The 144,179-nt window shown below is 45.7% G+C and overlaps 1 long non-coding RNA gene across 1 annotated transcript; it reads right to left on the bottom strand.

The window, feature by feature from the left end:
* Positions 1-40,063: 40,063 nt before the first annotated feature.
* On the bottom strand, positions 40,064-106,422 carry LOC144501899 (uncharacterized). The gene is made up of 3 exons (XR_013499217.1): positions 106,292-106,422; positions 44,583-44,689; positions 40,064-40,133 (listed from the first exon to the last, which is right to left on the bottom strand). It is a non-coding gene; the product is annotated as an uncharacterized LOC144501899 (long non-coding RNA).
* Positions 106,423-144,179: the final 37,757 nt, after the last annotated feature.

The following is a 144,179-nucleotide window of genomic DNA, read 5'->3' as shown; positions in this document are numbered from 1 at the left end:
GTGCTAGGTTGAATGATCCCTTCCCTGAGGAGCCGCTGAACCTCAGATCGAATAAAGATCCGATCCTCAGCGCTGTAACGCCTGCTCTTAGTTGCGATGGGCTTGCAGCCTGGCACGAGATTTTCAAATAAAGACGGCGGGGTGATTTTGAGTATTGAGAGACTGCACGTGGAGCGCGCTGGGCAATTTGGAGGCTGCTGTTCTCCCACTGAAAGAGGAGGGAGTGGCCCATCGTACTGCAGGGTCACACTCCTCAGGTGGATCATAAAGTCTAGTCCCAGGAGTACCGGAGCGCAAAGGTGCGGTAACACGAGGAGCCTGAAGTTCTCATAAACTGTGCCCCGCACCGTTAGATTTACCACGCAGCTCCCAAGAACGGTAACAGATCAGGACCTCGGCGCCATAGAAATTGTCTGCCAGACAGTCTGTACTCGGAGACCGCACCGTTTCACGGTGTCTGGATGAATGAAACTCTCTGTGCTCCCGCTGTCAAACAGACAATGTATCAGGCGTCCGTTTACCTCTATGTCCATCATGGACTTGTCGAGTCTGTGAGGCTTGGCCTGGTCCAGGATGTTTGACGCCACCGTTGAATCCCGAGTGCAACTGCAGGCAGCTGAGATGGTCGATGATGAGGACCCCTGCTGGTTGTCTGCGGTCGGTGTCGACCAAAATGGCTACGCCCATGGATCGCACGTGGTCAATGACGTTGAAAGTGGGAGCACTCGCAGGTCGCACGTCTCTTGCGTCGCCGTCCTCAGGAATGGCGGCGCCCGTGAATCGCACGTGGTTGAAGACATCGACGAAGCTGGAGACGAGGAGACGGATCCTGGAGAGTCACACGCAGCACTGCTTGGCTTCGAAGGTGGTTTCGCTCGGCACACTTTAGCATAGTGCCCTTTCTTCCCACAAGCGGAGCAAAATACCGTTCTGGCCGGACATCGCTGACGAGGGTGCTTCGCCAATCCACAGAAATAGCACCGTGGGCCTCCTGGAGCTGCCGCCGCCGTCAGATCCGAGGTTGAAAGCACGATCGCGCAGTTCCTAGGAGCCGCTGGGTAGAGTTGAGTCAGTGGCTGTACTTGCCACGATGTTCCCACGTGGTCGGTGGGGTAAGTTTCAAGACCTCTGGAGGCCGTTTCCATCGCATCAGCCAATTCCACCGTCTTAGCTAGGTCCAAGTTACCTTGCTGTAGCAGCCGCAGGCGAATATAGGATGAGCCGATTCCTGCCACGAACGCATCTCGGATCAGATCGTTAGTGTATTGAGTAGCCGACACCGGCTTGCAATTGCAGACTCTGGCTAGCTGCTGAAGTTCGCGCAGGTTCTGTCCCGTCGTTTCGCTGGGCTGCCGCCGTCGAGTGGCTAGTAGGTGCCGAGCATGAACCTCGTTTGGCGGTTTATGGTACAGCTTCTTAAGTAGTTCAATGGCCTCTTTGTAGTCTTGTGAATCGCGGATTGTTGCATACACAGTGTTGCTTACCCTTGCGTGGAGGACCCGCAATCTATCGGCGTCGCTTTGGACTGCTGTTGAGGCGTCGATATAATCCTGGAAACACTTCAACCAATGGTCGAAAGTGTTCGACGCTCCAGCGGCACGCGGATCTAAGGTAAGCCGATCGGGTTTTAACATTTGCTCCATGGTTTTTTTTCAAACAAAATTGTTGCTAATAAAATTGATGCGCGATTAATTCAGTCGGGAGGCTGGATCGTACCCGGGAAATAAAGGCTTTTATTAGCAACAAGAATAGAGCATACTGCTTAACAATACAATCCCAGACTAAAGGGTCACTAGGAAGTGCAGTGACCTTTATACTCCTATAGGAAGGCGGAGCCAACCGGAGTGTACCACAGAACAATACCAACAGGTGGAACACCCCAACCCTAACCCCAACAGTAACAAGAGTAACATATGTACAAGTACCCATAGTGATAACCATCTATGGTTCAGTACCCATAGTGGTAACCATCTATGGTTCACCACAAACAGTAAAAAATTAAATAAAATAGAATGAAAATAAAGGGGTGGAGGTGGGGTAGAGCGAATCATCTGAAGTTGTTGAATTCGATGTTGAGACCGGAAGGCTGTAAAGTGCCGAGCCGGAAGATAAGCTGCTGTTCCTCCAGTTTGCGTTGAGCTTCACTGGAACATTGCAGCGGACCAAGGACAGACATGTGGGCATGGGAACAAGATCGTGTGTTAAAATGGCAAGCAACCAGAAGGTCAGGATTCTGATTGCACACAGACCGCAATCAGGACCCTGATCAATACCCCCCTGTGTTGGAATTCATGTTTGATTGGCTAATAAATTGGTTAATGAAAGCCACCCCCAAATCAAAGCAAATCAGTGCCATACATGACTTGAGTTCCACTCTGTACAAGTGGGTGGGTTTAAACTGGGGCTCATGTTTTCAGATGTGAAGTAAGATATGGAGGGGAATTTTCCGGCTGTTCATGCAGGTGGGATTTTCTGGTCAGATTAAAATGTTAAATTTCTCAGTGGCTTCAGTCGATTAAATGAGTGAAGTGTTGAACCATACAGGGCAAGAAGGCCATCGGTTCAATCCTGGATGAGCTGATGCTTGGAAAATGGAAGTTGTACTGGAACTGGTCTCAGCATTTCCATCGAAGCCCCCGATCGAAAGGTTGGCTACGTGAACGGGATTGGGTTCAGCCTTGACACCTCCCCATGACTGAATGAACTGACTTGTGAAGAATGGCCCTTTGGGGCGAAAGATGCCTGATAAATTCATTCTGCATTTGTCAATGCTTTCAGTATAGAAGTAAGGTAGTAACAGCAATTAAAAAAAAATAGTGGCTTCATCTGTCTGACTTATCGTTGAGGTTTTTCTCTCTGAGGAACAGTTACTCACTATGGTTTGTGAACTATACTGATGTTGAAAGTTCGAAACGAGAAAAGATAACATTTAACCCTTTCATCCATTTTCCATTGAATCTGAGAAATGGTCTTAATTTATTTTCTTTATAAAATGATGGCCAACATTTTTTCATATTTTCTTTAATGCAGGAAGTAATTCCTTCTCGGCCGGGCTGACAATCTGCCTAAAATTTTTGATTACAAAGATTTTTGTACCTTTGGCAGGGAAATATTTAAACTGCAAATGTTTTGAGGTTTACACTGAAGAAACCACGCTCCTCCCTCAGATAAAGTATCAGTGTTTTATAGTGAAAATACCAAGATAGCAGGATAAGCTACAGCTACTGAGAGCGAGAATATAATTGGACAAATTCACCTCACAATCTCAAATATGAAGTTTGTTTCATTGGTCTTCATATAGAGTACAATTGATGGGAGTCTCATGTATATTGCACTTAAAAATAATAAGCAGCCCAGTCAAGCAACGTAAGATCGATAACATCATGTTATTATCTATTATCTTTTCTTCAGTGTTCACCAAGGAGAGGGGCCATGTTTTTGAGGAAGAGGAGGTGTTACAGGCTAATAGGCTGGAGGAAATAGATGTTCGGAGGGAGGATGTCCTGGCAGTTTTGAATAAACTGAAGGTCGATAAGTCCCCTGGGCCTGATGAAATGTATCCTAGGATTCTTTGGGAGGCAAGGGATGAGATTGCAGAGCCTTTGGCTTTGATCTTTGGGTCCTCGCTGTCCACGGGGATGGTGCCAGATGACTGGAGAATGGCGAATGTTGTTCCTCTGCTTAAGAAAGGGAATAGAAATGACCCTGGTAATTATAGACCGGTTAGTCTTACTTCGGTGGTTGGTAAATTGATGGAAAAGGTCCTTAGAGATGGGATTTACGACCATTTAGAAAGATGCGGATTAATCCGGGGGTAGTCAGCACGGATTCGTGAAGGGCAAGTCGTGCCTCACAAATTTGATAGAATTTTTTGAGGAGGTAACTAAGTGTGTTGATGAAGGTAGGGCAGTTGCTGTCATATACATGGATTTTAGTAAGGCGTTTGATAAGGTCCCCCATGGTCGGCTTATGATGAAAGTGAGGAGGTGTGGGATAGAGGGAAAGTTGGCCGATTGGATAGGTAACTGGCTGTCTGATCGAAGACAGAGGGTGGTGGTCGATGGAAAATTTTCGGATTGGAGGCAGGTTGCTAGCGGAGTGCCGCAGGGATCAGTGCTTGGTCCTCTGCTCTTTGTGATTTTTATTGATGACTTAGAGGAGGGGGCTGAAGGGTGGATCAGTAAATTTGCTGATGACACCAAGATTGGTGGAGTAGTGGATGAGGTGGAGGGCTGTTGTAGGCTGCAAAGAGACATAGATAAGATGCAAAGCTGGGCTGAAAAATGGCAAATGGAGTTTAACCCTGATAAATGTGAGGTGATTCATTTTGGTAGGACTAACTTAAATGTGGATTACAGGGTCAAAGGTAGGGTTCTGAAGACTGTGGAGGAACAGAGAGATCTTGGGGTTCATATCCACAGATCTCTAAAGGTTGCCACTCAAGTGGATAGAGCTGTGAAGAAGGCCTATAGTGTGTTAGCTTTTATTAACAGGGGGTTGGAGTTTAAGAGCCGTGGGGTTATGCTGCAACTGTACAGGACCTTGGTGAGACCACATTTGGAATATTGTGTGCAGTTCTGGTCACCTCACTATAGAAAGGATGTGGAAGCGCTGGAAAGAGTGCAGAGGAGATTTACCAGGATGCTGCCTGGTTTGGAGGGTAGGTCTTATGAGGAAAGGTTGCGGGAGCTAGGGCTGTTCTCTCTGGAGCGGAGGAGGCTGAGGGGAGACTTAATAGAGGTTTATAAAATGATGAAGGGGATAGATAGAGTGAACGTTCAAAGACTATTTCCTCGGGTGGATGGAGCTATTACAAGGGGGCATAACTATAGGGTTCGTGGTGGGAGATACAGGAAGGATATCAGAGGTAGGTTCTTTACGCAGAGAGTGGTTGGGGTGTGGAATGGACTGCCTGCAGTGATAGTGGAGTCAGACACTTTAGGAACATTTAAGCGGTTATTGGATAGGCACATGGAGCACACCAGGATGATAGGGAGTGGGATAGCTTGATCTTGGTTTCAGATAAAGCTCGGCACAACATCGTGGGCCGAAGGGCCTGTTCTGTGCTGTACTGTTCTATGTTCTATTATTATCAGAACTAGATATTAATGAGGATTAATGGACAGTAATCTTCAGCGTGTGATGCCATTCTTAAATAGAGTAAGACTACCTGTATCACCAAGATTAGTTTTAGTTTAGTTTATTTATTTGTGTCACAAGTAGGCTTACATTAACACTGATGTGGAGATGCCGGCGTTGGACTTGGGTGGGCACAGTAAGAAGTCTCACGACACCAGGTTAAAGTCCAACAGGTTTATTTGGAATCACGAGTTTTTAGACCACTGCTCCTTCATCAGGTGAGTCTCGCCTGATGAAGGGGCAGCGCTCTGAAAGCTCGTGATTCCAAATAAACCTGTTGGACTTTAACCTGGTGTCGTGAGACTTCTTACTGTACATTAACACCGCAATGAAGTTAGTGTGAAAATCCCATAGTCGCCACACTCTGGCGCCTGTTCAGGTACACTGAGGGAGAATTTAGCATGGCCAGTGCACCTAACCTGCACTTCTTTTGGACTGTGGCAGGAAAGTGGAGCACCCGGAGGAAATGCACTCAGACACGGGTGTGGCAGGGTGACGCAGTGGTTAGCGCAGCGACCTCACAGTGCCAGTGATATGGGTTTGATTCCCTGCTTGGGTCACTGTCTGTGCAGAGTCTGCACTCGATAAAGTTTCCTCAAAAATTGAAAAGCTACAATATTTTTGAAAATGTGTAATGAAATAAACAATGACTGCTGATTTGGGACAGCAAACTTAGTTTTCCATAGGTGCAAAAAAGGCTTATAATGGGTAACTATGCCTTCGAACATATGAATATATGAATTAGGAGCAGGAATAGGCCATTCACCACTCGAATTCGCCCTTCGAACTTGCTCTGCCTTTTGATAAGATCATAGTTGATCTGATTGTGGCCTCCACTTTCCTGTCTACTCTGTGTACCCTTTGACTCACATATCAGTCAAGAATCTATCTAACTCAGCCATAAATAATCAAGACCCGGCCTCCATCACCCTCTGAGAAGGAGAATTCCACAGACTCAGGACCCTTTGAGAAAACAAAATTCTCCTCATCTCTGTCCTAAGTGGGAAACACCTTATTTTTAAACTGTGCCCCTTAGTTGTGGTCTCTCCCATGAGGGGAAACATCCTCTCGGCATCCATCCTGTCAGGATCTTATATGTTCCAGTAAGATCATCTGTCATTCTTCTAAACTCCAAAGGAAACAGGCCCGACATGTCCAACCCTTCCTCATCAGACAACCCCCTCATCCCAGGAATCAGTCGAGTATTCTAGATGTCCAAAGATGTGTCGGTTAGGTGGATTGGCCATGCTAAATTGCCCCTTAGTGTCAGGGGGATTAGTGGGGTAAATATGGGGGTTACTGGGATCGGGCCTGGGTGGGATTGTTGCCAGTGCAGGCTCAATGGGCTGAATGGCCTCCTTCTGTGCTGTAGGAATTCTACAGTTCTATGTGGTGTCACCGATGCCCTCCACAGCTGTAGCAAAACATCCCGACTTTTATATTCCATCGCCCCTTGCACTAAACGACAACTTTGCCTTCCTAAACGAACGCCTCCTACTATTAAGCCAAAGCTTGGCCTTTATATCTCCCAGCATTTTTATTCGATCTGTGTTCTCCATTCCAGTGGCAGATTATAATGAAAACATCAAAATAGCCCATATTTCTTGCCTGTTTTTACCACAATGTGAATTTTTCAGCTTTTTGTTAGTCCTTAGCAACTGCTAAATGCTGTTTCTAATATTGTGAGTCTATTGTCCTTTTCTTGGCAGTATCTGCATCTGTATCAGTCCAAAGATGTGCAGATTAGGTGGATTGGCCACGGTAAATTGCCCCTTGCTGTCCCAAGATGTGTAGATTAGATGAATTAGGCATGGCAAATGGATGGGGTTATGGGGATAAGGCAGGGGAGAGGGTCAACCAAAAAATGGAACATAGAACATAGAACAGTGCAGCACAGGAACAGGCCCTTCGGATCGCCGAACATGATGCCAAATTAAACTAATCCTTCTTGGCTGTTCTTGGTCCATGTCCCTCTATTCCTTGCATATTCATGTGCTTATCTAAAAGCCCCTTAAATGCCCCTATCGTATCTGCCTGCACCACCACCCCTGGCACAGCACATTCCAGACACCTACCACTCTCTGTGTAAAAAACTTGTCCCTCGCATCTTCTTTGAACTTGCCCCCTCTCACCTTAAGTGCATTTTGAATGGGCCTACCTCGCACTAAGTTCTCTACACCCTAGCTATGACTGTAACACTACATTCTGCACTCTCTCCTTTTCTTCTCTATGAATGGTATGTTTTGTCTGTAAAGTGCGTAAGAAACAATACTTTTCACATGTGACAATAATACATCAAATCAAATCAACAATATTAGACATTTCAACTCTGGGAAAAAGATACTCACAGTAAGAAGTCTCACAACACCAGGTTAAAGTCCAACAGGTTTATTTGGTAGCAAATAGCATAAGCTTTCGGAGAAGGAGCATTGCTCCGAAAGCTTATGCTATTTGCTACCAAATAAACCTGTTGGACTTTAACCTGGTGTTGTGAGACTTCTTACTGTGCTTACCCCAGTCCAACGCCGGCATCTCCACATCAAAGATACTCGGTCAGAGAGTCGGTGCAGAGTTGATGGGCCAACCGGCCTGGTTCTGCACTGTAGGGATTCGATGATTCTATCTTATTATGACACCTAATGTAAAATGAGCCACCAATAGGCTACGGTAATGGGTTTTGAGCCATTATATCTGCCCTGAGTAAAGTCAGAACTTTTGGGACTGTCTGGATGCCTCTTGGTAAACGCAGTAAGAAGTCGCACAACACCAGGTTAAAGTCCAACAGGTTTATTTGGTAGCACAAGCCACTAGCTTTCGGAGTTCTGCTCCTTCATCAGGTAAGTGGGAGTTCTGTTCACAAACAGGGCATATAAAGACACAAACTCAATTTACAAAATAATGGTTGGAATGCGAGTCTTTACAGGTAATCAAGTCTTAAAGGTACAGACAATCTGAGTGGAGAGAGGGTTAAGCACAGGTTAAAGAGATGTGTATTGTCTGCAGCCAGGACAGTTAGTGAGATTTTGCAAGACCAGACAAGTCGTGGGGGTTACAGATAGTGTGACAAAAACCCAAGATCCTGGTTGAGGCCGTCCTCATGTGTGCGGAACTTGGCTATCCGTCTCTACTCAGCGACTCTGCGTTGTCGTGTGTCGTGAACGCCGCCTTGGAGAACGCTTTCCCGAAGATCAGAGGCCGAATGCCCATGACCGCTGAAGTGCTCCCCAACAGGAAGAGAACATTCATGCCTGGTGATTGTCGAGTGGTGTTCATTCATCCGTTGTCATAGCGTCTGCATGGTCTCCCCAATGTACCATGCCTCGGGACATCCTTTCCTGCAGCGTATCAGGTAGACAACATTGACCAAGTTGCAAGTGTATGTACCGTGTACCTGGTGGATGGTGTTCTCACGTGAGATGATGGCATCCATGTCGATGATCCGGCATGTCTTGCAGAGGTTGCTGTGGCAGGGTTGTGTGGTGTCATGGTCACTGCTCTCCTGAAGGCTGGGTAGTTTGCTGCGGACAATGGTCTGTTTGAGGTTGTGCGGTTGTTTGAAGGCAAGAAGTGGGGGTGTGGGGATGGCCTTGGCGAGATGTTCGTCTTCATCAATGACATGTTGAAGGCTCCAGAGAAGATGTCGTAGCTTCTCCGCTCCGGGGAAGTACTGGACGACGAAGGTTACTCTGTCCGCTGTGTCCCGTGTTTGTCTTCTGAGGAAGTGGGTGAACTTGCAGCATGGGTTGGTACCTGGGACTTCGATGTTGTGGCCATTTCGGAGACATGGATAGAGCAGGGACAGGAATGGTTGTTGCAGGTTCCGGGGTTTAGATGTTTCAGTAAGATCAGGGAAGGTGGTAAAAGAGGGGGAGGTGTGGCATTGTTAGTCAAGGACAGTATTACGGTGGCGGAAAGGACGTTTAATGAGGACTCGTCTACTGAGGTAGTAAGGGCTGAGGTTAGAAACAGGAAAGGAGAGGTCACCCTATTGGGAGTTTTCTATAGGCCTCCAAAAAGTTCCAGAGATGTAGAGGAAAGGATTGCAAAGATGATTCTGGATAGGAGCAAAAGTAACAGGGTAGTTGTTATGGGGGACTTTAACTTTACAAATATTGACTGGAAAAGCTATAGTTCGAGTACTTTAGATGGGTCAGTTTTTGTCCAATGTGTGCAGGAGGGTTTCCTGACACAGTATGTAGGTAGACCAACAAGAGGCGAGGCCACATTGGATTTGGTACTGGGTAATGAACCAGGCCAGGTGTTAGGTTTGGATGTAGGTGAACACTTTGGTGATAGTGACCACAATTCGGTTACGTTTACTTTAGCGATGGAAAGGGATAGGTATATACCGCAGGGCAAGAGTTATAGCTGGGGGAAGGAAATTATGATGCGATTAGGCGAGATTTAGGATGCATAGGATGTGGAAGGAAACTGCAGGGGATGGGCACAATTGAAATGTGGAGCTTGTTCAAGGAACAGCTACTGCGTGTCCTTGATAAGTATGTACCTGTCAGGCAGGGAGGAAGTGGTTGAGCGAGGGAACCGTGGTTTATTAAAGAAGTTGAATCTCTTGTGAAGAGGAAGAAGGAGACTTATGTAAAGATGAGACGTGAAGGCTCAGTTAGGGCACTTGAAAGTTACAAGTTAGCCAGGAAGGACCTAAAGAGAGAGCTAAGAAGAGCCAGGATGTGTATTGTCTCCAGTCACCAGACTGTCTTGTCTGGAGACAATACACATCTTTTTAGCCTGTCTTGATGCTCTCTCCACTCACATTGTTTTGTTTCTTAAAGACTTGATTGGCTGTAAGTATTCGCATTCCAACCATTATTCATATAAATTAAGTCTTTGTCTTTATATGCCCTGTTTGTGAACAGAATTCCCACTCACCTGAAGAAGGGGCTTGGAGCTCCGAAAGCTTGTGTGGCTTTTGCTACCAAATAAACCTGTTGGACTTTAACCTGGTGTTCTGAAACTTCTTACTGTGTTTACCCGAGTCCAACGCCGGCATCTCCACATCATACCTGATACACTGCAGGAAAGGATGTCCCGAGGCATCGTACATTGGGGATACCATGCAGACGCTATGACAACGGATGAATGAACACCGCTCGACAATCACCAGGCAAGAATGTTCTCTTCTTGTTGGGGAACACTTCAGCGGTCACGGGCATTCGGCCTCTGATACTCAGGTAAGCGTTCTCCAAGGCGGCCTTCACGACACACGACAACGCAGAGTCACTGAGCAGAGACGGATAGCCAAGTTCTGCACACATGAGGACGGTCTCAACCGGGATCTTGGGTTCATGTCACACTATCTGTAACCCCCACGACTTGCCTGGGCTTGCAAAATCTCACTAACTGTCCTGGCTGCAGACAATACACATCTCTTTAACCTGTGCTTAACCCTCTCTCCACTCAGATTGTCTGTACCTTTGAGACTTGATTACCTGTAAAGACTCGCATTCCAACCATTATTTTGTAAATTGAGTTTGTGTCTTTATATGCCCTGTTTGTGAACTGAAATCCCACTCACCTGACGAAGGAGCAGCGCTCCGAAAGCTAGTGGCTTGTGCTACCAAATAAACCTGTTGGACTTTAACCCAGTGTTGTGAGACTTCTTACTGTGTTTACCCCAGTCCAACGCTGGCATCTCCACATCATGCCTCTTGGTAAGCAGACTCTCAAATAAGAAAGGTACAAGTCAGTGCTGAGTTTGTCAATGTGAACCCAAACAACTTAAAGACAGCAGAACTGGCATCAGTGTGGAAAGGCAAGAGATGGGGAGGAAATAAAACAACCAGCAATCTGCTTCTCATTACTTTCCAACGAGGTGGAACAAAAGGAAAAGACATTGATGTTACGGACAATTGGGTGGGGCTTGGCGTTGATGCCTTATATGCATCAATAGTCAGCAATACTTACCATTAGGGCTCACAATGAAAAATAACCATCAGGTTGGCAGCAATAAAACTATATTGCAACATGCAGCCCTTAGGAAAGCAAATTGTCAGACACTGGGAAAAACTGGGTACATAATCTCCTAAATTGTATAATTGCATGCACTGCCGATGTCAAAGCCAACAAATTATGAACTATTGAACAGCATTGATGTAGAGAGCGATCTTGGAGTTCAAGTGCATAGCTTCCTGAAAGTAGATTGGGTGATAAAGAATATGTATGGCATGCCTGCCTTTATTGGTCGGGGCATTGAGTCCAAGAGTCAGGATGTCATGTTGCAGCTTTATAAAACTTTGGTTAGGCCGCACTTAGAGCATTGCATTCAATTCTGTTCACCACATTACAGGAAGGATGTGAAGGCATTGGAGAGGGTGCAGAAGAGGTTTACTAGGATGCTGCCTGGACTAGAGTGTATGAGCCAAAAGGAGAGCTGGAGCAACGGAGGCTGAGGAGAGACCTGGTAGAAGTCTATAAAATTATGAAAGACATAGATAGGATTGACAGTCAGGATCTTTTTCCCAGAGTTGAAATGTCTAATACTAGGGCGCACGCACTGAATCGGGGGAAAGTGCAAAGGAGATGTGAGAGGCAAGTTTTTTACACAGAGAGTGTTAGGTATCTGGAACACGCTGTCCGGGGTGATGATGCAGGCAGATATGATAGGGGTGTTTTAGGGGCTTTTAGATAAGCACATGAATAGGCAAGAAATAGCGGGGTATGGGCCAAGGGCAGGCAGTAGGGATTAGTTTAATCTGGCGTCATGTTCAGCACAACATCGTGGACCAAAGGGCCTGTCCCTGTGCTGTACTGTTAGAATCATAGAAATCATAGAAACCCTACAGTGCAGGAAGAGGCCATTCGGCCCATCGAGTCTGCACCGACCACAATCCCACCCAGGCCCTACCCCCATATCCCTACATATTTTTACCCGCTAATCCCTCTAACCTACACATCTCAGGACACTAAGGGGCAATTTTAGCATGGCCAATCAACCTAACCTGCACATCTTTGGACTGTGGGAGGAAACCGGAGCACCCGGAGGAAACCCACGCAGACACGAGGAGAATGTGCAAACTCCACACAGACAGTGACCCAAGCCGGGAATCGAACCCAGGTCCCTAGAGCTGTGAAGCAGCAGTGCTAACCACTGTGCTACCGTGCCGCCCTCTATGTTCTATGTTCCATTTCTTGTTTGGGAAGACACAGCCTGTTGATTTTCCAACCCGGAATGCCTGGTATTAATGGAATTCAGCAAATCGAAGGCAGAGAGATTGCTTGGCTCACTCTGTGCCTTGTCCTCACTGAAAATAAGCTCTGTTATAATTTGAGTAACCATCCTTTGGATTTCACTGCTGCATATTCCAAATGGGAGCCTAATTAAACACACACCCAGTACATTAAGGAGGATATATAGTTTTATTTTGGGCACAAGTCCTGCCCAGTGTTTCCAAAAACCAGATGCTAAATAAAACTGCTTTAAAGTCTGAATTCAAAGGAACAGATGAAAATAATATTTTTTGACAAGATTTATTTCGTTCAGCTAATGTTTAATGTTTCGTGCCATTTTCCCCCGCTTATGTTTATGTACTTTATTATTTTGCAAATAATACTTAATGCACAAACGTACTCATTTGTTTGGCATCATTTAAGTACATGCATTATATTTTACCCCTCAATTTCTTAATTTTTTTGTACAGCGCCAGATCATGGTGGGAATGTGTAATGAGAGAAGGAACAAAATCAGTCTTCCTGGTTTTACAAAAAAACCAACACCACAACTCTTTCCAAGAGTTCCGCAGTGCAGGAAATTTCTTAAATAAGAGAGGCTGCTATAATATTTTGCTGACTCCCCAAAGTCCATCATAAGACCATAAGACATAGGAGCAGAATTAGGCCACTCGGCCCATCGAGTCTGCTCCACCATTCAATCATGGCTGATATTTTTCTCATCCCCATTCTCCTGCCTTTTCCCCATAACCCCTGATCCCCTTATTAATCAAGAACCTATCTATCTCTGTCTTAAAGACACTCAATGACCTGACCTCCACAACCTTCTGCAGCAAAGAGTTCCACAGATTCACCACTCTCTGGCTGAAGAAATTCCTCCTCATCTCTGTTTTAAAGGATTGTTCCTTTAGCCTGAGGTTGTGCCCTCTGGTTCTAGTTTTTCCTACGAGTGGAAACATCCTCTCCACATCCATTCTATCCAGGCCTCACAGTATCCTATAAGTTTCAATAAGATCCCCCCTCATCCTTCTAAACTCCAACGAGTACAGACCTAGAGTCCTCAACCGTTCCTCATACGACAAGCTCTTCATTCCAGGGATCATTCTTGTGAAACTCCTCTGGACACTTTCCATCCACCATCTAAAATGCACAAATAAAGAGTATGATGGAAGAGACCCCACTTGCCTGGATGAGTGCAGCTCCAACACTGAAGAGGTTTGACCCAATCTAGGAAAAAGCAACCCCCTTGATTGGCACCCCATCCACTGCCTTAAACATCCAGTCCCTCTATGCACCTCTGTGTACCATGGCAACCTCAAGTGTACCATATCATCCTCAAGACAATCTACAGCAACTTGCTGAGTCTCCTTCAACACCATCTTCTAAATTTGCTACTTCTATCAGTTAGAAGAACCAGAACAGCAAGTGGATGGGAAAACAGTCACCTGTAAGTTCTCCTCACATACGATCCTGTCTTAGACACATATTTATATTCCTTCACGGTCACTGAATCAGATTCTGGAACTCCCTCTCCAATTGCACTGTGGGTATACGACTCCAAATGGACAGCAGTGATTAAAGAAGGTAGCTCACCACCAGCTTCTCAAAGTGATGGACGATAAATGCTGACCTTGCCAGTGACACCCATATCCCATGAACGAATAAGGAGAAATAATGATATTCATATTTTAATGTGGTACAAGATGACCAATGGCCGTCAAACACCAGAGCCACATTAAAGACGCCAGTCATAGAACCATCAAACATATCTCTAGGCCCTGGCACACCTGGATTTGACAATGGGGAACAGGTTCCACAGGCCACAGGCAAGGACACATGCAGCGTAGGGTTGGCACTGTGAGTGTCAGTCAAGGTTATGAGCGCCTTCAACAGTTCTTCTCCTGCCCCCTTGCAGGCTCAGGAAATGTCTTGTCCACACCTACTTGAAGAAAGACATTTATTTGTTTTTCCACCAAAATAGCACCAGGAATGAAGCAAGGCTGCCCAAGTGTCAACGCATTGCTGCATCTCTCAAAGTGATGGGTCTTTTCAAAAAAGAATTCTTCGGATATAGATGCTCTGGAGAGACCAGCTTTTATTACCCAGTGCTGGTTGTCCTTGAGAAGATGGTGTCAAGTCTTCCTATTGAATCTCTGCAGTGTGCCTGGTGATGGTATTTTCACAGCGTTTTATATGCAGAGCTCCATAAGTTTAACCTAACAACGACCAAAGACCAGTGCCCAGGTCAGAATGGTGTGTGACTTGGAAGAGAAGCTAAGCGTGCTGGTGTTCCCATAGACCTGTTGCCTTTGGTCTTCTAGGTGGTGGAGGTCACACGTTTGAGAGATCCTGCTGGACTTGTTACATTGCATCCTATAGAAAGCGCACTACAGCCATGGTATACTGGTGATGGAGTGAATCGACCATAAACAGGCCCAGTTCTGACTTTTACCTCTTCAGTCGGATATTGTGATTTGCCCAGTGCTGTCCCCTTAGTCTCACTCATAGCATCATCCAGATGTGTGTGATTGTGCTGGTGGCAATTGTCAGGGGAGGGATGCAATGCTGCTTAGTGCTGCATTGGCAAACTGCTTTCCCAGGACTGCAATAACAAACAAGTGATCAATGTTCCAGTGCTATCACAAGGTACTTCCCAACAGAACTTGTGTTACAAAGGATAGTTTGTGTGATTTAGTATATGACTGCATGTGTAAGCGAGAAGGCAGACATGATAGCCTTGAGGAGATCTACAACTTTCATCTTCTTTTATTGCCTTACTGCTGTTGTCCTGAGTAACCTTTCCCAAGCAGTTAAGAACTAAGCAGTTAAGAACGGGCGGCACGGTAGCACAGTGGTTAGCACTGCTGCTTCACAGCTCCAGGGTCCCGGGTTCGATTCCCGGCTCGGGTTACTGTCTGTGTGGAGTTTGCACATTCTCCTCGTGTCTGCGTGGGTTTCCTCCGGGTGCTCCGGTTTCCTCCCACAGTCCAAAGATGTGCGGGTTAGGTTGATTGGCCAGGTTAAAAAAAAATTATCCCTTAGAGTCCTGGGATGCGTAGGTTAGAGGGATTGGGGGTAAAATATGTGGGGGTAGGGCCTGGGTGGGATTGTGGTCGGTGCAGACTCGATGGGCCGAATGGCCTCCTTCTGCACTGTAGGGTTTCTATGATTCTATGAACTTATCAGATGCCACCTCCACTGTGGGTCAGTTCTCCTATATTAGATACTATTATGAACAGTGAAGCAGTCCTGTCACGTCTTAAGTTGAAGGAACAAATTCAGAGTGATTGGTGAATGCTGATGTTGCAGACTCTCCTGGGTGACATTACATGAATGATATACCATAGAACAGAAGAGCACAGAAAGAGGCCATTTGGCCCATCGAGCCTGTGCCAGCTTTTATGAAGGAACAATCCAGTTGGTGCTGTCCCCTCCTCATTCTCTACATTCCTGCAATTCTTTTCTCCTTCAAGTATTTATCTAATCCGCTTTTGAAAATTTTTGAAATCTGTATCCGCCACTGTAAGAAGCAGCGGATTCCAAGTCCAAAGCACTCACGCATATGTGTGTTTTGGCTCTGAACCTACCGACAATGCTCCTTTCTTTTTACTTATTTATGGGATGTGGGTATAGCCAGCATAGTCAATGTTTACTGCCCAGTCCTAATTGCTATTCAGAATGTGGGTGGTGAACCACCACTGCAATTGGCGTGACGTGGCGATACCCACAGGGCGGTTAGACATGGAGTTCCAGAATTTTGATCCAGCGACGATGAAGGAATGCCAATTTAATTCTGAGTCAGGATCGTATGTGATTTAGAGGGAACTATCCAGCGGTGCAGTTCCCATGGATCCATTATCCTTGCCTTTCTAAGTCTTAGAAGTCATGGGGTTGGAAGGTGGTGCTGAAGAAACCTTGGCGCATTGCTACAGCTCATCAGTGTTGACTGCGGGTGATGTAGTGAGAAAGACTGTCTTAGGGATGTAAACATTTGCCAAGACTGTCTACCATTGTTAATGAACATGTAAAGTAAAGTTTATTTATTAGTCACAAGCAGGCTTACATTAACACTGCAATGAAGTTACTGTGAAAATCCCCTGGTCGCCACACTCCAGCACCTGTTCGGGTACACTGAGGGAGAATTTTGCATGGCCAATGCACCTCACCAGCACGTCTTTTGGACTGTGGAAGGGAACCGGAGCACCTGGAGGTAACACACACAAACACGGAGTAAACTCCGCGCAGACTGTGCACAGACGGTGACTCAAGCGGGGAATCGAACCCGGGTCCCTGGCGCCGTGAGGCAGTGCTAACCCGCTGTGCCACCGTGTTGCCCATGTATGAGGAGCATCAACAATCCTATTAGATTATCAAACATTGATGGTGCACAACTCAGTTCAAAGCTCTTTCAAATCTGCCACAAGCCAAGTGCGTTGTTCAGTTTTATTTTATAGATTAGACATTGCATTCCACATTTGCATGTGAAACTAGAATTTTCATCCTGACCGCAAGAATATTCTGTCCCCAAAAAATTGCAATTAGGTTGAGTTACATCACTTTTATGGGCAAAACCCTTTGATAGCATGAGCGTGCCAAGATTTTCAATCATAAATTACAGCCCTATAACTGTGTACGGTCAGCACTGAATGAGGGGTTGGCATTAGCTAACAGCATATGTGCAACAGATTGTTGGCCCCAACTTTTGGAGTGAACCAGCAGCTCACGTATCTGGGTGAGATCTCCCAAGGAGTGCACACAGCATTTCTCTTTCCTGTCCCAATGCCCCCAGAGCCTACCCCAGTATGGTCAATGGGACAATTCCTCTCACATCTGTATTAAGCTGCCCACAAGTGATGCCATTCGACCACAAGCGCACAAACTTGATTTATTTTCTCTACATGTATTGTGCAGCTATTGGAATTTGCAGTCCTCCGGTTGCCTTTGGGAACAACTGGACTACATACCGGAAACAAGAGGCACAGTCTTCATGTCTCTCTGCCGCTGCGGCAAAGCCAGAAAATTTGCTACCCAGCCAAAGTATGAAAATATGTGAGTTAGGTTGATTGGCCATGCTAAATTGACCCTTAGTGTCAGGGGGACTAGCAGGGTAAATAGGTGGGGGATAGGGGCTGGGTGGGATTGTGGTCAGTGCAGACTCGATGGGCCGAATAGCCTCCTTCTGCACTGTAGGGATTCTATGATTTCTATGAAATCTCCATTCACCAGAAAATCCCTCCGGCATGGTTGCCTTTAAGGTTCCACCCCAAAATGCTTGCCCAAATTTGTGGCCATTTTGCGGTCTTTACGAGGAGCCTTTAAGAGTTCAAACTTTCAGCTCCAGCCTGAGAGTTCACTTGCATAAATTTCGAAATCTTACAGACATCGACCACAGGAAACCTCACACACATTAGAGTTTCAGCAAAGCAGCAGGTGTTTGGTTTTACCACCAAGAGCAGAAAATCTGCTCTCATAGTCTGTAAAGGAGGAAACATATAGTTTTTTTTTACTTAGTTGCGCACCACATTGTATACATATAATTACAGTAATACAGCTCGACTGCTTTTACGGGCGGCACAGTGGCACAGTGGTTAGAACTGCTGGCACACAACGCCAGGGACACGGGTTCAATTCTGGCCTCAGATCACTGTCTTTGTGGAGTCTGCACATTCTCCCCGTGTCTGCGTGGGTTTCCTCCGGGTGCTCCGGTTTCCTCCCACACTCCAAAAGACGTGCTGGTTAGGTGGATTGGCCATGCTAAATTCTCCCTCAGTGTACCCGAACAGGCGCCGGAGTGTGGCGACTAGAGGATTTTCACAGCAACTTCATTGCAGTGTTAATGTTAAGCCTACTTGTGAAGAATAAATGAACTTTATGTCCTTTCTTTAGAATTAATTTGATAAACCGTGCTTATGCTTAACAAACACAACAATGGGTGGCATGGTGGCACAGTGGTTAGCACTACTGCTTCACAGCTCCAGGGACCTGGGTTCGATTCCCAGCTTGGGTCACTGTCTGTGTGGAGTTTGCACATTCTCCCCGTGTCTGCATGGATTTCCTCCGGGTGCTCCGGTTTCCTCCCACAGTCCAAAGATGTGCGGGTTAGGTGCATTGGCCACGCTAAATTGCCCCTTAGTGCCCCGGGATGTGTAGGTTAGAGGGAGTGGGGTAAATGTGTGGGGTTGTGGGGATAGGGCCTGGGGTGGGATTGTGGTCAGTGCAGACTCGATGGGCTGAATGGCCTCCTTCTGTACTGTAGAGTTTCTATGATTCTATGATTCTATGAATAATGACGTACTTGTAATCAAGGATTAATGCCATAATCTCCCTAATGCTGAATACCAGTAACTAAAAGCAATAGTTGAAATGAGAATGTAGAAATTGATTCAAATAATTTTGATAGGAAAGTACTTACTATGCGCTCAGTATGAGAATAAATAAGCATAGAAGGGCACGTCCTAAAAGGGGAATCATTATTAATAAGTTGCCAGACTGAACACTGTTGTCCATGACAATAACAGTTGGTGGAAGCTCCAGATCACAGGGATTGAATACAATCAGTTTTTCCATTCATTGAAGAGAAGCCTGGATCAGACTGACATCTCCTTCTCGAGTGATCAACAAATTATCACCATTCTGAAAGGCCGAGAATGCACCATCCATCTTTTGTCTTGGTTGTTTGGGGGGGGGAAAAATCACTTTCTTCATTGAAACCTTATAAAACTTTTACAGATGCACCATGGAAAGCATCCTTTCCAAATATATCACAGCTTGGTATGGCTCCTGCTCTGCCCAAGACCGCAACAAACTACAAGGAAGCCCAGTCCACCACTCAAAGCAGCCTCCCATTCATTGACTCTACACTTCCCACTGCCCCAGAAAAGCAGCCAGCATAATTAAGGACCCCATGCACCCCGGACATTCTCTCTTCCACCTCCTTCTGTCGGGAAAAAGATACAAATGCCTGAGGTCACGTACCAACCGACTCAAGAACAGCTTCTTCCCTGCTGCCATCAGACTTTTGAATGGGCCTACGTTATATTAAGTTGATCTTTCTCTACACCCTAGCTATGACTGTAACACTACATTCTGCACCTTCTCCTTTTCTTCTCTATGTATGGTATGCTTTCTCTGTATAGCGCGCAAGAAACAAGACTTTTCACTGTATATAATACATGTGACAATAATAAATCAAATCAAATTAAAAAAGCTGTTTGAACACAAAAAAGAAAGTGAAATTGGCGATCTACTTTGGAAGGAAGGTTTTGATCTTAAAGTGTTACTATCCCGTTCAAAGCTTGCGGAAGTCGATGTTGGCGGGAAAGGATAAACCATGGCAGGTTTATATTCCCTGTATACGCAGTGTTCCATTCACTTTGAGAACAATGGTCGCCATGTTTCCTGGTGTTGCTGCTGCTAAACAAACAAATAAATATCTTTCCAGGAACGTAAGTTGAGTCAGGTTGTGTGGTTCCATCCTGTTTCTAGTGGGACGTCAGTTTTTTATACTCTCCACGGACAAAACAGAGGGCAGTGTGTTGAACCTTATGCTTCAGCCAGCTTCACCCTCTACCACCATACCAACTAGCACTTAAGGAACTGTGGGGCCATACTCACCCAAAAAATGGTTCTTATAATTGAAAGCGTGTAACACAGAGTAACCTCAATCTATTCAAGCAATTTCCTTTCTTTGCCATTCCTCCAACAGAGATCGAAGAATTTCATTGTGTGCAGGTTTTACTTATGATAAACAGAATGTGGACTATTTGGCCCCTTTGATCTTGCACTGCCATTCAGTAAAATCATGGGTGATTTTATACTTCAACTTCACTTTCGCGTACCATCCCCACATCCCTCGATTCCCTTTGTACCCAAATATTTATTACCTTTGAGAATCCACAGCTCTCTGGGGTAGTGAATTCCAAAGAATCGTAAACCACTGAGTTGAGAAATTTTACCTCATCTTAGCTCTAATTAGATTGCTTCTTATTCTGAGACTGGTGACCAGATATTCGTGAGCAATGCTGGTGGGTAGTTTGAATCAAGACATTTCCTGGCATGGCAGAACCACCTTGATCTAAAGGTCTCTGTCACATGTAATTCACTCTGGGAAGGCAGGGGCATTATTTCAAATCCCCTCAAATTGTTAATGGTTGAAACAACAAACCAATTTTTATACTATAACCATATCAAATACCTCTGATCCTTTAATAGCTTCTGTTGGAGTTAAAAAAAAACAAGCTGCGAGAGAGCATTGATTAACAGGCTGAGCCCATTATGAATGCTTAGCTTAATTTTAAAAGATCTAAAAACACTTATCTCAGCAGGAGGGATGAGTTTTTTATTCATTTGTGGGATGTTGGCATCACTGACTAAGTCACCATTTATTGCCCATCCCTAATTGCCCTTGAGAAGGTGGTGAGGTGTGCCTTCTTGCAGTCCATATGGTGTAGGTGCACCCACAGTGCTGTTAGGAAGGGAATTCCAGATTTTGACCCAGCCACAGTGGAGGAACAGCGTATATTTTCAAAGCAGAATGGCGAATGGTTTGGAGGGAAACCTTCAGCTGCTGGTGTTCCCATGTGCATGCTGCCCTTGTCCTTCTAGATGGCAGCGATCGTGGGTTTGGAAGGTGTTGTCTAAGGAGATTTGGTGCCTTCTGAACTTTGCAATAGATATAAAATTTGATGTAAATTAATATCTCAAACTACTTTGCATTATAAACTTTAATAAAGAAATGTCATTTGTTGTAACACATTGTTGTGGGGAGGGGGATGGAGGGGGAATTTTCAGCTGGTGTTCTGCTGCAGGTGAAACTAATGATGCCAGCGGAAATTCCCGTGCCGCTGCGGGAATGAGAATCTCACCAGCAGGATGTTGTTCCAGGATTTTTCCCGTCCCCTCACCAGTGACCATTCTGGGCAGGAACCTCTTTTAAATAGATTTAAACTCATTTTAATGTATATAAATGGCTTCCCTGCCACATGTTGCCCCGAGAGAAGGAGATTCCCCAGTGTGACATCACAAGATTTGGAACAGTTTCTGCAAAACTTGAAACTGTCCACGGGAAGTGGCCAGCCAGGGACGCAAAGGTAAGTATGGACCCCGGGGAGAGAGACCTGTCCAGGCAATGCCCTGGCACTGCCCTCTAGTATCCTGGCAATGCCATCTGGCAGTGCAAAGCTGCCAGTGCTATTGTGGCCGTGCCAGGGTGGCAGTGCCAGGGTGGCAGTGCCAGGGGCCATCTCTCTGGGTAGCCCCATTGGGAGGGGTTCCCCTTATATGTGTGGTGGGGGGCGGGAGTGCCTCGATGCTTGTTGGGGGGAGGGGAGGGGGTTCGCGCAGTGATGAGAGGAGGGTGCCCTGATACTTGTTGAGGGTGGTTGAAGGGGAGTGCTCTGGTGCTTGTTGGGGGGGGAGGGGGGTAGTAGTGGGAGGGGAGTGCTCTTGTGCTTGTTGGGGGGGGGGGGGGTTGGAGGGGGAGTGCTCTGCTGCTTGCTGAGGTGGGGTGGGGTGGAGAGCACTGATTCCTTCCAGGTCGATGGGGGTGCGATCTGATGCCTTTGGAGGATCCTCCATGTCTGTGGGGGTTGGGGGAGGGAAATGTTTATTTTTAGCGCAGATCGGGATGTCCCTTTAAAGATGGCACCCCGATCTCTGTGGAACTGGCCTTGCTGGCTCCACCATGCCCTGGTCCTCCACAGTGATGGCGGAAACCACACTGAATGCCAGGGATTCTGGAGAGAAAACTTGGCTGTGTGGCTGGAGAGATACACGAGGGTTGTCTCACTGAAACTGACGCTCTGGCAAGAGGAAGGTTCCGCCCATTGTGGTACAACAGGTCAAGATGAAAATATTATTGTTGATTTTAAGCAAGTCTGCAAAGAAAAATTATGAAATTGATATCTCAAGAAGGAGTTCTTGGCAGATAATTAATACAATAAAACTAGATGTTTCACCTCTCCAGTTGCAGCTAAGTAGAGACTATTATAACCCAGGCACCAAGGCTAAGAAAGCATATCTTCTAGGTCAGAAGTACAATAAAGACCTGATTGTTTGACTTCTTTTATTCTTGATGTAGTTTCTTGACATTGGATATCTAATCCATCATAACTAATGCTTTAATTGCCGAAAATATCGGTTTACTATCATGGAAACCACTGCAAAGTTACCCATTGTGGTGAGCGTTTTATACTGAAAGTTATGAGATGCATAATACCATAGTCCCCTCTTAAAAACAAATCTTATCGTTTGCTCTCCCGGATTAAAAAGCAAACAAAAAACCCTTTGGTTAAAAGTCGTGATATGCTGCGCCCACAAAGGCAGCTGGGCTCACTTCAAGAAACCAGCTCTCAGATGGTTTGCAACACACACACAGCGACGGGAAATGCGAGCTGGGCAATGGAGTCAGCTGATTACAAACAAGAAAGAAAAAGGTACTTTGGATGCAGCAGCATTGACACCTGACAGAACACTACATTCTGGTGAGGTTCAAGTAGAGTTACAATGTCGGCCAGCGCTTCCTTTACTGCTGAAGTGGTTTGCTAAGCATTATCTGGCAATATTAGATAATCGCCCTCAGACTCCATGTGGTAAACACGAGTTGTGAAAATTCTGTGACCAGAAGCAGAGATCAGGTCACTTGCTCGAGATTTCCAACAAAGATCTGTGACTATTCTGCAAGCTGAACCTATGCTCAGATAAGAAATATTGTACATACCCAATCTCAAAATGACCAATCACAACATTTCCCCATTAATGGGGCGGCATAGTGGCACAGTGGTTAGTGCTGCTGCCTCACAGCACCAGGGACCCCCGCGTTCAATTCCCACATTAGGTCACTGTCTATATGGAGTCTGCACATTCTCCCCATGTCTGCATGGGTTTCCTCCGGGTGCTCCGGTTTCCTCCCACAGTCTGAAAGACGTGCTGGTTAGGTAAAGAATCCTACAGTGCAGAGGGAGGCCATTCAGTCCATCGAGTCTACACTGACTACAATCCTACCCAGGCCCTACCCCCACAACTACATGCATTTACCCCAGCTCATCCCCCTGACACTAAGGGGCAATTTAGTTATCTGTGTATGTGGCAGAAATCCGTCACCATACTTATGGGTTCTCCCAACTATCATACTGGAGAATTCACATGGGTAGATTATTTCTATTTGCCTGTTACGGAATATGCATCATTTCCCTGTGCTGAAATCCCAGTAACTCAGCTGCAAATAGACTAGAGTCAAAGCACGGGGAACATTCAGTTCTGTGCAAGAATCCTGTAGGAATCTAACTGGCTAAAACTGCACAGCAATAGAGCATTAATATGCTTCTCCCAGCTTATCCGGTGAGGGTAACGCTATTAATTGGAGCATCGGCTCACAAATTGTTATTTGAAGATAAGCAACCTGCAGTCTGTTGCTCTGATATCACATTACTGACTGTGCCACAGAGGGTTGGGCTATATTTATGAAGATCACTCCAAGTTCAACACTGATTCAAATACTTCTCCCCATCTGACAGTGCAGAAGGAGGCCATTCAGCCCATTGAACCTGCACCGACAACAATCCCACTCTATCCCCGTAACCCCACATATTTGCTAATCTCCCTGACACCAAGGGGCAATCAATCTAATCGGCATGTCTTTCGGACTGTGGGAGGAAACTGGAGCACCCGGAGGAAACCCACGCAGACACGGGAAGAACGTGAAAACTCCACACAGTCACCCAAGACCGGAATTGAACCTGGGTCCCTGGCGCTGTGAGGCAGCAGTACTAACCACTGTGTCACCAGGCCTCCCTCTACCTGATAGATCAACCAGATAGATTTTAAAACAAACAAGGAAGCTGTTCTTCCAATAAGGATAGATAAAGTTTCTAGTCTTTTTTTTTAACTACTTATGTGGGCTTTTTCCCCACTTCCATGATTGCGCTTCTTTGGATTCTACCTATGCATCTTAATGTTCTCATCGCCATGGAAACTGCAGATATGCATTTTCAATGTTTTGGTAGCATGTTTCTCATGACTCCCATTCCCGATTCTGCCTCATTGAACCATATTGCTTCCATTTTACAATAATTGGTATTAGTAAATGTCGTCCTTGTGGTTCAATGTTAAGTACGCTCAATGGGTACATTTCCCAGTTATTAACTCTATGTGAACTGTCGAACTAAGAGCTCTTTAGAATATTCACGCTTTTATGCGCAACACACAATCTACAGTATTCTAGTCGTATCTTTACCTTTGTGAGGGATGCGGGTTGAATACCTGATAAGGGTATTTTGACTGACGATGACAGGGTGTTCCCAATTATCAATTAAAGTTACGCCATGTGACAGTAAATTTTGATTAATGATGTGAAACAAAATCAAATAGTGTACAATCTAAATGAAATACTCTGAATGAGCAGCAACTGAAAAGAAAGACTTGGCAGAATTTCCCCAGGCTCCTGCCGGTGGGTTCAATGGCTGACGTGATGAGCTTGGGGAGTTGGGGGAGCGATACGTTAGGTGGACCAGAAATCTACTTCGCACTGGCGTGAATTTAGGGGAGGCGATGGCCTAGTGGTATTACCGCTAGAGTATTAATCCAGAAACTCAGCTAATATTCTGGGGACCCAGGTTTGAATCCCGCCACGGCAGATGGTGGAATTTGAATTCAATCAAAATTTCTGGAATTAAGAATCTACTGATGACCATGAAACCATTGTCGATTGTCAGGAAAAACCCATCTGGTTCTCGAATGTCCTTAAGGGAAGGAAATCTGCCATCCTTACCTGGTCTGGCCTACATGTGACTCCAGATCCAAAGCAAAATGGTTGACTCTCAACTGCCCTCCAAGGGCAACTAGGGATGGGTGAAAAATGCTGGCCAGCTAGTGACATCCATGTCTCATGAATGAATAATAAAAAAAAATTCCTGTTGGGCCTTCTGCTGGTGGCTGCTGAGGCGGATTAGAAAAACTGCTGGAGGCCAGCCTGAAACTAACTTGTAAATGGGATGCAGTTGAAGTCCCGACCAGAATCTTCCATTCATGCCCGATTCTCTGCGAGGCCAGTGGGAAAACACGCCAGTGCGAAACACATTCGGAACAACGTAGCAGATAGATGTCAGGACCCACCTGAACAATACTTCCAGAGTTCAAGATGGAAGCCACCACTTGATTTGATTTGATTTATTATTGTCACATGTACTAACATATAGTGAAAAGTATTGTTTCTTGTGCGCTAAAAAGACAATGCATACTGTTCATAGAGAAGGAACAAGAGGATGCAGAATGTAGTGTTACAGTCATAGCTAAGGTGTAGAGAAAGATCAACTTAATGCAAGGTAAGTCCATTCAAAAGTCTGATGGAGCAGGGAAGAAGCAGTTCTTGAGTTGGTTGGTATGTGACCTCAGACTTCTGTATCTTTTTCCCGATGGAAAAAGGTGGAAGAGAGAATGTCCAGGGTGCATGGGGTCCTTAATTATGCTGGCTGCTTTGCTGAGGCAGCGGGAAGTGTAGACAGAGTCAATGGATGGGAGGCTGGTTTGCGTGATGGATTGGGCTACATTCACGACCTTTTGTAGTTTCTTGCGGTCTTGGGCAGAGCAGGAGCCCATACCAAGCTGTGATACAACCAGAAAGAATGCTTTCTATGGTGCATCTGTAAAAGTTGGAGAGTCGTAGCTGACAGTGAGACACACATTTGAAGTTTGAGTCAGATCAAGAGAAGATAACTGTTTGAATTTTACCCGTCAACCTGATGGTATGATTCATTCTTGTAATATTAGGGTCATTACACATAAATATTACTGTGTCTGTCAGCCAAGATTTCCCTTACAAGTAGGTCAATACTTTTTCCACTTGTTTCATTCAAGATCACAAATCTGAGTTGAGGTGTATGTGTGCAGATTGTCATTAGGAAAGATTTCACTTCAGTAGGTAACAATCATCATGCTTTATTAAAACAAGATTCACCACAACTTATTATAATTACAAAACTGCAACTCCTTGTAGCAGAACATGATTTGGGCTTCATCCTGGGTAGTCAGGCAGATGTTTGGATTTTTTAAATTTTGTAACAGCAATGGTCAACAAGGTGATATTCTTCACAGAGGAAGTGACTGAAGGATAGAACATAGAATTCCTACAGTGCAGAAGGAGGCCATTCAGCCCATCCAGTCTGCACAATCCCACCCCAGCCCTATTCCCATAACACCACATATTTACCCTGCTAATCCCCCCTGACACTAGGGTCACTTTAGTATGGCCAATCAACCTAACCCGCACATCTTTGGACTGTGGAAGGAAACCGGAGCACCCGGAGGAAATCCATGCAGACATGGGGAGAATGTGCAAACTCCACACAGACAGTCACCTGCTGAGGCTGGAATTGAACCCGGGTTCCTGGCGTGATGAGGCAGCAGTGCTAACCACCGTGCCACCGTGCCACCCATTAAGCCCAACACGAGGGACACTTTTTAGAATTATGAACTAAATCCTGATTTTCGAGTTTAAAGTATTGGGGGAGACTAAGATGATGGCAATGAAAACATTATATAGTGCTTTAAACGTAGTAATGACCCAAGTTGCTTCATAGAGGAGTGAGGAAAATGGCCACTGAGCCAAAGACAGGAGATTAGGTAGGGTGATCACAAACTCACTTCAGACATATGTTTAATGAAGGTTTTAAAGGAAGTAGTACACAAGAAATAGAAGCAGGATTAGGCCACCAGGCCCTTCAAGCCTGTCCCACCATTCAAAACTATCATGGCTGATCTATGCCGGCCTCAACTCCGTTTCTGTGCCATTTCTCCATAGCTCTCTCTTCCTCGATCTATCAAACATTTATCCACCTCCACTTTAAACGTTTCTAATGATCCAGCCTCCACTACCCTTTGGGGCAGAGAATTCCAGAGATTCACCACCCCTCTTGCGAGAAGAAATTCCTACGCACCTCAGTTTTAAATGACTGGCTCTTTATCTTGTCGCTATGTCCCCTTGTTCCAGACTCTCCCACTCGTGAAAACATCTCACCATCTACCCTATCAAACCTGCCTCAGGATCTTATAAGTTTCAATAAGTTTACCCCTCACTCTTCTAAACTCCAGGTAATACAGACCCAGGCTATTTCGTCTCTCTTGATAGGACAACCCTCTCATCCCTGGAATTAGCCTTGTGAATCTCCTTTGGACTGCTTCCATTGCTACTATATCCTTTTTTAGGTAAGGGGACCAAAACTGTACACAGTATTGCAGGTGAGGCCTCACCAACATCCTGTACAATTGCAACAGATTTTTAAAGTCCAACCCCTTTGCAATAAAGGCCAAAATGCCATTTGCCTTCTTAACTACTTGTTGGACCTGCCTGCTAGCTTTTTGTGATTAATGCACTAGCACACCAGAAGAGAGAGTTGGAGGAGCTTTTCTGGGAGAATTCCAAAAAGTAGGGCCAAAGTGACTGAAAGAACAGCTACTAAATGTGGGCGCAAAAGCAAGGAGGATGTACAAAAGGACAGAGTTAGATGAATGGAGCATTTTGGCGTGCAGTTCTCAGGCAAAGAGAGGGACATGCCACAGAGGGATTTATAAGAGGATAAACAAATTAAATTTAGGAAGTTGGGAATAGGGGCCATTATAGATCAGATTGAGGACAGGGTTGTCAGGCAGGGACAGCGGCAGCTGAAGCTAATGGAAGGGAACAACTGTTTGACTAAAATTTTGTGCTCCCAAATTTACAAAGTTGCACCGTGGGAAGGGCACAGTGGCACAGTGGTTAGCACCGCTGCCTCACAATGCCAGGGACCTGGGTTCGATTCCCGACTTGGGTCACTGTCTGTATGGAGTTTGCACATTCTCCCCGTGTCTGCGTGGGTTTCTCCCAAGTTATAGAAATCATAGAAATCATAGAAACCCTACAGTGCAGAAGGAGGCCATTCGGCCCATCGAGTCTGCACCGACCACAATCCCACCCAGGCCCTACCCCCACATATTTACCCGCTAATCCCTCTACCCTACACATCTCAGGACTCTAAGGGGCAATTTTTAACCTGGCCAATCAACCTAACCCGCACATCTTTGGACTATGGGAGGAAACCGGAGCACCCGGAGGAAACCCACGCAGACACGAGGAGAATGTGCAAACTCCACACAGACAGTGACCCGAGCCGGGAATCGAACCCAGGTCCCTGGAGCTGTGAAGCAGCAGTGCTAACCACTGTGCTACCGTGCCGCCCAAGTTCTCTGGTTTCCTCCCACAGTCCAAAAGATGTGCTGGTTAGGTGCATTGGCCATGCTAAATTCTCCCGGAATGTGCCCCAACAGGTGCCGGAGTGTGGCGACTAGGGGATTTTCACAGTAACTTCATTGCAGTGTTAACGTAAGCCGACTTGTGACACTGATAAATAAACTTTATTTGTTGAGCACAAATAGAAACACATCCAATTCGAAAGTAATCCAGGGGGCATCGTACAATGATTATTGCGACCTTCACTTGCTCTTCAGACAGTTTTTATGCTCTCTGCTTACCAGTAATAATCGTAAGTAGCTGGAATGTAGTTGGCCCAATATTCCTACATCCTGTCCTTGCAGTCATTCTCAGAAGGTAAAAACATTCACATGGTTCACGGGCAGGTTTACCAGAAATGATGGTCATTTGTCACCTGCCCTGAACGAAACTCGAGCCCAAATTTTAAAAAAAGTTTATAGATTACACACATTCACATTTCAATTGATACAACAATATAGATAATAATTACAACATCAATTCAAAGGATAATTTAATTATTCAAATCTTCTGTATAGGATAATATGTAATATACAGAACCTAGAGATCAGCAAGAGGTGTCACTGAAGGTGCAAAAAAACTTCCAGGAACTGTTTGGGGGCAGGATGGTGGTTGTTGGGGTTTAGGTTACAGATGATAAATTACAAGGATATCAGTGATGTATTTACTGCGGATATATTAATCTGTCGCTCTACTCTGTCCTTCACAGACTCTGCTATGGTTCCACTAGACTAGGCATTTCCTTCAGCTCATAGTTAGGAAGGTGACTTGCTCTGAAATTTCCACCTTGTCCTTTTCTCGAGTGGAGATTGGAATCTTGCAACTGTGTCTTAACGAGGACTTTCTATTCCCAATAGGAAAAAAAGACAGTTTGGACCAGTATTCTTATTTCCTAGTTTTTACTGGTGTTCTAGTTTAAAGTGTACAAGACCAGTTCGGACCAGTATTCTTGTTTCCCCATTTTACTGGTGTTCCATTTTAAGGTATACAAGACCAGTTCAGACCAGTGTTCTTATTTCACCATTTTGCTGGTGTTCCATTTTAAGGTACACAAGACCAGTTCAGACCAGTATTTCTATAGCACAGTTTTTACTGGTGTTCCATTTTAAAGTATACAAGACCAGTTCAGACTAGTATTCCTATATCACAGTTTTTACTGGTGTTCCATTTTAAGGTATACAAGATCAGTTTGGATCAGTATTCTTATTTCCCTGTTTTTACTATTTTTTTCCTGCTGAGTTGCCCCCATCCATCCCTCTCCCAGCTTTTTCACAGCAATGTAAAAGCTACACCATAAAGTCCTGCTTTCTACCCCAATTAGTTTGTCCCAATGTAGTGCACCTCTTGCCAAAATCTATTTTGTTTTGTGTCAACAGGTCCACAGGAATCTTCTGTTTTTATTAACATTTATCCTGCATAAATGTACAATGTACTCTGCCACAAAACATTACAAAAATTGTATTCTGTGAATACTTAATAAAGAAAAAGCACCATTTTTAAAATTAAACAGAAAACAACAAAATCAAACTACTTCTAATGAGCTTATAAAGACACATACATAATAAAGTACAATGTTCTTGTGCAAGTGCCATGTCTTCAGATAGAAAAGAATTCAATGGCACATGGTGTAAATTCTGTAACAGAAAATAAAAGTTTAAGATATGAAAGTAGAAATGACTGTAAAAATAATTCATAGGGTTTAATTTCATTTTTCTTTTGCACTTCAACAAATATTACAACTAATACAGACATGCTAACCACAAACTGCCAAGACATACCGGGCGCGATCTTACTGGCCATTCACGCCATGGTCCTGCCGCAGCGAAGTTGGAGAATTTGGCAGCTAGTCAAATCTCCGTTCACTGCGATGGGATGGGAAAATCCCACCGGCGTGGTAAGATTCCCACCACAATGTTATTGTACTTATAATTCATTCCACATAATAACGTATATGAGGGTTTGCACTCAACGGGCACAATCTCACCGGCCATTCATGCCCCAGTGTCTCTGCAAGCAAAGATGAAGAATCTGGCGCTCAGCCAAATCTTCATTTATTGCAGCGGGACCGGAAAATCCCGCCAGCGTGAACGACCGGAAAATTCCGCCTGATTTTTCCGCGCTGCAAAATTCGAGGAATTACAAGTCCGAGGGTAAAACACCCTGTTTTATTCTCTCTCTCCTGGACTGCATAGGAACAGGTCTCAAGGCATTAGGCCAGGCCACTTCTGGGTAAAAATAGAGAAAATTTTAGGGAGCGTACTGTTTTGTTCAATTTTGGTTCGTTCTGTAGATGCTCTAAGATCTGTCTCTTATCCTCCTATTTTAAGCAATGGTGTGTGTTAGGATGCTGGGGAGCTTTAGGAGGAAGCAGACCTTTCCGTCAGTTCAAACCTTTTCAAAAGTTGAATATATCTACATGTACAAAATTACGGGATCTTAAAGCTAAAAAGGTATGTTCACTGCACAGTAAAATCATTTAATAGAATCATAGAATCCCTACAGTGCAGAAGGAGGCCATTTGGCCCATCGAGTCTGCACCGACCACAATCCCACCCAACCCCTATCCCCGTAGCCCCATTTATTTACCCTAATAGTCCTCCTGACACTAAGGGGCAATTTACCATGACCAATCAACCTAACCTAAAGACCCATTTTACATTGTGGAGGCGTCTGACATTGGCACATCCAAAGCAGTAAAAGTAAGTAGCTGACTACATAATGTCATAGTTTATATACACACACCACAGATATTCCTCTTAACTAGTCAGCAGATGCAATATAATCCTGTTTGGTTGAATTGCTGTGACTCAGTTACAAAGTAAAGTTTATTTATTAGTGTCACAAGTATATCAACACTGCAATGAATTTACTGTGAAAATCCCCTAGTCACCACACTCCGGTACCTTTATGGGTGCACTGAGGGAAAATTTACCGTGGCCAATCCATGTAACCTGCACATCTTTGGACTGTGGGAGGAAACCGGAGCACCTGGAGGAAACCCACACAGACATGGGGAGAATGTGCAAACTCCACACAGACAGTGACCCAAGCTGAGAATCGAACCTGGGTCCCTGGGGCTGTGAGGCAGCAGTGCTAATCACTGTGCCGCAGCAGTGCTAATCACTGTGCCACCGTGCCGCCCCGCACAAAAATGCCTCCACGATTTAAAGTGGATCTTTGTGAATCACATTACTGTGCGGTGAAGATATGTTAGAGCTTTATGAGCCCATATATTTGTATATGTAACTGTATTAATCATTGAAAAGATTTGAACTTCTTTACACTTCAAGGCTTGCTTTGTTGGCGGATGGCTCTGCTTCCTCCTGGCGATCCCCAACCCTTAATGCACAGCACTGCTGAACAGAGAGGAACATAAGATGCTCAGATCCTCAAGCATCTACAATACAGGGAGAAATCGAACAAAAGCAGCAGCGTTATAAAGATCATAATGCCTGGTAATGGCTTCAACAAGGCCTATTGAGGTTGGCCCCTTGGAATATGAACTCACTGACTGAGCTTATTAATGTCTGCCCAATCAGGGTGTCTCTTCTGTGCCTATAACTGGGAGTGTCAGGTCTCCTGACACTCCGGATACTGACACTGAACCTGTAGCACTCCATGAGCTATAATAGAGCTTGTAAATAAAAGGGAATCCGGTGAAGGGACACCGGCCTCTGCTGACTTATTTCATAATAAAACAGACAATTTTAGCAGCTGGAATCAAGATGTTAATTGAAGGAGTCAAACCCCTATCCCTATCCCGCCTGGTGTCTGTCAAAGGAAGTAAATGTACAAGTTTGACGTTTCTATTTCAGAATCATTCCAAAATGCAATCATTGAGTCTTTTTGCACAACTCATGCTAGCTTTTTTTAATCAGGTAAATTTGTCACAGTTAAGTAATTAGGTAAGGATTTGTGCTGGAATTCCTGGTGGAAAATTTCCCAATCTTGAAGCCAGGTGCTAGCAGGTGATGAATGAATGAGAGGGTGAGTCTCTCCAGATTGCTTTCACACACCCTCACTGGATAATTACATGTCAGCATTGCGCAAGGCTTGGATGCAACCATCAAGATGTTGCAAAGGAAGATGTCTTAACAAGTACATCCTGATGATTCACAATGAAAGGCAATCTATATGATGATATCTTGCCATATTTGCAAAAGTGGTCCCCTGAATTAATGTCTCTTCAGCAGTTACTATAAAATCTTGGATAAAAGAATGACTGCTTTAAAGGACAGGTGAAAATGTTATTTGTCGGCAACACGTTTATCTCAGAGTAAAGGTTATGGGTTCAAGAAGCCCGTAAGAAATCTCACAACACCAGGTTAAAGTCCAACAGGTTTATTTGGTAGCAAAAGCCACTAGCTTTCGGAGCGCTGCCCCTTTGTCAGGTGAGTCTCACCTGACAAAGGGGCAGCGCTCCGAAAGCTAGTGGCTTTTGCTACCAAATAAACCTGTTGGACTTTAACCTGGTGTTGTAAGACTTCTTACTGTGTTTATCCCAGTCCAACGCCGGCATCTCCACTTCAAGGACCCCTCCAGGAACTATTTTCTATTTGTTCATGGGATGCAGGCATCGCTGGTTAGGCCAGCATTTGTTGCCCAACCCTAATTGCCCTTGAGAATGGTGCTGATCTGCCTTCTTGAACTGCCGCAGTCCATCTGTTGTAGGTACACCCACAGTACCGTTTCGAAGGGAGTTCCAGGAATTTGACCCAGCGACAGGGCAGCTAAGGATCTTTTTTAAAATTCATTTGTGGGATATGGGTGTCGCTGGCTGGGCCAGCGTTTATTGCCCGTCCCTAGTTGTCCTTGAACTGAGTGGCTTGCTAGGCCATTTCAGAGGGCAGTTGAGAGTCAACCACATTGCTGCGGCTCTGGAGTCACATGTAGGCCAGACCGGGTAAGGACAGCAGATTTCCTTCCCTAAACAACATTACTGAACCAGATGGATTTTTCCGACAATTGACAATGGTTTCATGGTCATCAGAAGATTCTTAATTCCAGATATATTTTTATTGAATTCAAATTCCGCCATCTGCTGTGGTGGGATTCGAATCTGGGTCCCCAGAACTTTAGCTGAGTGTGGTGAACCATTGTTGGTTCCCACTAGGTAGTGCTGAGCCATGGTCTGGCCAGTACTATGAGTCTGTATATATGTTACTGTTGGGCTGTTCTACCTGTTAATATGGTTGTTATGGTACACCCCAGTCGGCTCCGCTTCCTGGGAGAGGTATAAAGGTCACTGCTCTGCCTGGTGACCCTTTAGTCTGGGATCGTGTACTGTATATGGTAGCTCTGTTATTGTTGGCAATAAAAGCCTTTATTTCCCGAGTACATCACGCCTCTCGTGTGTTATATCGCGCATCACTGAGTTTCTGGATTAATAGTCCAGCGATAATACCAATGGGACATAGCCTCCCCTGCAAGGATGGGCAACAAATGCTGGCCAGCTAGCGATGCCCAAATCCCACGAATGAATAAAAAAAAGATTGATATTAAAGCTTTGGGATGGGTGAGGTGGAGGGTTACAAGACTAGCTCCCAGTTTAAAACACCTCAATTGTCCGGATAGGCATAAAGAGCTGGATCTGTTTACCTTGTCAAAGTGTATACTCAGAGGAGGATTGCTTGAGATTTATAAAATAATGGATGGGGTCAGCGAGAACCAGTGATCGTGCTTACTAGTTATGTAAAGTTAGGACAAGATTTGATGTGTTTTTCTATTCCTGGAGGATAGTGAACTTGTAGAACAGGCTGCAGTCTTTGATTTGATTTGATTTATTATTGTCACATGTATTAGTGTATCGTGAAAAGTATTGTTTCTTGTGCGCTAAACAGACAAAGCATACCGTTCATAGAGAAGGAAATGAGAGCGTGCAGAAGGTAGTATTACAGTCATAGCTAGTTCATGCAGTGAATGCTGATTTGATTAACATTCCTTCATGCCAGAGCTGTATCTGTTTCTCATTAGAAACGATCACCTTGTACAAGAGTTAGATATCATGTAATATTAATCAGGGACGATGCAATCTCCCGGTCTAGCTTTGATCACCGAAAGCAGTCAAAGTGGAATGTTCAAAATTGCCCCCACTGATCTGGATTTTTATTGAGTTTTCACCTCTTCCAAGAGATTACAGCGTGCCAGAGGGAATTGAAAGTGTTTGGATAATGATGCCTAAGATATCAAAGCCATATGGGACAGTCTGGATGGAGCAGCCAGTCTTTTCCTGTCTATTCTTATCACGTGTTCATGTGTAACAGTGTTGTGGTTGTCTCACATTGTACAGAGATGATTGTAATTAGCTTTTGGTGCATCATCAGTCAAAATCAAATCAAGCACCAAAGCCCACCTAGTTTTACCCTTTCTTGACATGTTGACATGAACCCTGTGGTCCTCCCTCACCCATCCAGTTGAAATAATTGATCCACAAAACCAACCTTGTCGCTTCACTTTTTTAATCAATCTTGATTATTGGTATATTTGTCTTATAATTGGCAGTGCTGAATGCACTGTTGGATCAGATTTATTATTTTAATTTGTGACTAAAACGGCATGGATACATCATGGTAAAACAAGCCATGATGTGCCCAATCCATGTGATATACAATTTTTATTCTGTTCCATTTCCAGTGAATTTTATTGTTGTGGCTTTTCTGCTGCTATTGTTTTTACACATAAATCTCTAACCTCTACCCAACCACATTTTAGAGTGGCGAGGCTGCTTCTCGGTATTCATGAACAAATAAGTCATGTTGAAGCAGGATTTACAGAAATTGCCTTAACCGATTGGTAAAGGATTATTATTGACTTTAAGCTTTATCTTTTCAAATACTTACACTATGTGGTGTGCCCACCACCCCCACCAGGAGTAGAAGAAAACAAATCAGCCCAACAAGGTCAATAAAGTTTCACGAACCCACTTTCCCACCTTATTCCTCAGCCCTTTCTCTCTTAAGAGGAAATCCACAAACATCCACGCCCTCCACGACGCTCAGTAGCAGCAGTGTGTACCATCTACAAAATGCACTGCAGAAATTCACCAAAGATCCTTAGACAGCACCTTTCAAACCCTTGACCACTTCCATCTCGAAGGACAAGGGCAGCAGATACATGGGAACACCACCACCTGCAAGTTCCCCTCCAAGCCACTCACCATCCTGACTTGGAAACATATCGCCATTCCATCACAGGGTCCTTCTTCAGCTTTTAAAATTCTGAATTTTGTTTTGATAATTAGCATTTTACCTGGAGATTGTGGATGGGAATATTCCAGCCGGGCTCGCCCCAAAACTGGAAAATCCTGCCCGAGGTCAACAGACCTTTGTATAGTCCACCCCATGCCCGCCACAATTCCCGTGGCAGGCGGAACAGGAAAATTCCCCTTATATATATTGATTTGGGTACAGTTTATGTGTTTAATTAGGTTAGAAATGGCAGAATATTAAGATCTTTGGATTAGAATATTTAAACCTAGAGGTTAGAGGTTAGACTTTGACTTTGTTTCAGTCCATTCTACATTTCCCTTGATTATTCATCCAACTGAAGCTAGTGAAAATAAAAATCAGGTGATCTGAAATAATTTGCCGATTTGTTATTGTCCATTTTACACTGATGTGGGGATACCAGTGTTGGATTGGGGTAGGCACAGTAAGAAGTCTCACAACACCAGGTTAAAGTCCAACAAGTTTATTTGGTCGCACGAGCTTTCGGAGCACCACTCCTTCATCAGGTGAGTGCAGGATTTGTTTCACAAACAGGGCACATATAGACACAAACTCAATTACAAGATAATGGTTGGAATGCGAGTCTTTACAGGTAATCAAGTCTTTACAGGTGCAGACAATGTGAGTGGAGAGAGGGTTAAGCACAGGTTAAAGAGATGTGTATTGTCTCCAGCCAGGACAGTTGGTGAGATTTTGCAAGCCCAGGCAAGTCGTGGAGGTTACAGATAGTGTGACATGAACCCAAGATCCTGGTTGAGGACATCCTCATGTGTGCGGAACTTGGCTACCAGTTTCTGCTCGCTGATTCTGCGTTGTCGTGTTTCTTGAAGGCCGCCTTGGAGAACGCTTACCCGAAGATCAGAGGCTGAATGCCCTTGACTGCTGAAGTGTTCCCCGACAGGAAGGGAACACTCCTGCCTGGTGATTGTCGAGCGGTGTCCATTTATCCATTGTCGTAGCATCTGTATGGTCTCGCCAATGTACCATGCCTCGGGACATCCTTTCCTGCAGCATATCAGGTAGACAATGTTGGCCGAGTTGCAAGAGTATGTACTGTGTACCTGGTGGATGGTGTTCTCACGTGAGATGATGGCATCCGTGTCGATGATCCGGCACGTCTTGTAGAGGTTGCTGTGGCAGGGTTGTGTGGTGTCATGGTCACTATTCTCCTGAAGGTTAGGTTGTTTGCTGCGTACAGGTCTGTTTGAGGTTGCGCGGTTGTTTGAAGGCAAGTAGTGGGGGTGTGGGGATGGCCTTGGCGAGATGTTCAACTTCATCGATGACATGTTGAAGGCTCAGGAGAAGATGTCGTAGCTTCTCCTTCTGGGGAAGTACTGGATGAAGAAGGGTACTCTGTCCGCCGTGTCCCGTGTTTGTCTTTTGAGGAGGTCTGTGCGGTTTTTCACTGTGGCGTGTCGGAACTGTCGATCGATGAGTTGAGTGCCATAGCCTGTTCTTACAAGGACGTCTTTCAGCGTCTGTAGGTGTCTGTTGCAATCCTCCTCATCTGAGCATATCCTGTGTATATGGAGGGCTTGTCGGTAGCGGATGGCTTCTTTAACGTGTTTAGGGTGGAAGCTGGAGAAGTGGAGCATCGTGAGGTTATCCGTAGGCTTGCGATACAGTGAAGTGCTGAGGTGACCGTCCTTGATGGAGATGCATACGTCCAAGAATGCAACCGATTCTGGAGAGTAGTCCATGGTAAGTATGATGGTGGGATGGAACTTGTTGATGTCATCATGTCATTGTTTCAGTGATTGTTCACCATGAGTCCAAAGGAAGAAAATGCCATTGATGTATCTGTGTGGTGAAGAAGTCTTGTTCGAACTTGTGCATGAAGATGTTGGCATATTAAGGTGTGAATTTGGTCCCCATGGCTGTTCCATGTGTCTGGATGAAGAACTGGTCATTGAAGGTGAAGACGTTGTGGTCCAGGATGAAGCGGATGAGTTGTAAAATTGCATCTGGAGATTGGCAGTTGTCGGCATTGAGTACTGAGGCAGTTGCAGCAATGCCTTCGTTGTGGGGGATGCTGGTGTAGAGTGCCGAGACATGCATTGTGACGAGGAGTGTTCCTGGTTCAACTGCTCCATGTGTGCTGAGTTTCTGTAAGAAGTCTATAGTGTGGCGACAGAAACTGGGGGTTCTTTGTACGATGGGTTTCAGGACGCCACTGACGTAGCTGGAGAGGTTTGCACCCAGGGTTCCATTGCCTAATACGATGTGACGGCCGGGTGTGTTGGCCTTGTGTATCTTCGGGAGGCAGTAGAGATCTCCAACGTGAGGAGTACGTGGGATGAGAGCACAGAGGGTGCTCTGAAGGTCCGGGATCAAAGGTCTTGATCAGCCTGTTGAGTTGACGTGTGTGTTCTTTGGTCGGATCTGCAGGTAACAGTCTGTGGTGTTCCTCGTTGTTCAGTTGTCGGTACACTTCTTTGCAGTAATCCGTTCTGTTCAGTATGACATTTTACACTATCACACAATGTCAGGACCCACCCCACAGCGTTATATTAATTTCTAAATGCTTAGCACATAGGTCAGAAGTTATTTTGCTACTTGAATGGGATATTCACCACGTTGAAATAAAGAGGTTAATACCTTAGTTTAATTAGATATTGTTAATCTAAAACAGCATGCTGTAATTTCCATTTCAATACAGATGGGAGAGGTGTTGTGGCTCAGAGGGTAGCGTCTCTGCCTCCGAGCCAGAAGCTCTGGGTTCAAGTCCCACACCAAGGAAGGTACATTCATAATGCAGCCAAACTGGCTGAGTGTCAACTTGTAAATCTCTCAATGTATGCCAATGGCAGGCGGTAAGAGGAATTAGCCATATGATGGAAAGTAATTGGAGCCTCTACTATCCATAGCTCCAGGCTGCAACATGTTTGTAATGCATGGGTTTCCTCCAGGTGCTCCAGTTTCATAGAATCATAGAATCCTTACTGTGCAGAAGGAGGCATTTGTCCATCAAGCCTGCACTGACAACAACCCCACCCAGGCCCTGTCCCCGTAACCCCATGTATTTATCCTGCTAATTCCCTCTGACACTAAGGGGCAATTTAGCATGGCCAATTAACCTAACCCGCACATTTTTGCGCAGTGGGAGAAAACCGGAGCACCAGGAGGAAACTCACACAGACACAGGGAGACCCCCGTGCAAACTCCACACAGACAGTCAGCCAAGGCTGGAATTGAACCCAGGTCCCTGGTGCGCTGAGGCAGCAGTGATAACCACTGTGCCACCCATTTCCTCCCACACTCCAAAAATATGCAGATTAGGTGGATTGGCTGTGCTAAATTGCCCCTTAATGTCAGGGGGATTAGCAAGGTAAACACGTGGGATTACGGGGATAGGGCCTGGGTGGGATTGTCGTCGGTGCAGGCTCGATGGGCTGAATGGCCTCCTTCTGCACTGTAGGGATTCTATGATTCTATATTTCCATAGCAACTTACGAGGAGGTGTGGGCATTGTGGGCTCAGTTTTCTGGACAGCTGGTGTGGATCAGGTTGATGCCAACAGCAATTGTGATTTTTGTTACTGATAATCTAAGGGCCCAGATGAATGACACTTTTACTGCTTTATATTGAAATTACTTTTTTGTTTGAACGTAGTAGAAAGCTACAAATGAATTACTTTTTTTGTTGAAAGGGCAGAGCTTGGCATAGGGGGCAAAAGGGGCAATAGGGGCTGGGTGGAAAGTCTGAGGTTGGCATGGGGGGCATGAGGAGCACCTTTTAAACTTTACCTTTTAAAAGGTCCCCTCATGCCGATTAGGGTGCTCAACTCCTCTGACTGTCAACCACAACTCTTTAAAAACCTAGCTTAACTTGGTGAAAATTGCAGAGGAGGAGATGCCCATCTCCACAATGGACCCAGCCAGGTTGGGTGTGTTGGGAGCTTTTGACAGGAAGCAGTCCGCAAACATTCCTGAAAATTAGATAGTTCAGGAATGGGGTCGGGAATCCCAGAAACGGGACCTGTTCACCATTTTTAAAGGGGTCCCAAGACATCCCGGTGCAGTGAAAACATTGTTTCTCTCTCTATACAGATGCTGTCATAACCACCTGAGTCCTTTACAGCACACTTGTTAAAAGAGAGATGGTTTTGTTATTGTGGTGCTTATGCTGACAAGTGTTCACTCCTGGTTCACTCTGTGGTTCTTTCATTGCTATTAATAATTTAATGGATTGTTTTTTAGTCTTGAAAATAGTCACAAAACAGTGAAAGGAAAAGTGTGAAAAACTGGTGACTAACCTGTTACATGCATACTCTTTAAGAGGCAGAATTCTCTTCCTCGGTGTCCGGAATTCCAACTGTCGGTGCTCTGGAATTGAAATGCAATGTTCATCTTGTGCTGATCATTATTAACAAGTCGTCAAACCTAATTTCTATTCTCAAATGGCTGCATCAACCTCGTACAATGATTGTGAAATGGGTGGAAAATCTATCCCGGGTTTGTAAAATAAAACAAGGATTGCTGGTGTGGTGACAGCAATGTTCCAATCACACTTGTCAGAAATACGTAAATGTTTTGATGGATTTGTCAGAACTGGCATAGAAATGTCAGTAATCGACACTAAGGATGAATCTTCTTGTTGAACAATTTGTCGCTCTGAAAATAATGTTGGCTTCGTTGTCTCGGGGATTGCTTCTGTCTGAAGAATCTTCCAGAACACAAGATTCTATGATTGAAGACTAAAGCAGCACAGATGGAGGCCATTCGACTGATCATGCCTGTTAGTTAGTCCCTGCTCTTTCCCTGTAACACTGCATATTTTTCTCCCTTTTTAAGTATTCATCCAATTCCGTTTCGACAGTTATTATTGAATCTGCTTCCACCCCTATCACATCTTCCCCACGTGGGTTTCCCCCGGGTGCTCTGGCTTCCTCCCACAATCCAAAGATGTGCAGGTTAGGTAGATTGGTCATGTTAAATTATCCCTTAGTGTCCCAAGATGCGTAGGTTAGGGGGGGGGGGGGGTTAGCAGGGTAAATACCTGGGGTTACAGGGATAGAGCTGGGTTAGATCCTCTGTCAGAAGGTCAGTGCAAACTCGATGGGCCGAATGGCCTCCCTCTGCACTGTCAGGTTTCTATGATCTCCTCATTTTTTTTTCTATTGAAGTTAACAGAATGAAAATTGGGAGAGTGGTAACAAGGGCAACTGATCTGATCATTCCTTGTCACAGCCGATCCCCAAAAGTTACAGTTATGCCCCAGTGTTCCTTAACTGAATTCTTTATTCACTGGTGGAAGTGAGAAATATGTTACTGACACAAATACCCATTCTCTACAGGAGACGAACAGTGAAACCATTGTTCAGTTTCATTTTAACAGAGAGGTTTATCACCTTTCCAAACATCAAATACAGAGAATTCAGATTAACTTTGCTGTCTGTTGAAGCTGTTGTTATTATTCTAACAGCAAGCTGGAATTGGTGGAGTTCCTCACCTAACCACATAAAGGAAATTAATAATAGAGGAAAAAGCCATGAACTCAGATGCTCCCGAGTTGCTGCAGTGATCTTTCATTGTTGAGCTTCACCACGGCTTTAGGATAGGTGAAGTCATCAGCATTTGACTTTTAAACTAAGATCTATATTTTTTAAGGTACGGATGTCTCTCCTTGATGGTTCAGTTAGTAATCAAAGGATCATCGAATTCTTACAGTGCAGAAGTTTAAGTTTATTTATTAGTGTCACAAGTAGGCTTACATTAACACTGCAGTGAAGTTATTGTGAAAATCCCCTAGACACCACACTCCGGCACCTGTTCGGGTACAAAGAACAAAGAACAATACAGCACAGGAACAGGCCCTTCGGCCCTCCGAGCCTGCGCTGCTCATGTGCCCACTGGACCATTCTTTTGTATCCCTCTAAAGAACAAAGAACAATACAGCACAGGAACAGGCAATACAGCACAGGAACAGGATACATTGAGGGAGAATTTTGCATGGCCAATGCACCTAACCAACATGTCCTTCGGACTGTGAGAGGAAACCGGAGCACCCGAAGGAAACCCACACAACCATGGGGAAGACGTGCAAACTCCACACAGACAGCAACCCAAGCCAGGAATTGAACCCAAGTCCCTGTGAGGCAGCAGTGCTAACCACTGTGCCACCGTGCAAGGAGGCTATTTGGGCCATCGGGTCTGCCCCACCTCTCTGACAAAGTATCTTACCCAGGCCCTCTCCCCGCCCTATCCCTGTAACCTCAAACATACCGCAACGTATGCTGCTATTTAATAACAAACATGATTTGGAGAGACATGTGGACTAGCTTTCTCATATTGGCAGCATGGATGGGATGGGCCAAATAGCCTCCTTCTTTGCTGTAATTCTATGCGTGTGTTTGCAGTTATGTAGATCATTTAATGGAGTGAACACTCCAATGAGACACAAGAGAACAAGAGAAAGAGGAGCAGAGGGCGGCACGGTAGCACAGTGGTTAGCACTGCTGCTTCACAGCTCCAGGGACCTGGGTTCGATTCCCGGCTTGGGTCACTGTCTGTGTGGAGTTTGCACATTCTCCTCGTGTCTGCGTGGGTTTCCTCCGGGTGCTCCGGTTTCCTCCCACAGTCCAAAGATGTGAGGGTTAGGTTGATTGGCCATGCTAAAATTGCCCCTTAGTGTCCTGGGATGCGTAGGTTTGGGGGATTAGCGGGTAAAATATGTATGGATATGGGGGTAGGGTATGGGTGGAATTGTGGTCAGTGCAGACTCGATGGGCCGAATGGCCTCTTTCTGTACTGTAGGGTTTCTATGATTCTATGAGGTGTCCAGCAATGGATGGAGTAGTGCTTTTTTTCTTTATTCTTTTTTGGGACTTGGGTTTCGCTGGCAAGGCCAGCATTTGTTGCCCATCTGTAACTGCCCTGGAACTGTGTGCCTTGCTAGGCCATTCCAGAAGACAGTTAAGAGTCAACCACATTGCTGTGAGTCTGGAGTCACATGTAGGTCAGACCACATAAGGACGACAGATTTCCTTCCTTAAAAGGACATGAGTGAACCAGATTTACCACAATCGAAGATAGCTTCACAGACCCATTACTGAGACTAGCTTTATACTCCAGCTGCCGTGGTGGGATTTGAACACACGTCCCCAGAATAGTTGCCTGGGCCTCTGGATTACTAGCCCAGTAACATTACCACTGTCTCACTATCTCACCTTAAAGGGATGTGATCAAAGGCGTAGTTGGATATAAAGCTTTTGAAATGGGAAGAGATCCGGGTGAATTCCAGGGAATAGAGCAGAGAAGTCTCAATGTCCAATGTTGGAAAATTGGGAAAGGGGGAAGAGCAGGAGGCCGGACACTGAAGATTCAGGAGACCAGGATGGGACATAGGGCTGGAGGAAATGGTGAATTTAGACTTGCGCAAGGCAATGGAGCAGCACGAGGCACAATGGTTAACACTGCTGCCTCACAGCGCCAGGGACCCAGCATCAATTCCGCCCTTGGGTGACTGTGTGGAGTTTGCACATTCTCCCTGTGTCTGCGTGAGTTTCCTCCGGGTGCTCCGGTTTCCTACTACACTCCAAAGATGTGCAGGCTGGGTGGATTAGTCATCCTAAATTGTCCCTTATTGTCCCAAGATAGGTTAGGGGAATTAGCGGGGTAAATATTCGGGGTTGCGGGGATAGGGTTTGGTTAAGATGTTCTGTCGGACAGACTGGATGGGCTGAATGGCCTCCTTCTTTGCTGTAAGGATTTTATGATTTTATGAACAGAGGTAATGATTAATGAAGATCAGGATTTTGAATCCAATGAATTGGAAGACAGTGAGCTTGGTTATATTTGTGAGAACAGAGTTTCTGGATGGATAGGTGCCAGTGTGCTACTGGTGTGGGATTGGTGATGTTTCTGACTTATTAGAGTTTATGTAGGTTGGAGCATTGGAGACAAGTATTGCTGAAGTTAAGCTTGTATGTTACAAAAGTATGAATAAAATCCCCAGCTGTGTGAGTGAGTGAGGTTTTGAGGTATTGGTTACGATAGAAGTGGAAATAACCATACTTTATGTGGGATACGATACAGGGTTTAAATCTCAAACCAGGGAGATACCTGGTTTGATCTTCAGTCCGTGTTGAGTTATCTGCTGATAGGTGTTAGGACAGTAAAGATTTCAGTTAGGAAAGGGGGAGAGGAGAGAGAAATCTAACAGGATTCTTGTTCTTTATCATCATGGTGCATCTGCTAGAAAGGGCATGTACTGGATACCGGGTGGAGACAGGTTTGGATTCAATGCAGAAGGAATCTACACACACACATATACACAACACGCAGCGCACGAGCGCACGCACATGCACATGCACACAGGTCTAAGATCATCCAGGAAGAATGGTAATTTGCATGAGATATGGGACCCTATTTTACCATTTTGATTCTAAGTGCTGGACGGATTTGAAACTGGGAGTGTTTCAGATCCGACTTTTAGACCCATTCTGAGGATCCCCCATACGCACTCTGCCTGAAAAAATATCAGCGATTCCGAATCGCGCTGCACAAGCCTTGGGTGGAGCTTAACCCACCCGAAACCCTGCAGCTCCGATTGGAGCCTCCAACTGCGCATGCGCAGAAAAGAAATGATAGAATGCTGCTCCCCTGCCACATCGCTGACTGTGAGCACAATTACGGAGCTTCAGGAGAAATAGGGGCAATTGCAAGGAGTGAGACGAGGAATTCCGAGCGTAGTGAACTTGTTTCTATTCATTTAACAAAACTACACTGTGCGCCTGAAGACAACATGACAACACACAAAGCAGCTATACTTACTCTGAATGTGTACTTTCAGGGTACATTTCTGCTAATGGGACAGAAAAGGTTCCAAAAGCAACAACAGCATTTGTACCATAGGGATCGTCCACAGGCTGCACAGGTTTCTGTTAGAGAAACAAAGAAAGATATCATTTTAACAAGGCACATCTCAGGCCATGGATCAAGATGGCACAGGCTAAAGATCTCCCTGACATTTTTCTATTCAATAGCACGTGCTTCTATGTTTAATTCCAACATCTTCTTTTTGTTTATTCATTTGTGGGACATGGGCGTCGCTGGCTGGCCAGCATTTATTGCCTGTCCCTAGTTGCCCGAGGGCAGGTGAGAGTCAACCATATTGCTGTGGCTCTGGAATCACATGTAGACCAGACCATGTAAGGACGGAAGATTTCCTTCCCTCAAGGATATTACTGAACCAGATGGGTTTTTCCGACAATGGTTTCATGGGCATCAGTAGATTCTTAATTCCAGATATTTTTTATTGAATTCAAATTCCGCTGTGGCAGGGCTTGAACCCAGGTCCCCAGAACATTAGCCGAGTTTCTGGATTAATAGTCTAGCGATAATACCACTTGGTCACCGCCTACCCCAATGCCAAACACATTACATAGAGTCATAGAGGTTTACAGCATGGAAACAGACCCTTCGGCCCAACTTGTCCATGCCACCCATTTTAAAAAAAACCCTAAACTAATCCCAATTGCCCACATTTGGCCCATATCCCTCTATACCCATCTTACCCATGTAACTATCTAAATGCTTTTTAAAAGATAAAATTGTACCCGCCTCTACTACTGTCTCTGGCAGCTTGTTCTAGACACTCACCACTCTCTGTGTGAAAAACTTGCCCCTCTGGACACTTTTGTATCTCTCCCCTCTCACCTTAAACCTATGCCCTCTACTTTTAGACTCCCCTACCTTTGGGAAAAGATATTGACTATCTACCTTGTCTATGCCCCTCATTATTTTATAGACCTCTATAAGGTCACCCCTCAGCCTCCTACACTCCAGAGAAAAAAGTCCCAGTCTATTCAGCCTCTCCTTATAACTCAATCCATCAAGTCCCGGTAACATCCTAGTAAATTTTTTCTGCACTCTTTCTAGTTTAATAATATCCTTTCTATAATAGGGTGACCAGAATTGCACACAGTATTCCAAGTGTGGCCTTACCAATGTCTTGTACAACTTTAACAAGATGTCCCAACTCCTGTATTCAATGTTCTGACCGATAAAACCAAGCATGCCAAATGCCTTCTTCACCACTCCGTCCACCTGTGACTCCACTTTCAAGGAGCTATGAACATGTACCCCTAGATCTCTTTGTTCTGTAACTCTCCCCAACACCCTACCATTAACTGAGTAAATCCTGCCCTGGTTCAATCTACCAAAATGCATTACCTCGCATTTGTCTAAATTAAAGTCCATCTGCCATTCGTCAGCCCACTGGCCCAATTGATCAAGATCCCGCTGCAATTGGAGATAACCTTCCTCACTGTCCACCATGCCATCAATCTTGGTGTCATCTGCAAACTTACTAACCATGCCCCCTATATTCTCATCCAAATCATTAATATAAATGACAAATAACAGTGGGCCCAGCACTGATCCCTGAGGCACACCGCTGGTCACAGGCCTCCAGTTTGAAAAACAACTTTCTACAACCACCCTCTGGCTTCTGTCAAGAAGCCAATTTTGTATCCATTTAGATACCTCACCCTGGATCCCGTGAGATGGAGAGAGAGTTGGGAGAGAGTTCCAAACTTCTGCTACACCTGGCATGTAGAAGTGTTTCATAATTTGTAATTTTTAGATTATGCCCCTAAGTCCCAGACTCTAACCAACAGTAGATTCTCTCTATATGCTCCATCTATTCCCCTTAATATTTTGAAAATTTCAATCAAATCAATGTTAATGTTCTAAATATCACATACGTAACAATTGTCTTCACTCATAAGGAATTCATATGAAAAGTGAGTTCAGAATATAGTGCTGATGAATAGGTTTGAACCTCACAAGTGAGAAAGACCACATGTAACTCATTGAAGATAAAACCGAGAGTGTTGTCTTTAAGTATTTGGCATTGGTGGGAATAAAGCTGCCATTCAAGAGCGATACATTGAAGATCCAATTTATGTTAGTCACTTTATCTTTCTTATTGTTAAAAAACACTTTTTGGCCCAATTTTATTTGGTGTGGGCACAAATGTGAAGGGCACTTTAACACTTGCAGATGTAAAAGAAGTAGTTTTCAGATCTCTTCAGATACTTTGTCCTTCATGTTGGGAATCCCCTAAGTAGGTTCAATAAAATAACTTCCTTTCTTCAGACCACTGAAACATCAATTTTGTTTGATTTGATTTATTATTTTCACAGTATTAGTATACAGTGAAAAGTATTGTTTCTTGCGCGCTAAACAGACAAAGCATACCGTACATAAGGAAGGCAAGGAGAGAGTGCAGAATGTAGTGTCACAGTCATAGCTAGGGTGTGGAGAAAGATCAACTTAATGCGAGGTAGGTCCATTCAAAAGTCTGACTGCAGCAGGGAAGAAGCTGTTTTTGAGTTGGTTGGTACGTCATCTCAGACTTGTGTATTTTTTTCCCAACGGAAGAAGGTGGAAGAGAGAATGTCCAGGGTGTGTGGAGTCCTTAATTATGCTGGCTGCTTTGCTGAGGCAGCGGGAAGCATAGACAGAGTCAATGGATGGGAGGCTGGTTTGCGTGATAGATTGGGCTATATTTACGACCTTTTGTAGTTTCTTGCGATCTTGGGCAGAGCAAGAAACATACCAAGCTGTGATACAACCAGAAAGAATGCTTGCTATGGTGCATCTGTAAAAGTTGGTGAGAGTCATAGCTGACATGCCAAATTTCCTTAGTCTTCTGAGAAAGTAGAGACGTTAGTGAGCTTTCTCAACTATAGTGTCGGCATGGGGGGACCAAGACAGATTGTTGGTGATTGGGACACCTAAAAACCATTCACCTTTGTGAATGACAGCAATACTTTTCAGTTACATCATTTAGTGCTTGCACCTGATATTACAGTGCAGAATAATAGCTAAAAATAATAATACTGATAAAGGTTTTCATGACTTCCATGACACACATTTGTAGTGTTTTCAAAGTTACTGACAGCCTAAAATAGAAATTTGGAGACAGGAAGTTGCATAATATCATCACTGAAAATAATTTTACTTCAACCATTGCCCCTTGACATCCAGTGGGGTAACAATCGCTGAATTCCCCACTACCAACATCCTGTGGGTTACTATTAACCAGAAATTGATCTGTACCGGCCATATAAATACTGTGGTTACAAGAGCGGGTCAGAGACTGGAAATCCTGCAGTGAGTAACTCACCTCCTGACTCCCAAAGCCTACCCACCATCTACAAGACACAAGCTAGGAGTGTCATGGAATTTTTTTAAAGTTAAAGTTAAAGTTTATTTATTAGTCACAAGTAAGGCTTACATTAGCACTGCAATAAAGTTACTGTGAAATTCCCCTAGTCGCCACACTCCAGCACCTGTATGGGTCAATGCACCTAACCAGCACGTCTTTCAATCTGTGGGAGGAAACCGGAGCATCCGGAGGAAACCCACGCAGACACAGGGAGAACGTGCAAACTCCACACAGACAGTGAACCGAGGCTGGAATTGAACCCGGGTTCCTGGCACTGGAATTTTCATAGAATCCTTACAGTGCAGGAGGCCATTTGGCCCATCAAGTCTGCACTGACAACAATCCCACCCAGGCCCTATCCCCATAACGCCAAGTATTCACCCTGCTAGTCCCCCTGATACCTAGCCCACACATCTTTAGACCGTGGGAGGAAACCGGAGCACCCAGTGGAAACCCACGCAGACATGGAGAGAACGTGCAAACTCCATACAGACAGTGAACCGAAGCCGGAATTGAAACTGGGTTCTTGGCACCATGAGGCAGCAGTGCTAACCACTGTGCCACTGTGCTGCATTCTCCACTCACCCGGATGAATGAAGCTCAAACATTCAATAAGCTTGACACCATCCAGGACAAAGCATCCCGCCTGATTGGCACCACGTCCACAAACATCCACTCCCTCCACCACTGATGAACAGTTGCAGCTCTGTGTACCATCTACAAGATGCACTACATGAACTCACCATGGTTCCTTAGGCAGCATCGTCCTGAAACACTACAGCTACAATCTAAAAAGACAAGGGCAGCAGATGCATGGGAACACCACACCTGGAAGTTCCCTTTCAAGTCACTCATCATCCTGACTTGGAACTATATCGCTGTTCCTTCACAATGGCTATATCAAATTCTTGGAATTCCCTCCCTAATGGCACTGTGGGTGTATTTACACCACAGGGAAAGTAGCTGTTCAAGACGGCAGCTTGCCACCATCGTCTCAAGTGAAGTAATGATAAGCAATAAATACTGGCCTATCCCACATCCCATAATTGAATAGAGAAAAAAACAACAGGAACTAACAGTACATTGCAGTCAAATTTTGAGAACTTATTGTTCCACTGAGGAGCTGAATTTGATGGGATCTATTATGTTTCATGGTGAAATTGAGCATCTTCTGACAACCCAATCCATACTTATGTCACCAGAGGGCAAAGATGCCCCCTTTGTGCTTTGTGTAATAAAATTCGAAGCACAATCCTTAATAAATGGTTTTATGATGTAATTACATATAAATGGAGAAAGTGTAGCCCTACTGTGTACAGATCTGTGATGAATTTGGCTCACTCTCCTGATTCTGCCTGGGATTGACATCGCTACGGAAAATGCACAAGGGTATTTTGCTTATCTAGAATACATGCACTTATCACCACTACTACAGAGGTTATGAAATTTACTGGACCTAAGACAGCACATTGGGAATGTGTAATAAAGATATCCTGGTGGGTACTTGCTTCCTTTTGCTAATCTTCTTCAAAGACACATTAAAAATAAATTCATAGCAGCAAAATGTCCCAAATAATAATTGATCAACAATATTAATAAGCTCACTTCAGGCACATGAGATTACAACAGAGCCAATTACCTGACTGTCTATTGTCCAGTACCTAAATCACGATTGTGAATAACACCGACATTTAACACATTCATAGAAGGTTCCTCCGTCTATTATGTTAGCTAAGTTAATAATAAGGGTGAATATGTAGGGTTGTGGATGTGGGGCTTGGGTGGGATTGTGGTCGGTGCAGACCCAATGGGCTGAATGGCCTCCTTCAGCACTGCAGGGATCCTATGATTTCTATGAAAACACTTGCAAGTTTTCTCCCTCACTCTAAAAGTAGATGAATAAAAAGTGGCGAAATATTTCTTCAATCCCTAATTATTGATCCTAAATTAACTGCCATATTACATAAGGATAATATCATTGCTGGAATCTTTGTCTTCCACACTTGTCCTACTGTCTTTGAGTGCAGAGAAGGTTCACCAGGTTGATACCAGAGATGAGGGGTGTTGATTATGAGGAGAGAATGAGCAGATTGGGTTTGTACTCGTTGGAATTTAGAAGGTTGAGGAGGGATCTTATAGAGACCTATAAGATAATGAAGGGGCTGGATAGGGTAGAGGTGGAGAGATTCTTTCCACTTAGAAAGGAAGCTAGAACTAGAGGGCACAGCCTCAAAATAAAGGGGAGTCAGTTTAGGACAGAGTTGAGGAGGAACTTCTTCTCTGAGGGTGGTGAATCTCTGGAATTCTCTGCCACTGAAGTGGTGGAGGCTACCTCGTTGAATATGTTTAAATCATGGATAGATGGATTCCTGATCGGTAAGGGAATTAGGGGTTATAAGGATCAGGCGGGTAAGTGGAACTGATCCACTTCAGATCAGCCATGATCTTATTGAATGGCGGGGCAGGCTCGAGGGGCTAGATGGCCTACTCCTGCTCCTATTTCTTATGTTCTTTTTGATGGTTACCTCATTAGCTTTATTTCATGCCAAAGCAGTTACACCAAGGTGATGATTAAATTAACAACACATAAATATTATATTCCGGTTAAATTCCCATGCTCAATCATACACACATTGATATATATCAGATTCTCCTTTGATAGTGGAAGGTAAAGTTGCCATAGTCCCAGATGACAATTAGTCGAGACTAGTGGTGAATTTTAACCTGAGGATTACCACACCCTCAGGCGAGGGGCAAGATTGAGAAGGCAGTGAGTAACCTCAGTCGGCATGGGAATTGAACCCATCCTGTTGGCATCACTCAGCATCACTAACCAACTCTCCAGCCAACTGTGCTAAACTGACCTCCCTATACTTTGACAGTACTTTTGCTTATTACTGCACTGTATTAAAAAGAAGCACTCTCAACTGAGTCGGAAACCCACATTTCACCAAATCCGAAGTAACACGATCTGATGGATATGAAGTCCTGATAAAAGATCATTGACCTCAAACATTCTGCTCAGTATTTCCAACATTCTCCGTTTTTATTTCAGATTTCCAGCATGTGCAGTATTTTGCTTATGTCTGCTAAGCAGGAAATGCTGGAATTGTCCATCCTGACTTGACAACACGATACATACATTTACTGGAGGCTATAGCGCAAATGTACTGCTCCAGGACAAGGAGCCTTCCAGATAACTCAAACACTTAGTAATTTAGAATGCTGCAAGTCTCTGAAAAGCACCATTTAAGTTTATTCATTAGTGTCACAAGTAGACTTACATTAACACTGCAATAAAGTTACTGCGAAAATCCCCTAGTTGCCACACTCCAGCGCCAGTTTGGGTACACTGAGGGAGAATTTAGCATGGCCAATGCACCTAACCAGCACGGCTTTCGGACTGTGGGATGAAGCCGGAGCACCTGGAGGAAACCCACACAGACATGGGGAGAATGTGCAGACTCTGCACAGACAGTGACCCAAGCCGAGAATTGAATCCGGCCCCTGGCGCTATGAGGCAGCAGTGCTAACCACTGTGCTGCCCACATGTTAGCATGATTTGAATTATTTTCCTTATGTTCACACACACACACACACTTCACTGAATAACAATGAGAAGTGAGACTGGTTTCTCCTTTCCTAACCTAAAAGCTATGATGTGAATTGTTGCAACTCTATCTCCCAGTTGAGATCAGCTAATGTCGACTAGGGTTTGATATCTGGACCTTCCCAGCTGTTATGTATCAGTTGCTCCCTGGATAAACTTGTTGAAACATTGGAAAAGTAAATGTTACTACACCTCCTCCATTTGATCAAAGTAATAACCTGTCCCTCATAATCCAGGCTGGTCAGATTGTTTCAGATGATCATTCTACTGGCAGTATATGATATACATAGAAATATATATGTTGTTCCTTAAAGTGATATTTCCTTATTTTACGTTCGTGGCAAATGCACAAAAAGACTGGAGAAACCTTTCTGCTCTGAACAAGAACCTGCTGAACTTTATTCTCTGAAGGTGCTGGCAAACAAACCCCTCGCTCCTAAAATGTCTGACAGCTACAATCAAAATGCTTGCCTCAGTTTAAGTTTGGGTTTCCAAAATATAAGCACAACAGCAGTTTACGGCGGGCCACTTTGAAATATAAAGAACACACCATTCACGAAAAGTAGATTGCAGCTGAAACCTCGGTAATCGCGAACGTTTAGTGGAATGCAACAGAGATTTCTCGCAAAGCAAACTGCAGCGTTAGGCTGAGAAATAGACACCGACAGAAAGGCTTGTTAAATTCATGGCTAGGTCTGCTGAAGATGACCACTGTGTGCGAACAGCCGCTTTGTGTAGATCCTTCAGCTGATAAGATATAAAACCCGTGTAGGCAACCCTCGCTAGTGAAGCCAATTTTAAAAATTGATCTTTATCACAAGACGCACACTCATCTTTGTATTTACTTATGTAACACTGGAACTTGTGATGTCTGATGACATTAACTAGGCAGAACAAAATCTGTTGAAGACACCGCAACACATTTGTTCTTTACACTTTAAAATTAGGTGGAGAGAGCATTACAAATTGCTAAAACACTTAATCATTGCAAACAATGGCATAAATAGAATCATTCATTTTCAGGTAATTCAGTGATAGGTCACTTGTATCTAAAGCAATGTACATATCCTGATTCTGTGGTGCTCAATCCTCTCTGATACAAACCCAACCTGCACAAGACAGCATCAAGTCCACAGAGCAAACTTAACAATCGCTGAAAAGTTCAGAAAGTATTTTCAATTACAAACCTCAGAGATAACTTCAAAGTACGGTATCGCCATTTTGAACCCACGTAAACACCACCTACCACGCACTCTATCGATCTCGTGACATGACAAGACATTTGACACATGACTTGTACGTCAGGCGATGCAGATTTTACAGAATCTACCTCGATAGTAAGTTGGGCGTCTATGATTTGAGGTTTGGGTTTCTGAGTGGATCAGAGTTGCCCTTGTTTTACGGCACACATTACATTCACTGCCACTAACCGGTTGATACAATGCGCAGTACTGGTTTTGAAAACATTTTTTTAACATGATTAGAAAGAGACTATCATGTAATCGTGGATAACATACTATTCCATTTCACCCTTTCGAAGCACTGAAATTTAAATAGTAGAATGTACATTATATCTTATTAGCTGAGTACTCCAATAATGGGCTACGGAGTGAACAAAGAACAGCGCAGGCCCTCCAAGCCTGTGCCAATCATATTTACCTATCAAAACCAACCACTTATATCCTTCTATTCCCCATTTGTTCATATGCCCATCAAGATAAGTCTTAAATGTGCTAACGTATCTGCCTCAACCACCTCACTTGGCAATGTGTTCCAGGCCCCCACCACCCTCTATGTAATTAACTTCCCCTGCACATCTTCACTGAACCTTTGCCCCCTTATCTTGAACTTGTGCCCCCTTGTAATTGCCATTTCTGCCCTGGGAAAAAGCTTCCAACTGTTCACCCTATCTATACCCCTCATAATTTTATAAACTTCTGTCAAGTTGCCCCTCAGCCTTCGTCTTTCCAGGGAGAACAATCCCAGTTTATTCAATCCCTCCTCATAGCTAATACCCTCCACCCAGGCAACATCCTGGTAAAGCTTTTCTGCACTCTCTCCAAAGCCTCCACGTCCCTCTGGTAGTGCAGTGACCAGAATTGGACGCAGTATTCCAAATGTGTCCGAACCAACGTTTTATACAACTGTAACATAATTTGCCAACTTTTATACTTGATATCCCGCCCGAGGAAGACAAGCATTCTATATGCTTTCTTCACCACCTTTTCCACCTGTGCTGCCGCTTTTAAGGATCTGTGGACCTGTACTCCCAGATCTCTGTGTGTGTCAATGCTCTTGATTGTTCTGCCATTTATTTTATAGCTTCCAACTGAATTGGATCTACCAAAATGCATCACCTTGCATTTGTCCGGATTAAATTCCATCTGCCATTTCTCCGCCCAATTTTCCAGTCGATCTATATCCTGCTGTATTCTCTGACAATCTTCATCACTATCCGCAACTCGCCAATATTAGTATCATCCGCAAACTTGCTAATCAGACCAGCTACATTTCCTTCCAAGTCATTCATATATATTACAAACAGCAGAGGTCCCAGCACTGATCCCTGCGGAACACCACTAGTTACAGACCTCCATTCAGGAAAAACACCCTTCCGCCGCTACCCTCTGTCTTCTATGACCAAGTTAGTTCTGAATCCATCTAGTTCGTTCATCGCTGATCCCATGAGATTTAATCTTTTGCACCAGCCTGCCATGATGGACCTTGTCAAATGCTTTACTAAAGTCCATGTAGACAACATCCACAGCCCTTCCCTTGTCAATCATTTTTGTCACTTCTTCATGATGGGATGCTATGGAATAATTCAGTTCATGATGATAGAAAACCTGTAACTTGCTTTCTGAATTAAATTAATGGTTTTCTTAATGTCACTTGGGGAATTATTTTCTATTCTCCTCATTCCCCAGCCAATGGTTCTATTACACTCGTAAATTACTTGTTTTTGTGAGGGTGACAGAGCAAGTGGGCTACGCTACCCAATACAGTTTGAAATAAGTAGATTAATAGCAGACAGTGTGATTTCCTGCAAATCTACATTTTATTCCAGAGAGAAATCTCATCTCAATGATCTCATTGGTCAATGACCAAAATCAGATCCCATAACCAAACAGGTGTGTTATTTATAACTTGAGAGGGCTGCCTGGGATGGAACATTTATGTTATTAAGAGAGATTGGATAGGTTTGGGTTGTTTTCATTGGAACAGAGAAGACTGAGGGGTGACCTCAGTCACCCTTGATTTGGCCGGGTGGTTAACAGTGAGGTTGAGTGTCTTGTGTTACAGAGACATATAGACAAGATAGAGTCATAGAGGTTTACAGCATGGAAACAGGCCCTTCGGCCCAACTTGTCCAAGCTGCCCTTCTTTTGTTTTAAACCCCTAAGTTAGTCCCAATTTCCCGCATTTGGCCCACATCCCTCTATACCCATCTTAGCCATGTAACTTTCTAAATGCTTTTTAAAAGACAAAATTGTACCCGCCTCTACTACTACCTCTGGCGGCTTATTCCAGACACTCACCACCCTCTGTGTGAAAAAGTTGCCCCTCTGGACACTTTTGTATCTCTCCCCTCCCCTTGCAACTGTACAGGACCTTGGTGAGACCACATTTGGAATATCGTGTGCAGTTCTGGTCACCTCACTATAAGGAGGATGTGGAAGCACTGGAAAGTGTGCAGAAGAGATTTACCAGGATGCTGCCTGGTTTGGAGGGTAGGTCTTATGAGGAAAGGTTGAGGGAGCTAGGGCTGTTCTCTCTGGAGCGCAGGAGGCTGAGGGGAGACTTAATAGAGGTTTATAAAATGATGAAGGGGGTAGATAGAGTGAACGTTCAAAGACTATTTCCTCGGGTGGATGGAGCTATTACAAGGGGGCATAACTATCGGGTTTGTGGTGGGAGATACAGGAAGGATATCAGAGGTAGGTTCTTTACGCAGAGAGTGGTTGGAGTGTGGAATGGACTGCCTGCAGTGATAGTGGAGTCAGCCACTTTAGGAACATTTAAGCGGTCATTGGATAGGCACATGGAGCGCACCAGGATGATAGGGAGTGGGATAGCTTGATCTTGGTTTCAGATAAAGCTCGGCACAACATCGTCGGCCGAAGGGCCTGTTCTGTGCTGTACTGTTCTATGTTCTATGTTCTCACCTTAAACCTATGCCCTCTAGTTTTAGACTCCCCTACCTTTGGGAAAAGATATTGACTATCTAGCTGATCTGTGCCCCTCATTATTTTATAGACCTCTACAAGATCACCTCTCAGCCTTCTATGCTCCAGTGAAAAAACTCCCAGTTCTATCCAGCCTCTCCTTATTACTCAAACCATCAATGGTCAAATGGGTGGATAAGTGGCAGATAGAATTTAACCCTGAAAAGTGTGAGGTGATGCACTTTGGAACGAGTCATTTGACATAGAAATATACTATGACAGGTCTGACACTGGGAGGTTCTGAAGAACAAAGGGACCTTGGCGTGTTTGTTCATAGATCTCTGAAGGCAGAAAGGCAGGTTAATAAGGTGGTGAAAAAGGTATATATGACACTCGCCTTTATCAATCGGGGTATAGATTACAGAAGCAGAGAGGTCATGTTGGAGTTGTATAGAACTTTGGTGAGGCCACAGCAGGAGTACTGTATGCAGTTCTGGTTGCTACATTATGGAAAGGACGTGAACGCACTGGAGGAGGTGCAGAGGAGATTCGCCAGGATGTTGTCTGGGATGGAACATATAAGTTGTGAATAGAGGTTGGATAGGCTTGGGTTGCTTTCGTTGGAGCTGTTCCCCTTAGTTGAAGGGTCAGTCACAAGGGGACACAGGTGAGGGGCAGGAGGTTTAGGGGGGATGTGAGGAAAAACTTTTTTATCCAGAGGATGGTCTGGAATGCGCTGCCTGGGAGGGTGGTAGAGGTGGGTTGCCTCACATCCTTTAAAAAGTACCCGGATGGGCACGGGCACAAAACATTCAGGGCTATGGGCCATGCACTGGCAGATGGGATTAGGTGGGAGTTCAGGTGTTTCTCAGTGCAGACTCGATGGGCTGAAGAGCTTCTTCTGCACTGTATGATTTTAAACTGGTATAATAGTCAACCTGTACATCATCAAAAAGCATTCATATTCTCTGGACTTCTGTAAAGACTTCAGGTTCACTATTTGACCAAATAAGAAACAACCAATGTGGTTATTAAGCAAATGATCTAAGGTTTTACAGATATCTTCCTGCCCCCAACAACGTGGATTGGAAAATCATGGGGCTTTGGTTCCATCTTACACACAGGTGTAGGAAGAATCATGCCCACTATTTTCTTAGATGCCACTTCTGTGGACCCAACAACACTGCCAGGGACTCAGAAAATTTACCCCAGTCGGTTATCTTGATGAACATTTATTCCTGGGATGGGGTGACCCCCAACACACCAATGCTTGTTGCCTATTCAAAGTTGTGTCAAGTGCATTAAACGATGGTGCTTGAGACTGGGGTCACTGATTGACCCTGTGTGAATCAGCTAAACCTTTACTACACTCCAACAATTTTCTTTCCTTGAGTCATATTCATAGGGCTGAATCTTCCTGGCCCCATGATGTCTGGCTTGGAGGTGTGGTCCAGGAAATTAGGGAGGATCTAAGGGCTTCACCTCGAATAGTTTTAATTTTAAAACACACATTAAGGTGCGTCCACGATCCCTGACCCACCAGAGAAACACACACCCGATCCCGGTGGTATTGACAAGGCCATAGAGCAGCTAACACTCTGATTGAGTCATCAGCCTGCCCGCCATCTTGAATAGGATGAAGACCATGGAAATGGCCAAGTAGGAGGCTGCTTCTGGGAAGATTATGCTGTTGGGTGCACACCTAGTAAGGGGGGGGGGGGGGGTGTCTCGGGACATTATTTATTCCCAACATTGGGGTCTTGAAGCTCACAGGAAAATCCAAACTATAGAATCATAAGTCATAGGCTGGGATTTTCCCAGAGAATCATCCAGCACATCATATCTTTGTCAGCTCTACAAAGGGGTGATCCAATTTCCCTCGTTCTTTCTACGCAACTCTGCAGTGTTTTTCCCTTGAAATATTTATTCCATTCCCTTTTGAAAGTTAGTGTTGAACCTGTTTCCACCATCATTTCAAACAGTTCATTGCAGATTCGAACAACTCATTGCTTTAATTGAATTCCTCCTCATCTGCTCTCTGGCTCATTTAGTCACTCTCTTACGTTTAGGGTGTGAGAATGTGGAAGTTGGCGAGAAAACATTTCAGATCCTTTGGCCCCGACCCCATTAATTATGCACTGTTTCACGCCATACTCCACTGCGGGACAGGCCGCTGTCATGTCCGGGCGCCATATTGAAAAGGCACCCAATGTCACTGACCCACCGTTGAAGTAAGAAGGTGGAACTGCTGCTGAAAATGAAGATGAATCCCTTAAAACATTCAAGCTTTGCAAGATAGATCTCTCCAGAATACTGAGGGGAGGGATTTTCCCACTCCTATTTTGAGGGGGGGGGAGGTGGAAGACCTCGCAGGAGTCCCAAAACAGCTTTTACACCAATGGGATTTCCCTGATCAATCATTACAAACATCTGGAAACCAAAAGACAAACAGAACACGTATCAGGAGCCCTCCCTCCGCACAGCATTCATCTGCCAACCTGGGCAATTTATTCAAATCTTCGTGCCATAACCTTCCAACTCAGAGGGAAGGATATTGCCAACTGAGCCACATCGATGCTTAATAACACTACAACATTCACATCAGTGATCAATTCACTGAGAATTTTAAAAATCATAATGTAATGTAGGGCGGCACGGTGGCACAGTGGTTAGCACTGCTGCCTCACAGTGCCGGGGACCTGGGTTCGATTCCCGGCTTGGGTCACTGTCTGTGTGGAGTTTGCACATTCTCCCCGTGTCTGCGTGGGTTTCCTCCGGGTGCTCCAGTTTCCTCCCACAATCCAACGATGTGCGGGTTAGGTTGATTGGCCATGCTGAATTGCCCCTTGGTGTCAGGGGGATTAGCAGGATAAGTATGTGGGGTTACAGGGATAGAACGCATAGAATAGGATACATAGAATCCCTACAGACTTAGGCCATTCGGCCCATCGGGTCTGCACCAACCACAATCCCACAGGCCCTATTCCCGTAACCCCACATATTTATCCTGCTAGTCCCCCTGACACTAGGGTCAATTTAGCATGGCCAATCAACCTAACCCGCACATCTTTGGACTGTGGGAGGAAACGGGAGCACCCGGAGGAAACTCACGCAGACACGAGGAGAACGTACAGACTCCACACAGACAGGAATCAAGCCCAGGTCCCCGGCACTGTGAAGCAGCAGTGCTAACCACTGTGCCACCGTGCTGCCCTGATAGGGCCTGGATGGGATTATTGTCAGTGCAGGCTCGATGGGCCGAATGGCCTCCTTCTGCGCTGTAGAGATTCTATGATTCTATGATTCGAATAGCCCTATTTAAAACTAATGAGAACTCACTTACAATGGACTATAATCGAAGTAAGAGCCTTGAATCCAAAAGGTTTTCCTGTTTAACTATGAGTGGAGTTGCCCTATGAGGTGGCATTGAGTAGAATTGGCCTAGAATTCACTATCGTTTAAGAATGGAACGTTATCTTATTGAACTGCATTGCATTCTTCGATGCTTGGCACACTAAATACTGAGAGGCTATTTTCCCTGGTTGGAGAGTCCATAACTAGGAACCATAGTGTGGGACTTTACAGCCCCTCCCAGCTTGTGGAATCATCTGGTTCCGCTGAAGTTGATCCCTCGTGATGGGTTCTCTGGTGGAGCCACGGGTGAACCACACATAAGACCGTTGACTTTGGCGGGACTGGATGATCCCACAGGCTGCCAATGGCTTACTGCATCCCCGCGGGAAAACTCACCGCAGTGAGGTGGCCACAGTCTCAAAGTAACAGGTTGGCCATTTAAGACTGAAATCAGGAGATTGTTTTCACTCAGAGAGTTGGAAATCTTTGGAATTCTCTAACCCAGAAGGCCATGGATACCTAGTCATTGAGTATGTTCAAGACTGAGATCTTTGAACTCTAAAGAGATCAAGGGATATGGGGATCAGGAAGAATGGAGTTGGGGTTGAGGATACGGCCTTATTGAACGCTGGAGTAGGTTCGCAGGGCCAAATGGTGAGATCCTTCTCTTAGTTGTTATGCTCTTAAGAAATTAGGCTTCAGTGGATCATGGGCGGCACGGTGGCACAGTGGATAGCACTGCTGCCTCACAGCGCCAGGGACCCGGGTTCAATTCCCGGCTTGGTCACTGTCTGTGTGGAGTCTGCACATTCTCCCTGCGTCTGCGGTGGTTTCAGAATCTAATATGTTTCAATGAGATTGCTCCTCGTTTCTTGTGGGTGGTACAATGGTTAGCACTGCTGCCTCACAGCGCCCAGGACCCGAGTTCGATTCCCGGCTTGGGTCACTGTCTGTGTGGAGTCTGCATATTCTCCCCGTGTCTGCGTGGGTTTCCTCCGGGTGCTCCGGTTTCCTCCCACAGTCCGAAAGACGTGCTGGTTAGTTGCATTAGCCATGCTAAATTCTCCCTCAGTGTACCCAAGCAGGCGCTGGAGTGTGGCGACTAGGGGATTTTCACAGTAACTGCATTGCAGCCTACTTGTGACACTAATCAATAAACTTTCAACTTTAAATTGTGAGTTACATCCACTAAACCATTTAACTGTCCACTAAATGTGAGAGAAAGCTGGAGTGAAAATTATGGAAATCATTGTTAAAACTTTAGGCAAGATCTATTTTTGTTTACTGAATGAGTTTGTTCCTGCCAAATGTTAAGTCCGGTGAATATTGTTTTCATTTCCCTGTGGGAGTGGGCTAGCTGGGTATAGTGGGATGACAGAACCAACCATTCGGTGTGCATTAGGAATGGAAAAGATAAGGCGGGAATGGCTGCAGGATGTATTGATTCCAGGAGGATAGGATTGCCAGTGCCATCTCTCTCTCTCTCCCTGTCTGAGACTAGACTAAAACTGTTTGCAACCTTTGCTCTCATATCTGACCCCAAGATAAGGTTCCGACCACATATCTGCCCCCTAAGGCCCCCTACACCTTCATATAGTCACTCTGCTCAGTACATCCGCTACCAAAACCCTCGTGTATGACTTTGTTATCTTTAGACATGATCATGCCAATGCATTCCTGGCTGACTTCCCACATCCTACGCTCTGTAAACTTGAGCTTATCCAAATCTCTGATGCCTGTGTCTTAACTTGCACCAAGTCCCATTCACAGTACTTGCTGACTTACACTGGCTTCTAGTCAAGCAACATCCTGATTTTAAAGCCTCTTCCCTCTTTTTAAATCCTTCCTCGGCTCTCCCTATCCCCGTAATCTCCTCCAGCACTACAAGCCTCCGGGCCATCTTTACTCATCCAATTCAGGCTTTGAACATGCTCAATTTTAATGACTCCACCTTCAGTTGCCTAGGCCCTAAACTGTTGAACTCCCTCCCTAACCCATTCCGACTCTCTAGCTTCTTTTTAGAGAGCTCCTTATATACTGCCTCTTTGAATAAGTTTTCGATCATCTGCCCTGATATTGCCTTTTGTGGTTTAGAGTCAAGTTTTGTTTTTAATGCTTCTGTGAGACCGCTTGGGATGTATTATTACATCAGGGGTGGCATGGTGGCACAGTGGTTAACACTGCTGCCTCACAGCGCCGGGGACCCGAGTTCGATTCCCAGCTTGGGTCACTGTCTGTGCGGAATCTGCACGTTCTCCCCGTGTCTGAGTGGGTTTCCTCCGGGTGCTCCGGTTTCCTCCTACAGTCTGAAAGATGTGCTGGTTAGGGTGCATTGGCCATGCTACATTCTCCCTCAGTGAAACCCGAACAGGTGCCGGAGTGTGGCAACTAGGGGGATTTTCACAGGAACTTCATTGCAGTGTTAATGTAAGCCTATTTGTGATCCTAATAAATAAGTTAAAAAATTAAAACTTGAGCTTATTAAAGGTGTGATGTAAGTAAGTTGTTGTTGAAGGAAGTTAAGATAAAGAAAATACCGGAACAAGTCAGCAGGTTGGGCAGTGTCTGCGGAGAGGGCAAACTGAGCTGGTGTTTCAGATCAATCATCTTCTTAAAGATTATTGGCCTGAAGAACTGTATTTTTCTTGTCACCACGGCACTGCCTGACTTGATGACTGCTTCCCACAGTCTCTGTTTTTTTATTTTGGAATTCCAGTGCCTGCAGTATTTTGCTTTTAGAGGAAAGGAGATTGGCGGAGTATCTGTCAAATTTCTATCTTAAATAGAATACAAGCGTTCCTGCAGATACTGAGGAAACTGCCTACAGAAGAAAGAAATGAAAACAAACTACAGAAGACTGAAAGATTGTTGTGGATAAACGTCATGGGCAGAGTGTGAAGCCTGTACCAGCACAATGTGTTAAGTTTAAAATTCCATGTGGGTCACAGCAGGGAGTACAAATAGTACAGGATGTATAATGTAAATGTTGAAGAAACAACAAACTGGAACCTATTTTATTCTTTTCGTGGAATGTGGGCATTGCTGGTGTCATGACATTGCAGATAACATTAAGATGGGTGACAGAGCAAAGTGTGCAGAGGACGCTGAAAGTCCACAAAGGGATATAGATAATCTAAGTGAGTGGGCGAGGGTCTGGCAGATGGAGTACAATGTTGGTAAATGTGAGATCATCCATTTTGGTAGAAATAACAGCAAAATGGACTATTATTTAGAACATAGAACATAGAAAAGCTACAGCACAAACAGGCCCTTCGGCCCACAAGTTGCGCCGAACATGTCCCTACCTACTAGGCTTACCTATAACCCTCTATCTTACTAACTTCCATGAAGTTATCCAAAAGTCTCTTAAAAGACCCTATCGAATCTGCCTCCACCACCACTACCGGCAGCCAATTCCACGCACCCACCACCCTCTGAGTGAAAAACTTACCCCTAACATCTCCTTAGTACCTACTCCCCAGCACCCTAAATCTGTGACCTTTTGTGGCAACCATTTCAGCCCTGGGTAAAAGCCTCTGAGAATCCATTCTATCGATACCTCTCAACATCTTATACACCTCTATCGGGTCACCTCTCATCCTTCGCTTCTCCAAGGAGAAAAAACCGAGCTCTCTCAACCTATCCTCATAAGGCATGCCACCTAATCCAGGCAACATCCTTGTAAATCTCCTCTGCACCCTTTCTATGGCTTCCATATCCTTTCTGTAATGAGGCGACCAGAACTGGGCACAGTATTCCAGGTGGGGTCTGACCAGGGTCCTATACAGCTGCAACATTATCTCCCGATTTCTAAACTCAATTCCTCTATTGATGAAGGCCAGTATCTTTTAAATGGTAAAAAATTGCAGCATGCAGCTGTGCAGAGGGACCTGGGTGTCCTTGTGCAGGAATCTCAAGGAGTTGATTTGCAGGTGCAGCAGGTAATTAAGAAGGCAAATGGAATTTTGTCCTTCATTGTTAGAGGGATGGAGTTTAAAAACAGCGAGGTTATGTTGCAGCTGTATAAGGTGCTGGTGAGGCCACACCTGGAGTACTGTGTACAGTTTTGGTCTCCTTACTTGAGAAAGGATATACTGGCACTGGAGGGGATGCAGAGGAGATTTACTAGGTTGATTCTGGAGTTCAGAGGGTTGGCTTATGAGGAGAGACTGAGTAGACTGGGGCTATACTCATTGGAATTCAGAAGGACGAGGGGAGATCTTATAGAAACATATACGATTCCCGGCTCGGGTCACTGTCTGTGTAGAGTTTGCACATTCTTCCTGTGTCTGCGTGGGTTTCCTCCGGGTGCTCCGGTTTCCTCCCACAGTCCAAAGATGTGCGGGTTAGGTTAATTGGCCATGCTAAATTGCCCCTTAGTGTCCCGGGATGCGTAAATTAGCGGGTAAATATGTGGGGATATGGGGATAGGGCCTGGGTGGGATTGTGTTCGGTGCAGACTCGATGGGCCGAATGGCCTCTTTCTGCACTGTAGGGTTTCTATGATTTCTATGATTATGAAGGGAATAGATAAGATAGAAGCAGGGAAGTTGTTTTCACTGACGGGTGAAACTAGAACTAGGGGGCATAGCCTCAAAATAAGGGGAAGCAGATTTAGGACTGAGTTGAGGAGGAACTTCTTCACACAAAGGGTTGTGAATCTGTGGAATTCCCTGCCCAGTGAAGCAGTTGGGGCTACCTCATTGAATGTTTTTAAGGCAAGGATAGATAAATTTTTGAACAGTAAAGGAACTAAGGACTATGGTGAGCGGGCGGGTAAGTGGAGCTGAGTCCACAAAAAGATCAGCCATGATCTTATTGAATGTTGGAGCAGGCTTGAGGGGCCAGATGGCCTACTCCTGATCCTAGGTCTTATGTTCTTATGTTATAGAATCATACAGTGCAGAAGAGGCCCTTTGGCCCATCGAGTGTGCAGCAGCATGCGAGAAACACCTGAACTCCCACCTAATCTCATTTACCAGCACTTGGCCCATAGCCTTGAATGTTATGATGTGCCAAGTGCTCATCCAGGTACTTTTTAAAGGATGTGAGGCAACCTCCCTCCACCACCCTCACAGGCAGCGCATTCCAGACCGTCCCCACTCTCTGGGTAAAAAAGTTTCTCATCACATCCCTCCTAAACCTCCTGCCCCTCACTTTGAGTCCATCCCCTTGCGACTGATTCTTCAACTAAGGGGAACAGCTGCTCCCTATCCACTCTGTCCATGCCCTTCATTGAAAGAAGTTGAAAGAATAGGAAAAGCAAAACAGCAGCATCAATGGGTTCAGATTTCAGAATCACATTATTATTAATAAGTATTGTGAATCAACTGGTTTGGCCTTAGCCATGTCAGCACTGGTTCACTGAGTGTCATTCTGGCCTATAGAAACATAGAAACTAGAAGCAGGAGTTGGCCATTTGGCCCTCCGAGCCTGCTCCGCCATTCATTATGATCATGGCTGATCATCGAATTCAATATCCTGATTCCCCCCTTCCCCCCATATCCCTTGATCCCTTTAGCCCCTAGAGCTATATCAGATTTCTTGTTGAAATCAAGGTTTTGGCCCTTACTTTCTGTGGTGGTGAATTCCACAGATTCATTACCCTCTGGGTGAAGAAATTTCTCTTCACCTCAGTCCAAAAAGGTTTACACCTTATCCTCAAACTATGACCCCTAGTTCTGGACTCCCCCACCATCGGGAACATTCTTTCTGAATCTACCCTGTCTAACCCTGCTCGAATTTTATAAGTTTCTATGAGATCCCCTCTCACTCTTCTAAACTCCAGTGAATATAATCCTAACTGACTTAGTTGCTCCTCATATGACGCAGTAAGAATTCTCACAACACCAGGTTAAAGTCCAACAGGTTTATTTGGAATCACGAGCATTTGGAGCGCTGCTCCTTCATCAGGTGAGTGGAGAGATAGGTTCATAAACACGGCATATATAGGCAAAGTGTTTTGATGAATTTGAACTGGGTACACTGTCCAAAGACTGCAGTGATGAACTTCTCTGACTTCGATTTGTAACTGTTCCAGAGGAGGAATTCCCGACTGGTATGGGCACAGGAACAAATGAAGTGGTCATCCTTCTACCGGTACACTAGCTGGAACTAGTTTCTTCCCATCAGGCATATGAGGCAAAGTGTTTTTGTCTATGTATGCCGTGTTTGTGAACTAACCTCCACTCATTTGATGAAGGGGCAGCGCTCCAAAGGTTCGTGATTCCAAATAAACCTGTTGGACTTTAACCTGGTGTGGTGAGACTTCTTACTGTGCCCACCCCGGTCCAACGCCAGCATCTCCACATCATATGACAGATCTGCTATCCCAGGAATCAGCCTGGTAAACCTTTGCTTTACTCCCTCTACAGCAGGAACATCCTTCCACAGATAAGGAGACCAAAACTGCACGGTCACAGGGTGGTGGGTTCAGGTCCTTCTCCATGATTTGAGCACAAAAGCCGCAGCTGACACTCTGGTGCAGCACTGAGGGAGCACTGCACTGTCAACGGTGCAGTCTTTTGGATGAGACGTAAAACTGAGGCCAAGTCTGTTCTCTCAAGGAGACAGAGCAGATCCCCATGGCACCAACGCGAGGAAGATTAGGGGAGTTGTCTCCTGATTCGGAGCCAATATTTATCCTCAGTCAACATCAGTTTATCTGGTGATTAACACCTTGCTGTTTGTGAGAGCTTGCTGTGTGTAAATGGGCTGCTGCGTTTCTTACATTGCGTGTGGAGATGCCGGCGTTGGACTGGGGTAAACACAGTAAGAAGTCTCACAACACCAGGTTAAAGTCCAACAGGTTTATTTGAGCAGCACACCGAAAGCTAGTGGCTTTTGCGACCAAATAAACCTGTTGGACTTTAACCTGGTGTTGTGAGACTTCTTACTTTCTTACATTGCACCAGTGGCTCGAGTTCATTGCTAGTCAAGAGCTTAGGATGTCCTGTGGTTGTGAAAGGTGCCTTATATTAGTGGTGCTAAACCAGATACAACCCTGGCACTGGCTAATCTTAGCCATGAATGGGAATGGACACATAACTCTAGAGCCAGGGTGATAATAAATCATCAGCTTTGGTTTTATTAACCAGTTCGTTACTGAAGAACGCGAGTGAATAATTGGAGATTATTGAAAGGTGTCGATCGCTGACAATATTAGCAAACACAGCAAAGAGTTGATGCAGAATCCAGGCATTAATATTTTGGTTAAAATGGTTTTTGCTACAGGCACTCTGGAATCTGGATTGATTTTTTGCACTAAAAGTGGCCATTCTATTTATATTGAAAACACTCGGGCTTAGCAAATAATACGCGCAGTGCCTTATCAACTCACAACAAGTGCTTCAAATAGAGCAAGCTACTTCTGATGTGGAGCCCCTCAATACACATAATCCACGTCTCATTAACCACACGAGGGCAATTAATTGATTTGTGGCGGTATTGGTCGAGGGAAGACTTTTGGCCAGAATAGTTACTTTTGTTAAGAAGGTCTTTAAGATACAGATCAAGTATGGTCTAATTGGGATGGCGGAACAGGCTTGAGGAGGTTGGGATAGAAAGTGAGGCGACAGGGGAGGCCCAAGATCAGGAGGGGTGGAAGCTGAAACCAGCTCAACGCAGGCAGAGATTGACAAAGTGCGATAGGTTATTGACGAGGACTTGGGAGTACTGGGCACAGTTTCAAAACTTGCAGGCTTTTTTAAATTCTTCATTCCTGGAACATGGGCGTCATTGGCTGGCCAGCATTTATAGCCCATTCCTAGTTGCCCTTGAGCTAAGTGGCTTGCTAGACCATTTCAGAGGGCAGTTGAAAGTCAACCATTGCTGTGGCTCTGGAGTCCCGTGTAGGACAGACCAGGTAAGGACGGCAGATTTCCTTTCCTAAAGGACATTAGTGAACCAGATGTGTTTTTCTGACAATCGTTTCATGGTCAGCAGTAGATTCTTAATTCCAGTTTTTTTTAAATTGAATTCAAATTCCACCATTTGCCATGGGGGGATTCGAACCCGGAACATTAGCTGATTTTCTGGATTAATAGTCTAGTGATAATAATAAGTAAGTGGCGACACAGTGGTTAGCACTGCACCTCACAGCTCCAGGGATCGAGGCTTGACTCTGGCCTTGGGTGACTGTGTAGAGTTTGCACGTTCTCCCCATGTCTGCGTGGGTTTCCTCCAGGTGCTCCAGTTTCTTCCCAGTGTCCAAAAATATGCAAGTTAGTTGGATTGGCCATGCTAATTTGCCCCTTAGTGTCCCAAGATGTGTAGGTTAGGGGGATTAGCTATGATGAATGTGTGAGGTTACAGGGATAGCGAAGGGAAGAGGGACTGGGTAAAAAAAATACTGGATCAGAAAGTCAGTGCAGACTCAATGGGCCGAATGGCCACTTCTGCACTGTAGGGATTCTATGATTCTTGCCGCCCCGCCCCTTTTCTCTGCTGATTTACTTATCAAACCTGTTAAATTGCTAAACTTTTCATGGTTCTGGTGAAATTTCACAGATCCAGAATTTCAATGTTGCTTCTTCCTCCACTGGTGCTACCATAAACTGCTGAATATTTCCAGCATTTTATGTTTTTATTTTCATATTTCCAACAGAGAGTATTTTGCTAACCCTAACTATATTATGGCATAGTTGATGGTACATGCCTATAACTTGGTCCTGTAATTGAAAAGGTAGTTAACTATATACTGCTGAAAAAAAAGGAGACATGCTGTTGAAGTTTTCCATCTTGGCCTCATCAGGGCAGATTCACAAGAATACTGAATCTAAAGGAAACAACAATTTATACTGTATGAGAAGAGAATTTAGGTAGATTGGCAAGTGGAAATTGTAGGTTTGGCAACAGGCAAAGTACTAACCGTGACCAAGCAGCCCATGCTTGTGGATTCAAATCATAGTGTCCAACATGCCGACTGGACAGCACTTGTTATACAATCCTGATTGTGCTAAGGATTACACTGACAACCAATTTAAGATTATCAATTGGTGTTGCAGTGTGGCTCACTTACATATGTTCACACACAGGTTCCTGTTCATTGCAAGAAACAAGAACATGTCCATACACACTGTGCTTTCTTCAACCAAATGAAAGCTTGGGGGGGGGCAGCCATTCCCTGGTGCATTCCCCAGGGCAATGCCTTGGTCAATGAGAGTCAACCTGCCTGGTTTGAACTTAAACAAAAGTGTTAAAGTTCAGGCCAGAAACCTCAAAGTGTTTTATGAAGCCGTTTGGATCATAGGTTTTGCAATTTGTTTTTGGCTAGGATGAATATGAGATGCTTCACTTCAGGTATGATTCAACTGACCCACTAGGGAGCTTTTATCAAACAAAAATTATTTAAGAATACAGTTAACATGTATAGAAAGAAAATTAACAATAACGTTTACCAATTGCAAACAAGAAAAAAAACCAACCAAGATAAGGTTGTACAAACCTTAACAAATATATGAAATGTTCAAATCAAATAAACTTCCTTAAACAAAACCCTTGCCACAGGTTTAGCACAGAAAATATGAATGCTCATGTGATGCTGGAACTTAGTCCTTTGGTTGAATGCTGCAGTTCTCTAGAGACACACATACACACAAGCTTCAAGTCAGAACAGCTTCCCAAAACACCAGAGAGAGAGACAGAGAGAGAGAGAGGAACTCTAAGTACTAGTTAGCAAAACCACCAACAGCAGAATTTTCACTCCAGGAATGCAAGAAGCCTTGCTTCCAGCTAGCCAGCAGAATTTCCAATACCAGGAAGAGAGAGAAACACTGCTTTTTAGTCTGATGTCCACGCCCCTTCTAAACTAAAAATTGCAGCCAGCAGCCAAACTGAAAGTGAAACCTTGAATTCAATATGAAGAAAAAAGCTGTCCAACACGCATGACCTACCAACCAGTCTTCCCCCTAACCAATCCCAGAAAGTACCTGAGGCCCAGAGGAAAAATAAACAAAACTCCATTTAAACCATTGAAGCAGTAATAAAAGGATTTCTAGCAGATGGCCTGGCAACAATGAAACCAAAAGACCTGCTTACAACTGCAGAGAACATGATTTAAGAAAAATACATTTCTTAAAGGTACACTAGCATCACAAAAGCTTGACAGTTAACTGTTCCATGGTGCATCCTCCATAACAATCAATCAGCACTCTCCTCTCATGCAGTATAAATTGTTGTACCCTTTAGAATTGGTATATTTACAAATCTGTTCTGATGAGCACAAGATGAAAGATTTTGACAGCAAAGTTTTATACGACCAAATTGCTATTTGCAGCTAACTGTTTTAATGTCAATTGATTGTAGCGGCACTGGCCATATTCTGCTCAAAGTTCCTGCTCTCTGATAGCTAGGGGAGTAATCATTTCCTCCGCCATTTGATGAAAAATGATCAAGTTCTTGCATCCCATTTGAACATCCCATATTTTTGATAACCTGAGACTCAGTTGCCAGCCCTGAGGAGATGAAGTTTAATCTCCCTCATTCCAGGGCTTCTTCCCAGAAACAGAGACGGAAAATACAGGAATCACACGGCATGTGTGGAGAGATGATAAATGAATCATAGAATCATAGAATCCCTATAGTACAGAAAGAGGCCATTCGGCCCATCGAGTCTGGACTGACCACAATCCCACAAACTCTATTCCCATAACCCTATTCCCATTTACCCTGCTAGTTCCCCTGACACTGGGGTCAATTTAGCATGGCCAATCAACCTAACCCACATATGTTTGAATTGTGGAAGGAAACCGGAGCACCCGGAGGAAACCCATGCAGACCCGGGGAGAACGTGCAGACTCCACACAGACAGTGACCCGAAGCCAGAATTGAACCTGGGTCCCTGGTGCTGTGAGACAGCAGTGCTAACCACTGTGCCACCCTACATGCCACACATGTTTCATGTGTGGACACACTGCCAGTTTTTTCCATAGATGCAGATGGATGGTCTGATTGTTTCCAGAATTTTCGATGTTTCGGTTCAAATTTCCTAGAAACTTAGGTTGAATCTTGCTTGAATTCCAAGATGAGAGGCAACCGTGTGATAGTGAAGTGTAATAAGTGGGCACCGAGAGTTTGGAGAATCTGTTTACATTGGGAGTGAGTGCAGGAGAAACATATTTGCTCTTTGGCCAGTTCAAGGTGAAGAGTGAAGAGTTGAAATCAGTGGTGCTGCTTGTTGGTTGGTGTTTAGTGCATTTATCCGTTGGTTTCTAACCTGCACTGCAGAGTGTGTAGTCACAAAGACAATGAAAGATATTCCAAATAAGCTGTGCTCATGGCTTCACCTATGAGTCTGCTACCTCTGTGTAGGTATGGTGTGGGACAAGGGAGAAGGGAAAGCAAATAGAAGAAAGTAATTGTTATAATGTAGAAAAACACAGCAGCCAGCTTTATTTTTAATTATTTCTTCGTGTCACAAGTAGACTTACATCAAGCTTCTCTGCCGTTTGGCCATTCACACCTTCTATTCTCTCTATGAGCACCCATTAGCAGCCTTGGTTTTCCCTCACCCTGCAGTTCTACGCCTTTTAGCTTTGACAAAGGGTCATCTGGACTCGAAACGTCAGCTCTTTTCTCTCCTTACAGATGCTGCCAGACCTGCTGAGATTTTCCAGCATTTTCTCTTTAGGCTTACATTAACAATGTAAAATCCCCCAGTCGCCACACTCTGACGCCTGTTCGGGCACACTGAGGGAGAATTTAGCATGGCCAATGCACCTAACCAGCACGTCTTTCAGACTGTGGAAGGAAACCAGAGCACCCGAATGAAACCCATGCAGATATGGGGAGAACGTGCAGACAGTGACCCAAGCCGGGAATTGAACCCAGGTCCCTGGTGCTGTGAGGCCGTGCCACCTTACAGAAAGGTCCCGCAAACAGCAATGTTAAGGCACAGGCCAGAAACCCCAAGGTGTTTTGTGAAGTTTGCGTAGATCTCAAGTTTTACATTTGATTTTGGCATTGGAGAGAATAAGCACTCCAGGTATGATTCAAGTGACCCACCAGGAAGCTCCTATCAAACAATGTTTATTGATGGACAGTTAGAATATAACAAAAAGAATTAGCATAACTTTTATCAATTACAAGACTTAAACACAGTATAATTCTTAACAGCTAGCTAGTTCCAATTTAAAAGCAATGCCCCATCGGCATACACCCTTCTTCAGAATTAGTTAGCACTAAAATAAATATGCTCACACAATACTAGATTTCTAACTTTTAACACCTGTGGACAGAGATCCAAAGAGCAGTTTTCCGCGAAGGATATATCCTCAAGACAGCAACACAGACAAGTAAACCTAATCTCTAGCAGCTTTCAGACTTCAGAGACAGGAAAGGATACCTCTCTCTCTCTCTGCAGCTTTCAAAACAGCAACACCCAGACAACAGAATCTCCAACTCCAAAGGGAGGAAAACAAGAGACACTGCTCTCTCTCTCGCTCTCGCTCTCTCGCTACCCCTCTCTCTCTCTCTCTCTCGCTCTCTCTCCCTCCCTCCCTCTCTCTCTCTCCCTCCCTCTCTCTCCCTCCCCCTCTCTCTCCCCCCCTCCCTCCCTCTCTCTCTCTCTCTCTCCCTCCCTCTCCCTCCCTCCCTCCCTCTCTCTCTCTCCCTCCCTCCCTCCCTCCCTCCCTCCCTCTCTCTCTCTCCCTCTCTCTCTCTCTCTCTCCCTCTCTCTCTCTCCCTCTCTCTCTCTCTCTCTCTCTCTCTGTCTCTCTCTCTCTCTCTCTCTCTCTCTCTCACCCCCAGACAGCTAACTTGGAATCCTCTGTGAAAGCAAAACTGTCCTCAGTCATATGACCTGAGCTGTCAATTATCCCAATCAAGCTCTACTCTGCAATCTCAGGGGATCACTAAAACAATGGGACACTGCAATAGTTCAGATTAAAACAAACATGATGTCAATTATACTGCTTCAGTAACAATAGAGGATACTGGTTGTAGACAAAATGGCTCCGACAAAATGCTAGGGACTGCTCGAAACATTTTCCAGAGAAACATGATTAAAGGCACAGTATCGTCACAGCAATGAAATAAATGACCAGTTTAGTTGATCTTGCTTGAGGGATAAATATTTGCCAGGGTACCAGGAGAACTTCTTACTCTTTTTTGAGTAATGTCATGGCATTTTTTTAAAAAAACATTCAACTTGAGAGGGCAGACTGGGCTGTTTACCATTTCATCCTAAAGAAAATACATCTGAATGCAGCATTCCTTCAGTATTACATTGTGGTGTCAGTCTGGAAACATCATCAAGGCCTCAGGAGTGGAATCACAGACATCTACCTCAGGAGCGAGTGATCACATAGCGAAGACAGGCACCTTAACATCACTATAGGAATGGCCAATGATGTTGACCCAAGGAAATTATCTTCTATAAAAGCCCCAAACTAGAACTTGCATTTATATAGCACCTCGAACATGATAAAACTTCCCACAGCACAGAAGCATTTTAAGCAAATTTTGACACTGAGACTTACGGAGCTGTTAGGACAAGTAACCAAAAACTTGATCAAAGGGAGTTTGTATGGGGTGTCTTAAAAGGAGAGGGATTTGGGGAACGGTTTGGAGCCTTTGGGTCAGGCAGATACAGAACAATGGAAATGGAAATGTAAGAACCCAGAGTTGGAGGAATGGTGATTTCAGGGGGGTTGTAAGGCTGGAGAAGGTTTAAGTTATAGGGAGGGGCAAAGCTTTCTAATTCATTGCCATGAATGGAGCGATGCCAACACTTAACTGCAAAATTTACCACCCAATGATATGGTGATCCTAAATTAATCACCAAGCCATGTGTAATCCACAAATTAGATCAAAGTGAGACTTCCATTAGAATCATAGAATCCCTACAGTGCAGAAGGAGGCTATTCGGCCCATCGAGTCTGCACCGACCACAATCCCACCCAGGCCCTACCCCCACATATTTACCCGCTAATCCCTCTAACCTATGCATCCCAGGACTCTAAGGGGCAATTTTTTTTTTTTTTAACCTGGCCAATCAACCTAACCTGCACACCTTTGGATTGTGGGAGGAAACCGGAGCACCCAGAGTAAACCCACGCAGACACGAGGAGAATGTGCAAACTCCACACAGACAGTGACCCGAGCCGGGAATCGAACCCGGGACCCTGGAGCTGTGAAGCAGCAGTGCTAACCACTGTGCTACCGTGCCAGTACAAGCTACCTTGCCCAAGTTAGAGACACATTGGGAGACAGATCTTCATTTTAAACAATTGTGGTTTTAAACATGTGTTCCAAGTGGAATGGAATGTCCCAGAAGGCGATGAAAGCAGAAATAAGGAAAAAATTAGTTACACTGATGGCCACATATAGTTGTGTGGATCAAAAAAAGAAACAGTTTTTAATAAATGTGAATGAAATAATTGCTCTGATGAAGGATCATCCAGACTCTCTCCCCACAGATGCTGTCAGAACTGCTGGGATTTTCCAGCATTTTCTGTTTTTGTTTCAGATTCCAGCATCCACATTATTTTGCTTTTATATTAAACAAATAATCGCATCAGACTGAGATTCTCAAATAAGGTATCGGAGTAGAAATAGGCCATTCAGCCCGTCGAGTCTGCTTCAATGAGTCCATTCAATGAGATCGTGACAGATCTGATGCGATGATTCTCAACTCCACTTTCCTGCCTTATCCCCATAACCCTTGATTCCCTTACTGATTACAAATCTGTCTAACTCAGCCGTGAACATACTCAGCAACCCAGCCTCTACAGCCCTCTGCGGTAAAGAATTCCACAGATTCACTACCCCCGAGAGAAGAAATTCCTCCTCATCTCTGTCTTAAATGGGGGAACACAGTAAGAGTTTTAACAATACCAGGTTAAAGTCCAACAGGTTTATTTGGTAGCAAATACCATTAGCTTTTGGAGCGCTGCTCCTTCGTCAGATGGAGTGGAAATGTGCTCTCAAACAGGGCACAGAGACACAAAAATCAAGTTACAGAATACTGATTAGAATGCGAATCCCTACAACCAGCCAGATCTTAAAGATACAGACAATGTGGCTTGCCTCCTGGACTTGCAGGCTGTCCTGTCTGGAGACAATACACATCTCTTTAACCTGGGCTTAATGCTCCCTCCACCCACACTGTCGGTATCTTTAAGATCTGGCTGGCTGTAGAGTTTCGCATTCTAATCAGTATTCTGTAACTTGATTTTGTGTCTCTGTGCCCTGTTTGAGAGCAGATTTCCACTCCATCTGACGAAGGAGCAGCGCTCCGAAAGCTAATGGTGTTTGCTACCAAATAACCCTGTTGGACTTTAACCTGGTATTGTTAAAACTCTTACTGTGTTCCCCCCAGTCCAACGCCGGCATCTCCACATCTTGAATGGGGGAACCCCTCACTCTGAGATTATGCCCTCTGGCCCTAGACTCTCCCACAAGGGGAAACAACCTCTCAGTATCTACGCTGTCAAACCCCCTGAGAATCCGATATGTCTCAATAAGTTTGCCTCTTCTAAATTCCAGACCCAACATACTGCACTTCACAGATTCTCCGTGAGAGAGTGAGGTGGGTTGGGAAGCATTTTCCGATCGGGGCCATTGTGATCTCCTGGACTCGTTTCGATCGCCTCAGGGGGTCGGAGAGGAATTTCCCAGATTTTTTTTTTTCCCCATATTGGCCCTGGGGTTTTTCACTCTGGGTTTTCGCCTCTCCCTGGAGATCACATGGTCTGGAATGGGGGGGTAGGGGTGAGTTAACAGGTTGTGATGAACAAAGCATCGTAGCTGTGAGGGACAGCTCGGTGGATAGGATATTGGTATGTAGATAGGCTGGAAAATTGGGCGGGGATCCTGGATTCAGGATTCAATCCTGGACCGGGGAGCGGCGCGGGCTTGGAGGGCCGAAGGGCCTGTTCCTGTGCTGTATTGTTCTTTGTTCTTTGCCTTTGTTCTTTGTGGGGAAAAGCTCATGATGGAGTGAAGCCTGTTTAAGCAGTTGAACAGGTTAAAAGCCCATCATTAGCACAATTAGTGGGATTAACAGACTGAATACTGAATTCAGGGAGTAAAGTAACTGCTTAACTACACCCATCAAGCTAGCCCCAGCTAACGTGAAGTCATTATGAGGTGTTAGAACTCAGTGAAGCAGACAGTGAAGGATAGAACACCAGATTTTAATCTTTACACATTTAGCAACTTTTACTTACAGAGACAGGGGTTACCAATTTTAAATCTCTGACTAACAACATCTACTTAAAGCTGCTTCTCTCTGATTTTGGACGCATCACCTGAATACAATTAAACACCCAAAAAAACAATTTACAATCAACATTAAGCACGCTCGATCTAACCTGGCCGGATATCTTAGTTAAAGTGATTTTTAGTTATTTTATTCGGAGGATCTACCCCTCTTTTTGGCCAACCAAAAAACTAAATCAAATTAATGAGGGAACAAATTAAAAAGGGGCAACTCCCAGAAGGAGGGGAACCGCCCGAAACAAAAAACAAAGCGGAGAGGAAACTTAAAACATCAAATTAAAATGTGATTAAAGGGGTCAGTAATACACCCCAGTCCCTGCGGTGCCCAGCGGGCACGCAAGGCATTAACGGTGCCCTCGGACACCGCATGCTCCCTCTCCAGGGACACCCGGTTACGAATAGAGCTGCGGTAGAGGGGCAGACAGTCGGGTTGGACGATCCCCTCGGTCGCCCGCTGCCTGGACTTGTTTATGGCAAGTTTGGCCAGGCCCAGGCGTCGGTTCACGAGGAGGTTCAGAGGATCCACCTCAATTAGAAAGGAACTCAGACCCGGATGTTTGTTAATTAGACCTTCAGCCTGCAGTCAGTGAATCGTACTGCACAAGAGGCCATTCGGCCCATTCTGCCCATACCAGCTGTGTGAAAGAGCTACTAAATATTTCCACTCCCTTGCTCTTTTCCCCTGGCCCTGCAAAGTTCATCTTCTAACTTAACCCTTTGGAAGATGGTTCATTTTGGATTGACAGGGGGTGTAATGGGAATCCTAAGTACATTCCAGTCAATAATTTCAGATATAAGGAACTTGCGTTTATGTGGTGCTTTTCCTGACCCCGAGTGCAGCCTAAAATACTTCCACAGAAAAGTATGTTTGTTGAAATGTTCAGTGATTGATAATCTCCCCGGAGTATTGATGGTCACAGATCTCCTCCTCTGTCTGTCTGGTGCTGCCCTCACACATTCCTGAAAGTTGGCTGCATCACTCCATTATATCCATCATCATTATCTGCTTTATCTCCCTCTCCTGTGTTTCCCTTCCAATAATTGTCTCTGTTTGCCATCTGCTCCAATGTTATCACTGAAGTTTTGTCTCTCTGATGTGTTGCACCAATCTCATTTTTCTTTCCAGCCATCTCCTGCACTGCCTCTTTAGGCTTCCTGTGGGATATGCAGAACATCCTCAGGGGTGGTCTCCGTTGGAAAGGCAGTACCCAGGTTGCACGCCGTGAGGCCCCACAGAGAGCAATGACCATCCTTGGTCGAAGGTTGAACATGGGGCGGCATGGTGGCACACTGCTGCCTCACAGTATCAGAGACCCGGGTTCAATTCCGGCCTTGGGTGACTGTCTGTGTACAGTTTGCACATTCTCCCCGTATCTGCGTGGGTTTCCTCCAGGTGCTCCAGTTTCCTATCACAGTCCAAAGATGTGCGGGTTAGATTGATTGGCCATGCTAAATTGCCCCTTAGTGTCAGGGGACTGTAAATATGTGGGGTTATGGGGATGGGACCTGGGTGGGATTGTTGTCGATGCAGGCTCAATGGGCCAAATGGCCTCCTTCTGCACTGTAGATTCTATGATTCCATGATCAGCCAGCGTACCAGGAGAACGCCAGTAGGGGGGTCCAGAACTAGGAGTCATCGTTTGAGGATAAGGCACCTTTTAGGACTGAGGTGAGGAGAAACTTCTTCAACCAAAGGGTGAATGTGTGGAATTCACTACCACAGAAAGTAGTTGAGGCCAAAGCATTGTGTGATTTCAAGAAGGAATTAGATATAGCTCTTGGGGCTAAAGGGATCAAGGGATATGGGGAGAAGGGGGGATCAGGATATTGAATTTGATAATCAGCCATGATCAAAATGAATGGTGGGGCAGGCTTGAAGGGGCTGAATGGCCTACTCCTGCTTCTATTTTCTATGTAACATGCCAACTCTTTGAAAAGTATGCTACAATGGGATCTTTCACATCCGTCTGAGAGGGCGGGTGAGGGCTCGATTGAATATTGCACCCAAACGTTAGCACCTCCAACAATGCAGCGCTTCCACAGGAAGCATCGGCCTAAATATTGGCTCAAATCCTCAGAGAATTTTGAACCCACAACCGTCCAATGGAATGTGAATGTTCTCACTTTGCTAATGACTTTGCAGAGTTCCAAATCATTTACTGTTACGTTTTATATTTTGACTTGGAAAATATATTTCAAGGAACATCTGTTTTTCTTTTAACTTGGTCTGTTATTGTCGGTGGGTGAGAGATTAGGTGCTTATTTTGGCCCCCTTCCTTCAGGATAATGGTGGCAGTACCTCGTTGTGATAACCTCGTTTTGCCATGGTGGAGAGCTCCACCTGGTGGAGACAGGCATAGTTGCATCATTCGATTTTCAAACTTGTCTACTCCCTCTGCCAAACATAATTCGCTGGCTTATATTTCAGGGCTGCCAGTCATTCCTCAACACTGCCTCCATGTGTTCATGCTTGAATGGTGAGCAGGCTATTCAGCTGTGGCAGGCTTCAGAGCTGAGCCCCCTGCTGTCCTCATTCACTATTCGCACTCACGTATTTCCGATGGGGTTAACGGCAGCGAGCTTACTGGTCTCACCTTCTCCAGTTCAGGGCCACTGTACCCAATTCGAGGGTCCCTACACACTGTGGCGCCCTGTGGGGTGGCACAGAGGCACAGTGGTTAATGCTGCTGCCTCTCAGTGCCAGGGACCCGGGTTCAATTCCTCGGGTCACTGTCTGTGTGGAGTTTGCACATTCTCCCAGTGTTTGTGTGGGTTTCCTCCGGGTGTTCCGATTTCCTCCCACAGTCCAAAGATGTGCAGGTTAGATGGACTGGCCATGCTAAATTGACCCTTAGTGTCAGGGGGGTTAACAGGGTAAATGTGTGGGGTTACGGGAATAGGTCCTGGGTGGGGTTGTTGTCGGTACAGACTCGATGGGCCGAATGGCCTCCTTCTGTGCTGTAGGGATTCTATAACCTGTGTGTCAAACACAACCTGGGCAGAGTAGAACAGAAAATCTGGCTGGGACTATCTGGCAGTAATACAAATTGGTCAGCTTTCCTTCCATTTAAATTAAGGAGGTTGCATAAGGATCGTGCAGTCCCGGTCCAGGATTTCCTACTTGTCCCTCGAACCTAAAAAGGAATATCCCATTGACTCTGTCTACACTTCCCGCTGCCTCGGGGAAAAACAGCTGGCATAATCAAGGACCCCACCCATCCCGGACATTCTCTCCTCCACCTTCTTCCGTCGGGAAAAAGATACAAAAGTCTGAGGTCACGTACCGACCGACTCAAGAACAGCTCCTTCCCTGCTGCCGTCAGACTTGTGAATGGACCTACCTTGCATTAAGTTGATCTTTCTCTGCACCCTATCTGTCACTGTAACACTATATTCTGCACCCCCTCCTTTCCTTCTCCCCTACGTACTCTATGAACGGTATGCTTTGTCTGTATAGCGCGCAAGAAATAACACTTTTCACTGTGTACCAACACGTGTGACAATAATAAATCAAATCAAATCAAATATCCCTCTCAGACTTTGAAAACACAGGACAAAAAGTTCTGAAGTTTCCAAGAAAGTTATCACTGACAAGAATCATAGAATCCCTACAGTGCAGAAGGAGGCCATTCGGCCCATCGAGTCTGCACCGACCACAATCCCACCCAGACCCTGCTAATCAACCTAACCTGCACATCTTTGGACTGTGGGAGGGAACCGGAGCACCCGGAAGAAATACATGCAGACACGGGGAGAATGTGCAAACTCCGCACAGATAGTGACCTGAGGCCAGAATTGAACCCAAGTCCTTGGCACTGTGAAGCAGCAGTGCTAACCACTGTGCCACTGTGCCGCCCATGTGACAAATTGAATAATAGTGTAGTAGCGAGTCGCTTTAAGGGGTGAGATTTTAGAGATCGTGTGACCCATTCGGCCAATCGGACAGAGGTGTGTAAACCCTGGGGTGGAGCACAGGCTCTCCCAGAGAGACTGAAGTGGAAGCGATCGGTAACATCTTTCTCACTCTGTGTGTACAAGTTACTCCTGTTAATAAATCGTTCTTTAGTTACTCCACCTGGTGGCCACCACTCTTTCTAAGTTATTACAACAAGGTTCACTGATCTTTGCGTACGTTGTCTCCCCCCAGAGCTGTACTCATCTCTCTTCGAATATCATGTTTGAATCCCTGCAATTAGGTTTCCACCTGGGCGGCATGGTGGCACAGTGGTCAGCACTGCTGCCTCACAGCGCCAGGGACCCGGGTTCGATTCCTGGCTTGGGTCACCGTCTGTACAGAGTCTGCACATTCCCTCTGTGTCTGCATGAGTTTCCTCCAGTTTCTTCCCATAGTTCGAAAGACGTGCTGGTTAGGTGCATTGGCCATGCTAAATTCTCCCTCAGTGTACTCGAACAGGCGCCGGAGTGTGGCGACTAGGGGATTTTCACAGTAACTTCATTGCAGTGTTAATGTAAGCCTACTTGTGACACTAATAAATAAACTTTAAACTATAGCACCAAAAACACTCTTGTCAAAGTAACGAATGAAGGGTGGGCCTTTGCATATCCTTGGTAAACATCTCTACCTCACTTTCCTGCTTAAAGGGGAGTCTAAAACCAGAGGGCATATATTAAAGGTGAGAGAGGAGAGATACAAAAGGGTCCAGAGTGGCAATTTCTTCACACAGAGGGTGGTGAGTGTCTCGAACGAGCTGCCAGGGGTAATAGTAGAGGCGGGTACAATTTTGTCTTTTTAGAAGAATTTAGACAGTTACATGGGTAAGATGGGTATGGAGGGATATGGGCCAAATGCGGGCAATTGGGACTAGCTTAGGGCTTTTAAAAAAAGGGCGGCATGGACAAGTTGGGTCAAAGGGCCTGTTTCCATGCTGTAAACCTCTATGATTCTATAACTCTATGACTTTAAGACACTCCATAAAACCTCCCTCTTTTGGTCATCTAACCTAATCTCTCCTTATGTGGATCGTGGTGTCATCCTTCATTTTATAATGCTCCTGTAGGCTGCATTTATATAGTGCCTTGGGATGTTTGATTACTTTAGAGGTGCTATATAAATGCAAGTTGATGTTGTCCTCTCTCTGTCTCTTCAAGACTGGACCCTGAATGGGAAATAAAGGACAACGGGTATATCAGCAGAGAGGGGGGCAGGGGGGGTGGAGGGGTGGGGAATCTCTCATCCTTATTCAGTCTCAGCAACATGATTAACTCCTAACTGTCCTCAGTGGCAGTGAACTTCTACCAGTGGTTCAAGGAAGTGGCCAATTGTCATCTTCTCAGATATCTCCAGCAGGTTTCCCCATCTCAACTGTTAAACTTAAACCTGATGAGGATCAGAAAGCAATGGGTAAGTGGGCAGTTCCAGAGTTATACTGTGACATGTGCAAAATGATGCTGAAGTGACAGTCTAATTCAGGGCTGAAGTCCTATTCTAAAAAGAGAGGTAGAGAGAAAACAGGGAACTATAGACCAGTGAGCCGAACGTCAATATTGGGGAAGTTGCTAAAGTCCATTGTCAAGGATTTCATAACTCAGCATTTGGAAGGCAGTGGTGTAATCAGATAAAGTCAGCATGGATTTACAAAATGCAAATCATGCTTGAAAAATTGACCGGAATTCTTTGAGGATGTAACTAGTGGAGCTGACCAAGGAGAACAGGTGGATGTGTAATATTTAGACTTTCAGAAGGTTTTTGATGAGGTCTGACATAGCAAATTACTTTGTAAATTTAAAGTGCATGGTAATGTCTTGAGATGGATAGAAAGCTGGTTAGCAGACAGGAAGCAAAGAGTTGGTATAAATGGGTCCTTTGCTGATTGGCAGTCAGTGACTGGTGGGGTTCCTCAGGGATCTGTGTTCGGCCCCCAACTGTTCACATTATAAATGATTTGGAAGAGGGAACTGAATGTATTATCTCCAAATGTGTTGATGATACAAAGTTGGGTGGGAGGGTGAGTTGTGAGGAGGATGCAGAGATGCTTCAGCATGATTTGAACAGGCTGAGTGAGTGGGAAAATGCATGGCAGATGCAGTATAATGTGGATAAATGTGAGATTATCCACCTTGGTAGCAATAATAGGAAGGCAGATTATTATTTGAATAGGTGTAAATTGAGAGAGGTGGCTGCTCAGTGAGACCTCAGTGAGAGGTATTCAAGATGATAAAAGGTATGGATAAAGTAGATATGGAGCGGATGCTTCCACTGGTGGGGCATTCTGGGACAAGAGGTCATAGTCTTAGGAAAAGGGGTAGCAAATTTAAAACAGAGTTGAGGAGAAACTACTTCTCCCAAAGGGTTGTGAATCTGTGGAATTCGCTGCCCCAAAGTGCGGTGGATTCAGGGACAATGAGTAAATTTAAGGAGGAGTTAGACAGATTTTTAATTGGTAATGGGGCTGAAGGGTTATGGGGAGAAGGCAGGAAAACAGGGATGAGGAGCATATCAGCCATGATCGAATGGCGGAGTGGACTTGATGGGCCGAATGACCATAAGACCATAAGACGTAGGAGCAGAATTAGGCCACTCGGCCCATCGAGTCTGCTCCACCATTCAATCATGGCTGATATTTTTCTCATCCCCATTCTCCTGCCTTTTCCCCATAACCCCTGATCCCCTTATTAATCAAGAACCTATCTATCCCTGTCGTAAAGAAACTCAATGACCCGGCCTCCACAGCCTTCTGCGACCAAAGAGTTCCACAGATTCACCACTCTCTGGCTGAAGAAATTCCTCCTCATCTCTGTTTTAAAGGATCGTCCCTTTAGCCTGAGGTTGTGCCCTCTGGTTCTTGATTTTCCTATGAGTGGAAACATCCTCTCCATGTCCACTCTATCCAGGCCTCGCTGTATCCTGTAAGTTTCAATAAGATCCCCCCTTGTCCTTCTAAACTCCAATGAGTACAGACCCAGAGTCTTCAACCGTTCCTCATACGACAAGCTCTTCATTCCAGGGATCATTCTTGTGAACCTCCTCTGGACTCTTTCCAAGGCCAGCACACCCTTCCTTAGAGATGGGGCCCAAAACTGCTCACAATACTCCAAATGGAGTCTGACCAGAGCCTTATACAGCCTTAGAAGTACATCCCTGCCCTTGTATTCTAGCCCTCTCGACATGAATGCTAACATTGCATTTGCCTTCCTAACTGCCAACTGAACCTGCACATTAACCTTAAGAGAATCTTGAACAATGACTCCTAAGTCCCTTTCTGTTTCTGATTTCCTAAGCATTTCCCCATTTAGAAAATAGTCTATGCCTCCATTCGTCCTTCCAAAGTGCATAACCTCACACTTTTCCACATTGTATTCCATCTGCCACTTCTTTGCCCACTCTCCTAACCTGTCCAAGTCCTTCTGCAGCCCCCCTGCTTCCTCAATACTACCTCTACATATCTTTGTATTTATCAGTTTCAGACCAGTATCTTATGGATTGAGTTACAAACTGTGCCAGGCTTGGGGCAGCACGGTGGCACAGTGTTTAACACTGCTGCTTCACAGCGCCAGGGACTCAGGTTCGATTCCCGGCTTGGGTCACTGTCTGTGTAGAGTTTGCATGTTCTCCCCATGTCTGCATGGGTTTCCTCTGGGTGCTCCGGTTCCCTCCCACAGTCCGAAAGACGTGCTGGTTAGGTGCATTGGCCATGCACTATAGGGATTATGTGATAGTTGTTAAAAACTCACCCCATCAGTCAAAGCAAGACACCCATAAGCAGAAGAATTAAACCATGTTCCATCAATTCTGTGAATGGACGGAATCCAGACATAGGGAGATGACAAATACAATTATTTTCATCAACAGCAATTTGCATTTATATGGTGTTTTCATCCAGAGAGTGATGAATCTGTGGAATTCACTACCAGCGAAAGTAATTGAGGACAAAACGTTGTCTGATTTCAAGAAGAAATTAGATATAGCTCTTGGGGCTAAAGGGATCAAAGAATATGGGGGGAAGGGGGATCAGGATATTGAATTTGATGATCAGCCATAACCATAATGAATGGCGGAGCAGGCTCGAAGGGCTGAATGGCCTCCTCCTGCTTCATAGAATCATAGAATCCCTACAGTGCAGAAGGAGGCCGTTCGGCCCATCGAGTCTGCACCGATCACAATCCCACCCAGGCCCTACCCCCACATATTTACCCGCTAATCCCTCTAACCTATGCATCTCAGGGGCAATTTTAACCTGGCCAATCAACCTAACCCGCACATCTTTGGACTGTGGGAGGAAACCGGAGCACCCGGAGGAAACCCATGCAAACACGAGGAGAATGTGCAAACTCCACACAGACAGTGACCCAAGCCGGGAATCGAACTCGGGACCCTGGAGCTGTGAAGCAGCAGTGCTAACCACTGTGCTACCGTGCCGCCCCCTAGTTCATATGTTTCTAAATCCTACTCTGTAAAACCCCAGGGGAACACTAAAAGCAACAGAACAGCATTAGTCCAGAATAAGACAAACATTCTAGCAATTAGGAGCAATTATGCTGTTGCAGTAACAATTGAGGCTGTCAGTTACAGACCCAATGGCACCGATAATTTAGAAAAAATTGATAAAACAAATCCTGCACAAGAAACATGACTAAAATACATTTCTTAAAGGCACAGTATCATCACATCATAGAGATTCAGCACCAGAAATATTTCTAAAAGTTTTTAAAGTTTATTTATTACTGTCACAAGTAGGCTGACATTAACACTGCAATGAAGTTACTGTGAAAATCACCTCGTTGCCACATCTTGGCGCCTGTTCGGGTTCACTGAGGAAAACTTTAGCATGGCCAATGCACCCAACCAGTACATCTTCCGGAGTGTGGGAGGAAACCGGAGCACCCGGAGGAAATCCACGCAGACACGGGGAGAACATGCAGACTCCACACAGACAGTGATCCTAGCAGGGAATCGAACCCGGGTCCCTGATGCTATGAGGCCGCAGTGCTAACCACTGTGCCACCGTGCTGCCAACTGCTTGAAATTAGACAACACCAGATCATTATCCTTCATAAAATGAAATTTCTGACTAAGGTCAAGCAATGTTCTCCGGAGAAACCGAATCAGGCTTAAAACTCAGCAATATCCACTGTACAAACTACATTTTACAGCTGTCATTATGGTTTTTGAAAAAAAACCTTTAAAAGTTTACAGAATACGGTTACGGCATAAAAGAGACTGAAGGTGCAATCTACCAGATTTTTCAGCGCATTCTAAACTTGTAAACTTATCGAACTGTAAAGGAGGGGCGGTGAAAATAATGCTGCTGGGGTCTTGTTGAGGTGAGAACTGGATTGGGAATAAACCTTGTAGACTTTCTATAGGACAAACTGCAAATGGAGTTGGGTTTTGTGAGAAGCAGCACTGTATATTGGGTGTCAAGTCATGTTGCAGCTTTATAAAACTTTGGTTAGGTCACACTTAGAGCATTGTGTTCAATGAGACAGAGAATCAGGTGAACTGGTGCGGTGACAATAATCTCTCCCTCAATGTCAACAAAACGAAAGAGATTGTCATCGACTTCAGGAAGCGTAAAGGAGAACATGCCCCTGTCTACCTCAATTGAAAGGGTCAAGAGCTTCAAGTTTTTAGGTGTCCAGATCACCAACAACTTGTCCTGGTCCCCCCCATGCCGACACTATAGTTAAGAAAGCCCACCAATGCCTCTACTTTCTCAGAAGACTAAGGAAATCTGGCATGTCTGCGATGACTCTCACCAACTTTTACAGATGCACCGTAGAAAGCATTCTTTCTGGTTGTATCACAGCTTGGTATGGCTCCTGCTCTGCCCAAGACCGCAAGGAACTATAAAATGTCGTGAATGTAGCCCAATCCATCACGCAAACCAGCCTCCCATCCATTGACTCTGTCTACACTTCCCGCTGCCTCGGCAAAGCAGCCAGCATAATCAAGGACCCCATGCACCCCGGACATTCTCTCTTCCGTCTTCTTCCGTCGGGAAAAAGATACAAAAGTCTGAGGTCACGTACCAACCGACTCAAGAATAGCTTCTTCCCTGCTGCCATCAGACTTTTGAATGGACTTACCTTACATTAAGTTGGTCTTTCCCTACACCCTAGCTATGACTGTAACAGTACATTCTGCACTCTCTCCTTTCCTTCTCTATGAATGGTATGCTTTGTCTGTATAGCGCGCAAGAAACAATACTTTTCACAGTATGTTAATACATGTGACAATAATAAATCAAATCAAATCAAAATTTTGGTTGCCACATTACAGGAAGGATGTGGAGGCTTTAGAGAGGGTGCAGGAGAGGTTTACCACGATGCTGCCTGGATTAGAGGGTATGAGCTATAAGGAGAGGCTGGACAAACTAGGGTTGTTTTCTCTGCAGCGGCGGAGGCTGAGGGGAGACATGATAGAAGTCTATCAAATTATGAGAGGCACAGATATGGTTGACAATCAGAATCTTTTTCCCAGAGTTGAAATATCTAACACTAGGGGAAACACACTGAGGGGCTGATTTTACCAAATCGGCACTAAGTGCCGGGTGCGGCCGTAAATCAGACCCGCGTCCGGCAGCCGCGCTCCAGCGCCCCCAATCGCCTTTTTTCGGTGTGGGTCCAGTGGGCGGGGCCTAGCGTATTTGCATCTGTCGGAGCACCGAACGGCACATGTACAGTTCGGAGCCAGCGCGCCTGAGCGCGGAAGTCAAAGGCAGCGCTGACAGCACTGTGTTAAATGTGTAGCCAGCAGTGTCTCCGAGGGGTGTGTGAAGGGTTGTCTGCTTCACAGTATGTGGGCGGCACGGTAGCACAGTGGTTAGCACTGCTGCTTCTCAGCTCCAGGGACCTGAGTTCGATTCCCGGCTTGGGTCACAGTCTGTGTGGAGTTTGCACATTCTCCTCGTGTCTGCGTGGGTTTCCTCCGGGTGCTCCGGTTTCCTCCCAAAGTCCAAAGATGTGCGGGTTAGGTTGATTGGCCATGCTAAAATTGCCCCTTAGTGTCCTGGGATGCGTAGATTAGAGGGATTAGCGGGTAAAATATGTAGGGATATGGGGGTCGGGCCTGCGTGGGATTGTGGTCGGTGCAGACTCGATGGGCCAAATGGCCTCTTTCTGTACTGTAGGGTTTCTATGTTGCTTCACTTACATGCTGTGATATGGTGTCCCAGGTACCTTTCTCCAAAGTCTCAGAGGTTTGATCTAACGCAGGTTGTGAGACAGTCAGAGATATATTTAAACCGTGCTGACCAGGAACTTCCTGAGTTTGAGCTCACCAAACTTCTCCAAATCAAGTAAGTACCAGGTGACTGTGACTTGGCTTCCCCACTAGTGGGCAGTATTTACACACCTGAATTGGAATAGTGAGAGCAGCTCTGTAACTCTCGGCAGCGCCACCCACTGGATGGTGAAAGGGTCGAGAGTTTAACCGACCTGAGCTGGAGGGATGCTGTGGGATAATAATCCGCAAGCCTGTACGAAATGTTATAAGGCACTGGCCAGGATTTTGCTGGGTTAATAATGATGAGGTTATTATTCATTTCCACAGAGTGAATCTGACAGGGACTGGGCGGCACAGTGTTTAGCACTGCCGCTTCACAGCGGCAGAGACCCGGGGGTTCGATTCCCGGCTTGGGTCACTGTCTGCACGTCCTCCCCGTGTCTGCGTGGGTTTCCTCTCGCTCTGAAAGACGTGCTGGTTAGGGTGCATTGACCTGAACAGGTGCCGGAGTGTGGCGACTAGGGGAATTTCATAGTGACTTCATTGCAGTGTTAATGTCAGCCTTACTTGTGACTAATAAATAAATAAACTTTACTTTGGCATCCACAATCTGGAATGTGTTAAATGTGGACATTCAGAGTCTGCTTCCAGAGGTACCCTGCTCCTTGCTGGTAGACTTGACACCCAAGCCTGTCAAAACTCTGGAGGCTGCTGTCAGCGTAGTGATTAGCAAATTCCTTCCTTACTGACCCCTGAATCCAGGCTCTCAGAGTGAAGGGACGCGCCTTTAAAACTGAGATGAGCAGGAATTTCTTCAGCCAGAGGGTGGTGAATCTGTGGAACTCATTGCCACAGAAGGCTGTGGAGGCCGAATCATTGAGTGTCTTTAAGACAGAGATAGATAGGTTCTTGATCAATAAGGGGATCAAGGGTGATGGGGAGAAGGCAGGAGAATGGGGATGAGAATCATATCAGCCATGATTGAATGGCGAAGCAGATTCGATGGGCCGAATGGCCTAATTCTGCTCCTATATCTTATGGTCTTATTTCATTGAATCATAGAATCCTAGTGGTGCAGAAGAGGCCATTCAGCCCATCGAGTCTGCACCGACTCTCTGACCCAGTACTTTTTTTTACCCAGTCCCTCGCCCCACCCGATCCCTGTAAACCCACACATTCACCACGGCTAATCCATCTAACATACAAATCTTGGGATACTATGGAGCAATTTACCATAGCCAATCCACCTTAACCTGCACATCTTTGGAGTGTGGGAGGAAACCAGAGCACCCGGAGGAAACCCACGCAGACACGGGGAGAACGTGCAAACTTCACACAGCCCGAGGCTGGAATTGAACCTGAGTCCCTGGCGCTGTAAGGCAGCAGTGCTAACCACTGTGCCATCGTGAATCATGAACCATCCATGAATCCTTTTAGAGTATGCATTTTTATGAAGGGAGAGAGAGAAGGAACGACGCTGGAAGTAATTATGTTTCACTTGGAGTTGACAACTTATGGAAAAATAAACATATTATTTCATGGGATTTGGGCATTCACTGATGAGCCCAGCATTTGTTGCCCATCCCTAATTGTTCTTGTACTGAGTGGCTTCCTAGGCCTTAGTTCAGAGACAAGCGGATTGCTGGAGTCACGGGTTAGGTGAATTGGCCATGCTAAATTGGCCCTAAGTATATGTTATGGGGATAGGGTGGATGGGAGGGCTCGGGTGGGATGCTCTTTTGAGTGTAGGTGCAGGTGTGTTGGGCCGGATGGTATCTTTCTGCACTGTAGGGATTCTATGGAAAAAAGCCAAAATGGAGAGAATGGAAGAAGGCAGAGCAATGCGGAGCCAGAGGGATTGCTACTGGAATCTGAGTAAAGTCAGGCCTAAAGGACAGGATCAGCTCGAGTACTGCACGGAATTTACTCTGCAGCAAACTCTCTGCCCCAGAGGAAGCAGAGGTTCCAGGCTGACCCATATCCTCCAATCCCTTGCAGTGAGTCACTTGATCATCCCAATATCATGATGTGGAAATGCCAGTGTTGGAGTGGGGTGGGCACAGTAAACGGTTTCACAACACCAGGTTAAAGTTCAACAGGTTTATTCGGAATCACGAGCTTTCGGAGCGCTGCCCCTTCATCAGGTGAGCGACGAAGGAGCAGCGCTCCGAAAGCTCATGATGCCAAATAAACCTATTGGACTTTAACCTGGTGTTGTGAGACTTCGTACCATTCTGATATCAGACAGAGGGCAACGCCTGAAAGAAAATAAGGATGAGACAGCACATCATTAAAAAAGTAGCTTAACTGTTGCAGACGCTGAGAAGCCAAATGATCACAACATGTCAGGCAGAAAGGTTGGTAAAGATCAGAGAGATGAGAAACAGATGAACCGAATAACAAGCCTGTTTGTGTCAGATGAGGTGGGTGGGACCAGTAATGGTCCATTTACTCGAGAAATTGATATCCTTTTAAAACCACACCGTGCCAAATATGTTCTTGTCAATGGCAGTAGACAAGGTTTAGTCAACTGTCACACAAGATTGAGAAGGGATCAGGAAAAGTCTATGATAGGCCTGATTTGTACATGCGTTGTGGAGGAAATGGGCTCCTTCCTGTTGTTCATGTTGAAGAGGGGCGTTTCGTAATTTCAAATTCGCATTTCTCGACTCAACTCAATTCTCAAATGAATCGATAGATGTTTGGAGCTCTCATCCACAAGTGGCAGTTGATGCTGACTCAATTGTTAATATTAGATTGAAGGGGCGGCACGGTGGCACAGTGGTTAGCACTGCTGCCTCACAGCGCCAGGGGCCTGGGTTCAATTCCCAGCCTTGCTTCACTGTCTGTGTGAAGTTTGCACATTCTCTCCGTGTCTGCGTGGGTTTCCTCCGGGTGCTCCGATTTCCTCCCACAGTTCAAAGATGTGCGCTTAGGTAGATTGACCATGCTAAATTGCCACTTAATGTCAAGGGGGCTAACAGGGTAAATATTTGGGGTCATGGGGATAGAGTATGGGTGGGATTATGGTCAGTGCAGACTCGATGGGCCGAATGGCCTTCTTCTGCGCTGTAGGGCTTCTATGATTCTAAGACTGATAGATTTGTATTCATCAAGGTTAGTAAGGCATATAGGGTAACGGTGGGCATATAGAGTTAGGCCACAGGTCAACCATGATCTCAATGAATGGTGAATCAGATTCAAGGTCTCCTTGATCCTGTTCCTGTGTTCCCCACATCCCTAACTCTGCTCCATGACGTGCCTTTGGTGTATTTCCACTGTAGGGGGTATGGAGGGGTAAAAGGGTTGTACCACGACTGGGTGCATTCTGAAAGTTCATACTGTACAGAAGGAGGCCATTCAGCTCTTTGAGTCTGCACTGACTCTCTGACACAGTATTTTACCCCCAGGCCACCTTGCTCTGCCCTATCCCCATAACCCCACACATTTACCATGGCCAATCCATCTAATTTACACATCTTGGGACACTACTGGGCAACTTAGAATGGCCAATCCACCTAATCTGGACATAGAATCATAGAATCCCTACAGTGCAGAAGGAGGCCATTCAACCCATCGAGTCTACACCAACCGCAATCCCACCCAGGCACTATTCCCGTAACCCCACATATTTACCCTGCTAATCCCCCTGACACTAAGGGGTAATTTATCATGGCCAATCAATCTAACCGGCACATCTTTGGACTGTGGGAGGAAACTGAAGCACCCGGAGGAAACCCATGGAGACACAAGGGGGAACGTGCAAACTCCACACAGACAGACAGCCACCCGGAGCCGGAATTGAACCTGGGTCCCCGATGCTGTGAGGTGGCAGTGCTAATCACTGTGCCACCGTGCCATTGGAGTGGGCCACGTTCTGTTCTGTACATTGTTAAGACTGCCTCCCTGTGTTTGTCAGTGTGCTATCACAACCCTGGAAGGAAGACTGAATCAGCTTTCAGAATGCCGAATGCACCAACTTTCTTTCATGTGACACATTAATTTTTTGACTTAAAGCAAATCTTTTACAGTTTGTAATCAATAGCTGGATGTAGAATTAACGGGTTCTTTAACCTGTTTATTCTGGCGACATTGTGATGATAGAAAAGTGCGTACAGTAAGTGCCCTTGATGGAGATATTCTCTTCGAGGACTGGAGTAGACTATCAGCCAATCTAAGCTATTCACAGAATCCCTACAGCATAGAAAGAGACCATTCGGCCCATTGAGCCTGCACTGACAACAATCCCATCCTATCCCTCTCCAACGTCCCTCTGGTCCTCTGTACTTCCCAGCATCTTACTGTTCATTGTATATTCTCTTGCCTTGTTAGTCCTCCCAAAATGCATCCCCTCACACCTGTTGGTGACCTTACAAAATGAAACCAGATTAGTCAAATGTGACCAACTAGTTGAGCATTCTCTTTGCTCAACTAACTCCCTTCCGAGTACTCAATCACTTTACATTGGGTGATAGGCGTGAGTAACTCCTCCAGAAATGATGCTAAACTGACAGGTCTGTAGTTATCTGCTTTCTCTAACTCTCTCTTCCTAAATGATGGAGCCATGATGTGGAGATGCCGGCGTTGGACTGGGGTAAGCACAGTAAGAAGTCTCACAACACCAGGTTAAAGTCCAACTCGTTTATTTGGAATCAAGAGCTTTGGGCACGCTGCCTCTTCATCAGGTGACTGATTTAAAATGGTCTCTTTCGGAGCGGCGCTCCAAAAGCTTGTGATTCCAAATTAACTTTTTGGACTTTAACCTGATGTGAGATTTCTAAATGATGGAGTGATATTTCCAGTTCTTCAATCTAATGGCACAGTTGTTAGCACTGACAGTGCCAGGGATCCAGGTTCGATTCCGGCCTCGGCTGACTGTGTGGAGTTTGCATGTTCTCCCCGTGTCTGTGTGGGTTTCCTCCGGGTGCTCTGGTTTCCTCCCACAATCCAAAGATGCGCGGGTTAGGTTGATTGGCCGTGCTAAATTGCCCCTTAGTGTCAGGGAAATTAGCAGGGTAAATATGTGGGGTTATGGGGATAGGGCCTGGGTGGGATTCGGTGTAGGCTCGATGGGCCAAATGGCCTTCTTTTGCAGTGTAGGGATTCTCTGATTCTATGAATTCACAAACTGCAGAATTCTGGAAAGTGATGACTAATGCATCTACAATTTCCTCAGCAATTTAATACATTGCGGTAGAAACCATTACATCCTCCAGATATTTCTATCTTAAATCGCATCGTGTTCTTCCTTATTAACCTTTAAAAAATTATATTAAACCCACTCAATTATTTCCCTTAATTATTTTGGGCTATTTTCAGCTCTTCCCCACACTGTGAAAACAAATGCAAATTAACAAACCTGTTATTCCCATGTTATCCGTAATCTCACCGACATCCTCCCTTGGTGGCCTCCTATTTCTCCTTCACTTATTACCTTAACCAAACCTTTTGCTGTTCCGGTTAATGTCCCTTGAACTTGTCTTCTCATGTTTCTTTTGGTTCCTCTTATTACTTTCCGATTTCCCCTTTTTCCTTGCTTTTATGTGAATCTCTTCTTTTAGCTTGATACATCTGTTTTTGATTTGATTTATTATTGTCACATGTATTGGTATGAGTGAAAAGTATTGTTTCTTGCACGTTATACAGACAAAGCATACCGTTCATAGAGAAGGAAAGGAGAGAGTGCAGAATGTAGTGTTACGGTAATAGCTAGGGTGTAGAGAAAGATCAACTTAATGCAAGGTAAGGCCACTCAAAAGTCTGACGGCAGCAGAGAAGAAGCTGCTCTTGAGTCGGTTGGTGATTTCAGACTTTTGTATCTTTTTCCCGACGGAAGAAGGTGGAAGAGAGTATGTCCGGGGTGCGTGGGGTCCTTAATTATGCTGACTGCTTTTCCGAGGCAGCGGGAAGTGTAGACACAGTCAATGGTTGGGAGGCTGGTTTGCGTGATGAACTGGGCTACATTCACAAACCTTTGTGGTTTCTTGCAGTCTTGGTCAGAGCAGGAGCCGTACCAAGCTGTGATACATCTGGAAAGGATGCTTTCTATGGTGCATCTGCATTTGTTGATGATGCTTGCTGCGATACACAAGCAAAATTCTTCACATTTTTGGGGTATATATTTGTTTTGCATTATGCCAGATACCTTTAGAATACTTCCTTCCCTTTGCCTCCAGATTTATCTCCTAACATTTCAAGTCAATTAATTTCCCATCCCTATGAAATTTACATTACTGAAACTTAAAACCTGTAATCCTCCCTTCTCCCTCTTAAAGCTGTTGGCCCAGAAATTGCAGTACGCAGAAAAGTTCACTTCAAAGAGGGCTGTCCACAAAGATCGAGCGATATCTGTGGGGCGGAATTCCCCTTTCCTAATGTCAGTACAATTATGGCTCCAATTTGAGGGGATCTCCAGACAAAAGTGATGTCATCAGGCAAGGAAAGCAGCCAATCACATGAAGGGAATCTCACAAACAGCAAACCAGGAAGTAAAATGCTTGAATTGTCCTTTAGTTGTCATTAAATCTTGCAAAGAGCAAAATTGCGACAAATTCAAGAGATTAAAAAGTTTAAAAATTGACAAGTCATGTTGCAGCTTCATAGAACCTCAGTTAGGCCAATATAGTGTTCAATTCTGGTTGCCACATTACCAGAAGGATGTGGAGGCTTTGGAGAGGGTACAGAAAAGATTTACCAGGATGTTGCCTGGTATGGAGGGCATTAGCCATGAGGAGAGGTTGGAGAAACTTGGTTTGTTCTCACTGGAATGACGGAGGTTGAGGGGCGACCTGATAGAAATCTACAAGATTATGAGGGGCATGGACAGAGTGGATAGTCAGAAGGTTTTTCCCAGGGTGGAAGAATCAATTACTAGGGGGCACAGGTTTAAAGTGCCAGGGACAAGGTTTAAAGGAGATGTCCGAGGCAAATCTTTTACACAGAGGGTGGTGGGTGCCTGGAACTTGCTGCTGGGGGAGGTAGTGGAAGCAGATATGATAGTGACCTTTAAGGGGCGTCGTGACAAATACATGAATAGGATAGTGTGGTGGACTTCAGTTGTGCCTTTGTCCTGCCTGGACCACCATTGTGTGTTTGTCATGCCTGGACACATCCCCTGCCGGCTCCTCCCCTTGTCACCTGGTATAAAGGTGACTATTTCCTCCCCCTTGTTCAGTTCGGGTCGGTTATCTGTTGGAATGTGCTCCTGGTTCTGTAATGAATAAAAGCCTACAGTTGTATTGGCACACAAGTAGTCTTTTGCCTAATTGATAGCGCATCAGATGGGAATAGAGATTTACGGCCCCCGGAAAGCTAGGGGGTTTTAGTTCAGTCGGGCAGCATGGTCGGTGCAGGCTTGGAGGGCCGAAAGGCCTGTTCCTGTGCTGTAATTTTCTTTGTTCTTTGTTCTTTCTCTTTATTACAGAGCTGAAATATCATTAGAAATGTTTATAGCAATTTCTATTTTAACAATCCTTTTTGGTGGTTGGAGATCAATCATCTCAGCTCCAGGACATCTCTGCAGGAGTTCCTCAAGGTAGTGTCCTAGACCCAACCATCTTCAGCTGCTTCATCAAAGGTCAGAAGTGGAGGTGTTTGCTGATGATTACTCAATTCCGAGCACCATTCGTGACTCCTCAGATACTGAAGCAGTTCATGATCAAATGCAACAAGATCTGGACAATATCCAGGTGTGGACAGATGAGTGGCAAGCAACATTCACATCACACAAGTGCCAGCCAATGACCATCTCCAACAAGAGAGAATAAAACCATCTCCCCATGACATTTAATGGCATTACCATCACTGAATTAACACTATCAACATCTTTTGGGTTACCATTGAGCAGAAACTGAATTGGACTAACCATGTAAATTCTGTGCTTAAAAGGTCAGGTCAGAGGCTGGGAATTCTGCATTGAGTAACTCACCTCCTGACTCTGTAAAGCGTGTTCTCCATCTACAAGGCACAAGTCAGGTGTGTGATGGAATGCTCTCCATTTGCCTGGAATGAGTGCAGCTTCCGACAACACTCAAGAGGCTGAACACCATCCAGGACAAAGAAGCCCACTTGATTGGCAACCCAACTACCATCTTTGACATTTACTCCCTCCATCACTGGTTCGCACTGGCAGCATTGTGCACTCTCTACACGACTAACTCACCAAGGCTTCTTGAACAGCACTTTCCAAACCTGTGACCACATCCACATAGAAGGACAAGAGCAGGAGATGCAGAGAAACATTATTTTTTAACTTCCCCTCAAAGCCACTCTACATCCTTGGAACCATTTCCTCTCTGTCGCCAGATCAAAACACAGGAACTTCCTTCCTAACAGCATTATATGTAGATTATGTAGACGGCTTCAGACCAACTTCTCAAGGACAATTCAATATGGACAATAAATACTGGCCTAACCACGATGCTTACATCCTGTGAAAGCCTCCGACTATTCTCAGACGTGAACTAATTCTGGTCCGTTACTCACGACCAGGGGGCAGAATTTTGTTTGCCCCATAACTGGAAAACCCTGCCTGAGGCCAACAGACCTTTTCATGGACAGCCCCCCGCTCGCTACGATTCCTGTGGCTGGCGGTTTGGGAAAGCTCCCCCCAGCATGGTCCGTTCATTTATCATTTCAACAATGAAATTGTTCGAGAAAACTGTCCCAAACACGTTTCATAGAATCCTACAGTGCAGAAGGAAGCCATTCGGCCCATCGAGTCTGCACTGACCACAATCCCAGCCAGGCCCTATCCCCATTACCCCATAACCTCATGCATTTACCCAAGCTAGTCCCCCTGACACTAACACGGCCAATCGACCTGACCCGCACATCTTTGGAGTGTGTGAGGAAACTGGAGCTCCCGGAGGAAACCCACGTAGACACGGGGAGAACGTGCAAACTTCACACAGTCAGTGACCCAAGCCGGGAATCGAACCCGGGTCCTTTGCGCTATGAAGCAGCAGTGCTAACCACTGTGCCACCGTGCTGCCCCCCTGCCATCGTGCCGCCCTGTGAGAAACGTATTTCCTTTATTTCTTGAAATGTCGTGCTTCTTTTGAGTTGATGCGAGATTTAAAATCTTCTATTATTGTCACGTTGTTTTTACTGCTTATTTCCTCTTTTTATTCTATTTGTTCCTGGAACATGGATGTTACTGGCTGAATGCATGTCAGAGGGCATTTTAAGAGTCCACCAAATTACTGTGGATCTGGAGTAAGACATTCGTGAACCAGATGGGTTTTTATAACAATCGACAATGGTTTCATTGGCATCATTTGACTTCTAATTCCAGATTTTACTGAATTCAAATCTTCCGTGGTGGGATTTGAGCCCAGAACTTTACCCTGGGTCTCTGGATTATAGATCCAGCCAAATACACTACGCCAACGCCACTGCCCTGTCCATGATATCTGTACTTAACCTTCCCCCTTCATTACATCACAATTATCAGGATATTCTCAGTATAACCTGCATTGATAATGGCCTCTCAATAACCCTGAGAAGTGTGAGGTGATACGCTTTGAAAGGAATAATTTGACAAGGAAGTATTCAAAGAATGGCATAAAACTAGGAACTTCTTAGGAAAAAAAGGACCCTGGCGTGTTTGTCTGTAGATCCTTGAAGGTGGAAGGATATGTTAGTAGTGGGGTGAAAAAGGCATATGGGACACTTTCCTTTATCAATCGAGGCATAGATTAAAAACAGTAAGAAGTTTAACAACACCAGGTTAAAGTCCAACAGGTTTATTTGGTAGCAAAAGCCACACAAGCTTTCAGAGCTCCAATTGACTCCAATGACTTGGAGCTCCGAAAGCTTGTGCGGCTTTTGCTACCAAATAAACCTGTTGGACTTTAACCTGGTGTTGTTAAACTTCTTACTGTGTTTACCCCAGTCCAACGCTGGCATCTCCACATCATAGATTAAAAAAGCAGGGAAGTCATATTGCAATTGGATAGAACTTTGGTGAGGCCACAACTAGAGTACTGTGTGCAGTTTTGGTCGCCATATTATAGGAAGGATGTGATTGCACTGGAGAGGGTGCAGAGGAGATTCACCAGGATGCTGCCTGGGGTGGAACATTTAAGTTATGAAGAGAGGTTGGGTAGGCTTGGGTTGTTTTCATTGGAGCAGAGAAGACTGAGGGGCGACCTGATCGAGGTGTACAAGATTATGGGCCTGATTTTACCATTTTGAGTCTAAGTGCCGAATTTGGGCGTCAAATAGATCCGCGTCTGGAATCCTCTTTCCAGCGCGCCCATGCGCGTTTTGCCAGCTCCGGCCCGATCCGCGCTGTGGGCGGGGTTTAGCGCTGGTGGACCGATCGGAGCTCTGAACTGCGCATGCGCAGTTCAAAAAAAATCTGACAAAGCGCGCCCAGGCACGAAAGAAAAAAAAAGCAGAAAGCGGAGAGAGCGTCTCTCTGACGATCATCCTCTGGTCAGGGTGGGGAGGGGAGGTGGGTGGTGGGAGGAGGAGGGGTGGTGGGGAGGAGGAGGGGGGGCGCGGGACCCAGATGATCCTCTGGTTGGGGGGGTGGGGGGGGGGGGGTGGGACCCAGATCATCCTCTGGTCGGGGATGAGCACTTGCCATGTCATAACATTCAAGGCTATGGACCAAGTGCTGGTAAATGAGATTAGGTGGGAGGTCAGGTGTTTCACGCCTGTCGGTGCAGGTTCCATAGGCCAAAGGTAATCTCATAGAAACTTATAAAATTCTAACAGAGTTAGACAGGGTAGATTCAGAAAGAATGTTCCCAATGGTGGGGGGGGGGGGGGTGTCCAGAACTAGGGGTCCTAGTTTGAGGATAAGGGGTAAATCTTATAGAACTGAAGTGAGAAGAAATTTCTTCACCCAGAGGATAGTGAATGTGTGGAATTCACTACCACAGAAAGTAGTTGAGGCCAAAACGTTGTCTGATTTCAAGAAGAAATTAGATATAACTCTTGGGGCTAAAGGGATCAAGGTATATGTAGGGGGGGAGGGGATCAGGATATTGAATTTGATGATCAAAATGAATGGCGGAGCAGGCTCAAAGGGCTGAATGGCCTACTCCTGCTTCTAGTTTCTATGTTTCTACATGGGCCTCTTCTGTACTGTATGATTCTATAATAGAGAAGCAATGCCCCCATAGAAATGCAGCAGAGCCGTTGAGTAAGTTATACCAAACACAACTGAAAGCATTGCAACACCTGCAGTTTCTTGCTCCTTGCCTGTCTGCCGAGCTTCTGAGTGCTGTTTGTTATAGTCTTCTCGGCAGAAGTGTGCCCTGGTATTTTTAAAACAGAGAATCTAAGAATTGAGAAATGTGGTTAACGTACTTGTATGAACTTTTATGGGTACGACTGGAACATGTACCGGGGTGGGGGGGAAGTACACTTGATGAAAATAATTCAGAGCAGCACTTTATTGCCAGTGGTTTGTGACTTGTGGTCTTTGCGGTCGGGTCATGCGTAAAATATTTTCCATAGACTCTTAATGCAAATCTCAATTGCACAATGCTTGCAACGGCATATTTTCAGTAAGTTCTCCAGGTTGTATAGAGTCTGGATCAGGTACCCTTTAGAGAAGGAAGTCTGCTGTCTTTACCTGGTCTGGCCTACATCTGATGCCAGACCCACATCAATGTGGTTGGCTCTCAAATTGCCCTCTGAAATGGCCTAGCGAGCCACTCAGTTCAAGGGCGACTAGGGATGGGCAATAAATGCTGGCCAGCCAACGACGCCCATGTCCCACGAATGAATAAATAGATATCGGTGCCCCTCCAATTCTGGCTGCTTGAGCATCCCTGATTTTAAATACTCAACCATTGGTGGCTGTGCCTTCAACAGTTAAAGCCCCAAGCTCTGGAATTCCCTCCTGGCACGGTGGCACAGTGGTTAGCACTGCTGCCTCACAGCGCCAGAGACCTGGGTTCAATTCTGGTCTTGGGTCCCTGTCTGCGTGGAGTTTCTACATTCTCCCGGCATGGGCTTCCTCCAGGTGCTCTGGTTTCCTCCCACAGTCCAAAGATGTGCGGGTTAGGTGGATTGGCCATGCTAAATTGCCCCTTAGTGTCAGGGGGATTAGTAGGGTAAATACGTGGGGTTACGGGGATAGGGCCTGGGCGGGATTGCAGGCTCGATGGGGTAAATGGCTTCCTTCTGCACTATAAGAATTCTATGGTTAAACCTCTCAGCTTCTAGGCCTGTTTTTTTTCCTTTAAGACAGTCCTCAAAACTCTACCTCTTTGACGCAAGGTCATCGGGCCTAATACCTCCTTCTGTGCCTCAATGTCAAATTATAGTGAATTAGGTGGATTGGCCATGCTAAATTGCCCCTTACTATTAGGGGGACTAGCTAAAGTAAATACATGGGGTCATGGGGATAGGGCCTGGATGGAATTGTGGTCGGTGTAAACTTGATGGGCCGAATGGCCTCCTTTTGCACTGTAGGATTATTATTCTGGAGGTAAGGAACCTCAAGTTATTGTAGGAGACTCCTGTTAAGCACCTCGGAATGGTCCATTACATTAAAGCAGCTATATAAATACAAGTTGTTATTAAAATTAGGTGGCGTGGTTAGCTTGCAACATTTCAACAAGACCCGCCCTCCCTACTGCCAATACGAGTTGGACTATTCTGCACGAGGGTACAGCCTTGAAATATCCAGAATTGCAATTTTGGAGCTTGGAGTATAACATTTTGTCCAGCTAATGTGACAAATGTATGTGAGGGAGGAGAGTGTTCAACTATAGGCCGCACAGATCAGAGGTACAGTACAGTACAAGCTTCTTGCATTGATGATCCTTCGCAATATTCAAATGTCATTCACATCTTTTCATCAACATTATCAAATCGCCGTTCAGATAGCAGAAATATTCTTCAAGATAAAACATCAAATTGACACTGCCTCCCTGCATGATCTGCTGGAAGTATCTACAATTGTGTACAATATTTTTCTGCATTAGTTCTCCATTCGACGTCATGAGCTGCCCCTGACACTTTCTGCTAAATGGGTTCTCTGAGTTGTTAGCTGCTATGAAACCATTGAGTGTAGAGTTCCAGGAATTGCCTAGAACACGACTTCACTCTGGTCTCTTACACATCCCTGATTGTCATTGCTCCGCTATTGGCGGCCGTGCCTTCAGCTGCCTAGCCCCTGAACTTGGAAATTCTCTTCCTTAGGGCGGCACGGTGGTTAACAATGCTGCCCAAAGTGCCAGTTTCAATTCTGGCCTCGGGTCACTGTCTGTGTGAGTTTACATGTTCTCCCTGTGTCTGCGTGGGATCCTCCGGGTGCCCCGGTTTCCTCCCACAGTCCAAAAATGTGCGGGTTAGGTTGATTGGCCATGCTAAATTGCCCCTTCATCAGGGGGATTAGCAGGGTAAATGTGTGGGGTTACAGGAATAGGGCCTGGGTGGGATTGTGATTGGTACAGACTTGATGGGCCAAATGGCCTCCTTCTGTACTGTCGGGAGTCTATAAACCTCTGCCTCTCTACTGCTCTCTCCCCCTTTAAGATATTCCTTAAAAACTATTTCCTTGACCAAGCTTTTTGTCACCTATCCTACTCCGTGGGATTTTACAGTCTCACTCGTCCTGAAACCGTAAAATCACGTTCGCGGTCAACGGACCTTTCCATGTTCCGCCCCTCGCCTGCTCCGATTCCCATGTGCGGGAGGGTACAATTCTGGCCAGTATCTCCTTCTCTGGTTTGGTGTCCAATTCTGTTTGAGAACTCTTCTGTGAAGCACCTTGGGACTTTCTGCTACACTAATGATGCTGTATATGCAAGTTTTTGTTGCTTGCTCTACTGCCTACAGTAACCAATATTACGTACATAAATATTGGTCTGAAGGGACAAGAATTAGATGACTGGTTTGATGCCACGAATAAACTGTGTATATTGGGGAACACGCACACGGTGGCATGGAGAGATGACGTTGTAGAATGGCAGATGCAAAATCCCTTTACACTCTCGGAGCCAAGAAACTGCAAACAACAATTAATAAAATTTAACAATAGAACGGTGGAGTTAGGTTTCCTATTCTCAATGAAAACTGGAGCACCTAAAATGTTGGGGGGAGTTTTTCCGTCCATCATGGGAATTGTAGTGGGCGTGGGGTACGGACCAGGCAAAGGTCTGTTGACCTTGGGTGGGATTTTCCAGTTTTGGGGCAAGCAGGGCTGGAAAATCCCACCCCGTTATCTTTCCCTGACATTTTCTGCTATGAAATGTCCACCGGAGCCTGCATTGAAAAACCAATAAAATTGAGCTTTCAGTGTCACTTTATATTGTTATTTTCAGGGTCCCCAATAATTCAGCACCAAATCTCAAAGAAAAGCCAACTCTATTTGTTATGGTTTGAAATAATTTCACCTTCAGCTGGTCATTACTATCTTATAATAAGACCATAAGGCTATAAGATATAGGAGCAGAATTAGGTCATTCGGCCCATCGAGTTTGCTCTGCCATTCAATCATGGTTGATATGATTCTCATCCCCATTCTTCTGCTTTCTCCCCGCAATCATTGATCCCCTTATTGACCCGAACCTATCTATCTTTGTCTTAAAGACACTCAATGACCTGGCCTCCACAGTCCTCTGTGGCAATGAGTTCCACAGATTCACCACCCTCTGGCTGAAGAAATTCCTCCTCATCTCAGTTTTAAAGGAGCGTCCCTTCACTCTGAGGTTGTGCCCTCGAGTTCTAGTCTCTCCCACTAGTGGGAAACGTCCTCTCCATGTCCACTCTATCCAGGCCTCTCAGTATTCTGTAAGTTTCAAGAAGATCCCCCCCTCATCCTTCTAAACTCCATCAAGTATAGACCCAGATTCCTCATCCGCTCCTCATATGACAAACTCTTCATTCCTGGGATTGTTCTTGTGATCCTCCTCTGGACTCTCTCCAAGGCCAGCACATCCTTCCTTAGATATGGGGCTCAAAACTGCTCACAGTATTCCAAATGGGGTTTGACCAGAGCCTTATGTATGTCTGACTGAGTGATCCATCAGCCTATATCGACTTGTAAGGCTCATAGAATCATTGAATACCTGCAGTGCGGAAGGAGGCCATTCAGCCCATCAAGCCTGCACCGACAACAATTCCATTCAGGCCCTATCCCCACAACCCCACGTATTTACCTTGCTAATCCCTCTGACATTAAAGGGCAATTTAGCATTGCCAATCCACCTAACCCGCAAATCTTCTTCATACAGCAGTTACTGATATTCAGGTGAGGTCTCCCAGCTCCGAAAGATGTGCTGGTTAAGTGCATTGGCCATGCTAAATTCTCCCTCAGTGTACCCGAACAGGCGCCCGAGTGTGGCGACTAGGGGATTTTCACAGTAACTTCATTGCAGTGTTAATGTAAATCTACTTGTGGCAAATAAATACACTCCTACAACTACTACTCTCAAATTCAAAGGTTCAATTATTACATTTCCGTCTGTGCAGCGTTTTGATGCTAAAATAATTCCTGTAACTTAACATTTGTATCCAGTGAGGTAGCGTGCAGTAAAAGCAGTAAATGCTGGATAAACTCAGCAGACCTGGCAGAATGGGCAATGGGAAAAGATAGTTAACGTTTCGAGTCCGTTGACCCTCCTACAGGGTGACGTAGAAGGGCCATATGGATTCGAAACGTCAACTCTGTTTCTCTCTCCACAGATGTTGCCAGACCGGCTGAGTTTATCCAGCATTGACTGTTTTTATTTCGGATTTCCAGCATCTGCAGTATTTTGCTTTGATTTGAGGTAATGTGCAGTTCTGCTTGGAAACAGACCAAGAGGACTGGCAAGTAGCTAATATAACACCGCTGTTTCAGAAGGGAGGGAGGCAGCAGACGGGAAATTATAGGCCGGTTGGCCTGACTTCGGTCATTGGCAAGATTTTAGAGTCCATTATTAAAGATGAGATCGCAGAGTACTTGGAAGTGCATGATAAAGTGGGACTGAGTCAGCACGGCTTTGTCAAGGGGAGGTCATGTCTGACAAATCTGTTAGAGTTCTTTGAGGAGTTAACAAGGAAGTTAGATAAAGGAGAGCCAGTGAACGTGGTTTATTTAGGTTTCCAGAAGGCCTTTGAGAAGGTGCCACATAGGAGACTGTTAAATAAGTTAAGTGCCCATGGTGTTAAGGGTATGATCCTGGCATGGATAGAGGATTGGTTGACTGGCAGAAGGCAGAGAGTAGGGATAAAGGAGTCTTTCTCAGGATGGCAGCTGGTGACTAGTGGTGTGCCCCAGGGGTCAGTACTGGGACCACAACTTTTCACAATATACATTAACGATTTGGAGGAAGGAACTGAAGGCACTGTTGCTAAGTTTGTAGATGATACAAAGATATGTAGAGGGACAGGTGGTATTGAGGAAGCAGCGGGACTGCAGAAGAACTTGGACAGGTTAGGAGAGTGGGCAAAGAAGTGGCAGATGGAATACAATATGGAAAAGTGTGAGGTTATGCATTTTGGAAGGAGGAATGGGGGCATAGACTATTTTCTAAATGGGAAAATGCTTAGGAAATCAGAAACACAAAGGGACTTGTGAGTCATTGTTCAAGATTCTCTTAAGGTTAACGTGCAGGTTCAGTCGGCACTTAGGAAGACAAATGCAATGTTAGCATTCATGTTGAGAGGGCTAGAATACAAGAGCAGGGATGTACTTCTGAGGCTGGATAAGGCTCTGGTCAGACCCCATTTGGAGTATTGTGGGCCCCATATCTAAGGAAGGATGTGCTGCCTTGGAAAGGATCCAGAGGAGGTTCACAAGAATGATCCCTGGAATGAAGAGCTTGTCGTATGAGGAACGGTTGACGACTAGAACCAGAGGAGCAGAATTAGGCCATTCGGCCCATCGAGTCTGCTCCACCATTCCTTCAGAGCTGATATTTTTCTCATCCCCATTCTCTTGCCTTTTCACTATAACCCCTGATCCTCTTATTAATCAAGAACCTATCTATCTCTGTCTTAAAGACACTCAATGACCCGGCCTCCACAGCCTTCTGCGGCAAAGAGTTCCACACATTCTCCACTCTCTGGCTGAAGACATTCCTCCTCATCTCTGTTTTAAAGGATCGTCCCTTTAGCCTGAGGTTGTGCCCTCTGGTTCTAGTTTTTCCTACTGGTGGAAACAGCCTCTCCATGTCCACTCTATCCAGGTCTTGCAGTATTCTGTAAGTTTCAAAAGATCCCCCCTCATCCTTCTGAACTCCAATGAGTACAGACCCAGAGTCTTCAACCGTTCCTCATACGGCAAGTTCTTAATTCCAGGGATCATTCTTGTGAACCTCTTCTGGACCCTTTCCAAGGCCAACACATCCTTCCTTAGATAGGGGGCCCAAAACTGCTCACAATACTTCAAATGGGGTCTGACCAGAGTCTTATACAGCCTCAGAAGTAGTGTCACAAGTGTCACAAATAGGCTTACATTAACACTGCAATGAAGTTACTGTGAAAATCCCCCAGTCGCCACACTCCGGCGCCTGTTCGGGTACACTGAGGGAGAATTTAGCATGGCCAATGCACCTAACCAGTATGTCTTTTAGACTGTGGGAGGAAACTGGAGCATCCGGAGGAAACCCATGCGGACACGGGGAGAACGTGCAAACTCCGCAAAGAGAGTGACCCCAGTCAGGAATCAAAGCCGGGTCCCTGGTGCTGTGAGACAGCAGTGCTAACTATTGCGCCACCATGCACTAGACATTAGGAAACTTCTTGAAGGAAAATTAGGCAGCCACTAAGGTACATGCTGCTCTCAATCCCAACATTTGGCATCATTGACAACATTTATACTTCCTTCCCACATCATGCCTGTCATTGTGCAGTGTTTTCCTGGCTTCATGAGTGTTGCTCTCAGTGGGGCAGGTCACTCACCCTGGGAACCAGCACGAGATCCACCTCCAGAGCAAAAGTAAAATATTTCAGAGGCTGGAAGTCTGAAATAAGAACAGAAACCGCGGGAAATACTCAGCGGGTTGGGAGCTTCTGCGGAAAGAGAAACAGAACTCACCTTTCAGGTGGGTGACCTTTCATCAGAACTGTTCTGACACAAGGCCACCACTTTGAAACGTTGGGCAGAATTTTCCTATGATAATGACTGAGGGTGGAATATTCCCTGGGCATCGTAGCGGGCGGGACAGAAAATTCAGGAGAGCATTTAAAGGTCAGTTGACCTGGGGGGCGGGAATTTCCAATCCTGGGGGGCGCCTGGTAGGAAAATCTCGCTGTCTCAGTTTCATTTTGGGTGAGAAAATGCCAGAGTGCATCAGATTGTAACTTTCCCACACTTAGTCATTTTCTGATTGTGTGGTGAGTTTTGGATCTCGTGGTGGGTGGGGGGTAGGAGGGGGGTAGGTGTGTGCCTAGACATACTGGCAAGCCCGGCCTCACAGAGATCATGTGCCATTTTTAAAGGCTGCCCAATCTCAAACTGAAATTGAGGCCTCCTCCCCCACCAAGGACATCTGGAACCAGCCATCCTCCCCTCACTAAAAGGATATCTCCCCACCCGCCTCCCCAACAAAGATCACCAGCGTCAGGGCATTGCGGCCCTTCCAATGAGTCCCCCTTCATGATCCCGCTTCATCATGACCCCCTCAGGCCCCACACTCTTCAGGCCCCACACCTTCATGCTCCACCCCTTCAGGCCCCAACCCTTCAGGCTCCACCCCCACAGCCCCACCCCCCTCTCTGGCCCCACCCCTTCAGGCTCCACCCCCACAGCCCCCCCCTCTGGCCCCACCCCATCAGGCCCCACCCCCTCAGGCCACACCCTTCATGCCCCACCCCCTCAGACCCCACCCTCCTCCGACCCCACCCTCTCAGGCCCCACCCACTTCTGGCCCCACCCCATTGGCACTGCCACTGACATCCTGACAGTGCCCACCTGTCTGTGTCAGGTTGGCACTGCCAAGTGGGCACCACCCAACCATGTCCCAGGCCACCCAGGAGCTTCAATGGCCTCTGAGTCCCCCCCACCCCACCCCCCCGAGCCCCCCCTCTGCCTGCGTGGCCATTGCACCTGGTCTCCGTCTTTCTCGCCGGGTTCCCGCTGCGCCTGAGGGTCGGTAAATTCTGGAACCAGGGAGAACTGGCCTCATACGGACTCTGCATATTTAAGTAGTTACAGTGGCTGGGAAGATCGCAATGGGGTATGCTGCCGGCACGCTGAATGGACTATACCCCTTACCCGCGATTCTGCGGCCCCCCCCCTCCACCCTAACGCGATCTGCGCAGGTGCGACGGGGCTGGAAAATCACGGCTGTTGTCTCTGTCTCTCTTCACAGACGCCACCAGATCTGTTGAGTATTCCCAGCAATTTCTGTGGTCTCACACCCCTTTCCTTCCCTCTCTGGATGGAGCTGCCTGCCGTTTTGTAACATCACCCATACTACAATGTTTGAATTGGCTTGGAAAGCATAATGGGTGGGGGGGAAAGGATAGATTTCTGACATTACAACAGTGACAACCCTTCAAGAAATACATCAGTGGCTGTGAAGCGCTTTGGGACATCTTAAGGTTTGGGAAAGGTGCTACATAAATGCTTCTTCAATCTCTACGTCAATGTTTGTTGGCGTTTCAACATAATTCCCAAAATAAACCAATCAGAAAACTCATGTCCCTTAAAAACAAAATGCCAAATCCTAACACACAAATGAACGAGTTGTCCCAGTTCCAGGAACTTGCTTTTCCTGTATCATAATGATCGAGAATAGGTGCCCAATATTGGAGATAATGCATTCCAGGCATCCACACAAGTAACTTATCATCCACAAACCGAAATCTTACCTTTCAGTTGCACGCTGTGTCAAGAATCTGTCCATCACGTAGCACCCCTCGATACATCCCACATTTCAATCTGTTAAAAGCTCTTAATTCCTTCATCTCTCTCTCTCTCTATTAGTTATCCAGGTTGTCACTTGTTGCAAGGTTGAAAAACCAAGCAGTTTTGAGGTTTGGTGGATGCTCTAGATAATAGCATTTAGCGTAAACAGCCAAAACCATCTTTTGACGTAAATATTTCCATAGGTTGCAAGATAAAGTGTTGAGGTGCAAATCCACCCACGCACTGCTCAATGATTCGCCTTTGCAGATTATATTTTTATTTGAAAGGGAAACTACAGGGTGAGTTCTAACCAGACTAAGTGTTTGACTGGTCCTTATTGTTCATTACATTTCTGACTATCATTTCTATAATGTCAATGGCATTCATTAACCATTTAGTTTAGTTCGGTTTTAGGGCCTTTTTTGTCAATTCTACGCACAACTAAACATTTTTTTGCTCTAACCCTAAATAAAATTAATGATGAATCATAAAGTCTGGAAGCTCACTAACCTGCAATGCAATTAGGGCTGGGACTTTGGGATACTTTCCATCACGGAATGATAAGTCTCATGTTCGTAGATCAGCTTCCTCGGGGTAAGACCCTGATCTTAGCAACTTTGGAATGAGTACATCGGAACATAGGAATTAGGAGCAGAAGGAGGCAAATTCAGCCCTTCAAACCTGCTCCGTCATTCAATCAGATCATGGCTGATCTCTCCCTGGTCTCAAATCCACAGTAAGAAGTTTAACAACACCAGGTTAAAGTCCAACATGTTTATTTGGTAGCAAAAGCCACGAAAGCTTGTGTGGCTTTTGCTACCAAATAAACCTGTTGGACTTGAACCTGGTGTTGTTAAGCTTCTTACTGTGTTTACCCCAGTCCAACGCCGGCATCTCCACATCAAATCCACCTCCCAGCCTGTTCCCCATATCCCTTTAACCCATTTTTAAAACTAGAAATATATCTATCTCCTTCTTGAAACCACTTAATGATTGAGATTCCACTGCTCTATGGGGCAGGGAGTTTCACAAATGCACCACCCTCTGCGAGAAGTAGTTCCTCCTCACCTCAGTTTTAAATCTACCGCCTCTCAAACTATACCTGTGACCTCTTGTTCTAGATTGCCCCCCCCCAAGGGGAAACATTTGGTCTATATTTACTTTATCAATCCCTTTTAGAATTTCATATACCTCGATCAGATCCCCTCTCATCCTTCTTAAAACTCCAGCGGGTATAAGCCCAAACTGTTTAATCTCTCCTCATGTGTCAACCCTTCATCCCCGCCGGAATCAATCTGGTGAACAGTAGCGACTTTTCCAAGGAGAAGTGAGAAGTTCTCCCTCATGTCTTGGATTATTTATCCCTCAATCAACATCACAAAATAAAACAGATGATCTGGTCATTAATACGTTGCTGTTTGTGGGACTTTACGATCTGCAAATTGGCTACTGTGTTCCAGTGTTACAACCATGAGTATGGGCGGAATATCATAGTAAGAGACCAATTGCAGTAGAGGCTGGGGAGTTGGTAGCGAGTTGAAAACCCGTCTGTTGGAGAAATGGACTTAGCCCCCGCTCTTTAACTCCGTTACAGCGTTAACATCCCACTTCCCGATTTCCCGACCAAACACAAAGTCTGAGCATGGTGATTTCTAAAAATGTATTCATTCGTGGGACGTAGGTCTCGCTTGCTAGGTCAACATTTATTGCCCATCCCAAGTTGTTCTTGAGAAGGTGGCGGTGAGCTGCCATCTTGAACCCCTACAGACCATGTGGTGTAGATACACCCGCCCACAGTGCTGTTAGGGAGGGAGTTCCAGGATTTTGATCCAACGACAGTGAAGGAACGGTGATATATTTCCAAGTCAGGAATGTGAGTGGCATCGAGGGGAACTTCCATGCGGTGGTGTTCCCATGCATCATCTGCCTTTGCCCTTCTAGTTGGTTGAAGCCCCGGGTTCGGGAATTGCTGTCGGAGGAATCTTGATGAATTGCTTCAGTGCATCTTGTCGATGGTACACTCTGCTCTCACAGTCATTGGTGGTGGAGGGAGTGAACTTTCAAAGTGTGGATGGGATGCTAATCAAGTGGGTTGATTTGACTTGGGTGGTGTCAAACTTGAGTGTTGTTGAAGCTGCACTTAATCAGGCAGTGAAGAGTGAAGCCTGGGACACAAGGGCAGCAGTGGAGAGTACCTGTGCACTCTGAGGTCTGTCCAGCTGAGTGTAAAAGCAGAGCCTCAGAGATCAGCCAGGAAAAGGCAAGAATGGGAAATGTCTGTGCTTCTCTCAGCATTTCCAGTGGCAGATTGCAGCCTTGCAGAGAGACTGGTTCTGTCCAGTACAAGTGCACTCTATCTCAGGCAGTGGTGCTGATGTCCACCTCCTTGGAAGGAGTGATCACCCATATGGGAAATCAAGCCATTGGTGAAGATGAAATGTCTGTCCACACTGACTGCCATTGATGGAGACGTTCCCACCTCAAAGTCCAATGGTGTGCAGGTTAGGCACATTGGCCATGCTGAAGTTGTCCCTTAGTGTCCAAGGATGTGTAGCCTCGGGGGCTAGGTGGGGTAAATACGTGGGGTTTTGGATATAGGGCCTGGATAAGATGCTTTGGCAGCGGGTTGGTGCAGAGTCGATGGGCCGAATGGCCTCCTTCTGCACTGTAGGGATTCTATGATTCAAAGCCTCACTGAAACGCAGCCAAGCGCTCTCCAGCTCCTGGCTAACAGGGGGGCGCAGTTGGGCTTTGGATCTGGAGATGGAGAAAGGGCAAACTGAAATGGCTACTATGCTCAGCCCTTGTTGCCCCTTCCCCTTCAGACAGATCCCTCTCATGCTGCTTCCTCCCACAATAACTCAGCAAGCAGATGGGACAATCTTCAGTGGAGGTCCTCCCCAGCTCCAAAACCCAGAAAATAATCTCACGGGATCTGACCTATCGGAGGAAGAGAGTGAACAGCCATCCCCTAACTCTGCTAAAGTACACAGGGGTTGCAGCAATAGAAAGCACAAAGAAATAGTTATCAGTTCCAAAGTGGGGGTCTTGTGGTGCAAGCAATAGCATCCCTGTCTCTGAACCAGAAACCCTAGCTTCGAGTTCCCTTCAAGACCAGATGGCCAAGGAAGCTGCGTTCATCAGTGGCTAAAGAGGTTGATTATCAACCAGTAAATTCTTCCAAAATGCCAAAACCTAGTCTCCTAAAGGAATCATAGAATCCCTACAATACAGAAGGAGGCCATTCGGCCCACTGAGTCTGCACCAACTTTCCAACAGAGCATCTTACCCAGGCCCTATCCCTGTAACCCCACATATTTACCCAGCTAATCCCCCTAACTTACACATCTTGGGACACTAAGGGCAATTTAGAATGTCTCCTGGTCAGCCAAAGAAGGCAATGGCAAACCACGGCTATACCTTGCCCAACTATGAGCAGTGCATGGAAGTTTATGGTCTCCAATGCCCTCTTAGGGTATGGCACCAGAAGAGTTATTAGTTCCTCAAGGAGATTCACTTGAGTGTGTATAGCAATGCCCATAACCTTACATGTGTAAGCTTATTTAAATGAATCAAGCACTTTATTCAAACTCTTTATTTTTCTGGTGTCCAACTTGTTGCATCCTGAATCTTGGGGTGACACGGTGGCACAGTGGTTAGCACTGCTGCCTCACAGCGCCAGGGACCCAGGTTCAGTTCTAGCCTCGGGTCACTATCTATGTGGAGTTTGCACGTTCCCCCCGTGTCTGCATGGGTTTCCCCCGGGTGTTCCGGTTTCCTCCCACACTCCAAAAATGTGCGGATTAGGTTGATTGGCCATGCTACATTGCCCCTTAGTGTCCTAAGATGTATAGGTTGGGGGACTAGCTGGGGATATACATGGGGTTGCAGGGATAGGGCCTGGGTAAAATGTTCTGTCGGAGAGTTGGTGCAGCCTCAATGGGCCAAATAGCCTCCTTCTGCACTGTAGGGATTGTTTCAGGAGACCAGGTTAAGGATAGGGTATGAATGTGATGGTTGGATTGTTGACAGTGTGATTGATCTGTGTCGGTGGAGTGGAGGTGGGCAGATGGTTTTATGATTGCATTACTATGCGGCCTCACACACCCTGATTGGATGAAGTGTGCCTGCATGTGAGAAGAACCGGCCTCTTGAGCAATCAAGTGTGATGCTGCAGATATCTTGGCCACATCTGGCTCCTCCTCCTCTTCCTATCTTCTTCCCTCCCTTCTCCTCCTTTGTCTGCGCCTTCCTCTTCCCACAACTCTGGTCCTCTATACAGTGCAATGCTGTGTGGGCACAGAGGATCACAACCATTCCGAAGACCCTCGATAGTGCATACACCATCCTCAAATCCCTCAAAGCACCATCATTAGCAATGGCTCGATCACCCTTGTGATCTTGTGGCTTCTGTTACACCTCTCCTCGGCATCAGTGCGAGGGCTCCTCACAGCAATCATCAGCCAGCTCTGCGGAAAGTAGTCTTTGGTCTCTATGGAAACACCCACTCATGCTGTGCGAAGGTTCAAAAACCTGTGGGGAATGTGACTGTCACAAAATGGAGGAATCATGGCAGTTCCCAGATCTCTTGCTCAGACATGGATTACATGGTCCTTCTGTTTTTTAAAAAATTTATTCATGGGACATGGGTCTCGCTGGCTGGCCAGCATTTATTGTCCATCCCTAGTTGCCCTCGAGAAGGTGGTGGTGAGCTGCCTTCTTGAATCGCTGCAGTCTACATGCTGTGGGTTGACCCAGAATGCCGTTAGGGAGGGAATTCCAGGATTATGACCCAGTGACTGTGAAGGAACAGCGATATACTTCCAAGTCAGGATGGTGAGTGTCTTGGAGGGGAACTTGCAGGTTCCCATGTATCTGCTGCCCTTGTCCTTCTAGATGGAACTGTTCGTGGGTTTGGAAGGTGCTGTCTAAGGATCTTTAGTGAATCGCTGCAGTGCATCTTGTAGGTAGTACACGCTGCTGCTACTGAGCGTTGGTGGTGGAGGGATTGAATGTTTGTAGATGTGGTGCCAATCAAACAGGCTGCTTTGTCCTGGATGGTGTCAAGCTTCTCGAGTGTTGTTGGAGTTTCTGGTGGTCACAGATGAGCTGAACACTGAGCAAAAATGAAATCTTTCCAATTTGAAAAATGTAGGGGAAATCGGAGTGGGCGAGGGGCGGACCATGGAAAGGTCCATTGACCTCGGGTGGGATTTTCCGGTTTCGGGGTGGGTGCGGCTGGAAAATCCTGCCGTGTTCTTTTGTTGGATGTGGGCATCGCCAGCATTTATTGCCCAGCCATAATTGTGTACAAGGTAAGTGATCTGCTCGGCCATTTCAAAGGGCAGCTAAGAGTGAACCACATCACTGTGGCTCTGGAGTCACATGTAGGCCAGACCAGGTAGGGAGGGCAGATTTCCTTCCCTAAAGGACATTAATGAACCAGATGAGTTTTTACCAATAATTGACAATAGTTTCATGGTCACCATTACTGAGACGAGCTTTTCAATTCTAGATTTTATTATTTGAATTTAAATTCTACCAGCTGCGGTAATGGGATTTGAACCCTGTGTCTCCAGACTGTTAGCCTGGGCTTCTGATTCAGTAACATCACCACTATGCCACCATCTCTCCATCTGGCTGATCTGGGGGTGCTACAGCTGACCCTGCGCACACGTGGCAATAACTGTAGGAACCCCAGCCCTCTGTGAATGACTGGCCTCATTGATGCGCGATATAACACACGAGAGGCTGGATGTACTCGGGAAATAAAGGCTTTTATTGCCAACAATAACAGAGCTACCATATACAGTATACGATCCCAGACTAAAGGGTCACCAGGCAGAGCAGTGACCTTTATACCTCTCCCAGGAGGCGGAGCCGACTGGGGTGTACCATAAGGACTATATTAACAGGTAGAACAGCCCAACCCTAACCCCAACAGTAACATATATACAGACTCATAGTACTGGCCAGACCATGGCTCAGCACTACCTGGTGGGAACCAACAATGGTTCACCACACTCATCAATGCCAAAGTGGACCTACATGGCCTTGGCAAACATGGCATCAGCCATCTTGGGGATTGGCAGGTGCACAGCAGGTGGTGGAATCCTGCAGGTGTCCGTCACCAGAAGAACCCTATTAAAACTGAAGATGAAGAAATTCAGATTCAAGGAAAGGGGAAGGAGATTTAGAGGGGGTGTGGGGAAAAGCCTTTTCACCCAGCGGGTGGTGGGAATCTGGGACTCCCTGCCTGAAAGGATAGTAGAGGCGGGAACCGTCACAACATATAAGAAACATGTAGATGAGCACTTGAAACACCATAGCATAGAAGGTAATGGACCGCTGCTTGATGGCTGGCATGAAAACAATGGACTGAAGGGCCTTTTTTCTATGCTGTAATTTCCATGACTCTATGAGGGCTCTGGTGACCTTGACGACCATTGGCAATGTTGCCCTCATGGAAGGCAAACTTCTTCCAGGAGAGATCAGCAGTGAACTTCTGTGAAAGCTGAGCCTTTTGGGCCAGTATTGCTCCCTCATACCAAGGAAGTTGATCCTCTCTTAGAATCATAAAATCCCTACAGTGCAGAAGGAGACCATTCAGCTCATCGAGTCTGCACCGGCCACAATCCCACCCAGGCCCTATCCCCATAACCCCACATATTTACTCTGCTAATCCCCTGACACTAGGGTCAATTTAGCATGGCCAATCCGGAAACCGGAGCACCCGGAGGAAACCCACGCAGACATGGGGAGAACGTGCAAACTCCACACAGACAGTGACCTGAGGCCGGAATTGAACCTGGGTCCCTGGTGCTGTGAGGCAGCAGTGCTAACCACTGTGTCACCATGCTGCTCCTTGGAGATCCTGCACTGGAATATTGTTTCCTTTCACCTGGAGCTCTCTGTCCATCTCTGTCCTGTTGAGTGGCAGTATAGCTGAGCTGAATCTGCTGGGGCTGGTGCAGTTGTTGTGGTCCATGCTGCTACTTTTGCTGTTGCCTGGGCTCCTGATATTGGTGTGTCGCTCCTGTTGTTCCACATCAGAGGTCCACGCTGCAGTTGTGTAAACTGCTCCAATGTTGTAGTGACAGCTGGAAAGTCCAGGTCAAAGTGAGCAGAATCCAAGGTCAGTGATAAAAGCAAATTGATGCGGATGCTGGAACCTGAAACAGAAACAAAAAAATGCTGGAAAATCTCAGCAGGTCTGACAGCATCTATGAAGAGAGAATAGAGACAGCATTTCGAGTCTGGATGACCCTTCACCAAGATCGGTGAAATGGCTTCCAGAAACTTGCAAGATACTTATGAACAGTGAAATGCCGATTTCAGAGCAAGTGCCTTTCACATCGGCTGCTCAGCAGCTGTGTAGTTTCACTAGTTAAAGGCTTACCAGCCTGTCAGTTTCATTGCTCAGTGACTCAGTACGGTCACAGCGCCAGGGACCCAGGTTCGATTCCCGGGTTAGGGTCACTGTCTGTGTAGAGTCTGCACGTTCTCCCTGTGTCTGCGTGGGTTTCCTCCGGGTGCTCCGGTTTCCTCCCACACTCCAAAGACGTGCTGGTTAGGTGCATTGGCCATGCTAAATTCTCCCTCAGTGTTACCCGAACAGGCACCGGAGTGTGGCGACTAGGGGATTTTCACAGTAACTTCATTAATGTAAGCCCACTTGTGACACTAATAATTAAACTCCCCTGTGTACTGTCACCTTTCTGACTCTGGTGAATTCCACACAGCTTGGAAACTGGCTGCTAAAGGCAAAAATCAGGGTTAAACACTGAATTAATTGATGATTTCAATATTAATATCAGAAGGGTTTCCCACTCCCTCCACACACAATCTAGTAAAACCCAGAAGTGGGTGGGATCACACTGAATTTCTAACCCACCTGCCCACCTTCAGACTCACCAACCCACCCTCAAAACCACCAACCCAGACACAGACCCACCAACCCACCCTCAAAACCACCAACCCACACACAGACTCACCCACCCACACACAGACCCACCAACCCACCCTCAAAATCACCAACCCACACACAGACTCACCCACCCACACACAGACTCACCAACCCACCCTCAAAATCACCAACCCACACACAGACTCACCCACCCACACACAGACTCACCAACCCACCCTCACAACTACTAACCCACACTCAGACCCACCAACCCACACACGAACACCCACCAACCCACACACAGACCAGCCCACACACAGACCCACCCACACACAGACCCACCAACCCACCCTCACAACTACTAACCCACACTCAGACCCACCAACCCACACACGAACACCCACCAACCAACACACAGACCAGCCCACACACAGACCCACCCACACACAGACCCACCAACCCACACACGAACACCCACCGACCCACACATAGACCAGCCCACACACAGACCCACCCACACACAGACCCACCAACCCACACACGAACACCCACCGACCCACACATAGACCAGCCCACACACAGACCCACCCACACACAGACCCACTGACCCATGCATACATCCACCAAACACCGACCCACCAGCCCAGTCTCAGACCCACCTCCTTGGCAGTTAAAATTCTGCTCTATATTTCAAAACAACTTGAGATTTACCAAATGCGAAGGTTTACCAGGCTGTTTCCGGGGATGGCGGGACTGATGTATGAGGAGAGGTTGACTAGGTTAGGATTGTTTTTGCTGGAGTTCAGACGAATGAGGGGGGATCTCATAGAGACTTATAAAAATTCTAATGGGACTAGACAGAGTAGGAAGGATATTCCCGATGGTGGGGGGAGTCCAGAACCAGGGGTCACAGTCTGAGGATTCGGGGTAGACCATTTAGGACGGAGATGAGGAGACATTTCTTCACCCAAAGAGTGGGGAGCCTGTGGAATTCATTATCACAGGAAGTAGTTGATGCCAAAACATTGAATGTATTCAAGAGGCGGCTGGATATAGCACTTGGGGCGAATGGGATCAAAGATTATGGGGAGAAAGCAGGATTAGGCTAGTGAATTTGGTGATCAGCCATGATCGTAATGAATGGCGGAGCAGGCTCGAAGGGCCGAATGGCCTCCTCCTGCTCCTATCTTCTATGTTTCTATGAGCTTGTGAAAGGCAACTTATCAATCCAACTCATTCATTATTCTTTTTTTTAAAATTCTGTAAAGTATGATTGGGAGATTTAGATTCGGGGTGTCTGAACCAAACTGTGGCTCAAACAATTAATGTCAGCTTGGATATGAAGGCAATTTGTCACAACTGCTGTTCCTGCTTTAGTTGTCAGCATCGCCCGCTAACATCCATATTCCGCCAACGTTTATATGAGTGCTGCTAGCTAAACCAGGCATGAGCTGCCGAGATGGAAGCCCTGATAATGAAAATAGATTTAAATGGAAATAATCTAAAGATGGGTCTTGAAGTTTTCAAGTGATGGGGCTGTTCATTTGGCAGCCTGTTGCATTGTGGGATTGTTATTGCATTGTGGGATTGTTATTGGGAAGTAGTGCTGTCTTGAAAGTGAATGGTCTTTGCAATTTGGAGCCATGATTGACAGTGTAGACCATAACTGTGTCAAACTCCTTTTGACTATAGGATATCTGTTAGATCCAAAGTTAACCAAAATTTCCTGTAATAAACTGCACCTTTTTGGATTAAGTTGCGCACCGTTTTGACACTTCAATGCACATCTAACCACAGCACGTGAAAAAGCAATGATGCACTTTTCAATTTGAATGCTTCAAGGAAACCACAGCCTCATAGAAAATGTGCTGCTCTAACAGTTCGATTTTCTTACCTTGTTGCCTGTTGTCTTGCTTTTCTTAAACTGTTGTTCAGGCAAAAATGTAATGAACTCCAAGAGGCAGCAAGCTTGGCCAGGACTTTCACACTCGAAGGAAATCGAGGGATCTGGGGATTGGGAAGGGGGCTGAGTGTTGAGCTCAAAGGTCAGCCATGATTTTATTGAATGTTGGAGCAGGTTCAAGAGGCTGTATGGCTTCATCTTACTCCCGTTTCTTATGTCGGTCTTTCTTATTACTTGTGTGGTGCGCTAGGTTGGGCGTGGGGTAAGTACAGCCAGCACAGCGAGTGGGCTGGATTCTGAGGGTCCCACGTGGAACTGAGGGGGCAGAAGGCAGACACACGGGAGAGTGCAAAGAATTTGATGCAGCATTCATTGTGGGTAGTCCTCTGGATTGGGCGGCGGGGGGAGGGGGGTGGTAGCTGGGGGTCTCTGGATTAGAGCAGAGGAATAGCTGGGGGTCTCTGGATTAGAGCAGGGGGTTAGTTGGGGGGGTCTCTGGATTGGGTAGGGGGTTAGTGGGGGTCTCTGGATTAGAGCAGGGGGTTAGTTGGGGGGGTCTCTGGATTGGGTAGGGGGTTAGTGGGGGTATCTGGATTAGAGCAGTGGAATAGCTGGGTGTCTCTGGATTAGTGTACAGGAATAGCTGGAGGTCTCTGGATTGGGTAGGGAGTTAGCTGGGGGTCTCTGGATTGAGCAGGGGGACTAAATGATTGGAAAGGGCACTTGGTTACACAGGGCACACTGACACCTGCGTAGGTTATTCTTCCCATTTTACTTATTTTGTCAGTGAACACAAGTTGTTCTCAAGTGTGAACTTTGCTGTTTCCCACACCTCAATCACATCTCCCGCACATCTCCACAAACCTTTCCTTTCTCTGGTATTCCCAAAGCAGCACTCTGTTATCTTGTTTTCCAATGAATTTAGAATATTATATCTAAATATAATGGCATGTTCAAAACAGATTGCACATTTCAGCCCAGTCCGAATCCACCATCATGTTATCTTGGCGTTCTGTTTTCCTGCACTGTCAAAGGAACCAAGGCAGGTTTGAACTCCGAGAGTTGAGATTGGAATGCCATGAACACTTAACTACAATATACACTGATGACCTGGACACGGGGAGTGAATGTATTATTCACAAGTTTGCGGATGACACAAAAATAGATGGGAAGGCAAGTGGTGAGGATGAAACAAGGGGCGGGATTTTCCGGACACACTCACCCAAAACTGGAAAATCCCGCCCAAGGTCAATGGACCTTTGCATTGTCCGACCCCCCAGCCTGCCTGCTACGATATCCGTGATGGGCGGGATGGGATAACTCCACCCCCCCGTGCCCACCCTCCCAAAAAAAGTCTACAGGGTGATATAGACAGGTTCGGTGAGTGGACAAAAACTTGGCAGATGAAATATAATGTAGGGAAACGTGAAGTTATGAAGTTTGATAGGAAGAATAAAGGGGCTGAATATTATTTAAATGGAGAAAGACTGCAGAAAGCTGCAGCACAGAGGGATTTGGGGGACCTCGTGTAGAAATCACAAACAGCTAGCATGCAAGTTCAGCAGGTCATGGGGAACTGAAATGTTGGCCTTTATTTCAAAGGGAATGGAGTGTAAAAATAGGGAAACCTTGCTAAAACTATACTAGTTAGGTCACACCTGGAATATTGGGACTAGTTTTGGTCTCCTATCTAAGGAAAGATATACTGGCAGTCCAGAGAAAGTTCACTATGTTGATCCCTAGTGTGGAGGGATTTTCATATGAGCAGAGGTTGAGTGGGTTGGGCCTGTACTCAATGGAGTTTCGAAGAAAGAGAGGCGACTTTACTGAAACATGTGGGATTCTCATGGGGGCCTGGCAGGGTAGATGCTGAGAGGTTGTTTCCCCTTGTGGGAGAGTCTAGGACCAGAGGGCATAATCTCAGAGTCGCCCATTTAAGACAGAGATGAGGAGGAATTTCTTCTCTCAGAGGGTAGTGAATCTGTGGAATTCTTTACCGCAGAGCATTCTGGAGGCTGGGTCGTTAAGCATGTTCAAGGTTGAGATAGAGAGATTTTTAATCAGTCAGGGAATCAAGGTTTATGGGGATAAGGCGGGAAACTGGAGTTGAGGATTATATCAGATCTCATCGAATGGCGGAACAGGCTTGATGAGCTGATTAGCTTAATTCTGCTGCTACATCTTACGGTCTTATGGAACTGGGTGAGTCTTGTATAACTGTACATAGTATCCAGAGGTGGCCTATTGAACTGTACAACTGCGTCATTCTAAGCAGGACGCAGTTATATTGTTCCTGCTGCATTAATTCGATGATGTGGAGATGCCGGCGTTGGACTGGGGTGAACACGGTAAGAAGTCTCACAACACCAGGTTAAAGTCCAACAGGTTCATTTGGTAGCAAATACCATGATTTTGGTTTGCTACCAAATAAACCTGTTGGACTTTAACCTGGTGTTGTGAGACTTCTTACCGCATTAATTCGAAGCAGCTTTGGTGACTCAGTTTACTGTAAATCTCTTCTCACCGGTGAACATGACTATATCTCCAGAATGATTCAGAAGGTAAAAAATTATTAGTGTTGTACCTTTTAAAATGGGCCAAGAATGGGCGGGATTTTCCGGCTGCGCTGGCCCGAGACTGGAAAATCCTGCCCGAGGTCAATGGACCTTTCCATGGTCCGCCCCCTTGCCCGCTATGATTCCCGTGGAGGGCGGAACGGGAAAATTTGCCCCAATGTCTGTGCAATTAAAAATATCAGATAGGAACAGAAATCTACGCCAGATATTACACAGAACAATGAGTCATTGATAGACATGTAGCTTTTCTGGTTTAGTCATTCACTGCCAGATCTGACTGGACCATGTAAAGAACTATCGGGAATAAATGCAAAATACTGCAGATGCTGGAGATCTGAAATAAAAACAGAAAGTGCTGGAAAACCTCTTCGACTCTCCTCCTGAGCTTGAGTCATGTTTGACTCGAAATGTTAGCTCTGTTTCTGTCCCCGCAGATGTTGCCAGACCTACTGAGTTTTTTTTCAGCATTTCCTGTTTTCATTAAAGATTATCGAGTCTTGCTTGTGTCTTCTCACTGTTTTGGGATCACCTTGGAAGACTAAATGTTACCCCTCAGGTTCTTTTCTCTCCTGCAAATGGTCATCCTAAACCCCTCTCCCCTATCCCCTCCACCCTCACCTCCAATAATAAGTGAGAAGCTCATGAACCTTGGGACTGCCTCACAGCCTCACAGCACCAGGGACTCTGGTTCGATTCCAGCCTTGGGTGACTGTCTGCGTGGAGTTTGCACATTCTCCCTGTGTCTGCGTGGGTTTCCTCAGGGTGCTCCGGTTTCCTCCCACACTGGAAATAAGTGCAGGTTAGGTTGATTGGCCATGATAAATTGCCCCTTAGTGTCAGGGGCATTAGCAGGGTAAATACATGGGTTTACGGGGATAAGGCCTGGGTGGGATTATTGTTGGTGCAGGATTGATGGGCTGAATGGCCTTCTTCTGCACTGTAGGGATTATATAAATCTATGATTCTATGTGCAGGTTAGGTTGATTTGCCATGCTAAATTGTCCCTTGGTGTCCCAAGATGTGTAGGTTAGGAGGATTAGCCATGGAAAATGTGTGGGGTTACGGGGATAGGGTGGGTGAGAGGGCCTGGGTAAGATGCTCTGTCAGAGAGTCAGTGCAGACTTGATGGGCCAAATGGCCTCTTCTGCACTGTAGGGATTCCATGATTCTATGGCTTCTCTGTCAGTAAGACTGAGATCATTCCCCCACTGTGGCCCCCTCCATTCCCCCTCCTGTTTCACATCAAGCTGGCCCTTGGTGACATACCTGAAAACCCAGCCTCAGTGTCCACTCATGGACTGATGATAACATGCGGCGTTACCTCACCATCACCTCCACCGACCCCATCTCTAAATGATCAAATTGCTGGTCCCACACCCAACATTCCACGAGCAGGAATCTCCTCCAGCTAAATACTAGAAATGCCAACTTGCCTTTGGTTCCCGTCGCAAACTGTCGCAGACACTGACTCCACCCCCTCACTGGCAGCTGTCTGAGGCCGAACTGGACCGGTGGGTGCCATCTTTGACTCTGAGAGTAGCTTCCGACCACAAACCACACCATGACTATTTCCACTTCCATAACCTTGTCTTCCGACCCTGCCTCAGCTCACTGGCAGCTGGATCCCAACTCCGTGCCTTGTTGTCCCCAGATGTGACTATTCCAACACATTCCGTGCCGGCCATCCATGTTCCCCTGGCTATAAACACGCATCTCCATTAAGGACAGTCACCTCAGCACCTCACTGTACCGCAAGCCCATGGATAACCTCACGATGCTCCACTTCTCCAGCTTCCACCCTAAACACGTTAAAGAAGCCACCCCCTACAGACAAGCTCTCCGTATACACAGGATCTGCTCGGATGAGGAGGATCGCAACAGACACCTCCAGACGCTGAAAGATGCCCTCATAAGAACAGGATATGGCGCTCAACTCATCGATCGACAGTTCCGATGCGCCACAGCGAAAAACTGCACCGACCTCCTCAGAAGAGAAACACGGGACACGGTGGACAGAGTACCCTTTGTCGTCCAGTACTTCCCCGGAGCGGAGAAGCTACGGCATCTCCTCCGGAGCCTTCAACATGTCATTGATGAAGACAAACATCTCGCCAAGGCCATCTCCACACCCCCACTTCTTGCCTTCAAACAACTGCACAACCTCAAACAGACCATTGTCCGCAGCAAACTACCCAGCCTTCAGGAGAACAGTGACCACGACACCACACAACCCTGCCACAGCAACCTCTGCAAGACGTGCCGGATCATCGACATGGATGCCATCATCTCACGTGAGAACACCATCTACCAGGTACACGGTACCTACTCTTGCAACTCGGCCAACGTTGTCTACCTGATACGCTGCAGGAAAGGATGTCCCGAGGCACGGTACATTGGGGAGACCATGCAGACGCTATGACAACGGATGAATGAACACCGCTCGACAATCACCAGGCAAGACTGTTCTCTTCCTGTTGGGGAGCACTTCAGCGGTCACGGGCATTCAGCCTCTGATCTTCGGGTAAGCGTTCTCTAAGGCGGCCTTCACGACACACGACAGCGCAGAGTCGCCGAGCAGAAACTGATAGCCAAGTTCCGCACACATGAGGACGGCCTAAACCAGGATGTTGGGTTTATGTCACACTATCAGTAACCCCCACAGCTTGCCTCCTGGACTTGCAGAATCTCACTGGCTGTCCTGTCTGGAGACAATACACATCTCTTTAGCCTGTGCTTAATGCTCCCTCCACTCACATTGTCTGTACCTTTAAGACCTGGTTGGCTGGAGAGATTCGCATTCTAATCAGTATTCTGTAACTTGATTTTGTGTCTCTGTGCCCTGTTTGAGAGCAGATTTCCACTCCATCTGACGAAGGAGCAGCGCTCCGAAAGCTAATGGTATTTGCTACCAAATAAACCTGTTGGACTTTAACCTGGTGTTGTTAAAACTCTTACTGTATAAACCTGAGGTCATCCAATGCTCTGTTGCCTGTATCTGAACTAATAACATGTCCCATTCGCACCTCACCCCTGCGCTCGCTGTCCTGCACTGGCTCCCAGTTAAGCACCGCCTTGATTTTAAAATTCTCATCCTTAAGGATCTCTCAGCCTTCTTTATTTCTGTAATCTCCTCCAGCACCACCACACTCCAAGGCGCCTGCCCAACGCTCGGTGCTTTCCACCCTTTGCGTCTCATCCAATCAGAGTCTGGTTTCACTCTGATTGGTTCAACCCCGCAGCAAATGTCGGGATGAATCAGCCTGTGATTGGTGGAGCTGGTTCACCGCTTTTTTTCGAAGATAAGTGAGGTCAGCTGAGTGTTCTGGGAGACCCCCCCACCGCCCCCCCCCCCCACCACCACCACCCCCCCCCCCCCCCCCCCCCCCCCCCCCCCCACCACCGCCCCCCCCCCCCCCCCCCCCCCCCCCCCCCCCCCACTGTTAGTCGGGGCCCCATGCCCAAGCATGATGTGTTTCATTGTAAATCCATTCCAGAATGAGGCAGAATCAGATCTCAGGAATGGGGAAGCGGTTTCCAATCTTTTGCCGCCCATCTGTTTGAGATGTTCTGCCATTCTGCTGACTGAGGTGTTGTTGAACTCAGTGGAGGGAAGAGAAAGAATGCGTACTTTGTTTGCACTGGAGCCCGTGTTCCCGGAAAGCTTTCCCTCAGCAACATCCAACCCATCAATGTAAAAATCACCAAAACTCTCAGCCGAGCAGGCATGCTGTCCAAACTGTTCGTTGTTGGATGAAGTCTGGGGTTTGGCAGCTTCTGATCAATTCTCCACACAACCTATGGAGCATCGTCCTCTGCAAGCCTCTTTTTTAAAGTCCAAGGGCGGAATTTTCCAGCCGCGTTCGCCCCAAAACTGTAAAATCCTGCCTGAGATCAACTGACCTTTCCATGGTCCACGCCTCGCCTGCTACGATTCCCGTGGCGGGCGGAATGGGAAAATTCACCCCCAAGCCCGGGGACCTACACAATAAAAGTCCAGGTTGAGGCAGCAGGTTTAAAGCCCCTGTTTCTTGCTTCCCATTGGGCGAGGCCCGACTTACTCAAAAAGGGACTTCATACTCCATGAAGCCCATGGGAAGATTTATTGATGATCCCAACAGCAAACCCCCAGAGCTCTGACGAAAGGTCATCTAGACTCGAAACGTTGGCTCTATTCTCTCTCCACAGATGCTGTCAGACCTGCTGAGATTTTCCGGCATTTTCTGTTTTTTGCCTCAGAACATTACCTTGGGTTTCTGGATTACTAGCAGTGACAATACCACCTCCACGTGTGTACCACTGGTGAATATCATCAGGATTAATGTAGAGGGGTCAGAGGTCTTAAGTACAAACCAATACAAACCAAACTAATGCAAAATAAGCTTATAATAAGCTCTGATGATGAGTCTTCCAGACTCGAAACGTTGGCTCTATTCTCTCTCCACAGATGCTGAGTTTCTCCAGCGTTTTTGTTTCAGATTCCAGCATCTACGGTATTTTGCCTTTACAATCCCTCTGGTGTCTGTAACAAGCGTGGAGAATAATCAGTCTGACTTCGTGACAGGAATGTGGACTTCAGAATTATTCAAATTCTATTTGGATATTACCCTGGTGAGAGTTAAAATGTATTACAGACTTTGACGGATAAAGTAACCTTCCAATGTTTATAATGTTCCAATTTATATCAAAAAATGTTCAGGGGATTGCATTTATTTACATCCGCGGAGGTGATTCATTATTGGAGGAGGCAGACCAAAGTTAGCTAATTGGTCTGGGATGGATGGAAAGCAGATGTGAAAAACTGCATCGTCGACAAGGTTGAGACTAAATTTAAGATGGGAAGGTATTATTTTCTTCCAGCACAGAATGAGGTCTACTTGGCAACTGGGTAGCTGTAGCGATTAATTTGCAAGCATGAAAAAATGCATTTGGGACAATGGCAGAGACCCTAAAAACTGTTTCCACTAGAGGGCGACTCAACCCCAGGATTTGATTTGATTTTTGATTTGATTTATTATTGTCACCTGTATCGGGATACGGTGAAAAGTATTGCCCCTTGTGCGCTATACAGACAAAGCATACCATTCATAGAGTACATAGGGGAGAAGGAAAGGAGAGGGTGCAGAATGTAGTGTTATAGTCATAGCTAGGGAGTAGAGAAAGATCAACATAATGCGAGGTAGGTCCATTCAAAAGTCTGATGGCAGCAGGGAAGAGGCTGTTCTTGATTTGGTTGGTAGGTGTTCACAGACTTTTGTATCTTTTTCCCGATGGAAGAAGGTGGAAGAGAGAATGTCCGGGGTGCGTGGGGTCCTTAATTATGCTGGCTGCTCTTCTGAGGCAGCAGGAAGTGTAGTTGGAGTCAATGGATGGGAGGTTGGTTTGTGTGGTGGACTGGGCTTCGTTTACAACTCTTTGTAGTTTCTTGCGGCCTTAGACAGAGCAGGAGCCATATCAAGCTGTGATACAACCAGAAAGAATGCTTTCTATGGTGCATCTGTAAAAGTTGGTGAGAGTCATAGCTCACATGCCAAATTTCCTTAGCCTCCTGAGAAAGTAAAGGCGTTGTTGGACTTTCTTAACTATAGTGTCAGTGTGGATGCCCGACCCCCCTCGCTGTGTCACCATCAGTTCACACCTGAACCCGCAAAGACATGTCTAACTAACCACAGAGGCTGTTAGCTGCGCTTCTATTGCAGGATCTGACCCATAAATTCCTGACCCAAGGGCCCTTGCTTAGAGTGTCTAATGGCGAGATCAGTCGGTATTTTCTCAACGCGGCCTCTCCACCGCTCCGTCAACCATTTCAGCCTGAGAGTTAAAAGCCTAGTGGACACTTTCTGAATTGGCATTTTCAGGGTTCTGGCCGTTAATGTCGGTAGTCACATCTCATTCCTGTGTAATTGTTCACACTATAGCAAAAGGACTGGCTCATGGAGAGACCTTCTCGCTAATAGACAATTTCACAGTTGGATTGGCCCATTTTGCGAATTACCCTTTTCCAGCAATGTCTTGGAAGCTAAGCAAACACGTCTCTTACTTTTGCTAAAATAAACAATTCTCAGATGGACATCATCCCCATCTCACAAAACACCCAAACCGTGCTGCCTCCCGCAGCTAAAGTGCTCTGAAGTCATTAAACTGTTGGAATAAATTTTTATTGAGCTGTGACAGCAGACATTGCAATTCTCAATCCCATCCTTCTTTATAGTCCATTCACCCTTCCTGCAATAAATGACTTTGAATGTTCTTCATTCATTAAAGGTCACTGCCTGCATTCTTATATAATGTGTCTCGATACTTCCCAGGTCATAAAGCACAATTTCTCACACACGGACAGGTACATTGGAAAATGCAATCTGTTCATGTCACCCAGCCTCACAGAATGATGTCTGACTCTTCTCCCAACCCCCTTGTTGCTCCTGTAATCGCTCCCTGTCCAGGTGCATTGTGCCAAGTATTGCTGCTGATACACCAATGTTCCTGTTCTACTTGAGCTCTGATGAATCCATGGATTCCCTTCAATGCAGAAGGAGACCATTTGGCCCATTGAGTCTGCACCGCCCACAATCCCACCCAGATCCTATTCCCGTAACCCCACATATTTACCCTGCACATGCCCCTGACACTGGGGTCAATTTAGCATGGCCATTCCACCTAACCCGCATATCTTTGGACTGTGGGAGGAAACCGGAGCACCTGGAGGAAACCCACGCAGACACGGGGAGAATGTGCAAACTCCACACAGACAGTGACCCAAGGTCGGGATTGAACCTGGGTCCCTGACGCTGTGAGGCAGCAGTGCTAACCACTGTGCCACCGTGCCGCCCAAAACAATGGTGCCCAATGAAGGGTCATCCAGACTCCAAATGTTGGGCTCTATTCTCTCTCCACAGATGCTGTCAGACGTGCTGAGTTTCTCCAGCATTTTCTGTTTTTGTTCCTACTCTATTGAACTGTGGCTTCAAGTGTGGTCTGTTGTTCCTTGCCTTGGGAATGCCAATCTTGGCAACATATTGAGATACCATTCACATGGTATCTCAGAAGCAGGGGATAGCTGGGGTGAATCGATAAGATGGAGAATTCCTCGATTACACTTGGGGATCAAAAACTTTTCCTCAAAGGATTAAACAAGAGGTGAAGGTTGCTGTGAGAGAAAGAAAGAAAAAATTCTTGTTCCTGGAGAAAAATGTCAGTGTTCGAGCGGAAAAACACTCTGAAGATGTAGGGAGTCACATAGAGCCTTGAGCCTGTTCTTCAATCATGGCTGATCTGGGACATGACCTTTACCTTTCTTATATCCACATCCTTCCTGATTTGAGTTGATTTGATTTGATTTATTATTGTCACATGTATTAGTATACAGTGAAAAGTATCGTTCATGCGCGCTATACAGACAAAGCATATCATACATAGGGAAGGAAAGGAGAGAGTGCGGAATGGAGTGTTACAGTCATAGCTAGGGTGTAGAGAAAGATCAACTTAATGCGAGGTAGGTCCATTCAAAAGTCTGATAGCAGCAGGGAAGAAGTTGTTTTTGAGTCGGTTGGTACATGATCTCAGACTTTTGTATCTTTTTCCCGACGGAAGAAGGTGGAAGAGAGAATATCTGGGGTGCGTGGGGTCCTTAATTATGCCGGCTGCTTTTTCAAGGGCAGCAGGAAGTGCAGACAGCGTCAATGGATGGGAAGCTGGTTTGAGTGATGGACTGGGCTTCATTCATGACCCCTTGTAGTTTATTGCGGTCTTGGGCAGAGCAGGAGCCATACCAAGCTGTGATACAACCAGAAAGTCTGCTTTCTATGGTGCATCTGTAAAGGTTGGTGAGACAAATTGTTATTAATCTGAGTTTTGAGGATTTTAATTGATCCAGCACCCAGTGCCTCTTGGTGCGGAATGTAGCCCAATCCATCACGCAAACCACCCTCCCATCCATTGACTCTGTCTACACCTCGGCAAAGCAGCCAGCATAATCAAGGACCCCACGCACCCCGGACATTCTCTCTTCCACCTTCTTCCGTGGGGAGAAAGATACAAAAGTCTGAGGTCACGTACCAACCGACTCAAGAACAGCATCTCCCCTGCTGCCATCAGACTTTTGAATGGACCTACCTCGCATTAAGTTGATCTTTCTCAGCACCCTAGCTATGACAGTAACACTGCATTCTGCACTCTCTCGTTTCCTTCTCTATGAACAGTATGCTTTGTCTGTGTGCTCGCAAGAAACAATACTTTTCACTAATACATGTGACAATAATAAATCAAATCAAATCAAATCCATTCAAATCAAAATTCTGGCCCCTCCCATCAGCGGAATTTTCCAGTCCCTGCTTGAAGTCAACTGACTTTTGAATGGTTTGTTGCATTTAATGGCCTCCACCCCATTCCCACAGAGCAGTAAAACTCTGTCCTTGAGGATAGAGTTCCAGATTTCCAATGCCCTACATGTGAAAAAGTACTTCCTGCTTTTTCTTCTAAATGTTTTGCTCTCATTTCAAAATTGGGCCTAGTTATCCAGAGGAAATGGGTGGGATTTTCCAGCCACGCGAGCCCAAAAACTGGGAATTCCCACCCAAGATCAACAGGCCTTTAAATGATCCACAAATTTTCTGTCCCATCTGCTACGATTTCAGTGGTGGACCGGACGGGAAATTGCCGCCAATGTGTCTATATTTACCCGAGAAAATCCTTTATTGTTTTCACCTCATCTCTCAAACTTCCAAACTCAAAAAAATACAAACCCAGTTGACGTAAACTGACTTCATTATTTAAACTCTGGTTTCTTCCTGTCCCGCAGTGGGGGTCCCCTGTTGTTTGCATCCTCGGGTTCGCCATCAGCGGGACGGGAAAACCCCGCAGACGGGAACAGCCGGAAAATCCCGCCCATCATTTTTTTAAAATCCCCATCTCATGCCATCCCTCTCATAACATCCGCATCCCATTCCCCCATCCCAATGCTTCTTCATACTCCATCTCCATTCCAGCCCTTCCATCACTTTCCCCGTTCCATAGCTCCAATATGTTCTTACCCTCCCTTCCATATCCCCACACCACATTTCTCTGCCCTCCCCTCCCTCTCCCTCCCCCTCCCCTCCACTCCCTTCCCCCTTCCCCTCCACTCCCCCCTCCCCTCCCCCACCCCTCCCCTCCCCCTCCCCTCCCTCTCCCTCCCCCCTCCTCTCCACTCCCTTACCCCTTCCCCTCTTCTCCCCCCTCCCCTCCCCCACCCCTCCCCTCCCCCCTCCCTTCCCCCCCTCCCCTCCCCCTCCCCTCCTCTCCCCTCCCCTACCTCCTCAATCTCTCCTGCCCAGGGTAACATTTGTTGTTGGGCTGTGCTTTTCCTCCACCAAGACCCCCCCCCTCCCACCCCTGCCAACCTCCCTCACCACCACCCCCCAACCTCTCTGCCACCACCAACAATTGTTGACAACCACATATGTGCCACGCATTCCAGTCCTGCGTGCAGTACACCACATGTGCTTCCGGATGTTCCAGTCTCGGCCCACGAAACCAGCCCAACAACCAATCGTAGCAGGCACGGACAGCCAAAAGCTTTCCTGTAATATTTAAATCCAACTTTTACAGATGCACCATAGAAAGCATTCTTTCTGATTGTATCACAGCTTGGTTTGCTCCTGCTCTGTCCAAGACCGCAAGAAACTATGTTATACACTGTACAATGTACAGGGTACAAAGCCCAGTCCATCATGGAAACCAGCCTCCCATCCATTGGCTCCGTCTACACTTCCCGCTGCCTCGGAAAAGGAGCCAGCATAATCAAGAACCCCCCACACATCCCGGACATACTCTCTTCCATCTTCTTCCAATACATGTGACAATAATAAATCAAAAATCAAATCAAATCCCAAATTTTAAGTTTCGGATCCTCAGCCAATTTCAAAAGTGGTGTTGCATTCTTCATGAATGATTGGTAGAATTCCAAAGGAGTGAGTTACTGAAGGTAACGGAGTGCTGTGAGTAAGCTGTGAGTCCCAGATAGCACCTTTCAATTAGACAGTTCCATTGTTAACTCACTACAATGGCCAATTGTCCTTGATGTGGAGATGCCGGCGTTGGACTGGGGTGAACACAGTAAGAGTTTTAACAACACCAGGTTAAAGTCCAACAGGTTTATTTGGTAGCTCCAAATAAACCTGTTGGACTTTAACCTGGTGTTGTTAAAACCCTTACAATTGTCCTCTAACAGGCTTTATAGACTTCAGCATGGTCTGTGGCAGACAATTTTACATTCTAACCCCACTTCCCTTCAGCTCCTTTTCTGATTGCCTTAAGTTTGTGCCACCTCATTACCTACTGGCCAGCCAGTGGAAACAACATCTTTATTTAATTTTCAACGAATCACACTGAATTAGAAAATGTCCATTAATGTTAAAAGCCCCACTGAATTGCAGAATACAGCATGGTTCTGCACTGGGGCAACACAGTAGCACAGTGGTTAGCACTGCTGCCTCATAGTGCCAAGGACCCGGGTTCAATTTCAGCCTTGGGTGACTGTGTGGAGTTTGCACATTCTCCTTGTGTCCTGCGTGGGTTTCCTCTGGGTGCTGGAATTTCCTCCCACAGTCCAAAGATGCGCAGATTAGGTGGATTGACCATGCTAAATTATCCCTTCGTGTCCCAAGACGTGAAGGTTAGGGGGATTAGTGGAGTAAATATGTGGGTTTATGGGGATGGGGCCTTGGTGGGATGCTCTTTTGGAGAGTTGGTGCAGACTTGATGGGCTGAATGGCCTCCTTCTGCACTGTAGGGATTCTATCTTCCACTCCCTTCTTACCCCACTCCAAAAGTGTATTCTAAACAGTCAGTCTGTCCTTAAAAATACACTGTAATGAAGATAATGCCTGGTCCCTAGTTGGTTAAATAGTCACAGGCTAATCCACTATTAGACTTCTTTAAACAGACTTCAGAACTGGGTAACACTGAAATGTCTGAGTAATAATTTTCCTAATTCGCATTAGAGAGCAGCATTTTATATAACTGGAAAGACCTTGCAGAACTCTTGAGTTACAGAGGGATCTGGGTGTCTTGGTGCCGGAATCACAAACAACAACTGATTAGGAAGGAAAATGGAATGTCGACGTTTATTGCAAGCGTCAGAATGTTTTGCTATATGTTGCACAAAGTGTTGGTGAGACCACACCTCGAGTACTGTGCACAGATTTGGTCTCCTTATTGAAGAAAGGACATGATTGCGTTAGAAGCAGTCTAGAGAAGGTTGATTCCTGGATCTGTGGATTATTCTGTGAGGAAAAGTTGGACAGTTGGGGTCTGAATCCATTGGAATTTAGAAGAATGGGAGATGATCTTATTGAAGAACATCAGATCCGGAGGGGGTTAACGGAGTGGATGCTGAAATGATGTTTCCCCTTGTGGGAGAGACTGGAACTAGGGGACACAGTTTCAAAATAAAGGATCTCCCATTTAAGACAGAGATAAGGAGAAAGTTTTTCTCTCGGGGGTTGCGAGATTTTGGAACTCTCTTCCCCAGAGAGTGGGCGAGCCTGGCTCAATGGATATTTTTAAGGCAGAGGTGGATAGATTCTTGACTAACGAGGGAGTCGAAGGGTATCAGGGGACAGGCTGGTTAGTGGAGTTGAAGCCACAATCAGATTCGCCATGAGAGGCTGAATGGCCTTCTCCTGCTTCTAGTTCATATATTATCCACTTATGTAATTACCAGCACTGATACAGGTTAATGTGAGGGCTCATTAGAAGGAGTTGTACAGGCATAGCTTAATCTACCCACACAGGCCCAAGTCCCACTGAGCTTTTGTGTGTTTGCCTTTCATACTGTTTGCATCAAACATGATGATAAAATGTAAACATGGTCTGGTTATTTTTAATTATTAAGCAACACAGTAACTGTAAAATTGAATAATTATCTCATGTGTGACATTCTCTCTTCTTTGTTCATTTATCTGTTCACAAATTTGTATTCACTGCCTCTTCCTTTTGATAACCTTTCTTTTATATTCAAACAATCTACAGGTGATCATCTTATTTTGTTGCTGTACCGAGGACATCTCTTGTCTTGTCTCCATATTATTGACTAAATTGTACGTCGCAAACCAGGCCTAACCTTGTTTTAAATTCTGTACGTTTCAGTTTAAAATGGTCTTCATGAGCAAGCTTTCCTCGAGAGCTCTGTTGTTAGATAATTTTCAATTGTTCTCCCACCTTCTCCAATTCATGCACACTGCCACTTAATCACTCAGTTCATCAGCTATCTCCTTGTCTAATTGTTGAGTTAACAGACACTCTTCCTCTTCTGACCCCCTCCAAGTTTAGACTCCTGATTAACATCTGCGCAGACAGGATCAGACACGAAAGCGATGCCCACCCCCCCATAGTCGGGGGTGGCGCAGTGGTTAGCACTGCTGCCTCACAGCGCCAGGGACCCGGGTTTGATTCCCGGCTTGGGTCACTGCCTATGTGGAGTTTGCACGTTCTCCCTGTGTCTGCGTGGGTTTCCCCCAGTGCTCTGGTTTCCTCCCACAGTCTAAAGATGTGTGGGTTCGGTGGATTGGCCATAACAAATTGTCCATTAGTGTCGGTGGGGTTAGCAGAGTAAATATATGGAGTTACAGGGATAGGGCCCGAGTGGGATCGTTATCGGTGCAGACTCGGTGGGCTGTATGGCCTCCTTCTGCACTGTAGGGATGATGCGCGATTAATCCACTCGGGAGGCTAGATCGTACCCGGGAATAAAGGCTTTTATTCGCAACAAGAATGGAGCATACTGCTTAACAATACAATCCCAGACTAAAGGGTCACTTGGAAGTGCAGTGACCTTTATACTCCTATAGGAAGGCGGAGCCAAACGGAGTGTACCACAGAACAATGCTAACAGGTGGAACACCCCAACCCTAACCCCAACAGTAACAAGAGTAACATATGTACAAGTTTTTTTAAAATACTTTTCCAATTCAATAAAATCAAATCCAATTCAGAGTCTCAACAAGTTGAGACATTTCAGATCCAGGCTGACAAGACAGGGCGAGCGACCAAACCACCCCGTCCTGGGCCTGATCTACATGAGCCAAGCTGATTGGAGAAGGGGGAGGTTCCTCCTCCAAGACTTGAGCTCATTTGCATCTTAGCCAAAAGGCCGAGATGCCGCTTTAAAAAATTGCTTCATATGAAACATATGAAACTTCAGTGTAACCTAATGACCTCAACCAAGTGCGGCCGACCATGGGCTGCTGACCATACCACACTCGATCCTAGCCAAAAGGCCGAGAAGCGATTGTACAAGTACCCATAGTGATAACCATCTATGGTTCACCACAAGGGATTCTATGATTCTAAATCCTGACACCACCAAGGAATACAGATCTCCATTTGGGTGGTGATGTTTTAAGGTCATTGTGTATTTGGAGAATGACACACGGGAACACCCGATAAATGACCGTAACTTTATGATGTTCTTTCATACCTGCTGCTTCTCTGTTTCCCGCTCTACATTGCATTGTATCACATCCTTGCATACATGACGACAGCAGGGCTCTATGGTGAGCCCAAAGGAACAAATATCCAACAGTCAGTCCCTGTGGAAATGCTCTCCAGCAAAGAATCAACATGTGCTTGAATATTATTAATGGAGCAATTTATTTTAATTTCATGCAAACTCACCCAGAAAATCTCACAGTGATTGCAGCACTGAATTACAGATATAAGCTCACAGTCTGAAGACAGGAGCTCTTTAATTCACCAAGACAGAAACATACCTCATAAAACCCCAGTACATGAAACATCACAAATGGTCTTGGGTGGCACAGTGGTTAGCACTGCTGCCTCACAGCGCCAGGGACCTGGGCTCGATTCCCAGCCTTGGGTCACTGTCTGAGTGGAGTTTGCACGTTCTCCCCGTGTCTGTGTGGGTTTCCTCTGGGTGCTCCTGTTTCCTCCCACAGTTCGAAAGACGTGCTGGGTAGGTGCATTGGCCGTGCTAAATTATCCCTCAGTGTACCCAAATAGGCGCCAGAGTGTGGTGAATAGGGGATTTTCACAGTAACTTCATTGCAGTGTTAATGTAAGCCTACTTGTGACTCTAATGAATAAACTTTAAACTGGTTAGGTGCATTGACCCGAACAGGTGCCGGAGTGTGTCGATGAGGAGATTTTCACAGTAACTTCATTGCGGTGTTAAGATAAGCCTTACTTGTGGCTAGTAAATAAACTTCAACTTTAAACGGTAGCTTCAGAACATTAAGATGCGTGAAAAAGCCATCTATCATTCTGCTTTAGTTTATGCAATACTGCTATTTCTCTATCTATGTAATTCAATAGAACACAAGAACATTTCCTTTTGATTCGATTTATTATTGTCACATGTATTGGGATAGAGTGAAAAGTATTGTTTCTTGCGCGCTATGCAGACAAAACATACCGTTCATAGAGAAGAAAAGGAGAGGGTGCAGAAATTAGTGTTATAGTCATAGTTAGGGTGTAGAGAAAGGTCAACTTAATATGAGACAGGTCCATTCAAAAGTCTGACTGCAACAGGGAAGAAGCTGTTCTTGAGTCGGTTGGTACGTGAGCTCAGACTTTTTATATCTGCCCGGGACTGTTTAAGTTGCCTGTGTTATTCAACTTGAGTTACTAAGAATATGCATTTCCTTGTCACAGTGCAATTGTGCATAAAACGGTAATAAAAAGATGACAGATTCCATTAACCTATAAATCTTACTGCCTTGAATTTTACTCGGTTGCGATTCATGTTTCTGTAGTGTGTACATTATGTCTGTGATTGTAGTAATGAATGTAGTGAGCTATAGGACCGACAGAGGGAGCTCTTGCATCAACTACTCAGCTCAGTATGGCCTGTTTGATCCTGAACAATCTGTTGCATAGAATTGCATGGAATCCCTACAGTGCAGAAGGAGGCCATTCGGCCCATTGAGTCTGCACTGACCACAATCCTACCCAGACCCTATCCCCATAGACCCACATATTTATCCTGCTAGTCCTCCTGAGGGCCTTGGCCATAATTAGCTGTGGAATGGACATCTAATGGTGTCCGCCATCTGTAAGGTGTGGTCTTGCACGCTGAGGTTATTAAATTTTCTTTTGAATGTCAAGCAGCTGAAAGTGGGAGCTCATATCAGTGCTGCAAAGGAAACAAGGAATCTGGGCACAAGGCAAAATATTGAGGATGCTGGAATCTGAAACAAAAACAGAATATGCTGGAAAATCGCAGCAGGTCTGACAGCATCTGTAGAGAGAGAATAGAGTAAGAAATTTAACAACACCAGGTTAAAGTCCAACAGGTTTATTTGGTAGCAAAAGCCACGAGCTTTCGGAGCCTTAAGCTCCTTCTTCAGGTGAGTGGGAATTCTGTTCACAAACAGGGCATATAAAGACACAAACTCAATTTACAGAATAATGGTTGGAATGCGAATCCTTACAACTAATCAAACTTAAAGGTACAAACAATGTGAGGGGAGAGAGCATTAAGACAGGTTAAAGAGATGTGTATTGTCTCCAGACAGGACAGCCAGTGAGATTCTGCAAGTCCAGACAAGCTGTGGTGATTACAGATAGTGTGACATGAACCCAATATCCCGTCCTCATGTGTGCGGAACTTGGCTATCAGTTTCTGCTCAGCGACTCTGCGGTCCAAGGTGGCCTTCACGACACACGACGGCGCATATTGGGTTCATGTCACACTATCTGTAATCCCCACAGCTTGCCTGCACTTGCAGAATCTCACTGGCTGTCCTGTCTGGAGAAAATACACCTCTCTTTAACCTATCTTAATGCTCTCTCCACTCACATTGTTTGTACCTTTAAGACTTGATTAGTTGTAAGGATTTGCATTCCAACCATTATTCATGTAAATTGAGTCTGTGTCTTTATATGCCCTGTTTGTGAACAGAATTCCTACTCACCTGAAGAAGGAGCTTAAGGCTCCGAAAGCTTGTGTGGCTTTTGCTACCGAATAAACCTGTTGGACTTTAACCTGGTGTTGTTAAACTTCTTACTCTGTTTACCCCAGTCCAACGCCGGCATCTCCACATCAAGAGAGAATAGAGCCAACGTTTCAAGACTGGGTGACTCTTCGTCAGAGCTGAAGACAAAGAAAATAGGACGTGATTTATACTGTGAAGGGGGTTGGTTTGTTTAATTGAACAGTGCGTCATAGACAAAAACACAAGGGGAATGTAAATGGGGATAAAGGCTGAGAATGGTGCTAATAGCAGCCCATTAAGAGATCGGAATGTGTACATGGCGGAACAAAGGCGCAGGGTGTCAAAGGACAACCTGAGGAATGTGGTCGATGCCCCTAGTGAGGTGGGTGGGGAGGGAGGGGGGGGGGGGAAGAAGATGGAAAGTGAGATCCTTAAGAAGTGGACAAATGAAACGATGGAAGAAATGAAAATTAAAAATAATGACAAGAATATAAACTAATAAAATGGATTAATGAGATAAAAAGAAATGAAATAAAATAAAATAAATGGAGGTGGAGTGGAGGTGGAGGAGGGATTTCATGTCCTGAAATTGTTAAACTCAATGTTAAGGCTGGAAACTGTAAAGTACCTAAATTGGAGGATGAGGGGCTGTTCCTTCAGTTTGTGCTGGGCTTCACTTCAACACTGCAACAGGTCAAGGATGGACATGTGGAGCGGAGAGCAGGGTGGTGTGTCGAAGTGGCAAGCGACAGGAAGGTCTGGGTCCTGCTTGTGGACGGATCAAAGGTGTTCAGCAAAACAGTCACCCAGTCTGTGTTTGGTCTCTTAGCTGTCGAGTCGACCGCATTGGGAGCAGCGAGTGCAATAGACCAGATTGAAGGAGGTGCACATGAAGTGCTGCTTCACCTGAAAGGAGTGTTTGGGACCTGGGTATCTGGGAGTTGGGTGAATGTGGCAAGTGTCCCTCTAAACTAAGAGATTGAAGGATTGTGAAAATAACAATGTTAGCTGGAGTAAATTAGAGTGGGTGAGTTCAAAATCAAATCTGATGTATAAAGTGAAATAAAGGAGGGGGAGGAAGGAATGCATTAAGAGAAAGTAAAAAGAAGAGGCAAAAAGGAAAAGCAAAAAAAATTGACATTTTATATATCTCCAAAAATTAAAACCTGAATGAATGTGATTCCACACTTGTAATAGTTAATTTTCAGTGCCAGAGAGGCTGGTGAATGGTAATTAACACTGATCACGTTGATAGAAAGTATACTTAAACTTGAAATGACAAGACTCTTGCTTTCCCTGTTTAGTTTATATTAAATACAGAAACTTCAAGCTCTTCAATGCATTTCTATAGCGAGTACCATTAGCTTTCGGAGCGCTGCTCCTTCATCAGATGGAGGAGCAGCGCTCCGAAAGCTAATGGTATTTGCTACCAAATAAACCTGTTGGACTTTAACCTGGTGTTGTTAAAACTCTTACTGTGTTTACCCCAGTCCAACACCGGCATCTCCACATCATTTCTATAGCGAGACGGTTTAAAGTTTATTCATTAGAGTCACAAGTAGGCTTACATTAACACTACAATGAAGTTTCCGTAAAAATCCCCTATTCACCACAGTCTGGCGCCTATTTGTGTACACTGAGGGAGAATTTAGCATGGCCAATGCACCCTAACCAGCACATCTTTCGAACTGTGGGAGGAAACCGGAGCACCCGGAGGAAACCCACACAGACACGAGGAGAACATGCAGACTCCACACAGACAGTGACCCAAGTCGGGAATTGAAACCAACTCCCTGGTGCTGTGAGGCAGCAGTGCTAACCATTGTGCCATCTTGATGCAGAGAGTGAGATGCTGGTTTCATTAAGCTAATGTTTTGACCCAGGCCAGAAACTCCAAGGTGTTTTATGAAGTTAGCCTAGACCTTAGGTTTTTACTTTTGAATTTGGCACATTTGTGCATAAGGTGTATCACTCCATGTATGATTAAAGTGACCCACAAGGAAGCTTTTATCAAACAAAGTTTATTTAAGAACACTGTTAGAATATAACAAAAAGGAGTTAACATAACTTTTACCTATTACAAGATTTGAACAAAACGCAGCTTCCAGCAGCAACTGAGAAATGGAATAAAAAATTGGACTTTTCTGTGGAAAAAAACTGTCCCCAGGCACATCATCTGACCTGTCAATCACCCCCAAATCAAGCTCCACTCAACAATCTCCAAAGGGTCATTGAACCCCAGAACACTGCATTAGGCCAGATTAAAATCAGCATGATATCAATTATACTGCCTCAGCTGAAATATAGGGCACTGGTCACAGACAACATGGCAGCAATAAAATGCTAGGACCTGCTCGAAAAATTTGCAGAGAAACATGATTAAAATACATTTCTTAAAGGCACAGTACCGTCACACTAATGGTAGAATGCACAAGTTGGCAGCAATTTTTGGATATTTGCATTTAACTATACATCTGCCTCTTGTCTGAAGTTGCTGTGCCATTTTTGAACAAACTAATATTAGAATGGGGAGAGAGCGGGTAAATGGAGTTGAAATCAACCATGATTGAATGGTGGAGTGGACTCGATGGGCCGAATGGCCTTACTTCCGCTCCTATGTCTTATGGTCTTATGGTCTTATAGTCTGGTTGTTACCGTGACAGAACATGTTTGTCATTTTCATAAATGACCTGGATGAGGAAGTGGAGGGATGGGTTGGTAAGTTTGCTGACGACACCAAGGTAGGTGGTGTTGTGGATAGTTTGGAGGGATGTCAGAAGTTGCAGCGAGACATAGATAGAATGCAAGACTGGGCGGAGAAGTGGCAGATGGACTTCAACCCGGATAAGTGTGTGGTGATCCATTTTGGCAGATCCAATGGGATGAAGCAGCAGTATAATATGAAGGGTACCATTCTTAGCAGTGTAGAGGATCAGAAGGACCTTGGGGTCCGGGTCCATAGGACTCTTAAATCGGCCTCGCAGGTGGAGGATGCGGTCAAGAAGGCGTACGGCGTACTGGCCTTCATTAATCGAGGGATTGAGTTTAGGAGTCGGGAGATAATGCTGCAGCTTTATAGGACCCTGGTTAGACCCCACTTGGAGTACTGCGCGCAGTTCTGGTCACCTCATTACAGGAAAGATGTTGAAGCCATTGAAAGGGTGCAGAGGAGATTTACAAGGATGTTGCCTGGATTGGGGGGCATGCCTTATGAGGATAGGTTGAGGGAGCTTGGTCTCTTCTCCCTGGAGAGATGAAGGATGAGAGGTGACCTGATAGAGGTTTACAAGATGTTGAGAGGTCTGGATAGGGTAGACTCTCAGAGGCTATTTCCAAGGGCTGAAATGGTTGCTACGAGAGGACACAGGTTTAAGGTGCTGGGGGGTAGGTACAGAGGAGATGTCAGGGGTAAGTTTTTCACTCAGAGGGTGGTGGGTGAGTGGAATCGGCTGACGTCGGTGGTGGTGGAGGCAAACTCGTTGGGGTCTTTTAAGAGACTTCTGGATGAGTACATGGGATTTAATGGGATTGAGGGCTATAGATAGGCCTAGAGGTGGGGATGTGATCGGCGCAACTTGTGGGCCGAAGGGCCTGTTTGTGCTGTGGCTTTCTATGTTCTATGTTCTATGTTCAGAAATAACACATATCAAATCCAGCGTTAAGGTAAAAGTTCTTCAATATCTTTTTATTGTTAATGTACTGATGGTGGCAGGGGACTGGAGAACACTTGCCACGCCCAACTGGCACGGTATCTATAAAGACTTGCCACCAGATGGATACTGATTATTGGCAAGTAGTTCAGATGGTCTGTTCAGAACTTGTATATACCATCAGCTGCTTGGCTCCATCTGAAAGATGCAAATTGTGTCGAGGTTAAAGGAAGCAAAAGATTGAGGTTCTTACCCACTTCCCCCAAGTTTTTTTTTGTAACTTGTTGCAGCATTCGCGCTTTTGATATAGAATAATAATGCGCAATGTGGAGTGTCATGCTCGTTAGGGAAACTACATTATTTCTAGACTCAAGAATATAACAGAAATATGAAATTCTGATCATTGGTGGGTGAGGGAAGGGTTGAGTGTCTGACATGTTCCAGTGACCTTTGCACCTCCAGGATTGGATTTTGTGGCAGTGTATCGGATTGAGGACTGGGTGCATGGGGTCCTTAAGTATGCCGGCTGCTTTGCTGAGGTAGCGGGAAGTGTAGACAGAGTCAATGGATGGGAAGCTGGTTTGCGTGATGGATTGGGCTACATTCATGACCCTTTGTAGTTTCTTGCGGTCTTGGACAGAGCAGGAGCCATACCAAGCTGTGATACAATCAGAAATGTTCTGCTCCTTTTTTGAAATTGTGCTATGGAATGTTTAACATGAATGTAAACCATTGAAATATGATACACAGGATCTAAGTTGGTTGGAAATATTTGGCATCTGTGGGGAGTGAGAGACAGAGTTGACACAACCTCAGAGCGAATTATCAACCTGAAAGATGATCAGGAATTTTTCAGGGTGTAATGGTTGATATGTCAGGCCAAGCCCATCTCTGCAGGGCCAGGAACCCCTGACTTGATGGTTCTACGCCCCTGGGCTGTCAATTAGCTCAGGCTTTCGCCCCAATCTGGGAGGAAGTCCCGCCTCTGAGAGCTGCCAGCCAATCAGAAGATCTACAGCTCCCAACTCCCAGCAGCGCCACTGGGAACAGTGACCACAGTTGGGACTGCAGCCAGTCCCCACAAGGAACGTCATTGGAGGTGTGACTGCAAGGTAAGTGGGGGCCTGGGGTGGGGTGGGGGGGTGGGGGTGCGAGGGCCAGTCAGGGAATTGCTGCTGATGGGTTTGGAGGGAGAAGGGGGGGGGCACAATCAGATGGTGAGGGGGGAGGCAAACCACGATGTGAATCACTGTCGCAGGTTGGGGTGGGCGGTGGGGGGCGGTTGTGGAGGGTGCCTCTATTGGCTGCAGGATGTCTGAGTAGCAGGGGTGCCCCCATCCTGTGGGTAAGCACCAGGGTTTGGTAAAAATGCCAGCAGTGGCAGGAGTAGTTGGCGACTCATTGCTCACCTAAGGACCTCAATTGGCTGAAGAGCGATGAGGCCACCTGAGACGCCTGATCTGCCACTGGTAAAATTCCAGCAGAGGCAGGCAGACAAAACACCCTCCTGGCCTACCAGTGGACTTTGGGGCTTGAGGGAGGGTACTGGGGTGGAGAGAGTGGCGAAAATTCTACCCATTAACTCTGTTTCTCTCGTTAGGTTTATTGGCCAGGTTAAAAATTGCCCCTTAGAGTCCTGGGATGCGTAGGTTAGAGGGATTAGCGGGTAAATATGTGGGGGTAGAGCCTGGGTGGGATTGTGGTCGGTGCAGACTCGATGGGCCGAATGGCCTCCTTCTGCACTGTAGGGTTTCTATGATTTCTATGATTTCTATGGTAAGATGCTGCCAGACGCACTGAGCTCTTCCGGCATTTTCTGTTTTTACTTCAGATTTCCAGCATCCGCAGTATTTCCCCTCCAGCCACGGGTTAATCCATCATTTGAGGGGCTGCACCTCTGGCAGTGCGGCACTACTCCAGTGGAGCACTGGATGGTCAGCTCAAATGAAGTGCTCAGGTTTCAGTGTGGGGCCTGAAATGACAACATGAGAGGAGGGGAGAGAACCACCAACTGGGCTAAGGTAACCGTGGCATTAGGAGCACCAGCCAATGAGACACAAAGACTGAGATGAGGGACAAAAACAGAAAATGCTGGAAAATCTCAGCAGTCTGACAGCATCCATGGAGAGAGAATTGAACCAACGTTTCGAGTCTGGATGACCCTTTGGACTTGGGTGTATTCTCTATCCTCTGATGCTGTCAGACCAGCTGAGATTTTCCAGGGTTGGGGGGGAATTTTCCTGTCCCGCCTTCCACGTGAGTCGTAGCAGGCGGGGCGGACAGGGGGTGGGGGTGGACCATGCAAAGGTCCGTTGACCTCGGACAGGATTTTCCGGTTTTGGGACGAATGCGGCCAAAAGCCCCGCCGCCAGCATTTTCTGTTATTGTTTCAGATTCTAGCATCTGCGTTATTTGGCTTTTAGATGGAGGTGAGGGAGTCTGTTCCCTTGTTGGAGATATGTGATGTTCAGTGAGTGCAATGAGATGCCAATAGCGTGTGAATCTAATTGTGTTGACTGCCTGACAGGTGCCATAAGAAGCGCTAATTTCAATAAGACCTAGTAACCACTAATCTTCTCTGCATATTTCCCTGAGGGATCATAAAATGTAGACCATTCCAGAATGTTCCAATCAACCATGGACCCACTATTGTGATGACACAAGACATTTAAAACAGGCTGAGCACCTTTACAGGGAGATTGCGAACAGTTGATCTTTAATATATGTAATAACGCTCGAGTATTTTTCTGCTGACAATAATTCATCTTCCAGCGTTTCCGTAGCCAAGAAATCATTTTCAAAGTGGGAGGAAGCCAATTACTTCCCCAGTGATCTCGAGTAGTCACTAGGCATGTGTCATGCTGTGTGCTAATGCTAATTAAAATATATAGGAAAGCTACAAATGGCAATGTTTAATTAGGGTTTAAATTAGAACAAGTGGATCTTCCATAGCTCATGGTGAGCTGGTGATTACAGGGTCGGTTTTATGATTCAGAGTTCCCAGGGCAGAGGGCCTTGTTTTATTCATTCAGGGGGACTTGGGTATCATTGACTGGCCTGTATTTGATGTAAGAAGTTTAACAACACCAGGTTAAAGTCCAACAGGTTTATTTGATTGCAAAAGCCACACAAGCTTTCGGAGCTCCAAGCCCCTTCTTCAGGTGTGAAGAAGGGGCTTGGAGCTCCGAAAGCTTGTGTGGCTTTTGCTACCAAATAAACCTGTTGGACTTTAACCTGGTGTTGTTAAACTTCTTACTGTGTTTACCCCAGTCCAACGCCGGCATCTCCACATCTGTATTTGATGCCCATCTCTAGTTGCCCGAGGGCAGTTGAGAGTCAACCACATTGCTGTGGCTGTGGAGTCACATGTAGGCCAGACTGGGTAAGGACGGCAGATTTCCTTCCTTAAAGGACATCAGTGAACCAGATGGGGTTTTCTGACAATCGAGAATGGTTTCATGGTCATCAGTAGATTCTTAATTGAAGATTTTTTTTTATTGAATTCAAATTATGAATGTGGTAGATGGAGTTTAACGTGGATAATTGTGAAGTTATGCATTTCGATCAGAAAAATGGGAAGGCGACTTATTATCTAAATGGGGAGAGATTTCAGGATGCTCCAGTGCAGAGGGATCTGGGTGTCCTCGTTCATGAGTCACAGAAAACTAGCGTGCAGGTACAGCAGATGATAAAGAAAGCGAATAAAATGTTGGCATTTATAGCTAAAGGAATAGAATATACAGGTATGGAAGTATTGTTGCAACTATACAAAGCATTGGTGGGGCCGCACCTGGAGAATCATGCACAGTTTTGGTCCCCTTATTTGAGGCAAGATGTACTGGTATTGGAGGCAGTTCAGAGGAGATTCACTACGTTGATTCCAGAGATGAGGGGTTTGTTGTATGAAGAGAGATTGAACAGTTTAGGCCGATACTCTCTGGAATTTAGAAGAATGAGGGGAGATCAAATTGAGGTATACAAGATGATAAAAGGTATGGATAAAGTAGACGCGAACTGGATCCTTCCTCTTGTGGGGCATTCTAGGATGAGAGGTCGTAGTCTTAGGGTAAGGGGTAGCAAGTTTAAAACAGGGTTGAGGAGAAACTACTTCTCCCAAAGGATTGTGAATCTGTGGAATTTGCTACCCCAAAGTGCGGTGGATGCTGGGACAGTGAGTAAATTTAAGGAGGAGTTAGACAGATTTTTAATTGGTAATGGGGTTGAAGGGTTATGGGGAGAAGGCAGGAAAATGGGGATGAGGAGCATATCAGCCATGATTGAATGGCAGAGCAGACTCGATGGGCCGAATGGCCTAATTCTGCTCCTATATCTTATGAATCCTATGAACTATAAATTCCACCATCTGCTGTGGCAGGATTTGAACCCAGTTCCACCAGAACATTAGCTGAGTTTCTGGATTAGTAGTCTAGTGATAATACTACTAGGCCATCGCCTCCCCATTGCGTGTCAACAAGGGCGCTTGCACAATATTCTGTCCCTCCGATCTGTGAAATAGTTGGTATTCAACTGGCAGGTGGCTTCTTGATTTGACACTAAACAAGGGGCTGCATTTCTGCTTGGTATCTCCAAGCAGGAGCCAAGCTCTTCAAGTAATTACAGCACTGGCATCTATCTGACAATGCGGAAGGTTGCCCAGGGGTGGCACGGTGGCATAATGATTAGCACTGCTGGCTCACAGCGCCAGGGACCCGGGTTCAATCCCCGGCTTGGGTCACTGTCTGTGCAGATTGCCTTCTCTTCATAGTGAGCCTATCAGCAGCAAACATTTGAAAGAAATGTCCTGTGATTGGAGGGGCAGCTCCACGCAGATTCTTCTATTCAAACGTACCTGTTTGACCGGAGCTTTGCAATCTGGTTCTGGGGGATCCCATGCAGGCGCTTGAGGGCCGCAGTCAACCCTCAGGCCATACATTAGAAAAGCCCGGTCTAGGCAAATTGAACATTCAAGGAAAGAAATGCTTTGAGCATGATTCTAAATGCAATATTCCCAGCATGGAAAATAATGCTGAGATTTACTGCCACACGTCATTTGCATATTTTGGTTTTAACCTGACACTCATTAACAATCAAAAAGGACAACTTTATCTTTTTCAATGATGTAAAATGGGTGATAATGGATTGACCTAACACTGCACACCCTGCCTGATTTAAATTCCTATTGAAAGCCGATATCATTCATTTAGCACAGTGCTGAGAATTAAAGCGATCCCCAATATCTGTTGGAAGGTGGAATTGTAGCTTACTAAGGCCTCCTGTTCTGAGGAAGGACATTCTTGCTATTGAGGGAGTCCAGCAAAGGTTCACCATACCGATTCCTGGAATGGCAGGACTGACATATGAAGAGAGACTGGATGGGCTGGGCTTGTGCTCACTGGAATTTAGAAGAATGAGAGGGGATCTCATAGAAACATATCAAATCCTGATGGGACTGGACAGGCTAGATGCGGGAAAAATGTTCCCGATGTTGGGGAAGTCCAGAACTAGGGGTCACAGTCTAAGAATAAGGAGTAAGCCGTTCAGTACTGAGATGAGGAAAAACGTCTTCACTCAGAGAGTTGTGAACCTGTGGAATTCTCTACCACAGAAAGGTGTTGAGGCCAGTTCATTAGATATGTTCAAGAGGGAGCTGGACGTGGCCCTTGTGGCTGAAGGGATCAAGGGGGATGGAGAGAAAGTGGGAGTGGGATATTGAAAGTGCATAATCAGCCATGATCGTATTGAATGGTGATGCAGGCTCGAAGGGCCGAATGGCCTCTCCTGAATCTATTTTCTATATTTCTATGCTTCTAAGGCATTAACAAACTATCTCTATCCTTCTTCAGGGAACGTAATGGTAAGAACATGCATGTTTCTTAAAGTAGGAGAT

The sequence above is a fragment of the Mustelus asterias genome, chromosome 12 (genome assembly GCF_964213995.1).
Source record: "Mustelus asterias chromosome 12, sMusAst1.hap1.1, whole genome shotgun sequence".
Lineage (NCBI taxonomy): Eukaryota > Metazoa > Chordata > Chondrichthyes > Carcharhiniformes > Triakidae > Mustelus > Mustelus asterias.
Note: the sequence above shows the minus strand (reverse complement) of the source record. Positions and strands in the feature narration are given on the sequence as shown.